The sequence below is a fragment of the Macaca mulatta genome, chromosome 1, assembly GCF_049350105.2.
Source record: "Macaca mulatta isolate MMU2019108-1 chromosome 1, T2T-MMU8v2.0, whole genome shotgun sequence".
NCBI lineage: Eukaryota > Metazoa > Chordata > Mammalia > Primates > Cercopithecidae > Macaca > Macaca mulatta.
In genome coordinates this window covers 123,287,552-123,431,730 of record NC_133406.1, presented here as the reverse complement: position 1 = coordinate 123,431,730, position 144,179 = coordinate 123,287,552, and the positions used below count along the sequence as shown (strand labels likewise).

Below are 144,179 nucleotides of genomic sequence, written 5' to 3'. Positions count from 1 at the left end.
TCATGAAAGAATCAAATCTGGGGCAAAGTTGAGACACTACACTCAATTGGTTAGGAGTCACTGTCATTCTCTAGTTATATTGTCTAAGTGCCATACTTTTTTTAAAAAAAGATTGTTTTTAAAGTAAAAATGCTAGTGACTTGGAAGGGGATAAACTGAAAAGTCCACCTCCATAAAGCACCCCCAGTCTTGCCCCCTAGAGGTAACTTTGGCAACAGATCTTTGCAAACGCTTCAAGAAAATTTTTACACATACACAAGCATATGTGACCCAGATGTTGGCCGTCCGTCTCAACTGCTTGACTGACTCTCTTTTGGCCTCATGCCATGCTTGACACAAAACTCAGTTCCTTGACCAGTATTTACAAGAAATCCAATCATACTAAATATATCCTGATTTTTAAAGGATTATTAAAGATTGATAGGGTTAGAGAGAATTATCACGGTGTACAGCATCAACGTCTCTGTCTCAAACAAAACTGTGTTCAACATGTCTCTCCATATTCTTACCAGCCCACATGACAAATTGGGCATGCTTCTCTCTGGCCTGTGTACACCATCTATTCTGACACACAAATCTGTCATTCCTATCACTCCTGTTCCAAGGTCTCTATATCTCTTTTTTTTTTTCTTTCTTTTTTTTTTTTTTTCTGAGACGGAGTCTGGCTCTGTCGCCCGGGCTGGAGTGCAGTGGCCGGATCTCAGCTCACTGCAAGCTCCGCACCCCGGGTTTACGCCATTCTCCTGCCTCAGCCTCCCGAGTAGCTGGGACTACAGGCGCCCGCCGCCTCGCCCGGCTAGTTTTTTGTATTTTTTAGTAGAGACGGGGTTTCACCGTGTTCGCCAGGATGGTCTCGATCTCCTGACCTAGTGATCCGCCCGTCTCGGCCTCCCAAAGTGCTGGGATTACAGGCTTGAGCCACCGCGCCCGGCCGGTCTCTATATCTCCAACCCAACCCTAATTATCTCCCAACCACTCAAGCTGTAAGGATGCACTACGTTTTTATTTCATCAGTTCCTTTCAGATGGACATCAGGTTGCTCCCAGTTTTTTTTTTTTTTTTTTCCTGTGTTAAACAATGTTATAATTAATATCTTAGAAGATACATCTTTGTACCCTTGTGAGTTTGTTGCTGGGTAAATTCTTAGAAGTGCAATGCCTGGATTAAGAACATATACATTCACAATTTGGATATATTTTGACAAAATGCCCTTTAAAAGTGATATGAATGTATATTCCCACAGGGTATGCAAGCATACACAGGATTTCTCCACACTTGGGTCAACGGTGGGTATTACTCCACTTTACCGTCATCTTGGTTATCTTTACCAAATGAATGGTGAAAAGTAGTACCTTACTGTTATTTTAGTCTGCACTTCTTTAATGATGAGTGGGACCAAAAGCATCTTTTCATCTATGTATTTGCCGTTTGTATTTCCTTCTCTGTGAAATGCCAGTTCATCTACCAGCAAAAACCCTCTTGTTCTTGAAAGAAGCATTTCCCTTTGCTTCCAGGACACTTTCATCTTCTGGTTCTCTGGCGCCTCTTTCTCGTCCCTTTGCTGACTCTTTTTTGTTTACCTTCCTCAGGGATGTTGCTGTTCTCCGGGGCTCCACCCTCATCCTCATCCTGCCTCCTTTCCACTGTACGTGCTCTTGCCGTGTCATGCCACCTTCTTGCCCAAAATTAGTTACCATTTATTGACCACTTGTTATGTTCTAGACATTCTACCAGGCATTCTAAATGCTCATGATAACTCTTCTAGGTCAGCATTATGTTCCCCAATTTTTCAAATGAGGAAACTGAGATCATGGAGTAACTTGTCTAAGGTTGTACCACCAGTAAATGATAGAGCTGGGATTTGATGCCAGGGTCGTTTCTCTCCAGTGTCTAAGCTCTTTCTATTACATTGCCATGTCCTCATTTACTACTCACAGGGAGACAATTCCAAGTCTATATTGCCACTCTAGGTCTCTCCCTGGTCTCAAAATCCCATGTACTCAATTCCTCAATAGAAATATCTGCCTGGACATCAGCAGGAACCTCAAATGCAGCATGCTCTCCCTGAACCTGCCCTTCCAGTGATGCCTTCACGGATAATAGAGTCTCCCAGCCTCAGCCAATCAATTGCTAAGTGTCATAGAAACCACTCAGATATCTGAGCCCTCTGTCCTTCCCTCTGTTCCCCGCTTTGCTCAGAGCCTTGTAATTTCTTGGATAAATACCACACACTTCCTAAACTGTACATTCCAGTTTATCCCCCACTCAGCATCTTGAGGTTGTTTCTCCAATAAGCATAATAATCTGTAAATGAAGAGATGCTCTTTATCTTATAGGCTCTTATAAGGACTAAGTGAAATAATCTATGTAAAATATGCAGCTTATGCTAATTCCTCAATAAGTGTTAGGGCTCCTACCTTCCTCCTGACCCACCTCTCTGATTCCTGCCTCACACTAGGCTCTAGTCAACGAAATGCCTCACTTTTCGTGTCTCTGTGCCTTAGTTCCCTCTGCTTGGAATTCCTTTCCTCCACTTACTGCACTAATGAGCACCTTGAATTGTTTAAGAACTGGTGCAGATGGCACTTTCCCCAGAATGCTGGCTCTGAATCCTTCCCATCAGGTTCCCGGGCCCCTTCTCTGAGCCTCTTTACTTTTTCTTACACTATTGCATTGCAATTACTTGCTTACCTGCCTGTCTCTGCAACAAGGCTGAGAACAGGGGCTGTTCCTTATCCATCATCATATCCTCAGTGTGTGGCACTCAGGAGGTGCTTTAAAATGTGTGTGGAATTAACGTGTTCCATGTGTGAATAAGTGCTTGCCATGCCCCACCTCCTCCAGAACTGTGGTTATAGACAAATGGGATTAAAGTGCTGCAGCCTTGCAGGTGGTGCACTGCAGGCTCAGAGGGTGCAGTTAGCCTTCTGAATCTCACTGTTAAACCTGCAAAGTGGGCCTCAGACACCTCCTGGGCAATTAAGGTAAAAGGAAATAACACGTAAGTAGCCAAAATGCAGTTAAGATGCAAGTGGATGTTAAGTTGCTAGCCAAAACCAGGCGAAGAATGATCATTTTTAGGGAATGGACGAATACCTGGAAAGAATGCAGGCTTTAGAGTCAGGCACATTTAAATGCACTGTGTTATTCTGTTATAACAGAATAACTGTGAAGTGTCATTGATTGGACACAACAAAGGGTGAATGTGGGAATGTGCACCACGGGAATGTGGCTCCTGCTGTACTCAGGCCTCAGGGGCCCATGTTGACAGAGTCAGGGTCCCTGAAAAGCAGACTCTGAAAGGGGATTAACATGCAGGATGTTTGTTAAGGGGTACCCTTGTGATTGACACCTGCAAAAAAGAGCAGAAGGAAACAGGACTGTGCAGAGGGAGGAGCTGAGCTGCAGTGCAGGCCCAGCACCAGCCTTCACCTGACCCATGGGGTCTCTGGAGCTTGAATAACCCTTTAGAGATGTTCTGAATTGGGCCAAGATGGCTGGACCCTGATACCTCTGTGTTAATCAGGGGCGAACCTTGGGTGGGGTGACTCTCGGCAGCTGAGGCAGCCCTGCAGAGATTGACAACTGAAGGCTGTGGCAGACAGCATTCCCAGCCCCTAGGGCCCTGCATCTTTTACTGAAAAGGAGACAGCTCACCTGTGGAGGATCCTCATCATATAGTTGCTGTACCCTGGGGACACATGCCAAAGTATCTCAGCTTGGGTTCTTCCAGAGGCCGACTCTGAGCCTGGGATATGAGCACAGGCCATTTATCTGGGAGTATGGAAGTGAGATGGGAAAGGAAAGGAAATCAATAGAGTACTTTCATGAACAGGTAACTGCTGGGGGCCCCTGCAAATCAGAATAGAACATGTCCCAGAGTTGTCCCACTCAATGGGCAAAGATGGGGTGGTATTTATCCACCAAATCCTGTGTGTCATTACTCACAGCCACTCCTGGACAGACTCACCCCCTGGCAGTTCCCACCTACCTTTCTATCTTGAACAAAGAGTGGCAGGTGACTGCAATAAGAAGCCATTGACATGAACACAAACTGTGAGCACCAAGGGGATGTGAGCAGAGCACTAATGGAGTCTGCCACAGCAGGGAGGAGGAAGGCTACAGAGTCTCTCAGGAATGTCACGTCGCCTCAGCCCAGGGGTGACACACTCACACAAGCACACATGAGGTAGCCACAGGGCCCACCTTACTGTAAGGTAGAAAAGTCTGCCTTGCCCTCAGGGAGGGAAGGGGAAAGGAATATTGCTGAGTTCTGACAAGGTTGGCCACAGTACCTCTCCTGCCTTCTGGCTGGGTGAGATTGAGAAGCTGCTTTATCTTTCTGAGCCTCAATTTACTAATTTTTCAAAGAGGAAGAATAACATCTATCTCATAAGAGTGTGAAAGATGGAACAAATGCATGCAAAGAATCTACCACAATGCAACAGAACTGGTGATGAAACAAAGCTACACAGTTCATTCTATTCATTTTATTATTTATATAATAATGTATATATTATTTTTTATAACACAAATATGTGACCTATATTCTTTTTATGTATCAAATGTAACCTTAAAATAATAAAAAGGACACTCATTTAACACTAAATGTTGAAATTCAAAGACAGATTTCAAACATATAAATAAATCAGTGCTAAGAAAAATTTTTGAAATAGTCTGTCGTAGTTTCTAGTATGTCACGGGCACTTAGTAAGTGGTAACTATTATTATCTGGGAACTATTGAAAACCAATTTCATTAATCACAGCCAAAAATAAAATTGATTTGGAATGTGAGTTACCCAGATAAATAATCAGCTCAAGGGTTTACTTGGAGAGAAGGAGAGCTGACTTATGCCTGTTGACCCACCATGTAAACACAGTCATGGTAATTTACTAGCAGCAAGACCTGTTTCCTGCTGAGCACTTCCAGTCTGAGCTCCAGAGCTAGACACAAAGAAAGGGGGTCAAACATGTCCACATGGAACCTGTATTTTTGTTTTTTTCCCACCAACTTCTGAGTGATCAGAGGCTCCCTTGTTGCAATGTCATCAAAATGAGACATGGAAATTCCTCACCTGCCATAAGCTAGACAGAGCTTTTGAGATGCAAACCATATACACTCTCAGAGGAGAGGATTGAAACCAATGAGAGAAGTCACTTTCAAAGCACCATCCCCCCGCCTTCCCCCTTCCATACACATGCTAAGCACACAGAGCTTTTGCAATCTGCTACGAAAACAGAATTTTAAAATAAACCCCAGTCTACTCTCTCAAATCAGAATTTAGAAGAAAATGGATTTCTGTAAGGTGAATTTGCTCTCCCAAAGTAGTTCCATTCACACACATGTACACACACACGCACAGACCCCCTTAAAATGCAGCACTCATTAATAGGCCAAATATGGAACAAGCAAGTTTATCCTCAGCAGAAGAGAGGCATTCAATAATTATGAGGAGAGGTTTGAGGCTGTGTAAAAATAAAACTTACGGAAGCCAGCAGATGGCACTTAATCATAATTTTTCCTATGATTTCTATTAATTGTCAAATATTTCTCCTTCTGTCTTCCGAATAAAACAAATGATATGCTAATATGGCACAGTAAGTAACATTTTTCCCTTTGAGATATTGAATAGACTTGTTACATAAAATTTCCCCACCTACATAACTAGCCCAAGACCCACATTTCTCATGCATAGATTTATCATATCACACTATGCATATGCATGTCCGTATATCTGTGTGCTTCCAAGCATGCAGCACATTTGATCAATGCAAAAAGTAAAAGCTAACACCTTCATTTATCTCCAAAATCAAGTCCAAATCAAGGATCTGTTGTTCCTGAAACAGTCACATAAAATCATTTAAACCACATTGTCCACCAGAAATAGAAACGCAGAAATACCTCAGGGAGGCCACTTTGGCAGTTTTCTTCGGGGCTCCTATTACAAGTGTTTTTTTTTTTTTTTTTTTTTTTTTTTTTTTTTTTTTTTTGAGACGGAGTCTCGCTCTGCCGCCCGGGCTGGAGTGCAGTGGCCGAGATCCGGCTCACTGCAAGCTCCGCCTCCCGGGTTCACGCCATTCTCCTGCCTCAGCCTCCCGAGTAGTTGGGACTACAGGCGCCGCCACCTCGCCCGGCTAGTTTTTTGTATTTTTTGGTAGAGACGGGGTTTCACCGTGTTAGCCAGGATGGTCTCGATCTCCTGACCTCGTGATCCGCCCGTCTCGGCCTCCCAAAGTGCTGGGATTACAGGCTTGAGCCACCGCGCCCGGCCTACAAGTGTTAACAAGGTGAATGACCCCTTCCAGGCTACTCTGTCTCACCTGCCAACTCCTCTACCTTCTTCCCCCACACTCCTCCTTCCTTCTCCCCATGCTTCCACAATGCGGCACCCTTTTTCTGCTTTTTTATTCCCTTTCTATAATCTACTTCTGTTTTCTTTAACCTTTTCTCCCTCTTGAGCACTGGACTTGGTTTCCTGAGTCTTGTAGGGACAGATGCCGTACCAGTCAGAGTTCTTGGTTTCTGACACCAGAAATCGACTCTGTTAAGCAGAAAATATTTATTGCAGAGCAATCAAGTAGTTCACAGAATCCACAGGAAGCCTGGAGAATCTGGCTCAGTGAACAGGCAAGAACCAAAGGTGCTGGCACCAGAAAAGGCAGCCAAGGTCACACCACTGAAAACCACACGTCTGGAACAGTGCTACCAGCACCACGGCCACTGGCCACTGACAGCTACCGCTGCCCCCAGGCTCTCCTGAATAATGATTCACTAGCTCTGAGGGTTTGCTCCATTTCCTCCAGATTCCCTATCCAGGCTGGGGAGCCCACGTCCAAGGCTGGGAGGGCTAGCCTCATGAGTTGCTCTCCAAGAGCAGAGCTGTTGTTCCAGCTCAGACCAAAGCAGGGCGGGGGCACAAGCTTCAGTGCTGAGAAGCCCTAGCGTGAATGCAGGAGAAAGTGAATCTAGAGAAATACTGGCACTGAGAGAGCACCGGGTGTCACATACATTACTCATTTTAAACCTGCCCTTTCCTGGTGCAGATGGGGAGGTCTGTGCTCCCAAACTGAGTGGGATAATTTTGGGGAAAGGAAAGATATTGAGTGGAATACAGGTCAGTTATGCCAGTTTTGGAAAGACAAACAATAAAGCAAAATCCAGCTGATGCTGTAGCCCTGCGCAGTCCACTCAGTTATTTCATACATACTTTGTTCTAGACAAAGCAAGGAGCTACAGTTGCTAATGTGAACACTCTTCATTTTCACATTCTATTTAGCCAATTTAAATTCCAGTTCCTAAGCACTATTCCGACCTCCCATATCTTAACCCTTAAAGGATGAAGGCTAGCCTCTTTCTAGGGATGAAATTTGTAACATGATTCCTAGCTCAGCGCAGGGGCCTCCTTCTCTCCTCCTGCCAGCTGGTCCCAATTATGAGCTGGTTTGGGTAATTTGAGAGTGTGGAGGGTGCCTGTGCAGTAGGAGGAGTATTTTCTAAGCACTCAGCTTCCCGAGCCCAACTAAAACTAATAGATGCTTTAATATTCTGAATTCTGAGGGGATTTGTAATGGTTTTCCAAAAAAAGGAAATAAAATGTATAAATAAAATCACTTGGTGGCATGCCTGGTAACCACTGCAAGTGCCGAGTGAGAAATCAAGTCTGTAGCATTCCAGCAAAACTCCAACTTTGCCTACATTTCTTGGGCAACTACCTCAATTTTCCTGTGTTTTAACAGAGGGGGCTTGTGTGGCTGCAAGTTTTCTTGTGAGATGACACCAGACTTTGTGAGAGATGACAAAGACTTTTAGGGATCTCCAGCCCAGATTTTAAAGGGCTGAGGATGTCTCCGAGCTCAATTTTGTTATTTTCAACTTAACGTTTCTTGAGCACCTATTATATCCAACACATAGCACATGCTGGGAATTCGAAGCTGAATAAAGCTCAGAATCTTCCAAGATGGTTCTCTTTCAACCAGCAGCATTCCAAGGGTAGAAGAGTTAGCCCTTGGCTGGGAGGAGCATTTTGTCAGTTACATTGTTTGAAATTGCCACGGCTCATGTGATTATACAAACCAGATGGCATTTAGTTGGTTTTATTATTATTATTTTATTTATGTATTTATTTTGAGACAGAGTCTTGCTCTGTCGCCCAGGCTGGAGTACAGTGGCGCCATCTCGGCTCACTGCAACCTCTGCCTCCCAGGTTCAAGCAGTTCTCCCTCTTCAGCCTCCGGAGTAGCTGGGATTACAGGCACCCGCCATCATGCCTGGCTAATTTATTTTATTTTATTTTATTTTATTTTTTGTAGAGACAGGGTTTCACCATGTTGGGCAGGCTGATCTTAAACTCCTGACCTCAGGTGATCTGCCCACCTCAGCCTCCCAAAGTGCTGGGATTACAGGTGTGAGCCACCACGCCTGGCCAGTTTTATTATTATTTTTAAACCCTCTACAGACTAATGCACTCCTTATTATCTAAACCTGGTCTGACTTCTCCCACTGTCTCCACTACTTCCAATCACTCCTCCCAGTTTACATCATCATAGGCAATCTGAGTATGTGCAGGAGAAAAAGAAAACTACATTTGAAGATGTAAATGTCACCGGAAGATAAGTGCCCATAGCTGCCTGGGCATGTGTTCCATTAGCTGATTAATGCCAAATATAGTTACTTAGACATTGTCCTTTTGGGTCTTATCTGAGGTACTCTCCCGACGCACACATGCTAGTCCTGTTAAGAGCAGATTTATATTCCAGGGACAGCACAGTCTCCTGGTGACACTAGCAGGTCCTGAAGTCACATTATCAGCATTTATAAGCCAGCTCATTTTTCTTACTCAGTTATTATTTCACGTTTTTGGGCGTAAGTGTTCTCACAGGTAGAGTGTGGATAAGAGTATCTTTCCTGGAAGGAATGTTGCAAGGTTTAAATTAGAGAATACATGTAAAACCACATGGCACATGGAAAGTACTCAAAGGTTCGCTTTTATTTTATTTTGTTTATTTATTTTTGTTTGTTTTTGAGACGGAGTCTCACTCTGTCGCCCAGGCTGGAGTGCAGTGGCACGATCTCAGCTCACTGCAAGCTCCACCTCCCAGGTTCTCGCCATTCTCCTGCCTCAGTCTCCAGAGTAGCTGGGACTACAGGCGCCCACCACCATGCCCAGCTAATTTTTGTACTTTTAGTAGAGACGGGGTTTCACCGTGTTAGCCGGGATGGTCTCAATCTCCTGACCTCATGATCCGCCTGCCTTGGCTTCCAAAAGTGCTGGGATTACAGGCGTGAGCCATCGCGCCCGGCCTCCTCTACTTCTTTAATGGACTTGCTTTAAATGAACTTGCTTTCATTTTACGGACTCACCCTCCTGAATAACACACCGTAGAATAAACTTATGTTTCTTGCATGAGATCCAAGAACCTCTCTTGGGGTCTGGATCGGGACCCCTTTCTGGTAACATATCTATCTACCTACCAGCCTACCTGCCTGCCTATCTAAAGCACACTTTACACAGTGGCAATACCATGAAGATTATTTTGGTTTCCCCCTTTCCATATCAGTGCCTTCCTTCTCCAACAGTGGAAGCCTGGCTCCCGTTATCTCAGTTTACCTGTATGTAGCCAATCTCCCAATTCATGCCCCACCCAGCTCACCCCTCCTTGAGCCTGCATCCTCTGAACTGGCTACCTACCTCATTCAGATTCTTGCTTTTTTTTTTTTTTTTAATGAAGAAAAAAGCAAGAAGCCAATACATATATTTAAGACAAAGACCAAAAGGGAATAGAAAGGAAGGGAAGGGAGAAGCAGGAGAGTTGGGTTATATATTGATTTGCGTTTTTAAAAGAACACTCTGGCAGATTTGTGAAGAAAGAATTGAAGGGGAGCAAGAGTGTATTCTCCTCTTACTCATCTTGGCATTCCTAGCACTTTGGTAGCATATTTTAAGGAAGGTGCTATATAAATGTTTAGGGAAGGAAGAACGACAGTTAGGATGGGAAGGAAAGACTAGGAGACTGAGGGAGGAGGACCAGAGGCTTCTCCAGAGGCACACACCATAGAATAAACTTATGTTTTTCTTTTCCATAGTGGGAGTTGTTGCTCTCTACAGTCAAGGACAGAAAATCACTTTGAAGTGTGTCTTCCTTTCTTTGTGAAGAACCTCTTAAGTGGCTTCCTATAGTTGCTTACATTATGTAGTAGTGTTGCACCCATTGTCCTGTAGAAGGGTAAATCGTCCTGAAGCAGATATTCTTTGTTCAGTGACAAATCACTCACAGTCTCTTTTAGTTGCATGAACGTAGGACAAATAGGCCCTTTATCCTGGGAGAAGTTGTAAAAGAATCTTTTTTCCCTTTCTCTCTCACTCGTTCAGGGTCAAAACCTTCCCTTCTTTCACATGCAGGTCTGCATGTAAGTGGAGGACCTGTTTGCCTGGAAGCCCAGTGCCCCCTAGGAGGCAAGGGATTAAAATTCAAGTCCCTGCTCCCTGAGGTTCGAAAGTAACAGTATATGGCATGGTGACATGGCTCAAGGTCTAGGCAATATAGTTCCCTTGAGGCTGGAAGCAGCTGAACCAGACTGAATTCTCTTTAGGTCAGATGGGTCCACTGGGTGGGAAAGGTTGGTGCCTGTCCTGAACCCACCATGTTGGGCCAGTCTGAGACCAGGGAAGTGGCTGTTTGTGTAAACAAAAGAGTTGGCTACCAAGAGCAGAAAACTAGTGGTATTCTGGAGTTGACCTAAACTTACTTGCAAGAACTGATGGTTAAATTTTCAGGAATGTTGCAAGCTGGTTGTAAAATACAGCCATTAATAAATATATGTTTTTAAACTTTTTGTTATATCATAGTTGTACATATTTGGGAGATATATTTTTTGGAATGTTTTAATTTTTAATTTTTTGTGGGTCTATGTTAGGTATATATTTATGGGGATACATGAGATATTTTGATACAGGCATGCAATGTGAAATAAGCACATCGGGCCAGGTGCAGTGGCTCATGCCTGTAATCCCAGCACTTTGGGAGGCTGAGACGGGCGGATCACGAGGTCAGGAGATCGAGACGATCCTGGCTAACATGGTGAAACCCCGTCTCTACTAAAATTACAAAACATTAGCCGGCCTGGTGGTGGGCACCTATAGTCCCAGCTACTCAGAAGGCTGAGGCAGAAGAATGGCGTGAACCCGGGAGGCGGAGCTTGCAGTGAGCCGAGATCGCACCACTGCACTGCAGCCTGGGTGACAGAGCAAAACTCCGTCTCAAAAAAAAAAAAAAAAAAAAAGAAATAAGCACATCATACATGGGATATTTTGATACATGTATACAATGTAATAAATATTAAATTATATCAACTTTCAATAAAATCATTATATTTAAAACAAAGGTAATAATTACTCAAAATTTACCAGTAATTATTTTACCATATTTTCCTATTATCTATGCTTTTGAGGTTATTTATATTGGTCAGGCCTCTGAGCCCAAGCTAAGCTGTATCCCCTGTGTCCTGTATACATCTAGATGGCCTGAAGCAAATGAAGATCCACAAAAGAAGTGAAAATAGCCTTAACTGATGACTTTCCACCATTGTGATTTGTTTCTGCCCCACCCTAACTGATCAAGGTACTTTGTAATCTCCCCCACTTTAAGAAGGTTCTTTGTAATTCTTCCCACCCTTAAGAATGTACTTTGTGAGATCCACCCCAGGCCCGCAAAACATCGCTCCTAACTTCACCTATCCCAAAGCCTATAAGAACTAATGATAATCCCACAACCCTTTGCTGACTCTCTTTTCGGACTCAGCCCACCTGCACCCAGGTGAAATAAGCAGGCTTGTTGCTCACACAAAGACTGTTTGGTGGTCTCTTCACATGAACGTGCATGACATTTGGTGCCGAAGACCCGGGTCAGAGGGAATCCTTCGGGAGACCAGTCCCCTGTCCTCACCCTCACTCCATGAAGAGATCCATCTATGACCTTGGGCCCTCAGACCAACCAGCCCAAGGAATGGAACATCTCATCAATTTCAAATTGGTTAGGCTGTCTTTTCACTCTCTTCTCCAGCCTCTCTTGCTACCCTTCAGTCTCCCTCTCTCGCTACCCTTCAATCTTCCTGTGCTTCCAATTCCAGTTCCTTTTCCTCTTTAGTAGAGACAAAGGAGACACATTGTATCCGTGGACCCAAAACTCCGGGGCGGGTCACGGACTTGGGAAGACAGTCTTCCCTTGGTGTTTAATCACGCGGGGATGCCTTTCTGATTATTCACCCACACTCCATTGATGTCTGATCACTGCGGGGTCGCCTGCCTTGGTCATTCACCCACATTCCCTTGGTGGCAAGTCAATTGCGGGGACGCCTACTTTGGCTGCTCACCCATATTGCAGCCCAGGGCTGCTCACCCACCCGCTTCTCCGTGTCTCTACCTTTCTCTTTAAACTTACCTCCTTCACTATGGGCAAACTTCTGCCCTCCATTTCCCCTTCTTCTCCCTTAGCCTGTGTTCCCAAGAACTTAAAACCTCTTCAACTCACACCTGACCTAAAACTTAAACGCCTTATTTTCTTCTGCAATACCGCTTGGCCCCAGTACAAACTCGACAGTAGTTCCAAGTGGCCAGAGAATGGCACTTTTGATTTGTCTATCCTATAAGATCTAGATAATTTTTGTTGAAAAATGGGCAAATGGTCTGAGGTGCCTGACGTCCAGGTATTCTTTTACACATTGGTCCCTCCCTAGTCTCTGCTCCCAATGTGACTCGTCCCAAATCTTTCTTCTTTCTCTCCTGTCTGTTCCTTCAGTCTCCACCCCAAGCTCTGAGTCCTTTGAATCCTTGTTTTCTACGGACTCATCTGACCTCTCCCCTTCTCCCCAGGCTGCTCCTCGCCAGGCCCAGCCAGGTCCCAATTCTTCCTCAGCCTCTGCTCCCCAACCCTATAATCTTTCTGTCACCTCACCTCCTCACACCCAGTCTGGCTTACAGTTCATTCCGCGACTAGCCCTCCCGCACCTGCCCAGCAATTTCCTCTTAAAGAGGTGGCTGGACCTAAAGGCATAGTCAAGGTTAGTGCTCCTTTTTTCTTTGTCCAACCTCTCCCAAATCAGTTAGCATTTAGGCTCTTTTTCATCAAATATAAAATCCCAGCCCTGTTCATGTCCCGTTTGGCAACAACCCTTAGACGCTTTACTGACCTAGACCCCAGAGGAAGGCCGTCTTATTCTCAACATGCATTTTATTACCCAACCCACTCCCAACATTAAAAAAAGCTCCAAAAATTAGATTCCGGCCCTCAAACCCCACAACAGGACTTAATTAACCTCGCCTTCAAGGTGTACAATAGTAGAGTAGAGGCAACCAAGTAGCAACATATTTCTAAGTTGCAATTCCTTGCCTCCACTGTGAGACAAACCCCAGCCACATCTCCAGCACACAAAAACTTCCAAACACCTGAACTGCAGTGGCCACGCGGTCCTCCAGGACTGCCTACCCCAGGATCTTACTTCAAGTGCCAGAAATCTGGCCACTGGGTCAAGGAATGCCCGCAGCCCGCAATTCCTCCTAAGCCATGTCCTATCTGTGTGGGATCCCACTGGAAATCGGAGTGTCCAACCCGGCAGCCACTCCCAGAGCCCCTGGAACTCTGGCCCAAAGCTCTCTGACCGATGCCTTCCCAGATCTTCTCGGCTTAGTGGCTTTAGACTGGCACTGCCCGATCACCTCAAAAGCCTACAGGACCATCACAGACACTGAGTAACTCTTACAGTGGAGGGTAAGTCTGTCCCCTTCTTAATCAATACGGAGGCTACCCACCCACATTACCTTCTTTTCAAGGGCCTGTTTCCCTTGCCTCCATAACTGTTGTGGGTATTGACGGCCAGGCTTCTAAACCTCTTAAAACTCCCCAACTCTGATGCCAACTTGGACAATGTTATTTTATGCACTCCTTTTTAGTTAACCCCACCTGCCCAGCTCCCTTATTAGGTCAAGACATTTTAACTAAATTATCTGCTTCCCTGACTATTCCTAGGCTACAACCACTCCTCATGCCGCCCTTTTCCCCAGTTCAAAGCCTCCTTCACATCTTACTCTCGTATCCCCCCAGCTTAACCCACAAGTATAGGACACCTCTACTCCCTCCCTGGCAACTGATCACATGCCCATTACTATCCCATTAAAACCTAATCACCCTTACCCCACTCAACACCAGTATTCCATCCCACAGCATGCTTTAAAAGGATTAAAGCCTGTTATCACTCACCTGTTACAGCATGGCCTTTTAAAGCCTATAAACTCTCCTTACAGTTCCCCAATCTTACCTGTCCTAAAACCGAACAAGCCTTACAGGTTAGTTCAGGATCTGCGCCTTATCAACCAAATTGTCTTGCCTATCCACCCCGTGGTGCCAAACCCATATACTCTCCTATCCTCAATACCTCCCTCCACAACCCCTCCACAACCCATTATTCTGTTCTGGATCTCAAACATGCTTTCTTTACTATTCCTTTGCAGCCTTCATCCCAGCCTCTCTTTACTTTCACTTGGACTGACCCTGACACCCATCAGTCCCAGCAGCTTACCTGGGCTGTACTGCCACAAGGCTTCAGGGACAGCCCCCATTGCTTCAGTCAAGCCCTTTCTCATAATTTACTTTCTTTCCACCCATCTGCTTCTCACCTTATTCAATATATTGATAACCTTCTACTATGTAGCCCCTCCTTTGAATCTTCTCAACAAGATACCCTCCTGTTCCTTCAACATTTATTCTCCAAGGGATATCAGGTATTCCCCCTCCAAAGCTCAAATTTCTTCTCCATCCATTACCTACCTCAGCATAATTCTTCATAAAAACACATGTGCTCTCCCTGCTGATAATGTCAGACTGATCTTTCAAACCCCAACCCCTTCTACAAAACAGCAACTCCTTTCCTTCCTGGGCATGGTTGGATACTTTTGCCTTTGGATACCCGGTTTTGCCATCCTAACAAAACCATTATATAAACTCACAAAAGGAAACCTAGCTGACCCCATAGATACTAAATCCTTTCCCCACTCCTCTTTCTGTTCCTTGAAGAGAGCTTTAGAGACTGCTCCCACACTAGCTCTCCCTGACTCATCCCAACCCTTTTCATTGTTGGGTTGTGCACAGCCGAAGTGCAGGGCTGTGCAGTCAGAATTCTCACACAAGGACCGGGACCACGCCCTGTAGCCTTTTTGTACAAACAACTTGACTTTACTGTTTTAGGCTGGCCATCATGTCTCCATACAGCGGCCGCCACTGCCGTCTTTACTTTTAGAGGCCCTCAAAATCACAAACTATGCTCAACTCACTCTCTACAGTTCTCATAACTTCCAAAATCTATTTTCTTCCTCACACCTGACACATATACTTTCTGCTCCCTGGCTCCTTCAGCTGTACTCACTCTTTGTTGAGTCTCCCACAGTTACCATTGCTCCTGGCCCAGACTTTAATCCCTCCTCTCACATTATTCCTGATATCACACCTGACCCCCAAGACTGTATCTCTCTGATACACCTGGCATTCACTCCATTTCCCCATATTTCCTTCTTTCTCATTCCTTACCCTGATCACACCTGGTTTATTGATGGCCGTTTCACCAGGCCTAATCGCCACACACCAGCAAAGGCAGGCTATGCTATAGTATTTTCCACATCTATCATTGAGGCTACCACTCTGCCCCACTCCACTACCTCTCAGCAAGCCAAACTCATTGACTTAACTCGAGCCCTCACTCTTGCAAAGGAACTACGTGTCAATATTCATACAGACTCTAAATATGCCTTCCATATCCTGCACCACCATGCTGTTATATGGGCTGAAAGAGGTTTCCTCACTATGCAAGCGTCCTCCATCATTAATGCCTCTTTAATAAAAACTCTCCTCAAGGTTGTTTTACTTCCCCAAAAAAATAGAGTCATTCACTGCAAGGGCCATGAAAAGGCATCAGATCCCATCACTCAGGGCAGTGCTTATACTGATAAGGTAGCTAAAAAAAGCAGCTAGCGTTCCAACTTCTGTCCCTCATGGCAGTTTTTCTGTTCTCCCACCTACTCCGCCACTGAAACTTCCACCTATCAATCTCTTCCCACACAAGGCAAATGGTTCTTGGACCAAGGAAAATATCTCCTTCCAGCCTCACAGGCCCATTCTATTCTGTCGTCGTTTCGTAACTTCTTCCTTGTAGGTTACAAGCCGCTAGTCCACCTCTTAGAACCTCTCATTTCTTTTCTATCGTGGAAATCTATCCTCAGTGAAATCACTTCTCAGTGTTCCATCTGCTATTCTACTACTCCTCAGGGATTGTTCAGGCCCTGTGACCTCCCTTCCCTACACACCAAGCTCGGGGATTTGCCTCTGCCCAGGACCAGCAAATTGACTTTACTCATATGCCCTGAGCCAGGAAACTAAAATACCTCTTGGTCTGGGTAGACACTTTCACTGGATGGGTAGATGCCATTCCCACAGGGTCTGAGAAGACCACCGCGGTCATTTCTTCCCTTCTCTCAGACATAATTCCTGGGTTTGGCCTTCCTACCGCTATACAGTCCAGTAATGGACTGGCCTTTAGTAGTCAAATCACCCAAGCAGTTTCTCAGGCTCTTGGTATTCAGTGGAACCTTCATACCCCTTACTGTCCTCAATCTTCAGGAAAGGTAGAATGGACTAATGGTCTTTTAAAAACACACCTCACCAAGCTCAGCCTCCAACTTAAAAAAGAGGACTCTGTCAAGGATAGAGCTCAAAAACTCACCAACAAAGCAAGTAATTACGCTGAACCCCTTTGGGCACTCTCTAATTGGATGTCCTGCGTTCTCCCAATTCTTAGTTCTTTAATACTTATTTTTCTCCTTCTCTTATTCAGACCTTGTATCTTTCATTTAGTTTCTCAATTCATACAAAACCACACCACGCCATCACCAATAATTCTATAAAACAAATGCTCTTTCTAACAACCCCACAATATCACCCCTTATCACAAAATCTTTCTTCAGTTTAATCTCTCCCACTGTAGGTTCCCATGCCACCCCAATCCTGCTCAAAGTAGCCCTGAGAAACATCACCCATTATCTCTCCATATATGTTTGAGATGCAAACAATGTACTCAGTCATTTCCTACAGCACATGATTCAAGAACCCCCCCCATGTTAGTAATTGCAGGAAGTCCAAAAGGGGAAGCTAGCTTTTCCCCCTCCAAATCCATAGCCACTATTGGAAGTTGGAAATGCATAGTACCTCACCATTATCTATAAAATTTTTATCAGTTGCAGTAGATATTGTCACACATGTCCATGTGAAGAGATCTCCAAACAGGCTTTGTGTGAGCAACAAGGCTGTTTATTTCACCTGGGTGCAGGTGAGCTAAGTCTGAAAAGAGAGTCAGTGAAGGGAGATAGAGGTGGGGCCGTTTTATAGGATTTGGGTAGGTAATGGAAAATTGCAGTCAAAGGGGGTTGTTCTCTGGAGGGCAGGGGCGGGGGTCATAGGGTGCTCGGTGGGGGAGCTTCTGAGCCAGGAGAAGGAAGAAGTATCCTTCTCCTGAGCAGTCCTAGAGATTGGGTTGTGTGTAGGTCATTGAGCATAACATTGGGGAATGGATCAGTTCTTAGAATGATGCTGCTGTCAAGGCCAACATATCTCCATTATCAGATCATGCCACTGCACCCCAGCCTGGGCAACAGAGAGAGACTCCATCTAAAAAGTGTGTGTGTGTGTGTGTGTATATATATATATAGTATTTATACATATATATACACACATATATACATATTACATACACACACATATATGTAACAAGGCTATAAGAACCCAACATTTTTGCCACCCCAACACTTCACCACTGTTTGTTTTGTTTTCCTTAATAGTATAAGAAGACAGGAATGTCAGGTCTCTGAGCCCAAGCTAAGCCATCATATCCCCTGTGACTTGCACGTATACATCCAGATGGACTGTTGCTGCCTTAACTGATGACATTGTCTTGTGAAATTCCTTCTCCTGGCTCAGAAGCTCCCCCACCGAGCACCCTATGACCCCCGCCCCTGCCCTCCAGAGAACAACCCCCTTTGACTGTAATTTTCCATTACCTACCCAAATCCTATAAAACGGCCCCACCTCTATCTCCCTTCACTGACTCTCTTTTCAGACTTAGCTCACCTGCACCCAGGTGAAATAAACAGCCTTGTTGCTCACACAAAGCCTGTTTGGAGATCTCTTCACATGGACATGTGTGACAATATCTATTGCAACTGATAAAAATTTTATAGATAATGGTGAGGTACTATGCATTTCCAACTTCATATTGAGTGATGTCACATTAATAGCTTGAAATCAATCATGATGGGTGTATTTACACCAAGAAAATTGGCCAGCTCTACAGTCAGGGTTTCTTCCCTTCATCCTCCAGGGAAGCCAGTGGTTAAACATTTCTGCAGCACAATCCTGACTGTAGTCCTTAAGACTTACTCACTATTCGGTATTTACTGGCTAAGACCAGCTATGGTATAAGGTCCTAATGACTGAGCATATTAAGAGCACCTTTCCTCAGATATGCACCATAAAGTGGTCGGAGCATGGGGCTCAGGTGTTCCTTCTATTTCCAGACTTGATGATGTTGAATTGCTTCAACTTACTGAAATTCTTACCTTCCACCAGAAAGGCTCAACCACTATGAATTTTCTAACCTACCTTTTATTCTATCAAGGTTCTAAATCAACTTGTGGCTATATTGCTCTTCAGCCCAGATATCTGCTGTTATGTGTCCATAAGATGCCTAACACTGCTTGAGAAAGCAACAGAATGAGGGAACCGAAGTATCCTTCTCCTGAGCAGTCCTAGAGATTGGGTTCTGTGTAGGTCATTGAGCATAACATTGGGGAATGGATCAGTTCTTAGAATGATGCTGCTGTCAAGGCCAGACACGTTACCCTAAGTGTCAGTGGCTGTTACAAGAGGAGGAGACTACCCAACTGCCATGTTTGGAACATGACCCATGTTGGCCAAGTATCTCTCTGCCCAGTGAGTACACTAAGGTAAGACTAAACAGGACTAGACACTTTGCACTCAAGTTTCCCTGGACCTAAAATAGTGGCTATGGATTTGGAGGGGGAAAAGCTAGCTTCCCCTTTTGGACTTCCTGCAATTACTAACATGGGGGGGGGTCTTGAATAATGTGCTGTAGGAAATGACTGGGTACATTGTTTGCATCTCAAACTGGGTAGAGAGATATCCCAGTTCAATGAAACAGAACAAGATGAAAAGACCGGGCATGGTGGCTCATGCCTATAATCTCAGCACTTTGGGAGACCAAGGCAGGTGGATCACAAGGTCAGGAGTTCAAGAGCAGCCTGGCCAACATGGTGAAACACCGTCTCTTCTAAAAATACAAAAATTAGCTGGGCGCAGTGGCAGGCTCCTGTAATCCCAGCTACTTGGGAGGCTGAGGCAAGAGAATCACTTGAACCCAGGTGGCAGAGGTTTCAGTGAGCCAAAATCACGCCACTGCACTCCAGCCTGGGTGACGGAGTGAGACTCCATCTCAAAAAAAAGAAAAAAAGAAGAAAAAAGAAAGAAGAAGAAGGAGATGAAAAGGAAGGGAAAGAGGAAGAGGAGGAAGAAGGAGGAGGAGGGGGAGGAGGAGAAGAAGAAAGGAAAGGAAGAAGGAAAGAGAAGGAACGGCACAGATTAGACAATGAAGAACAAACCCCAACTATTCTGCCTCAGACTGTCCCTTCTGCTGCATTCCCCAACTCAGTTAATGTGATCTTCATTTTCTAGTTTCTCAGATCTTCATTTTTGACTTCTCTCACAACCCAAATTTAATCTATTATCAACTATACTTTCTCTCTCTTTCTCTCTCTCTCTCTTTTTTTTTTTTTTTTTTTTTTGAGGCAGAGTCTCTCTCTGTTGCCCAGTCTGGAGTGTAGAGGCTCAACCTCAGCTCAATGCGACCTCTGCCTCCTGGGTTCAAGCAATTCTCTCATCTCAGCCTCCTGTGTAGCTGGGACTACAGGCATGCACCACCTTGCCTGGCTAATTTTTGTATTTTTAATAGAGACAGGGTTTTGCCATGTTGGCCAGGTTGAGTTCAAACTCCTGAGCTCAGGTGATCTGCCTGCCTTGGCTTCCCAAAGTGCTGGGATTACAGGTGTGAGCCACTGCACCCAGAAGTTTATCAACCATACTTTCAAAATAAACCTAGAATGTACCCTTTCCCTCACCATTTACCCCTGCCACCCCAGATAGCAGTCACCATCATCTCTCTCCTGCATGATCACAAATGCTGCTAATGAGCCCGTTTCTGCCCTGGCTTTCTCTTGTTTCAACAGAACAACCAGAGGGATCTTTTAAAATCATGAGCCAAATGACATCACTCATCAGCTCAAAGTCTTCCAGAGGCTCTCCTCTCATCCAGAATGAAGGCCAAAGCCCTTCCTCTGTCCTGCGGAGTCCTACTGATCTGTACCCCCAGCCTCTTTAACCTCATTGCCAACTACCTCCCCCTTGTTCACTCTGCCCCGTCTACACTGGCCTCTGTGCTGTTCCTTGACTGTATACCAGACAGATGCCCACACCAGGACCTTTGCAGTTACTATTTGCTCCCCCAAGATACTCTTGCCCCAGATAACCACATGCCTGATTCTCCACTTCTCTTAGTTCTGTACTCAAAAATCATCTTCTGAGTGAGTCCTTTCCTGGCTACCTAACCAAAACATCTCCATCATCTCCATGCTTTGTATTCCCTCTCTGTTTTTTTTTTTTTCTCCTTGGCTTTTATTACCCTTTGTATATTTATCTTTTTTATTGACTATCTCTCACTAGCATATGGGTATATGAGGGCACAGATTTTTGTTTTGTTGATTCTCCAGATTCTAGAACAGTGCCTGGCCCATAGTAAATGCTCATTTCAATGATCTATTGCTGCATCATAAGCCATCCTAAAATATAGGGACTTGAAACAAAGTTTATTAGACTCTCACAATCTCTTAGGTTGACTGGGCTCAACTGGGTGGTTCTTCCTTGGGAATCTCTTATGTGGTTGGAGTCAAATGGCAGCTGGGACGGGAGTCATCTGATAGACTTGGCTGACACAGGATGCTGGCTATTGGCTAGGAGTTCAGCTCTGTCCATTGTCTGGAGTGCCTACATGTGACCTCCTCCAAGTTCACTGGGGGCACCAACTTTTTTTGTTTGAGACGGGGTCTCTTTCTGTGGCCAGGCTGGAGTGCAGTGGCATGATCTTGGTTCACTGCAACCTCCGCCTCTTGGGTTCAAGCGATTCTCCTGCCTCAGCCTCCCGAGTAGCTGGGATTACAGGAGCTCGCCACCACACCCGGCTAATTTTTTGTGTTTTTAGTAGAGACTGGGTTTCACTACATTGGGCAGGCTGGTCTTGAACTCCTGACCTCGTGATCCACCTGCCTCGGCCTCCCAAAGTGCTGGGATTACAGGCATGAGCCACGGCACCTGGCAGGGCACCATCTTTAAAGATTAACTACCACGGTATTCAGTGAATATTTGTGGGATGAAGGAAGGCAGAAAGGGAGGGGAGGTGATGGGAGGGAAGGAACTAGAAAATTTAGAAAGAAGAAAATGAGGAAGGAAAGGAGACAGAAGAAAAGGAAGGAGAAAAGGGGATGTGGATTTCTGAATAGATGAAAGTACTATCACCCGGGAATAAAATCCATCCTTTCCTGCCTGACGCTTGTTTCCCATCTCCCTCAAGTTGCATAATGACCTGGCTTGGAAGCAGAAATTCATCTAACACCACATATCAGAACTGGAGCGCTCTTGGCAGAATCTTCTACAATTTATACCCCAAGTTCAAATTTGAGCCAAGGCATATTTCCAAGGAAAGAACAACACAGTGCTTTATCTTGATGTTGCTCCTTACCCTTGGTGATTTCAAAGCAGTTTTATAAACAAGCACTGTCATTGTACAAGAGAGGAAATGGAAGGGAACTAGTAATATTTAGGTAACCAATAACAAAATCTTTGAGTCAATATTATAGTGAAATGATTAAGTAATTATGTGGAATCAGAGGCAGGCTACAACTGCATCAAATTAGTAAAGTAGAATTTGAAAGAAATAAGATATAAAAATTTCCACATAAAAACTGAAGTCAATTGAGGTTGTAAGGAGCTAGAAATTAAAAATAGATTTATACCAAACTAGGTAGAACAAAATTTAAACAGTTGTTGAGATATTAAAAATGGATTTGCTTTTAAAACAGTTTGGAATAGTTTAGTCATTTTCCAGAGCCATAGATATTCTGTGCCAGTTGAGCACTTTTTCCCAAACCAACCTGGCAGACGGTTGTCTAATCAGGAAGCTTTGCAGGCAAGTTCCTTGGCTAAAACCCAGAGGAATAAATGAATTTGGGTTTCTGAAGTTCCAGTGTCTCAGTACAAAGAGAGGTAGGCAACACTTTTTCCTAGAGATATTGATGATTATAAAAATTGTGGTATAACAGAATGCAAGTTCCCTAAGCTTGGGATTCTCCTCTAATTGATGTGTCGTAGGATAAGATGGCATCATGTTTACTTCCATTTGTGGTCTCTCTAAACCACTTTTCGTCTTTGGCCCCCAGATCTGCCCATTTTAGGGAAATTGGCATAACTCAAGAAAACAACTTTTCATAGATTAGTTAGGATTAGATTTGGCAGCAGGATGTTGAGCTCTCCCTACTCCCCAACACCTTCACCTCCCTTTAAAACAAACAAACAAAAAAACAGTGGCTTAAACAACATGAAAGTTTATTTCTCTTTCATATAAGCCTGAATAGGTAGTTCACAGGTTGTAAAGGGCTCCACAGTGCCAGGGAATCAGATTTTTTTTAATTTTTATTTTTCCGCCTTAACTGCATAATCTCCACTTCTTAAATCATCCTATGGTCCAAAATGAATGCTTGAACTCCATCCCTCATATCCCATTCCATCCAAGAGAAAGAAGAAAAAGGTAGAGGGCAGGAAAAGCTCCCTGCCTTTAAGAACACTTTCCAGAAGTTGCTCACACTCCTTCTGCTTACATCTAACTAACCAAACCTAATCCCAAGGCCGGGAGAGAATCAAGAAGACAGGGAAGCAGAGTCTTTCTGGCAGCAGGCATCTAGCTAAAGATTTAAGGTCCCAATACTTTAACACAGAAGAAAACACGCCAGGCGCGGTGGCTCACGCCTGTAATCCCAGCACTTTGGGAGGCCGAGGCGGGTGGATCACGAGGTTGAGACCATCCTGGCTAACACGTCTCTACTAAAAATACCAAAAATTAGCTGTGCAGTGAGCCGAGACCGTGCCACTGCCCTCTAGCCTGGGCAACAGAGTGAGACTCCATCTCAAAAGAAAAACAAACCAAAAAAAAAAATAGAAGAAAACAAATGTTGTGAAACAATTAAACAGTCTCTCTGCCACAGTTTATCCCTTTGACATCCCCAAATATATGGACATCCCTCTTTCCCCACATAGGACACAATCCCTCCTCAAGGGGAAGAAATTCAGGGACTGCCTCCAGCTCAAAGTCAAGATCTCTGAGTGAAGTGTCGTCTCCCTCTTCAAATCCAGATATGATATTACACAATCTTGCAAGCTGTTTTAGTCTGTTCATGCTGCAATAACAAAATACCTTAGACTGGTTACTTTACAAATAATGTAAATTTATTTCTCACAATTCTGGAGGTTAGGAAGTCCAAGATTAAGACACCAGCAAACTTAGTGTCTGGCGAGGGCTCTCTGCCTCGAAGATGGCACCTCTTGCTGAATTGTCACATGGTGGGAAGGCAAAAAAGGGCCAGACTCCCTTTAAGCCCTCTTATAAGGGTACTGATTTCATTCGTGATGTCATCACCTGCTAAAGACCAATCGCCCTACCCCTTACTATGATGACACTGGGGATTAAGTTTCAACATGAATTTTGGAGGAGCCATATTCAAACCGTAGCACAAACCATAAGCTAAAAGATGAGTTATCTTCCCCATAACCCACTACATACGCAGTGATGTAGTAAGAACAAGAAAACCACAATTAAAAACTGTCAGAAAATGTGAAAGTCCCAGAAGTCGATCTATAGTAATTATCAAATCCTGCTGAGCAAGAATAGAGGGGACTCTCAAACATCAGAAGTCAGTCATCTGTCTTGTGGGAGGTGCTTCTGTGTCCATTATCCCGCATGGTTATGTCTGAGGCAGGAAGTGATGAGTTTGCCCTTTGGGGTGGGAGGACTGCTGCACAGCTTCCATAGCCTGTTTCTTGTTAATGCATAGTCGGAGGCACAGAGTTTGCTTTAGGCATTGAATAGTCACAGGCTTTGGCACATCACGCTTGGATATTTGGCAGTACAATTCCCTCAAAAACTAAGTAGGCATCTTTTCCATTTGCCTTCTATCAGTTCCATGTGTGGGTAACAATAGCCAAATATCTTGTCTAAAAATGGTTTTTAAACTTAAAGACTCAGATCTTACAGACCTTTGTCCTCTGCCCACCCTTGGCCCAGTTTAATGGCAGCTAGTTGAGGCTATATGATACACTAAGTTTTGGAAGGAAAGCAACAGCTTTAATTGGATAGTAACAGCTAAGTTGTCACCCATTGTCTAGCAGACAGCTTTTAATAGTATTTTACTTTTAATATTAATTTTTCTTTTGTTTTTGGAGATGGAGTCTCTCTCTCTGTCACCCAGGCTAGAGTGCAATGGCACGATCTCAGCTCACTGCAACCTCCACCTCCCAGGATCAAGCCATTCTCCTGCCTCAGTCCCCCGAGTAGCTGAGACTACAGGCATGCACCACCACGCCTGGCTAGCTGTTGTATTTTTAGTAGAGATGGGGTTTCACCATGTTAGACCAGCCTGGTCATATTTTTTGAGACAGTTTCTCACTCTGTCAGCCAGGCTGGAATGCAGTGGTATAGTCATATAACCTTGAACTCATGGGCTCAAGCAATCCTCCCACTTCAGCCTCCTGAGTAGCTGGGACTTCAGGCACACACACACTGGCTAATTAAAAAAAAAATTTTTTGTAACAGTCTTGCTATGCTGCCCAGGCTAGGTTAGTCAATTTAAATGGCAGGCCAAAGGCAGAGAGCATAGCCTGTACCACTTCCCTAATATCTTAAAAATTGGACAGATTTAGCTTTAGTTTTCTACACTTCTACTGCTCATGGAATTGAGGATTTCGCAACAATAACCACCAGCCCCAGCTCCACTCTTGGTACTGAAATGAGAAAAGTTCCCATGTCCCCCTTGCAGGGCGTGCGATGAAGGTGTGGCTCGCTTCTTCAGTGCCCTGCTGTTCAAACCTCTAGGGGAGCATACCGACCGGCAAGCTGTGGGACTCCGACCCCACAGCAGTGTCTAGGGGTGGATGTTTACAGCTCCTGAAGCCCCAGTGGGTGTGTGTTACAGGGTGCTCTTTTAGTTTTGCCGTCTATAGGCAGCTCGTGTTAACCAGCTCAGTTAGACCCTCTACCTTGTTGCAAGGACAGAGGGCTTTCTGTATCCCAGGGTTCTTGCCTTGGTGTACTGGAAGAATCGGATCGCAGGCGGGCTTGGGGAATGAGTGCAAGGTTTTTTATTGAGTGGAAGTAGCTTTCAGCAGATGGAGGAGCCAGAAGGGAAATGGTTTTCCCCTGGAGTAGGGCTGCTTGACGACGGCCCAGGCTCTCCTCTAAGTGCCCCAGCCCAACTCCGCGTCGTTCTGCCTGTTGGTGGCCTGCTGGCCTGCCAGTGCCTGACGGTGTGTTCCTCTCCAACTCCAGCCACCTGTATATTCCCCTGCTGACGTCCTGCTCTCGCTGTCTTTAACTGCCTGTGTGTCTGCCTGCTAGGGTCTCCGGGGTTTTTATAGGCACAGGATGGGGGTGTGGCAGGCCAGGGTGGTCTTAGGAAATGCAAAAATGCCTGTCTCACCTAGGTCTGTGTGGGTGGAGCCCCAGCCAGGGACCACGCCCTCCTTTACCCAGCACTTCCCTTCCCCCGTTCTATATCATTTAAAGGGACCATGCTCTTCCCTTCCCAGCACCTGTTCCAGTACAAATTTATGGTTTAGTTAGGGTAGGCTAAATGGCTACCAGTAGTAGACCTAAGAATTTAATCACTCTAATTCAAAAAATACATTTACCTTTTTTTTTTGAGACAGAGTCTTGTTCTGTCGCTCAGGCTGGAGTGCAATGGCACACATCTTAGCTCACTGCAACCTCCGCCTGCCAGGCTCAAGCGATTCTCCTGCCTCAGCCTCCCGAGAAGCTGGGATTACAGGCATGCGCCACCACTCCTGGCTAATTTTTTGTATTTTTAGCAGAGATGGGGTTTCGCCATGTTGGCTAGGCTAGTCTAGAACTCTTGACCTCAGGTGATCCATCTGCCTCAGCCTCCCAAAGTGCTGGGATTATAGGCATGAGCCACCACGCATGCAACTGTCCAGGATAGGTGCTCCAGAGATTCAGGGACCCAGACTACATGAGTCTATGTGTTTGGAAGCAAAGGACTCATGTTAGTGAATAGTCTGACTAAATGTCCTATGTTAGACATTTTCCTTTTAAGAGGTATAGATCTGCAATAATAAAGTAAATTCTGCTGGTTAGTCAAAACTCAGAATTTTCAGCCAGTAGAATTTAGTGTATGCGACAATAGGGCATCTGTATTAGAGAATGCCCATTTAAGGCTCTCTCAATTGCCCAATCTGAACCCATAATGCTGTGGGGCTATTCTGAGCTTTGCACAAACCTGGATTCAAATATCCCCATTCCTATGACTTACTACCTATGTGACTTTAGGCAAATTACTTAATCTTTCTGAACCTTCGAATGTAGATATTAAAACAAACCTACCCAATGTGTAGATTTGATTTGATATCATATATATCAAATAGATATATAAGTTTGGCATTTAGTAAGTGTTCAATAAATGGTAGCTATACTTATTTGAGGAGCACGTGCTTATAATATCAGAACTTGGGTTTGAATTTGCACAGATCCGTGTTTGGATCCTCATTCTTGCTAGTTGTATGTATGACCTGGGCAACTCTCTCCTTATCAGGTTCCTCATCTGTTAAATTGGGATCCTAATACCTGTCTCTGAGTGTGGTTATAAGGATTACACACAAAAGACTCCTAGTATAGTAATTAACACAAATAGTCATTCAATATAAGTCTTCAGTTCTTGTTTTTATTTTTATTACTTTCTTTTCAGATTAAGAAGGCAATGTATGCTCAGCTAATTTTGAAAAAGATAAGAGGTTATGAAGGAGAAAAAATTAAAACCTCCTGAACATCCACTATCTGGAAGACATTGTCAATGTTATATCTTGAGGGCTTCACTCCAGCCTTTCTTTTTGTGTTAGGTTATTGTTTTTAAAGCTATGGGCTGTGGAATTCCCTTTGGTTCTATACACAGGGAGTTCCCCACTTTGTGTTGTGAAAGGGAAGCCAGAAGTCCCTACCAGTGTAAAAATAACCTCCCCATTAAAACCAAAAGGCTCCAGTTAATAATAGAGAGCTTCAAGTGAAGAGAGAATAGCCCTCCCTAAATTAGGCTAGATTTGCTGCCATCTTGGAAAGAGGAATGAAAGCCTGTAGGAATAGGAAGGGCTGGGAAGATCCGGGGGTGTGTGTGAGTCTGGGGCTGCTGAAGACACTTGACCAATTTACAGTCTCGCCGTGGGCTAGTTCTGCTAGGAGAACATCTAGTACTGATTCCGGTCAATAGGGTATTCTAGTCACAGAAGGACTGTGAGATTTGGCAAAGATCACAAAGCAAGAAATGCAGACAGAAACACTCGAAAATTGCAGCTTGGGATAGAGCAGAAGTAAAACCCCAAATTCTGGATTCACATATTCTGACATACCCAGTTTATCTGGAACGAGAATCTAAAATTTAAATTGGACAGCTACCAGTCAGGACTTATTTTTTCCCTAAAGGGCTCTGCAGTGTGGGCGCTCAAGGAATATTTAAAAAAAAAAAAAAATCAGTGATAATCTGATAATGAAATAACAGATGAGTTTGTCATTTTAATTTCTGTACCTCCCCTTCCTATTATCACTGCCTAGACATTTTGCCTTAGTCTTTAAATTGTAAATTTACCTACAGCTATTCATTCTGCCTATTCGAATGCCTGTCAAACCAAAATGAAAGAAAGCTGTACCAAGGCAAGTCTGAGCTCTTCGTCTCAATCAGTAAAATCTTCCGCGGAAGCTTGCACTACTCAAGCAAGACAGATCTGAGCTCTTGATACAGTTAGGAAATGTGACCTACTTTAAAACCCAGCAGAGTGTGTGTGTGTGTGTGTGTGTGTGTATGTTGAAATGAAAGTGAATTGTTTTGCTGAAATCTGACACTAAAAATAGGGCACCGGATCCTTCCCCTGCTGGAAAAAGAAAAAAAAAAAAAAAAGGCATTAAAATGAGTGTGTGTCTGTATGTCTGGGAATATGTATCCATGGCAACCATTGTCCCACCTCCCCTATCAACAGCATTACCTCTCTCCACGGAAAGAGGGCACATGAATGCCTTTCCCAGCACCCCTCCCAATCCCTTACTCCATGAAATCTAATTAAAGAGTGAAATGAATTTTAGTGCTGGTTCCAGAGGCTGGGAGAAGTCCATGACTAGGGGGCAGGGTAAAGAGAGGAGCACTGGGGGAGGGACAGGGAGACCTGCCCTTCCACACTGGAGCAGCAGCACGCGACTCTGTTCTCATTTTTAAAAAGAGCCACAGCTCCCACGCTGAGGAGCTGCAAGGGAGTGATAAACCTGCCATGCAACGATGTTATTACTTTAATGGATACAGGACTGGTTGAGCACTTTATTTCCACCAGGGCTTTTTTTACGTTGCATCTTCCCTTTCCACAACATCCAGTTTTCCTCAGACACTCCCCCCTTTACTAATGAACGTTGTCCCCATTTCGAATCCTGCTCAGGTGAGGGAGAAAGAAAGCATTATTGGAGATAATAGGTCTGCCTCTGGGGTGAGGTGTATGAGTCAATCACACTGGTGAACAACCCCACCCCCCAACCTCAAGCATCCCTTTTTGTAGATATTAGAAGCCAGAGAAGAATAGGGGGGCATGGAGTGGTGAGGAAGACACTCTAGGGAGGTTGAAGCTGATTTGGGCAAATGAGCTTCAGGGTTTTTTTAGCGTCTGCCAGGGACCTCCCTTCCCCCTTTCCAGCAGCTCCCTGCCCTCCCTCCTCCTTCCCCCACCTTTAGTGTCCAGTCAGCAGCGACTCAGGCACCTCCCTCTCCCTCCTCTCTGGCCATCCCTGCAGTCGGCTATCTGGGCATCTGTTTCTCATTCCTGTATCCAAATATTTTCTCCAGGTTGGCTGTCAGTCTGGTATTGGGCTGCAGGGGTCTCAGCTGGAGTAGAATTGCCCTCACATGAGCATGAGCGTTCGGACAGGTCTGGACTTGTCCCTCTGACAAGGGGGAAGTGGTGGCAGGAAGCCTGTGGGCCCTCCTGGGAGAGAGGGGCGAGTTCATTTTACATGGGCTCCAACGGTGTGATGTTTCAGCGGCAAGAAGAAGGAAGAGCATGAAGAGCAACTTGGAGCCTGTCACTCAGACTTGTGTCTTCTGTCCTGTCCTGGTGGACTGAGTGTGGTGGGCTGCAAGCATAAGGAAAGTCAAAGACGTGCTTTCACCCACAACAGGTTGGCAGGGCCAAGAGTCGATTGGCACAGGGCAGCCAGAGTGTGACTGTGGGCAAGAGACAGTGCCAGCTGTGGCATCTGCAGTAACCACCACCTCGACTGCCAGCCCTGCCTCTTCAGCAGCAGGCACCTCCGTGTCCTTGGAAGGGATAACCGGCCTCTCCACCTGGACAGTGGGCCTTGAGCGAGCCTTCCCTTCTTGCAGCCAACTGAGGCAGCCGGCACCCTTGCTTGCCAGACACCCTGAAGCGTTCTGGAAGAAGTCAAGGAAGACCCTCAAGCATGGGTCACTGTCAAGCCAGAGAAATTCCTCTGACTAGTTTTTTTTATCCAGGTTGATGCAGCTTAGGGAACGTGGCTTATCCACAGTATAATCATGAGAACCAACATTTACTAAGTCCTCACTCTAGGCCAGGAATTCTTCTAAGCATTTACCAACTCACTTAGACTTGCAAGAGCCTATGAAACAGATGTCATTCTTATCTCCATTTGACAGGGGAGGTAAGAATATTCTCAAGGTCATATAGCTAGAAAGTGGCCAGGTACGGTGGCTCACTCCTGTTATCTCAACACTTTGGGACGTCAAGGCAAGTGGATTGCTTGAGCCCAGGAGTTTGAGACCCACCTGGACAACATAGTGAGAGCTCGTCTCTACAAAAATTTAAAAATAAATAAATAAAAGGTAAAAATATAGCTAGAAAGTGGCAAAACTATGGTCTCAAATCAGACAGTTTGAACCCAGAGCCCAGGTGCTGGCCTCTCAGACTGGGATCTACTCAGTCACTGGACAACAACACATCTCCAGTCTTCATCAGACTGATTATCTGATTTTTTCTAAAGTGCTTAGGAATGCTTTAAGCATCAAAAATTCATTATATAACCATGATGTAAATAACATCATTAAAACCATGTTCAAATGAGAAAAAGAAGTCACTACTAAACTTACCACCCCAGAGTAACTGATTTTAAATATGCATGCTTTTTTCATCCTTGCACTCACACATTTCATATAGTGAAATATAACTCTGGATTATGATTATTTCCTGATGTTACAACATTGTATTATAAATGTATTTTCATAAGGTTATTTTCTGACATTTTAATTGCTGGGTAGCATTCCTTCAAGTTGATGTACCGTAATTGACGTAGCTAGTTTCCTATTTTGAACATTTAGATTGTTTCCATTTGAAAATTTGAAAAATAAACAAACTCTTCGCTCTCATTTTTTCTTTTTATCAACTGCCTTGACTCTGTCCAGACGCAGGAGAGATGTTTAACCTGTGCAATTGAAGCTATTTTGATAACCTTTAGCCTATCCTTAAGGTTTACGCAAAGGTTAAAAGTGTATGATCTGGAAGAATTTCCTTCTGTACTATTCATTGCTGAAGGACTTGGAAGGAATGAAAGGTTGAATGGAATTGCGCTCAAAGTATTGCTGCCAAGGTCTAGAATGGTGTACGTAACAGACACAGGCCAAGGAGGCTGAGCAGCAGACTTGCAGAGTCAACATTTTTAAGTTGGTAACAGATGGCCCACTGGTCAGAGCTCGAAAGGCTGGGGCTCCTTAAACCAACAGGACCCACGCATATGATTCAGATGTTCTCAGTAACCAGAGGGACGGCTGCTGTCCACTCGCCAAAGGCTGCTGTGACACGTGTGAATATGCAAGAGATGGGAATTATTTATCTTCCCCTAACCTCGATATTTCATTTTCCCAGCCTCAGACAGAGACTTTTTTTTTTTTTTTTTTTGGAATGGAGTTTCATTCTTGTTGCCCAGGCTGGAGTGCAATGGTGCGATCTTGGCTCACTGCAACCTCCGCCTCCTGGGTTCAAGCAATTCTTTTGCCTCAGCCTCCCAAGTAGCTGGGATTACAGGCGCCTGTCACCACACCCAGCTAATTTTGTATTTTTAGTAGAGATGGAGTTTCACTATGTTGGTCAGGCTCATCTCAAACTCCACCCACCTTGGCATCCCAGAGTCTTGGGGTTATAGGCATGAGCCACCGCACCTGGCTGAGACTTTTAAAACTCTGAATCACCACTGACTGCATTCCCAACTCCATCTGGACTCTGCCCTTCTGAATTAATGAGAAAACCTCAGTATCTAGGGTATGCTTAGACTAGATGAGATTCAGCTTAAACCCTGGTAAAAATTATCATTCTCTCCATATCCTGAAAGCTCATTCCTGGGTGCTGAGTCAGTCTAGACAGGCAAAGGGGTTTAAGCAAAGCCAGGACTAGGGTGAGACAAGTGAAGTGCCTAGTGGGCAAAACTGAAGGAGGCCTCACTTGCAGGTGCTGGCCCTGTACTGGTGTGGCCCCGAGAGTGACGGCCTCCTTACGTTTTGTGCCCTGAGCATCTCACTTGCTCACCCTGCTCCTGACCCTGCCCTAATGTCGTGGCAAAGTTCTGGCTTAGTCATTGCTGTCCTTGTTAAGCCCCTGCCCCTGTTAGGCTTAGAATAACCAGTTGAACCTAGGTCCTTGACATTGGCAGGTGAAGAAAGGGGCCACATCAACTAATGTAGCAGTAGTAGAAGGGCACAGGCTGATAACCTTCACAGGACCGGGTGGAAAGTGGAAGCCCATGTTCTCCAACCAACTGTGGACAAACGAAAGGACCAGACAGCCAGAACTGTAACTTCAATACGCACTGGCACTTGTGTTTTTAAGCCTGCCGAGAGAATTAACGTTCAACAGCTGTGCGTATTCACACTGCTGAATGCGTATTACACAATATTCTCAGACATTCTCCTACGCAGAGCAGCAGTATTGGCCCATCGGGTGATTCATGAGGTTCCAACACAAGCCGCCAGAGAAAGGGAGCTATCAAGATTCTGGTGATGAGAGAGAAACTGTAGCACATGGTAAAAGAAGAAGACAAACTGGGTATCTTTTCAGGCTGGATCAAGAAAAAGCTTTGACAGAATGAGGCATGATTTTCCTTTATTTGAAGTGTTGCAGGTCTACGGATCTCGGTGCAGTCTGTTCAGTATATGGAACAATGCAATGAGTATTCCAACCCTGAACAGCTGGGAAAGGAGAAAGATGTGAAAAATGAGGAGGGAGCCAGGTGAGTTCACACTTGAATAATAGAGTCTCTTGGTAATAAAACCACAGAGAGAGCCAGTGCTTGCCCAGATCTAGAGCTATCAAGAACTCCATTGAAACTCCACTGGCTTAGAGTTCCTTCTATGCCGCCTTAAGCACACCTATTCTGAGAGCATGGCCCTCCTTTTCTGTTGTCTGAGTCAGTGGCTGAGTCATGGGTGTGTGCACACAAATCTATTAGGGTACCAAAAAAAAAAGAATTATATTTAATAATTATTTGTCTTCATCTGTGTAAATTTCTATTCTTGAATAGGTTTTAGGATGTACATCATATATTAGTACAGCAGTGATGAGTATTCATTTTGACAGAAAATGCTAAAAAAAAATTCATACTAATGGTCACATGATAAAAAATGCTTAGAAGAAGGCAAGGCGTGGTTCCTCCTTCTGTCATCCTAGCACTTTGGGAGGCCGAGGCAGGTGGATCACCTGAAGTCAGAACTTTGAGACCAGCCCGCCAACATGGCGAAATCCCATGTCTACTAAAAATACAAAAATTAGTCGGCTCTGGTGGCAGGAGCCTGTAATCCCAGCTGCTCGGGAGGCTGAGGCATGAGAATCACTTGAACCCAGGAGGCGGAGGTTGCAATGAGCCAAGATCACACCACTGCTCTCCAGCTTGGGTAACAGAGGGACTCCATCTCAAAAAAAAAAAAAAGCTTGGGAGTCACTAAGTAAGAAACTCCTGACTGGGCACAGTGGCTCATATCTATAATTCCACACTTTGGGGGGCTGAAGTGGGAGGATTGCTTGAGGCCAGTAGTTCAAGACTAGCCTGGGCAACACAGTGGGACCCCATCTCTATAAACAATTTTAAAATTAGCCAGATATTGTGGCACACACTGGTGGTCTCGGCTACTCAGAAGGCTGAAGCAGGAGGATCACTCAAGCCTGGGAAGTCAAGGCTGCAGTAAACCATGATCACGCCACTGCACTCCAGCTTGGGTGACAGAGTGAGACCCTGTCTCAAAAAACAAAACAAAAAGAAGCTCCTTAGCCTGATGTTCCGCGCCCTCTGCAACTTACTTATTCAACCTCCCCTCCTGCGATTTCATCCCTATACCACCTACTGTAATAAAATGGATCTGGTCATCCAGCAATTCCTGTTTTTTTTTGTTGTTGTTGTTGTTGTTGTGGTTGTTTTTTAATACTTCCTCTCTCTGTATCTTGGCTGGTGGAATACCAGCAAATGAGGAGAGCTAATGAAGTCTCCTGGATACATTGAGCCTGCAATCATTTTACTAGCAGAAATTTCAGCCCTGTCCAGGATACCCCTTCCTAGATAAGCTCTCCAGGGATAAATATCTTGTTCATAATTCTCAGTGAAACAAACTACTGCTGTCTGCTGGAGAGAAGTGGTGGCTCAGATGTATTCAACTTTCTTTCTTTCTTTTTTTTTTTTTTTTTTGAGATGGAGTTTCGCTCTTGTCACCAAGGCTGGAGTACAATGGCACAATCTCGGCTCACTGCAACCTCTGCCTCCCAGATTCAAGTGATTCTCCTGCCTCAGCCTCCCCAGTATCTGGGATTACAGGTGCCTGCCACCACGCCTGGCTAATTTTTGTATTTTTAGTAGAGATAGGGTTTCACCATGTTGGCCAGGCTGGTGTCAAACTTCTGACCTCAGGTGATCAGCCCACCTCGGCCTCCCAAAGTGCTAGGATTACAGGCATGAGCCACCGCACCTGGCCAGATGTTTTTAACTATCATGAACAAACATTACAACTACCGCCACCCCCACTGGCAGCTGTCCCCACTGCTTGGTAGACTAAAGAGCATCAACATCATTGGAATTAATACTAACTGTGTACCCTGCCACACCAGTGTCGGTGCTAAGACCTTGGCAATACAAAGGAAAAATGATTCCAGGAAGCACAGTATGGGGATCCAGAAACACCCTCCATCTCTATAATTTACTCAGCCAGGGATTTCCCAAAACCAAACTGCTGGTAGCAAAGCTGCTGCATGTTTCTGCAGTTTGTACACGGCACAGTGATGCCAGGCAGGCAGTGGATCAAGCCCTCCATCCAGGGACTTTGTCTTAAGGTATCCTAAGGCAGATTGCATTTTCCAAAGATGGCAGCCACAATATCTCCCATCCCTCAAGCTCTTCTGACAATGTGACATTGATACTTCTCCTGTGGAGTGGTGAGGTCAAATGACCTCTCCTTGTAAACTTGGGTGGGTCTTTGTGATTTCTTTGACCAAGAGAGTATGGCAGAAATTATGGTTTGTGACTTCTGGAGCTAGGCCATAGAAATGCCATGTACTTCTACAAGGATCTCACTCACATACTCATCACCTGTGCCACCTAGCACAATATGCACCAGATGAGCTGTGTGACTGCGGGCAAGCTGCCTAAGTTCTTGGAGCCTCAATTTCCTCATTCATAGAATAAGAGTAAGATTAATCCCTACTTCACAAGGATTATATAAATTAATCCATGCAAGTGCATAGTATAATGCCTAGCATATAGTAAGCCCTCAGTATTAGCGATTATTATCTCCTGACATTTGGTAGGTGGCCAATTAATATTTGTTCATTGCTTAATTAAATTGCACTGTACACAGGTGGAAGAGAAGATGAAGGTCCAATTTTTACCCAATGGCACAGAAGGCTCTTCATGTCCATGCTCTGTTAATGTCACCTTCCCCAAGCCGTGTCTGCACCAATCACCCTGCGCAAACCGCCACAGGACACCCCCCACCCTGAGCCCGGCCTTAGTCTTCTCTGCGTTTTCCCTTAAGCTCCATGTTGCCTGCCGATGTTTGCTTTTACAATTCCCTCTTTTCAGAGTATTCCCTTCAACTTCTTCATCCCCCTTTCAACTATTTTTTTTACTGGTACTCCAGTCCTCAGCCTGCAGGGCACCCCTTTGGAGTCATTTTCTGACCTGAAGGTTTTATAGAAAATGTTTCTCTCTGGTTACTCTATCATGGCAGTGGTTCGCCATAGGGCAATTGCCTGCTAATTTCTCTGTCTCCTTCATTACCTGGAAGCTCCTGAAGGGCAGGATTTATATAATCTTCACCGCTGTATTCCTAGCAGTTAGCAGTGCCCAACCAGTAACAGTCACTCAATAAATACTTTCTGAATAAATTGTTGCACATAAATAGTAACAATAAAACATTCAAGGTAACAATGTTCTGTATCATCGCTGGAAGAAAACAGCCCTGTAGTACATTTTGAAAATATTTCCATCAAAACAGATTCAAATAAAATCTTGGCACTTCATGGAATAAGCTTCAGTTAACTGGAAAAATAATGTGCTTGCGATGTGTTAAGAGAAGATAGTAAATAAATGAGAATGTAGTTACCTAGCTTTTTCACTGGCCTTTCAAATAGATAGGCTCTGGGGACGACAGGGGGATGGGAAGAAGGAACCATATCCATTCTACAGTACTAAGGATTGTGCCTTGATTACTTAGTTGCTCAATGAATATTTGATGACAGACTCAGAAATGTAGGGCTTAAAGGAACTTTGATGACTGAGGATTGTTTGATTAAAACCAAACTATTTAGGACCCTGGGGGATGAACCACAAAGCAGCTGTCACTGGCCAGCAGAAGAAGGGAATACCTTGCTGCTACTCCTAGGATCTGGTCCCAGGTGTCTGCACTGAATGGCTTTCCAGGAACCCCAGCAGTGCCTGCCAAGACTGCATTTTCTGATTTAACTGCTAAGGCTTTCTGTATGGAACAGCGAAATATCTGCAATGCTTTTTGTATAATTGTGATTAGCACAGCATTCTGTAGTATTCCTTTCCAAGGAAAGCACACCACACTTAGGCTGGGAAAACATCCCAAATTTCTATTGTGATAGGATCCACCAGGGTGAGGCTAACAGCAGTTTCTAACATAACCAAGGCCACTTTAATTTTCCACAGAGGCCTTTCTGATACCCCAGGCTCCACCTTGGTTTGCGTGGCCAGAGCCTGTTGGAGCACTGCATGCCATAACCTGTGTTTCTTGGTGAGTTGCTTGTCTATTATTGAAAATCCCAAGACTATGACATCATGGCAATAACCTTCAGAATGCTGAGTGGGTTTCCTCCCTGCCTGGGAAAGCCCCCTTCTAGACAGGATATGACATGATGGTCTGGGAGAGCTTAGGTTAAGTTTTTCTGCCGCGACTCAGGGTAATATGGAGGTGGTTGTATCTACTTACAGACTATGCCCATCATTTCTAAGCCTTCCTTAGATTCTTTCTCCACAACAGATACCCTCACTGATAGTCCCGCACAGTGTGGTCTATTATAGGTGATTCAAACACACTATCAAGTTTAAGTACAATAAGAAGAAACTTGGGGTCCAAAGAACCTGAGCTGCTGTGTTTCACAGCTCCAGGGGGCACCGTTCACTCACGCTGCTGTGCACATCACCTGCTGCCGGCTGTCCCACATCGCTTATTAGCTTTCTTAGAACAAATGTAAAATCTCTAACAGGAGCTTCCTAGTTGTCACTCTCATCTTGGTCTACAGCCCCTTTCACCTAGGCTCTGACCTTGGGAGTTGACATTTCTTCTGTCTAAAATAATAACACCTTTCTTTCACTTATAGTTAACAAAACACTTTCGAATACTTTATATCGCATGAAAGTCGATACTCTTATGATGTAATTTGGGTATTTGTCCCCACCCAAATCTCATGTTGAAATGTAATCTCCAGTGTTGGAGGTGGGGCCAGGTGGGAAGTGTGTGGGTCATGGGGGTGGATTTCTCATGAATAGTTTTAGCCATCCCCTTGGTGATAAATGAGCTCTCACTCAGTTCGCATGAGATCTGGCTGTTAGAGAGTGTGTGGCACCTCCTGCCAACTCTCTCTCTTGCTCCTGCTTTGGCCACAAGTCACACAAGCTTCCTTCTGCCATGAGTAAAAGCTGCCTGAGGCCTCCCCAGGAGCAGATGCTTCAGGGCTTTCTCTACAGGCTGCAGAACCATGACATGAGCCAATTAAACCTCTTTTCTTTATAAGTTACCCAGGCTCAGGTATTTCTTTATAGCGATGCAAGAATGGCTGATTACAGGGAGGTTAGGCAGTTATTAATGCTCTGTTTTATAAATGAGGAAACCAATGCTCAGAGGTCACTGGCTTGCCAATAGTCACCCAACTAGGAAAGAGCAGAGGTCATGACTCCTAGTTAATTGTTTATTCTATCAGAACAAACAAGCTTTAGAGTATAAACAGAATCACCCTCAGACCACTGTTGCTGGCGCCCAAGTCAGCCTCAATCTCTCCTACTTATTTTTAAGACCCTAGGAAGTTTTGTGCATGCTCATGAACAAGCCCTTTCAGCTGCCCTGTGGTCCTCCTTTCCCCTCCCCTCCTTCTCTAGTTTCCATCAGTCCCGTGATGGCTTACTGCTGGTGCCTGCAGCAGGGAAGATGGAACTAGTTCTCAGTGCCAGAGCCACCATTTTGGATCAACTCAAATGTTCTGCAGGGATAAGGGGAAGGGAAGGGGGTCAGGAAATGTTCCAGCAGCCCCTACTGTTGTCCTGGGGCAGGAAAAACTTTCACTAGAGAACAGGAGGTACTGAGACAAGTTTCTGTGTCTGACTCTTTCTTTAGGATGACTCCTTTTCCAATAGCCTCTTCCACAGCTCTTCTTGGCCCTTCATGTAAATAGTCTCTGGAGGCCTGTCCCCTTTAATCCTCCAGATATGCCTAGATGCATCTGAATTTCAGTCCAAGCTGGACTAAGAGGATCCAGACAAACAACCCCCAGGGTGCCAGAACACCATGGATATAAATCAGAATGACTCCACTTAATTCCCCCCAGTCTATGTGAACATTGGTTTCTCTCCCAGGAGGACACAGCACCTGTAAGTGGTCAATTTAAAAACACTCTTCCAGCGTTGATCTATCCCTGTGGAATACATGCAGATGTACCATGTCCATATGTAAGTGGCTTGATGCAACCATACCCTGAAATTGGAAATCACAATTGCATAAGTTTTGAAACCTAATAGGGTTTTGAACCCTAATAGTGCTACTTAGTGAGATCAAGTAATCTAATTATTTTTACTTACATTTTAAGTCCTTTCATACTCCTATCATGAATTTGCCTTGTTTAGAAAATTGCAAAGGAAAGCTGAAGCAAGAATAAGAACGTCAGAAAAGGGAAAAATATTTTGCCAAGTTTTATCAGTACGCGGACTCTGTTTTGGCTGCTGGGAATAAATTAATAATCTGTTTCAACATAGAACATTTATTAATAGAAAATCAGTTTATTTCTGAAGTCACTAAATACATGTTGAACAAATATCTCAAAAATATCCATTTGAGGCTGAGCGCGGTGGCTCACGCCTCTAATCTCAGCACTTTGGGAGGCCAAGGCGGGTGGATCACTTGATCTCAGGAGTTCAGATCATCCTGGCCAACATAGAGAGACCCCCATCTCTACTAAAAATATGAAAATTAGCTGAGAATCATGGCATACGCCTGTAGTCCCAGCTACTCGGGGGGGCTGAGGCAGGAGGATTGCTTGAACAAAGAAGGCAGAGGTTGCTGTGAGCTGAGATCACCCCACTGCACTCCAGCCTAGGCTACAGAGGGAGACTCTGTCTCAGTAAAAAAAAAAAAAAAAAAAAAAAATCCATTTGGAGGGGCACCAACTTGTTAGCCTTCCAGGATGCTCACAGTTTTGGTCTAGTCCTGATCCTAGAGGGCAAATCACAACAGGCATCTCCAGCCTCACGCGGCCTTTGGCTTGCTCTTCTGTGAAAGGAATTAAAGTAGAAGCTTAACAAATGTTTGTTAACTGCGTGCCTTTAAAATCATACGAATCTTTGATGTTCTTTTTTGAAAGAAGAAGTAAGCTGGAATTTAGAAATCTACTCTGCAAGGGATTTTGCCATGAAAATATTGCTGTGGTAATATGATTTGATCTGAGGAAATAGCAACGGTTCCATTGCCCCACCCAGGCAGGCTGGGATCCTCTCTTTACTGTGGCTCATTTTCCTCTACTTCTTACATAAGCCCAGTTTAGCCACCGTTTTGGAAGAAAGCTGTGGGCGAGCCTAGAGCCAGAGTGAATGATCAGAGAGGATGTTTTCAGAGGATACCATTTAGGGCCTCCTCTTGGGGAGGTCAGACTCCGTAAAAAGCATGTGTGAACTCACACGCCCAAACACAAGCTCACCATCTACCTGTATTAGCCTCTAACTCAAGGCTTTTGAAATTGGAATGTGCGTACAGGTCAGCTGGGGATCCAGTTAGTGTGTAGACCTTGATTAAATAGGTCTGGAGTGGGTCAAAGTCAGCATTGCTAATAAGCTCCCGAGGGACGCTGCTGCTGCTGGTCCTCAAACCACACTTTGAGTGGCGAGCTCCATCCTGCATTCTCCACCTGACTCAGGAGCACAGCATTCACAGTGTTAGAGTCTAGGGACGGGTGAATTAGGAAGATGAGAGTCAAGAAGAGGAGATGAATATACAGGCCAGTGACTATATCACAGTGCTATAAGTGTTCACATGGGTACATAGAGATGTGTGTAAGCATGGGAAAAGGGACTGAGTAGAGGGGACCATGGCTAAAAATAAATCTTGCAGAAATCAATGGATTTTTTTTATCCATGGATTCTCTTGACAGGGTCTAGGAAGAAATGAGGGTAGTTTGGCAAGATTGTGTATTTAGCACCTTGGATGGCAACCTCCCCGGGGCAGTCAGATTGTTTACTCTCTTGTGTTCTGTCTAGTTCAGTGCTGGCAAATAAATTCTCCATAAATACTTGCGGACAGAATGAGTTAGTTACTTAGTACATTTCATTTTTTATTATGGTAAAATATGCATAACATAAACTTACCATTTTAACAATTTTAAAGTGGATAACTTAGTGACATTCAGTACATTCATGTGGTTGTGCAACCAACACCATACCCATCGCTAGAACTTTTTCATCATCCTAAACTGACACTCTAACTCCCTGGTCCTCCTGCTCTCCCCAGCCCCTGGCAGCCACTATTTACTTTCTGTCCCTATACATTTAACTGTTCTAGGTACCTCCTGGAAGTAAAATCATACAGTATTTGTCCTTTTGTGTTTGCTTTATTTCATGTAGCATGTCTTCAAGATTCATCCATGTATCAGAATTTCATTCCCTTTTAAGGCTGAATAATATTCCATTGTGTGCGTGTATATACATATACATACATATATATATACACACACACACACATATATATATCACATTTTGTTTATTCATCCATTCATGGATACTTGAGTTGTTCTCATCTTTTAACCATTGTAATGCTATGACATGGGAATACAAGTATCTGTATAAGTACCTGCTTTCAATTTTAAAATTTTGAGTATAGATCCAGAAGTGGAATTATACAATGTAAATATGACATAAATAAAACAGAATGGAATTACCAGATAATAGGGTAATTTTATTTTCGTTTTTTGAAGAACCACCATACCATTTCATTTAATTTTTAAAATGTAAAAACTTCATTGTTTGTAACATATGAAATAATTTAAGAATCTAGATTCTTCTTGCTAGGAGAACATGGGAGTGACCTTTGAATCTGGTGATTTATGAAATGGGTTTTCCTGGCTGTACCTTCCCTATGAGATGTTGCGAAAGTGAAGCTGGAGGGAGCTATATGTTGCATCATTTCATCTGTGCTGGATGGGCCACTGGATGGGACTGTCAGGCCTTCAGATTTCTGGAACAACCAGCCCAGGTCGTAACTTAGCAGAGTCTCTCTCAGCAAAGTCTCTCTGCTGACCCCGCAGCTGCTGAGAAGAGGGATGGCCCTGAATCAAAGCTGCGTGGATTTCTCATCATAGGAGAACCCGGCAAGAGCAAAGCCAGCAAGACTCCTCATACCAGAGGCTGGATGGTTTCTGCAAATGGTGACACCGGCCGTAACATTTTCCAGGGGGTTGATCTCAGAGGCAGCCAAACCTCGGGGAGTGCGAAAGCAGAACACTCAGAGGGTGCGGCTAAGGCCAAGGCTGGGGAGGGGCTGGTCTGCAGCTGGAGGCCATTAAAATGTGGCAAAGTCTCCCTTCTTTGTTCTTGGGATTAAAGTGCTGCTGTCCTGTAGGGCAGGGAGTTACATTCCTAGAATGGGAGACTCAGGAATATCCAGACAGAATCCTGACTTTCAAACACAGGATGTCTTTTTTTTTTTTTTTTTTTAAAGCTATTTATTGAAATAACAGACTTTTAAAAAATCATCTATAATCCTCTCCCCTCCCCCCTACACAAATTCACTGTTTCCATTTTTCCATGTTCTCATTTACGGCTAATGCACTTTCTGTTGCTCTTTTTACTCATCAGTCATGCCTAGATTTCTCTTGTCTACTCCCTACTTCTGAAGGCAGTTCTATCCAAATTATTGTCATTTTCAGGTTTCTGGGATTGGAGGAGAGAAGGATGAGTCTCCTTCCTTCTCACCACCCCTTCAACACACACACACACACACACACACACACACACACACACACACACCCTCCAGGTGCCCTCCTCTTGGTTGGTAATGTTATCACTTGTCACTCACTCCAGTTATTGTCTAACTTCTATGGGAAAGGTGCCAGTTAGGAACAGAAATATGCCCTTTTAGCCTTATGCCTGTTCTAGAGTTGAACACTGCAAAAGGATTCAGCAGTGATGTTTGCCCCATAGAGCTCCAGCGTCAGGCATTTTGCCCCACCTCAGCAGTCCCCACTGATAATAGCCCTCAGAAACTTCACTTACACGAAGTGGCTAAGGGAAGAGTTTACTAGATTTATTGTGTTTGTATGCCACCACAATGTGTTCCATTTTTTATATATCCCCAAGTCTTAAAACTATAACTTTGGGCCAGGCGTGGTGGCTCAGGCTTGTAATCCCAGCACTTTTGGAGACCGAGGCAGGTGGATCATGAGGTCAGGAGTTTTAGAACAGCCTGGCCAACATGGTGAAACCCTGTCTCTACTAAAAATACAAAAATTAGCCAGGTGCGGTGGCGGGTGCCTGTAATCCCAGCTACTTGGGAGGCTGAGGCAGGAGAATTGCTTGAACCCAGGAGGCAGAGATTGCAATGAGCCGAGATTGTGCCACTGCACTCCAGCCTGGGTGACACAGTGAGACTCTGTCTCAAAACAATACTGACTTTGGCATTCCTTTTTTTTTTTGGAGACAGTTTCGCTCTTGTCTTGGCATTCCTAGTAGAGACAGGGTAAGATTTAGAGACCATGGGCTCTTTCTAGCATCTCTAAACTAACAACCTTCAGGTTCTTGACCATAACAGGATCACGACATGTGTCTTGGGGGCTTCTCCCCAGCCACTGTTGTTTCCCATCTCCTGTGTCACTGACGCTGACTTGAAAATTTCCTTCAGCTCAGGTGGCCCTGGTGACACTCCCAGGCTGTACGTTTTGACCTTGCTGCAATTCTGATGTTTCTGGAGACCTAACTCTAACTCTCAGTTGCTTGCTTAGCTTTCCTGTTCAGGTATTCTTTATTATGATTAAGAAAGCTACCCTAGCAGGCAGCACAAACATCTTTCTTCTCAGAAATAGGCAGGCAGAAAGTTAGGATGCAGGATTCAGATTATAACTTTCTTTTTCCCTAAGTCTGGGCAAACATTCAGGTGTCCTTGTAAGGCACTTTTTTCATTAATCAATGGGTTCTTTTAAGTAAAAACAAAAACAAAACCAAACTATAATCTAGATTAAATTCACAGATCATCGATATTAGGAAGACTAAATAACAGCGTAATTTTGAAGTCAGGGGAGCCTGGGATTGAACCATCCCAGCTACTCAGGAGACTGAGGCAGGAGAATCTCTTGAACCCAGGAGGCAGAGGTTGCAGTGAGCAGAGATCATGTCATTGCACTCCAGGCTGGGCAACAAGAGCGAAACTCTGTTTCAAAAAAAAAAAAAAAATAAGAACTTCCATTTCTGACCATGAAAGAGTAGCTGGTATCAAACTTGCCCTCCCACCAAAGCAACTAGAAAACTGGAAAAAATATATGAAACAACTGTTTTCTAACATCATACACAAGCATTACAGGGTAATCCCTGAGAGAAGGGAAACAGATTAGATGAGCCCTATATTTGCCCAACTCCCTTCCTGGAGGTACTTTCTGGACCACAGAGCAGTAGGGCATCCCAAGCAGAGCGTAGCATGCTCTCTGAGTTTGGGAGATTGAGATCTGAGTTCAGGGAGGTAGAGGTTGGAATTTTGTGGAGAGGACACTGGAAAGGAGAAAGCTATACAGGGAAAGAATCCCCAGAAATATGCACAAAGAGAACCTGTAAGTCTTTGGATGAATATTAAGTTGCACAGTCTCAGATTAAAACTGCACAAGGACTGGCAATAAAATAATCGTTGAAGGTCTGTAAGCTGAACAATTCCCAGTGTTCACACAGGAATGATAACTGTTAGTATTCCAGTCAGCTAAGGTGGAGAGTTTTCACTGAACACCTGGGCATTCAGTAGAGTCCTCAGAAAGATCATGCCTTAGTAGTAAGATTATGCTAGCCCTAGAGTAAAGGCTATCTCCCTTAACAAAGCTTAAAAACAATCCTCAAAAGAATTAAGCTGATATGAAGGTAACTACCCATGCAAAGCTCATTGCTCTTTAAAGGAAGACAGGAAATCTAGATACTCAACAATGTAATAGTCATAATGCCTAGCATACAATAGATACCAAAATATGTAAAGAAGCAGAAAAAATGTGACCCATATGAGAAGAAAAATCAATGGAAACAGACTTAAAAGTGACAGTCATGATGGAATTTTCTAAAAAATAATTTAAACACTATTATAAACATTTTTAAGAATTCAAGGTAAAATATAAGGATGAAGGAGACATAAATGGAAACTGTAAAAATAATGAAATGGAATCTCTAGTTCTGACAATACAATATCTGAAATGAAAAATTCACTGATGGACTTAATAGCATAATCAACACTGCAGAATAAAAGATCAATGAACTCAAAGACATAGCAATAACACCTATCCAAAGTGAAGCACAAACAGAAAACAGTCTGAAAAACAATGAACGGAACCACAGTAACCTACAGGATAATATCAAGTGACTTGCATACATATAATTGACGTCTCAGGGAGAAAAAGGGGTAGTGGAGGTAAAAAAAAAATTTTTTGAAGAAGTAATGGCCAATTTTTTCAAAATTTGATGAAAACTATATACCACAGATCTTGAGTTTTTAATAAACCCCAGACAGGATACACACAAGTAAAATCACAGCAAAATGCATCATAACAAAATTGCTGAAAACCAGCAATAAAGAGGAAATGTTTAAAGTACCCAGAGAAAGGGACACATTGTATACAGGAGAACAAATATAGTAGTGATGGCTGACTTCCTGTCAAAAACACTGTAAGCCAGAAGACAATGGAAATCACATCTATAAAGTGCTAGAAGAAAAGTAAACCTTATAAACTAGAATTCTATATCCAGGGGAAATGTATCCTTCAAAAATAAGGACAAAATAAAGACACATTCAGGTAAATAATAGCTGAGAGAAGTTATCACCAGCAAATGCACTCCAAGAAATGTTAAGAAGTCCTTCAAGTGGAAGGAAAACAGTACCAGGTGAAATGTGGGAGCTGTACAAAGAAATAAAGGACTCTGGAAATGTAAACGTGTGGATTTACATAACAGATATTCTTTTCTTATTTTGAAATTTTTTAAAAAGAGAAACGACTATTTAAAACAAAAATAACACTAATGTAGTCTGAGATTTACAACATCTGTAGGAGAAAAATGAAGGAAAACAGCAGCAACAAAGGAGGGGAAGAGGAAATGACAGTAGAATGCTGGCCAGGCACAGTGGCTCATGCCTGTAATCCCAGCACTTTGGGAGGCCAAGGCAGGCTGATCACAAGGTCAGGAATTTGAGATTAACCTGGCCAATATAGTGAAACACCATCTCTAATTTAAAAAAACAAATATTAGCTCTGCATGGGGGTGCACACCTGTAGTTCCAGATACTCAGGAGGCTAAGGCAGGAGAATCGCTTGAACCCGGGAGGCAGAGGTTGCATTGAGCTGAGATCGCACCACTGCACTCCAGCCTGAGTGACAGAGTGAGACTCCATCTCAAAAAAAAAAAAAAAGAAAGAAAAGCTCTCATATGATACAAGACCTGGTATAATATGATGTAGAGGTAGACTACAAGTTAAAGATGCAGATTGTAAGCATAGGACCCACTTTTTTTTTTTTTTTTTTTTTTTTTTTTGAGAGAGAGTCTTGCTCTGTTACCCAGATTGCAGTTCAGTGGCATGATCTCGGTTCACTGCAACCTCTGCCTCCTGGGTTCAAGTGATTCTCCTGCCTCAGCCACCCAAGTATCTTGGATAACAGGCATTTTTTGTTAATTTTTCGTGTTTTTAGTTGAGATGGGGTTTTGCCATGTTGGCCACGGTGGTCTCGAACTCCTGGCCTCAAGTGATCTGCCTGCGTCAGCATCCCAGAGTGCTGGGATTACAGATATGAGCCACCGTGTCTGGCCTAGAACCCACTTTTAGAAAAAATAGCAAATAATTGTAGCTGAAAGCTAAAATAAGAGATAAAATGAAACACTAAAAAACAGAACAACACAATCCAAATAAAGGCAGAAAAAGGAAAAAAGAAACAAGACAAATAGTAGGATCAGTTGGGCATAGTTCCAGAACTTCAGGAGGCAGGAGCATTGCTTGAGCCAAGGAGTTTGAGATCAGCTTGGGAAACATGGCAAAACCTTGCCTCTACAAAAAAATTTAAAAATTAGCTGGGTACAGTGCTATGTGCCTGTAGTCCCAGCTATTCAGGAGGCTGAGGTGGGAAGAGCACTTGAGACCAGGAAATCCAGGCTGCAGTGATCTATGATTGCACCACTGCAGTCCAGCCTAGGTGACAGAGCAAGACCTTGGCTGTAAAAACAAATAAAAATAAAATAAACAAAATTAAAATAAACTTTAAAAATATCAGTATCGACTGAGTGCAGTGGCGCATGCCTGTAATCCTAGCACTTTGGGAGACTAAGGTGGGTGGATCACTTGAGGTCAGGAGTTCGAGACCAGCCTGGCCAACATGGTGAAAACCCGTTACTGGTAAAAATACAAAAAAATAGCTAAGGGCATCGTGGCGCATACCTGTAATCCCAGCTAGTTGGGAGGCTGGGGTAGGAGAATCGCTTGAACCTGGGAGGTGGAGGTTGCAGTAAGTCAAGATCACATCATTGCACTCCAGCCTGGGCCACAGAGGGAGACTCCATCTTAAAAAAAAAAAAAAAAAATTAATATCATAGACTGAAACCCTCAACCATATTGAAATTACATTAGGCTGAATGCAGTGGCTCATGCTTGCAATCCCAGAACTTTGGGAGGCTGAAGCAGGCAGATCACTTGAGGCCAGGAGTTTGAGACCAACCTGGTCATCATGGCAAAATTCCATCTCAACAAACAAACAAACAAACAAAAAAAGACAGAAAGAAAAGAAATTACATTAAATGTAAATGTTTCAAATGCCTCAACTATAAATCAGAGATTGTCAGGAAGGATAAGAAAGCAAAACCCAACTATATATTGTATACTAAACCTGCATTTTAAATACAAAGTCACAGACAGGTAAAGGTAAAAGAATAAAATAATACTATACAAACACGAATCTGAAAAAAATCTGCAAAACATGTATGTGATAAGAGATTTATATTTAAAATATATAATGAATTCTTATAACTCATTAATAAGAGCAATCAAATTTAAAAATAGGCATTATATATTAATAGATATTTCACCAAAGAAGATATATAGATGGCAAGAAGACACATGAAAAGATGTTCCACATAATTAGTCACTAGGGAAATGCAAATAAAAACCATAATTATACACACATTAGAATAGCTTAAATTTAAAATGTCTGACAATAGCAAGTATTGAAAAGGTTGCAGAAGAACTGAAACGCTCATATTTTTGTGGTGGAAATGTCAAACAATATATTCCAAACTATTAGAAAATAGTTGGGTGGTTCCTTGAGAACTTATACATACATGAATCTGTATATATATTTTTAAATTATGTATAAAACTTATGCATAAACCTGCCCTATGATTCAACAATTCCACTCCCAGGTTTATTCCTAAGAGATATGAAAACACATGTCTGCATACATTTATTTATAATAAATGTATACCTTTATTTATAATAGGCTAAACTGGAAATAACCCAAACATGCCTCAACTGGTGAGTGGACAAACAAGTGTGTTATAACTATACAATGGAATACTAAGCACCAGAAGGGGACAATTCACTGACAAAGGCAACCATGTAGGTGAATCTCAAGAGCATTATGCTGTGTGAAAAAAGCCATCTATCTGGAGGATCCAGTTCATATGGAATTTTAGAAGAGGCAAAATTATAGTAATAGAAAGCAGATCAGGTGTTGCCAGGGACTGGGTGCGGAGGGAGGAAATTGAGTACAAAAGGGCACAGAGAACTTTTGGGGAAAATAGAAATATTCTTTATTGTAATTGTGGTGGTGGTTACATGACTGTCTACATTTGTCAAAACTCATCAAATTGTATGCTTAAATTGGTAAATTTTATCATATGTAAATTACACCTAAATTAAACTAAAAATAAAAATACAAAAACAATTTTTAAAAAAGCAATAATCATAAGAAAGCTAGAGTAGCCATATTAATATAAGAGAAAGAAGACTTGACCGGGTGTGGTGGCTCATGCTGGCAGTCCCAGCACTTCAGGAGGCCGAGGTAGGCAGATCAAGAGATCAGGAGTTCAAGACCAGCCTGGCCAACACAGTGAAACCCTGTCTCTACTAAAAATACAGAAATTAGCTGGATGTGGTGATGGGCACCTGTAATCCCAGCTACCCAGGAGGCTGAGGCAGGAGAATCTCTTGAACCCGGGAGGTGGAGATTGCAGTGAACCGAGATCACACCACTACACTCCAGCCTGGGTGACACAGCTAGACTCTGTCTCAAAAGGAAGGAAGGAAGGGAGGGAGGGAGGGAGGGAAGGAAAAAAGACCTTTGTACGAATCCTTCCCAGAAGACTTTTCGTCACATCTCATTAGCCAGAATTTCCCCATATATTCATGCTTAAGCTGATCACTGAGAAGGAATAAAATTGAGAAGAATTGAAGTTTAGAACCCTATAGTGCTCAGGCATAGGGCACTCAGGAATCGCCCACTCAGACTAGTTCTTCAGCCAGTCTCCCTTGAGGCAGATGGCTCAACAGAGGTTGGGTGGACCCCTCAATAACACTGAGGTTCTGTTAGAAAACAGGAGAGGTGGTCAGGTGCAGTGGTTCAGGCATATAATCCCAGCATGCTGGGAGGCTAAGGTGGGAGGATCACTTGAGTCCAGGAGTTCAAGACCAGCCTGGGCAATTAGCAAGACCTTGTCTCTATGACAAAAAAAAAAAAAGAAAGAAAGAAAGAAAGAAAGAAAGAAAGAAAGAAAGAAAGAAAGAAAGAAAGAAAGAAAGAAAGAAAGAAAGAAAATAAAATTCAAAGAAAATAATTCAAAGAAAAGGGAAGTGTATGACTTAGGGTAGCTGTAGCAGATGTAACAAGTAAGCCCCCACATTTCAGTGTCTTAACAGCATCAAAACTCACTTCTCCCTGCCATAACAGAACAATGCAGATGTTCCTGTTTGGGGGCAGCTTTCTTCCATGTGGCAATTCAGGGACTCTTATTTCTCTTCCATCTTGTGGCTCTGTTATCTTAGGCCTCTGCTTCTAACTAGCAGTCTGAGGGAGAAAGTATGGAGAAGCCACACAATTGCTTCTCAACCTACCCACTATCCAAGTTACACATATAATTTATCCTCACACTCACTGTCAAGAACCAACCATGCAGCCACATCTAGATGGAAAGGGAGCTGGAAATACAGCCCCTGGCAGGAGAGCTGATTCCTTTGATATCACCACACTGTGGAATGGGACACATTGGTATTCTTGTAGACAGTTGGTTGTCTGCCAAGATGGAGGTAGAGGTGGAAGCAAGTTTGAGAGACAACCCAACAGCTTCTATTACATAAATACTTATTTTATTTTATTTTAAGACAGGATTTTACTCTGTCGCCCAGGTGACAGTGAAGTGGCATGATCAGAGCTCACTGCAGTCTCCTCCTGGGCTCAAGCAATCCTCCTGCCTCAGCCCCCATGTAGCTGGCACTACAGGCACATGCCACCATGCCTGGCTAATTTTTTGTATTTTTAGTAGAGACTGGGTTTTGTCATGTTGCCCAGGCTGGTCTTGAACTCCTGGGCTTAAAGGATCTGTGTGCCTCAGCCTCCCAAAGTGCTGGGATTACAGGCATGGGCCACCGTACCTGGCCTACATAAATACTTTTAAAAATCCTTTCTCAGTTATCCCCAGAACCATCTTTTGCCATAAATATTATTATTGTCTCCATTTTATAGACAGGGAAACTGCACACAAAAAGGTTAAATAACTCGCCCAAGGTCAGCAGCTTTTGTAACTGGCAGAGCCGGGATATTGCCCCAGGGTCTGTGACTCCGCATCTGCTTCTCTCAACCTCTATTCTGCATTGCTTGATGAAAATTTCACCACATCGCTCTTCATCAGTTGGCTCAGGTGAGTGTCAGAAGGAACACTTTAAGAACGGGCCACACAGATGAGGAACAGGTGTCTGCCTCACACTCACCAAGTGCTTTTTCATCATGGCATCAAGGATCATGGAAATGCTACACGAGCCCCTCTTTTCTGGAGCAATGTTGACCCATGTCTGGGCAAATAAGAAAGGTTTCATATGAGTATGTCTGTTCAAATAAATTCTAACTTTCTCACTGGGAAGGAATGACTAGTTCCCACGACTCATAGGACACCACCCCCATCCCAATATCAAAAATATCACCTCCTTTTTTTTTTATACTAGCACACAGTGAGAAGTGGTACGCTTCTGTTTTTCTCAGTTTTCATCATAAGCTTTGGCTGTCCCTGGCATTCTGTATGCCACACATGTGCCAAATGCTGCAGCACGAGGATGGGCTAGGGGCAGGAAGGCTGCACAGGAAAGGGGGAGGGCTGCGAGAGGACTTTTGTTAGGTCAGTGCAAAAGTAAGTGTGGTTTTTGCCATTAAAAATAATGGCAACCAACCTAACACAATTTATTGAGACAGTACTACATGCCAGACTTCATTTTTAAATTACAAATGAAAATGCTACTATCCCTACAGCCGCCATGTTAGATGGACAGGTTGGAGGAAGAGAATGCAAAATGAGTTCATTCTGATTCAAAGTTCTTGGTACATTACCTGAAACTGTGTTTACAGCAGGTGAATATCTTCCCCTAGAAGAGAGAGCCTCACTCAAGCCATTCACTTCTTTAATCAGAGCTCAGGAACTTTCCAAGCTAATTTGTTTTAAGCAATTTCCTGGTGAAAATCTAGCACAGAGGTGGTCATACCTTCCATTTGAAGTGCTAATAATTCCCATTGTAACTCCAGTCAGCTCCCTTGTCTGCATTTGATGTACTTTGTGAAATCATTTTAATGTTCCATAATCACTTTAATATACTGTGTGATCCTGGACAAGTTACTTAGGTTCTCTGAGCCTCAGATGCTTCATCTGTAAAATGAGGGGGTTGGGTTAGATCAGTGATTTTGGATTACTTTTTCCTCAAACAAAATTTTATGTGGCACTCCAATATATAAGAGAGATCAAAGCATAAGTATTGTAAGTATAGCTGAAGCATTTATTAAGCAGACCTACTATGTTTCGAATGTTGTGCTGGGTACCTGGGAAACAAAGCTGATGGAACACAGCCTCCACTTTCATTCTAGTAGAGGAGACAGACACATAAACTAGGACAGATACACAACCCTGAAACAAGCATCAGATGCAGAAGTGGTGACATGGACACGGGGGAGACAGCGGCTGGTGAAATAGGGAGAGCTCTTGGGGGAGTAATGAGTAGTTGTATCCCTCGGCCCCTCCTGGGGTTTCTGTGCAGCCATGTGGACAGTTCAGAGTATGCTGGGGTGGCCCACCTCACACACATCTGTCTCTCCACTTGTCTGCTTCAGGGCTCTAGACTCAGACAGGTGCAGACCGGAGACAAGGAGTAGTGAATGCCGTAGGGACAAAACTCAGCTGTTGAGGCAGAAGAATCAGGGAGTAAATACCTGAGCCTCTTGTCCCCTGAGGGACAGTTCGAAGGCACATTCTACACAGTTTGTTCACAGCTGTGCTTACCTCAATAACATATATTTATTGACTTTCTCTTGTTCCCTGACTTGCTTTCCCATTCCCTCATCATTGCTTTTTGAGATCACTTCCCAGATAAAGAACTCACAGCCAAATCAGTGTCTCACGCTTTGCTTTCAAGGGAACCTAACCTACAGGAGTAGCCATGGGACATGTGAAAGGCATTTCTGAGGGAGGGGACAGCAGGAGATGGCAGAGTACACAGGAGCCATAAGCGACTTGGTGCTGGCTGGACCATACCACCTGAGCTGTTGACTGCATGGAATCGGGCACACTCCCATTCATCTGTCCTGGACACGCAGGCCACTCCAGCCCTCAACCACTGTGTGCTTAGAGAAAGCAAACGAACCCTAATATTTGCTAACCCAGTGCAGACAGATGAGCAGTGCAGTTTTCTAGGGTTAGGAGAGTCAACTGTCTGCTGCTTTTGGAAACAACATCCTTTCAGGAGCTCCTGTGACTCTGGTGGATGGCAGTGCCCTTTCTCATCACACTCTGCCTTGAGTTCTAGGGCGGCTGACACAGCCTAATCACATTCCAGTCTTTCTCTGGAAGCAGAGCTCATTGTGATTATTACCTCATTGCATTTAATCTGCAAATGAGGAGTTAGAATTTAAAATGTCTCTTGAAGGGCAGGAGGTGTGGACTAGAATTTTACAGTAGGAAGGAGTTCCTGCATTGTGCAATTGCATGAACATAGAAAAGAAATGAAAATGAAAAAAAAAAATAGTAAATGAGGGAAAGGGAAAATAAGGATGGCAAGGTAAGGAGGAGCTAGCAGGGAGTTATGCAAAACTCATGCTATAAGTCCTCTTCAAGACTTGGCACTGTGGCTCATGCCTGTAATCACAACATTTTGGGAGGCTGAGGCAGGAGAATTGCTTGAAGCCTGAGTTCAAGACCAGCCTGGGCAATACAGGGAGACCCTGTCTCTACAAAAAAATTTTTTAAAAAATTAACTGAGCATGGTGGTGCATGTCTGCAGTCTTAGCTACTTGGGAGGCTAGGGTGGGAAGATCGCTTGAGCCCAGGAGGTTGAGGCTGCAGTGAGCCATGATCATACTACTGCACTCCAGCTTGGGTGACAGTGCAAGACTCTGTCTCAAAAAAAAAAAAAAAGTTTTATTCATTTGCTAGAGATAGGTCATAGAATTGAACATAACCTTCCCAATCACTACCATGAAAAGGAAAACACCATCAGTTACAATATTTACAGAATCCATAGGAAAAAAGAAACCAGTCACTAAGGAAAAGCACAACTATTTGTGGTACTGAGATGAGAGTAAAATTCCTCCATGCATCCTAAGTAGAGAGGCTGCTGTCTGATTTAATGAAGAGCATCTGTAAACCTGTCCTTCTGGGAAACAAAATGATGAAGTGCACAAAGCTGTTTCTTAGGACATCCCTCAATATAGGCTGATGGTACCATGACAAAATGCAATTCAGTAAAAGCAACTTTATGAGGGTGCCAATATGGTATATCCAGGTACTAAGCTCACTGATGTTCTACTTAATTCATAATTTAGGGATAGATTTTTGGGTGTCTAGAAAAATGCACAGACTGCATTTACTTTAATAATCTTCCATAAATACTGTTTTTCCCAGCTGAGCATTTAAAAAATATTAAGGGGCAGTAAGTTTGAAATCCTCATTTAGATGGTGACTGTTCTAGGTGGGGCCACATTAGGACAGCCAGCTGTGACTCAGGACCCTCAGTGTTTTCACCAGGAGGGCGTCCAAGATTCTCCTCAGAAAGTAACTTTGCCTTCCAACCCAGAGGTCAATGGGTGATTGAAACCTCATTAACTTCATATCATAAAGCATGGATACAATAATTTTAAGCTGGAAAAAATATTAAAGCAGGTGCAACAAACCTGCTTCTGCTGCAGGTGGATGAACAACCATTCATTAAAGTAGCCATGATATAACTGACTATGCAAAATGCCATTCCATGTACACCCTCCAAGATAGACAAAGTTGCAAAATGTTGCAACGTGTACCTGGGCAACAAGTGACTGGCTGAAGAGGATTATGAGTTACAAAGTAGATAAAAAATGTATCCATGTCTACCAAAATGATGGCTCCGTTTTAGAATAATCGTTCTGTGAGTCCTTTCCAGTGGAGAGTACCTGGTGAGCAGGAGTTGTAATCTCAGATTTCATAATAAAACCATGGCGTCTGTCTATGAGTTTCTCTGTTCTCTAGTGCTGCAGAGCACATCTACGGCTCAGCCTTAAGTTAGAGACTGAGAAGTGTAGCAAGGACAAAGGCTGAACTTTGGAAGATGGACTAGAAAAAAGAATTGGCTGGATTTAGGTAAATCTCAAAATCTTGGGATTGGAAAGGATTTCCTCCAAGGTCAGTTTGTCCATGGCTCCACCTAATGTCCCCTTAGAGGGGCATTAACGCCTTAGAGGTAAGCATTCAACCTCAGGCTGGATGCTTTTTAGAGAGGAGAGGATACCACTGTATAATGTAACTCCCCTTATCGTTGAGCTAAGTGGTTATTACAAACTAAACCAATTTTGTCTCTTAGCAATTTTTACCCAGTGACTCAGAGTAAGACCTCAAATCAAAGTCTACTCCTCCCTTAAAGTGCAACAGTTCAAAAACAACTGAAGACAGCTCCTCAGAGCTCCCTGTTGTCTTCTCCAAGTCTTCCAGAAGAACCTCTTTCCATATAAGGTAACTCTTCTCCTGATGAGGGTTGCCTGATTTCACAGATAAAAATATGGAATGCTCGGTCGAAATCGAGTTTCAGATAAACAAGGAATACATTTTTAGTATAAGTATGCTCCTGTATTTGGGACATACTTATACTAAAAATGTATTTCTTATTTACCTGAAATTCCAATTTTACTGGGCATTCTGTATTTTCGCCAGGAACCCTCCCTACTCTGGATACATTTTAGTTTGTAAATGTTGTACTTAAAATATAGTGCCTGGAACTTAAGACAATATTCTAGTTGAACCCAGAAGTGCAGCTCACGTGGTGTGAGAAAGGCAAGTGGGGAAATGGTAAAAGGAAGACGACATCTTCCTCCTCCTCTCCCTCCTTCCCCCTCCTAATTTATGTGTGAAGACTGGGATAAACTCCCTTCCTCTGAGGGGAAAAGGCTTCTCCTGGGCATAGCAGCTCAGAGACAGCGCACAATGTTGATGGGGCACCCTTGGGCTCCATCCTACTTGGCAGCCCTGACCTTAGGTAAAGAACTTACTCCAACATCCACAGTGCCTGCAGCTATTTCTAATGTGTTAGCCTCTCTTTTGCACAAGGGACTGCTGTCTCTGTTCATTTGAGGAGATACTTCCAGCCCAGATGATAGCATATTTGCAGAATACAACACATAATGGCTTGTGCCTCTCTTATCTATTTACCTTTCTTTCAATTCCTTTGCTCTTGTGGTTTCCATCTCCTCCCCACCCTTCACTGTATTCCAGGTTTTTCATGCCAGGTTTTTCATGCATTAAATTAGATGATAAGCCCCTCCAGGGCAAGGGCTCTGTTGGCTCCTAACCCAGGAAATAGCCTCAGTCTTGGGGAGAGCTTTTATTGCCAAAGCCTCACCTCCATCCAATTCCTTATTTTCTCCTCACACTTCTCCACCGCAGTGTTCCTGCAGGCGTGATGCTATGTGGGGTAGGTTCCCAGGGAGACACTTTTGGCCTGGCGGAGGTGGAATCTGGAACAGTTCTAAGTCATTTAAGAACACTTTCTCCACCATGTTCCACTTCAGTCTTTTAGGGCTGAAGAAAAGATGGGGAGGATTGATAGTTGGGTGGTTATGGAGCAGGACCAGCCCTCAGGCAGGACCCTGCTTAGCCCACACCAAACAGATGAGGTCCCTTGCTGTTTTCAAACTTGTCAGATGAGCATTCTACAGCTTCCCACTAATCTCACCAGTATTGCAGGACTCTCACTCATGGGGAAATAAAGGCCTCCTCTCACCACCCCTCCCTTTTTAACTTTTAATTTCATTTTCTAATTCTGTAATTTAATCCTAAATTTCTTTTTGCTTAGTCATCCCTGTTTAACTTTAACCAGGAAAATATACATCTGGACATGGAACAAGGAAGACTGAGAGTGAAAATGATTACTGGAATGAAACGTTGCCATGGAACATACTCCTGTCCCTGAGCCCCTGCTGAAGTAGGTAGGGGTCAGGGTCCTTTGGAGACTGTGTGCGTGTGGCAGGGCCAAAAACCCCAAGTCTAGGTGAATCTCAGATCAGCAGTTTCATTCACTGGGAACTTTTTAACATTTTCATTCACAAAGTTAAATAATATGATGATGTTTTTGCCTGATCTCAGCAGGGAAACTTGTTTGGCGTAATAGTATGAGGACTCTTGTAAGGTTTTAGGGGTATCACCTGCAGAAAGACATGTGTAACCAGAAGACCATAAGGTCTGACTGCTATGACCAGTGCCCCTTGGGGGCACTATGGTTGGAGAAAAGAAACCTACGTCAGCACTCTCCTTGGGGGTGGGCGTGAATCAATTAGAATTGCTGGAGAGTGAGTCTTCCTGCCCCAGGCAAGCCTATAGACTAAGACAGGAGAACAACCGGTTGGGGCAAAAGCCTTAGCTGTATAGAAGGTTACTCACTCTGGTAAATAAATATCTTTCATAGTAAAAGCATCATCAGATTCCAGAGTCATGAATTAACAAATTGTGCCAGTCTGCTGTGAGTGCTTCTTCCTTTATCCATTGGTAGTCAGGAATGTGCAAAGGGTGTGGTGGTTATAACCAACAGTCTAGAGTTATCAATTTATGCTTATTTTTTGCTTAAAAAAATGGCTCTTTGGTTAACTCCCATGACAGTTAACTGCCAGCCACCAGCAGGCTACCCACTTCAGTTCTCATTCTACCTGCCTTACCTAGACAATTTTATTTATTCTCATCATTTCAACGGTTAACCACTGTTATTCCCATGATTGTAAGGTGCACCATTAATTTAATAACACCCGGGCGTGGGTGAGGCAAGAAGAATCTCTATCACACTAAATACACAACATGTATTGTAAGCTTATCCCTACACTCCACAGCTAAAGACCTACCAATTTTTCAAGACTCAATGCAGAGTCATGACAGCCTCCTCCTGGACTGGCCGCTCCCTTGTGGTGTCACGACTCTACCTTGCACATGCTATCACAATGCACAAACTGTAGGCTCCTCAAGGGCAGGAACTGTCTGCTTCATCCCTGTACCCCCAGGATTTAGCCCAGTGTGTGCCATTAATTCACTCTATAAATATACATTAGGACCTACCATGTGCTAGGCACAGTCCCTGTCACGCATTGTTTATTAAACAAAAGAGTTTTTAAAACATCTACTCTGCCATAAGGTGGGATACAAGGTGAAAATGTGACAGCTTCTTAGGCCCATGCATTATTAGACAGAGATGGGGGCAGTGTATATGTTTCGCTAAAATGAATGTGACCAAGTGCCACAATGTATGGTTCAGACATTAAGTTTTCTAGGTGGTTAAGAAAAGGAAAGATGAAGGATGAGCTGAAATCTGAGCTGCTGAAGGTGCCAGGCCTCACATTTCTCTGAAGCTCCACTATCTTCCAAGGCCTAACATTAGGCTTGCATTCAAGGTTGATTGAATGAAATTGGAAAACTTCCCTGAAAAATTCTAGGGAAGAATTGGGATGGGGAAGATAAAGGAATTACAGTGTGTATGAACAGAACCAGGAAAGGCTTGGTGGCAGAAAAAAATTTAAAAAAAAATTATTGTATAAAATGTACATAACACAAAATTTACCATTTTAAAATTACAACTTTTTTTTTAGAGACAGTGTCTCACAATGTTGCCCAAGTGGTCTCAAACTTCTAGCCTCAAAAACAAAGAAAAAAGAAAAACAAGAAAAAGTTTTGGCCCAGTGGCTCAGACCTGTAATCCTAGTCCTTTGGGAGGCTGAGGCAGGAAAATCGCTTGAGCCCAGGAGTTCAAGACCCGCCTGGCCAACATAGGGAGACTCCAGTGTCTACAAAAAAATAGAAACAATTAGCTAGAGTGTGGTGGCACACATATGTGGTCCCAGCTATTGAGAGGTGGAGGTGGGAGGATTGCTTGAGCCTGGGATGTCAAGGCGGCAGTGATTCCTGATCGCAGCACTGCACTTCAGCCTGGGTGACAGATCGAGATCCTGTCTCAAAAATGAAATAAAGAAAAAAGACAAAACAAATAAAAACTCCTGGTTTCAAGCAACACCATCCTTGCCCCCGCTCCCGGCCTCCCTCTACCCCCGCCCCCGCCCCCAACTTCAGTCTTCTGAGTAGCTAGCATTACAGGCACCAGTTACCATGCCTAGCAATTTTAAACATTTCTAAGTGTACCATTCAGTGCCATTAAGTACAATAACGTTGCACCACCAGGAATGAATTTTTAAGACTCTTTCCAAAGGGTTCATACCTGGCTAATCACACATTTGATAGTGGAAATAAGAAACATTTGTTGGTTGAAACACGGATGCATGAGAGTAAAAGTAATGTTCTTCCCCTGTGTGAGTGTGGGCAGTTTCCGCATAAGCATCTGTGATCCGTTTTCCACATGTGAATGAAAGCCCAGTGAGGGGCAGTGGGCACCAGTCCTGCTCCTTGCGTGTCTGAATCATGCTTGCTAAGTTTCAAGCAAGGAATGCTCCGTTTCTCCCAATACCCGTGGGGCCTTTTGTATTCAAATCAAAAGCACAAAACTCTATTGTGGGGGGAAGTATGAGTCTTTATTGGCAACCAGTGGTGTCCACTTAGAGCAAGAAATATGAAGTCTTAACAGTACATTCTATATGAAGTACTATAGCTATTAATACACTTGGGTTTCGTTTGTTTTTTAAATGGGTGTCTTTGTGTGGAGCTGTTCTAATCAGTGCCACAGGCGCTGAGGAGAGGGAGGGTGCTGGGTAAGGAGGAGGCAGGCCCACCCAAATCACCGGGGAGTGGGCAGTCAGGACAGCGGGGTTCTGATTTTGCCCCTTCCCTGTGAATCCTTGGGCACCTCACCGAAACACTTAAGGCCTCTGTATGGTAGACGTTGGAATCCGTGGCCTTCAAAAGTCCTTTCAGCTCCTTCGCTCCCATCTGCGTAATTTTTGGCATAGGCCAAGCGGCTGGTTGCTGGGGTGTTTAGCTCAGGACGCGAGGCCGAACGAGCGGGCAGTTGATTGAGGATAGACTAGACACGCGTGGGTGACTCCAGCGTGATGGAACGCGGGGTGTCCCGGGATAGGGCTAAAGCGAAGGGATTTCCAGACGAGTCTTTCCCAGGCCAACTTTTAAAGGTCGGAGGAAAGTTTCTCGTGGGGTGGGGGCCTAGAGGGGAAGGCAGGGTGGGCTCCGACGCCTCCTCGCCTTTAAGCGGGTGGCCCCTGCGCTTCCTCCGTTACCTGGAGCGGGGAGGGGCTTGGGAAAGTTTGTGTTTGTTGCTGGCAAAGCGCCGGATGGGAGGCGCGGGCGGGCGGGCGCTGCGGTTCTTCCCTTCTGCTTTCGGGAAGCGGTCGGGGCTGCACACTCGGATCGGCGGGGCCGGCTCCCGGGCCCGGCCGGCTGGAGGAGGGAGGGAAGGAGGCGGGAGGGAGCGAGCGGAGCCAGGGGCGCACGTACGCCCCAGCGCTGGGATTTATCGGCTCGCGAGGAGAGCGGAGCAGGCGCGCGGCCCAGGCGGAGGAGCGCCGACTCTGGAGCAGCCGGAGCTGGAGGAGGAGGAGGAGGAGAGGCGGCGGGGAAGGAGGAGGAGGGGGAGAGTCGCTCCCGCCGGGCGAGCATGGGGCGCCTGGCGCCGAGGCCGCTGCTGCTGGCGCTCCTGTCGCTGGGTGAGTGTGCGCGGGGCTCAGCTGGGCGCAGGGGGTCTGGCAGGGCCCTGGAGGGCTCGGCGGGGCGCGGCTGCAGCGCGCGGCCTGGGTCACTGAGGGTGCCCGGGCTGCTCCCGGGAAACCCGGCCGGGGTGCGCGGGCTGCTTGGCCCGGCGGGGAGCGGCCGCGGGGCCGCCCGGAGCCTGGCGCGAATCAGCCCGGGCCCCGCGCGCAGGGTGCAAGTGGCGGCTCCGCCAGGCCGAGCCTCGCCCCCAACATGTGCCGGGGGGAGTGGCCCGGGCCGGCTTTCCCCAGCCCTCCCTACCTGTTGGCCGCCGGGAGCCCGGCTCACCTTGAACTCCCGGCCCGGAAGGTGCTGCGGTCCCGGCCCGGGTCCCCCGCTCGAGAGCGGAAATGTGAGCCTTTGATATGCCCCGCCATAGCCGCCGCCGGCCGGGTCTCTCTTCGCCCAGCCCGCGCGGAGTTGCCTTTCCAGGGAAGCGAGAGAATCCTCCAACTTCCTTCCACGAAGGTCACAGGGTGGCCCGGAGCGTTACAATGGAAATCGGCGGGCGAGTCCTGCCGTCATTTTCGTCGTGGCTAGATTGTCTGTCTCAGTCTTTTCTTTTAGCTTTTCTTGAAGCTGCCTAGCTGCGTATTTATACACAAAGACCTAAGAGCCTGGCTTCTCCAACTTTTTCTACCTGTTACTTTTCCTCCCTTACTGTCCCCTCATCTTCCACCCTCCGGAAACCCTCGGTGCCCCGTGAGGTTTTGGCCCAGCGCCCTCCCCCCACCCAAGGAATCTTTTGTGGGTTTTTTCCCTCTCCATTTTCCATTCACTCCATACACAGACACCATCTTCACGTAGATCCACATGGTGATCCTAGCCAGCCACGGAAATATGTTTATTAAGTGCCCACCATGGTACCCCAGGGCCGACTCTTAAATGCTTTGATATTCTTGGATCTTTGTGGTCAGTGTCAACCAGGACAAGATGATTCTTATGACCCGGCCTGGGGTTCTCTTCCAAGCCCCTAGAGAAGGCAGATCTGAGTCTTTTACAGAGCGCATGGTGTGCGGTGTCCGTCCCATCCAGGTCCCAGCTGCACACAGGGCAAATGACTACTCTGCACTTATGGTCGGAGGGTCCCAGAGAAGGCCTTCTATAGCCACTCCCCTACTGGGGACACCGGGGGCCCACACTGCTCTAAGCCCCGTGACTCCTGCTGCTGGTAAACCAGCCTTGCTAGCTTCTGTTTTCTTCCTTCACCTTGAAGAGATTTTCTGAACTGACTCCCTCAGAGAGCTCGTCCAGCCACATTGCTTCAGCTTCAGCCCATGTGCAGAAAGCTTCCAGATCTTCCACTTAGTTTTATGGCATCTTTTCTATAGTCCCTGATCCTAGTGCTTTGTTTTTATTTTTGAAACAAAGCCTCACTCTGTCACCCAGTCTGGAGTTCAGTAGCACAACCATAGCTCACTGAAGCCTCAAACTCCTGGGCTCAATTGACTCTCCCACCTGAGCCTCCTGAAGTGCTGGGATTACAGGCATGCTCCACCACACCCGGTGGTAGTGCTTTTAATCTTTACTTTTCACTGCGGGACCCTTGTAAGTTGTATGTTAGTGGTGCACTGCTGTTATAGTCCACACACAATTTTTATTGACTGTGTGTGTCTAGGTCAAGCAGGGCCGTGGCCTGGGTTTGCACAGATTGTGCACTGTGCAACTTCGGGAGCTGCTGTTCACTTTGTAGTCTGTGTGAATGACTCCCCCTAGAGTTGTGCAGTTCTTTGAACAACCTGGGTACCAGTTATGAGGGTGGGATGAGGTAGAACTTTGAAAACTTTGAAAACAATGCCCTTGAGTAATCATAATGAGGGGGGAAGAGGGAAGGGGGCAAAGAGAGACTGACAAAAGCAAAATAGAAGTGGGGAAAGCACAGCTTGGGGAAATCTTGATTGTACTCCAGCATATCCTGTCCTGGCTGGATGCCTCCTATGAATTACACTGGGAATTTCTGTGGTGTCACTAGCCGGTGCCTTTTTACCTGACAGTTCTCTGAACCATTGATGACCCTCCTGATAACTCTGCTGCCACAGAATCTCACTTGGCGTGACTTCAGCCTGACCTCTGGGAAGGTCTCCCTGTGTTACACTACTCTAGCACTGTACTGATCCCTGAAATGTAATACATTGATAAGCAAGATCATCTTTTCTCCTAGGGAGTAACCTGAGTATAATCTTGGTATCACTGCTCTTTTTGACCTCCACATTCACATAGTCTCTCAATTCTTGCGTCTCCCCATAGCACAGACTCCAGCTTCTTCCTTTCCTTCCTGTTTCTACGGCTACTGTCTTAGCCCAGGTCCCAATTGTTTCCCACACAATTGGTGTCTTCGTGGTTGGTTATTTCCTCCAGCCTCCCTTTTAAGCTCATCCTTTTCCTAAATGATCATTTTTGGGGCTCCCACCTGTTCTCACTGGGTCCTTATGACTTTCCTCCAAGGAGATGTTGCCCCTAGTGTCCTCCCCTCCAGTCTTCTCTGGCTGACACACTTTGTTCTATCTAACCTGTTTGCTCTCCTTTATGTAGACTATATTAAACTTTCCGGCCCCTTCTACTTCTCACCTCTTGCCTGTGTATTAGTATTTCCTTTTTCCCCTAAAACTCACTTTCTCCATGAAGCCTTTCTAAACCCACCTACCATGATCCCACCAGAACCCACCCAGCCACATAGGGCAGGTTTCACATCCATTGCCTGTGTCTGATCTGTCTTGCCCGTCCACTCAGTGTGGCATTTCTTGAGTGGCCACTCAAGAAATGTGCCACATTCACAGAGAGAGTGCCACTCTGTGTGCAACCGTGTGTTCAATACTGGGAGTCCCAGACAAATGACCAAGACACAGCATCTGCCTGAGCGGCTGGTGGGTGTGAGTGGACAGAGAATAAAATAGCTAACCACAGGCCTGAATGAAATACCTGACGTGGAAACCAAGTGTGGGAAACAAGGAAGGGGATGATTAATTTTGACTTGGGGGTTGGGGCTGGTTTTGCTGAAGAGGTGACATTTGAGCTGAGCCTTGAGGATAATTAGAATTTTGAAAGAAAGGATAGAAGAGCATTCTAGGCTCTGGGGAAAAGCCTGAAGTGTGGATGAGTGAAAGTACATGGCTCATTCAGAAATGGCACGTAAGTTCTATGTAACTGGGAGGAGGAGGAAATGGGGGTGCAATTATTTGGGGGAGGAGGAAATAATGGGGGAGGAAAGGTGGGTTTGAGATAGATCCTGTAGGTTTTGCGTGCTGTGCTGAGGAGTCTGGACTGGGAGGGGTAGATTTCTTGGCGCTCTGGGTGCTGCCAGGCAGTCTGTGCCCTGTCATCAGAGCATATATTTACTTCATTGTATGTAATTGTCTGTTCCCTACTCCAATTGTTTCCCCTGGGGGCAGGGGCCACATTGGTTTTGTTCACTACAATGTCCCTATTACTAATAGGATATATAACCCATACTGGGTGTTTGTTACATATTGGCTGACTGAATACTTATAAATATATATGTCGTTTTATCTGTGGGAATGGGTAGCCATTAAAAGTTTGTAGGGCGAGATTAGGAGGACAGGGTGGTGTGTTGAGGAGGATAAACCCTCAACTAGTGCAACATAAATTGGAGAGTGGAAGGCACAGAGATTGTAGGGTGGGATTAACACATTTTCTTCATTTATGTCTTTATTTTGGTAAATCTATTGAGATACTTTTTTAAGTGTCAAAAGCATCACATCAGTATTTTAGAATTCAAATAATATAAAAGGACTTTGTATTAATCAGGTAGGCTAAACTGCTCTAACAAACTCGAAGCATAGTGGTTCAGACAATAGATGTGTCTTATATAACAATGTGAGGGAGATGCTTCAGAGGGAAGGGTTGGGTGGGAACCCTGCTTTCCACAGTCATTCTGGCTCCCCAGCTGGTGGCAGTTCCACTGTCTTCAACTCACAGTTTCTAAGATCACTTTGGTAGTCATCTTCACCATTCCAGCCCCTACAAAGGAGGAAAAGAGTGTGGAGTAGAATATATGGAGGCTTTGTGGGTCAGACTTGAAAGTGGCACACGTCATTTCTGCACACGTTCTATTGGAGAGACTTTGGGCCCGTGCCACACTAGCTGTAAGGAAAACTGGGAAGCCATGTGCCAGCTACTATGGAAGAAGGGAAGGACAGATTTTGAGGGAACAGCTAGCAGTCTCTGTGTTACTTATAGAGGATACAAGGTCAAAAGAAAAATCTGGGCTAAACATGTCAGCTCATGCCTGCAATCCCAGCACTTTGGGAGGCCAAGGCGGGAGGACTGCTTGAGATCGGGAGATTGAGACCAGCCTGTGCAACATAGTGAGACCCCCATCTCTACTAAAAAATAAGAAAAGTTAGCTGGGTATGGTGGCATGTGCCTGTGGTTCCAGCTACTTGGGAGGCTGAATGGGGAGGATCACTTGAGTCTGGGGGGTCAAGGCTGTAGGGGACCGTGATCGCACCACTGCACTCCAGCTTGCCCAACAAAGTGAGACCCTGTCTCAAAAAAAAAAAAAAAAAAAAAAAAAAAAGGAAAAAAATGTGTCCACCCTCCTGCCCAGGCACAGCCACTCCTGTCTAATGTGTGTGTGTCTCTGCATACTGAATATTTTGTTTGTTTTTTTTCCTCGTAGCTTCTGTACAAGGCTTTGCACCTAATGGGCACAGACTAATAATAGCTACTATTTCTAGATGGCATATCAAGCGTCAAGCTCTGACATACATTCTGGTATTTATTCCTCACAGCAATACTTTGAGAAAGTCACTATTATTTTCTCTTTATTACAGATAAGGAAACTGATGCCTAGAAAAGTTAGTTAACTGGTCTAGAGTCATACAGATATTCCCTAGAAGACCCAGGATCTGATCTCAGGACTCCATTCTGTCTCTTTTAAGGAAAAGTTGACTTATAGTCGCTAAACCTTATGCTGTGTGTTGCTTGAGATTAGTTTAGGTGAAGAAGGATAATAGTGGTTTCAAAGTGAAAGTGCACTTAAAAATAGGAGGATCCAGGATTAGTGCAGCCCAGGCACACTTCCTGAAGGGAAGGATAGTGCCAGCATGTACCTCAGAGGTGTGGCATCCCTGCAACCCTAGCAGGTGGCCATGTCGGCTCTGAGGATGGGCCTAAATGCAACTGTCTCTGGAAAGCCTGAAGGAGGAGGAAGGCCAGCGGGAGGAACCCTAGTGAATCCATCCAGCTTTAACAGTCTTTGAAGTGTTGTGGCCTTCAGAGATTCCTTGGCACTCATTTTAGCCTTGTTAACAGAATTCCTGTATCTGCCAAGCTGATTAATGCCTGCCCTGGCTATAATTATTCTTATTAGCCTGCTGAATAGGAACTCTAGTTGTCAGTGATCATTCCTTGCAAGGCAGCAAGCTAGTCGACATTTATGTGGCTATTTTGTTTTAGCGATGAACTGCTTTGCTGATTTTCCACCCATAGATTGAATGTGCATTTTCACATTGGCACTGCGTCTGGCAGTTAAATAAGGTGTGTGCTTGTCTGTCGGTGTGTGTCTGCATCTCACTTTATGAAACGAAGTTGGAGGGATGCTGTCCAGGCAGTTCATAGCTGTTTTCGTTTAATTGCATTGGTCTCTTCAAGGCAGGGTTGCAAGGGTCATTTGACTCTGCTTTGGGAAAATAACTTGAACTGGCAAAAATTCTTCATAATTTATCTTCTGGAAAAGGCGAAGTGCTGCAGTTGGCACAGTCGGTGGTTTTTTCGATCTTGGACTATTTCTCCCCACACCAACTATAGTCTTTGGGAAGCAACAGAATTCGACCCGGTAGTTAACACTGTCGCGTCCCAGCAATATGCGTTTCCATTAGGCTGGAGATCATGGCTCTGTGTATTTGCTTGTGTTCTTTGAAGGCTGATTTTCCACAATACTCTGTAACTGTTTGTGGTAGATTATGGAGTCACTAAGCAGCATGATTCAAGTCTAAGTAAAATGTTCTGGGCCCTTAATTGCATCCTGTTTCACACCTTTACAAGCAGTTGGAATGTGAAAATATTTACATCACTTGGGGTATTTCACAGGAGTGGAGAAGAACCCGTGGCTACTGTTGCTCTGTCTAGGATGAATTTGGCTTAGAATAGTGAAGAGTGAAATTGTGCCTTAGGGTTCCGGGCACATTTCAGAGTGGGTGCTACCTTGGAATCCTAATGAAATAGAGATAGTAGGCAGATAGATGAGTTACTTCTTGGAGCTTAAAAGTGACTCTAAGCGAGGAATATTCTGATAATGGCTCTTCCTTGCTCTTCTTTAGAGCTGGGCTAGACAGAACTTCCCAGCTAATGGGCCGCAGTAAGGGACCCACATGGGTTTCAGCTGGGTTTTCATGATATTGATACCCACAGGGCAGGGGCTGCCTCTAAATCCAAAGGCCTGCTTACCTGGAGAGCTACACAGATATTATCATTTCCTGTGTGTGCTATGATTTGACGAAGGATGGCAGTTCTCTCCTTCACTTGGTGAACTACAGCCCTTTAGCCCGAGCCTTGGAATGAGCTGTTTGAAGATGCAAGGTGAGAAGCTCAGTAACACGGCTAGCAGCTCATTTATTCAGCAAATATTGAGCAAGCGCCTGCTATTACACGCCGGGCATTGTTCTGAGGATTGCTCTATGAACAGAGCAGACTCAGATCTGCCCTCAAAGGGTCGGACAAAATGCACTAGATGTCAGAAAGTGGACGATTGAGATGAGGGTCAAAGGGCAGGTTCTTGGCAATGCCTGCAGTGAGGAGACAGGAAATGAAAGGGAGAGTGCTAGGAGTAGTCAGGGAAGGGGAGAAGAAGTACCGGGAGAGCACAGCTCTCGGAAGCAAAGCAGAGATGGGTGTGAGTGGACTCGTTAAAGAGGGATTGGTCACATGCTGCTGCAGAACTGGAAGGATAAAGACAGAGAAGCCCTTGGATATGGGCACTGTGAAGTCTGCCCAAACAGTGAAGGAGGAAGGGAAATCACAGAACTTGAGAAGTGGGTGGGGTGGGGAAGGAACTCTGAGTCAGAAACGATCGCCCACCTTTTCAGGTGGTGTGGAGCAGAAGATCACTGTGAGGGTAGTGGCTCGGGGCACGGCAGAACCAGATCAACTTAAACAGGATCCAGGAGTCTCCAAGCAGGCCCACAGGCCAGCTGGGAGACTCTCATGGCAAAGGACAGGCTGAAGAGCAGTGAGCAGCCGTGACTACTGGGTGTGGACTCCAGAGAAGGTGGCATGGGGGGTTGGGGTGCAAATAGAAACCCTAGCCTTGAAAAGCCAGAGAGGAGAGAAAGGAGAGGGAGAGGAGAGCGTGCAGAGAGCAGTGTGGTGCTCTCTGCAGTCTCTGCAGTGCTCTCAGACTGCCCTAAGAGTAGCCCCAAAGCTTCCCCAGATGTGCTAGTTAGAGGTTATCTATATGTTCCCTTGTTCCCTGTCTCTCTCTTTTTAGGACAGGGTCTCACGCTATCACCCCGGCTGGATTACAGTGGTACAGTCACAGCTCATTGCAGCATGAAACTCCTGGGCTCAAGCAGTCCTCCCATCTCAGCCTCCTGAGTAGCTAGGACTGACTGCACCACCATGCCTGGCTAATTTGTTATCTTTTTTTAGAGGCAAGGTCTTGCTATGTTTCTCAGGCTGGTCTCAAACTCCTGGCCTCAAGTGATCCTCCTGCCTCAGCCTCCCAAAATATTGTGAGCCACTGCGCCTGGCCTATATGTTCTTTCTTTCTTTATCTGCACACATATAAAGTTGCCTCTGTGTCCCTCTGGATGTCTTCTTCCATGTTGATTGGTGGAATTAACTTACTCTCTGATAGCTTTTTGGTCTTTGGCTGTTAGGCAGAATCTCTAGCAAAGGGACTCTTGCATTTTGTAATCCATCTTTCTCTTATATCAGCTAAGAAGATTTTAATAGTTTGTATTACAAATAAGCCATAACATGTGTGTTTTTAAAACCTACTTCTGTTCTTTATACTCTTCCATCCTTACTTCATCTCCCAGTTAAAAGAGGAAAAAATGGGGTTCAGGCTTCAGAATCAGCCTTTCGTTTGAATCCTGCCTCCCCTCAGCGTGAACCTTGGACAGATTTTCTAACCTCTTTGAATCTCACTTTCTGTCTCTGTGAAATGGGAATAATACCTCTCTTGAAGGTTTTCCATGAAGATTAAAAACAATATATTTAGAAGAATGCAAACATTAGGGTGTGTAAGTTCCTAGAAATCTGCTACCCCAAGTGTGTTCTGTGGACCACCAGCATTGGCAGCACCTGGGGGAACCTCAGGTCCAACCTTGTGAATCAAAGTTTGTATTTGAACAAGATCCCCAGGGGATTCCAATGCATGCTAAAGTTTGAGAAGCATGTCTGGAGGAGTGTTTGGCACACAAATTACTTGGTAGCCTGGGCTTTCTCAGTGGGACTGAGGCAAAGCCATGGTCAGAGTCAGAGCTGGAGGAGAGTGGGCTGGGGCTGGACCCCATGGGAATGTGACAGACATTCAGTTAGCAATGAAGGATGGAGGATAGCTTAGGTCTGTAGTGGAGGCAGTGGGCCTAGTTTCCTGGCTTTATCCCACCAAGTTTGGCAGCCTAAGAGAGACAGCATCATGTGGTCTCTCCATGGAATGAGGGTGGAAGGATGAGGGATAAGGGAACCAAGGGAACTGATGAGAACATCACAGGAAAGAGTAGCCAAGCAATACAGGTGGGATAGGCAGGTGAGTGGGGCTTCCAGGCCTGATGCACCTGCAGAAGGTTTGAGGGCCTGGAGGGCATGATGAAGGCATAAAAGCAGATTCTGAGGTGCAAGGGAGTGGGTAATCTAGAAAAGTAGGAGGTGAGGGTCAAGAGAGGTAACTTCTGAGTTCCGGGTTTTGGCAGCAGAGATCTAAGAGGTGACAGGCTGGATGGCCGGTAGTGACATAAGCATTTATTCAGAATTTTCGCCTCTTCCACCATTTTGGCTGGTTGAGCTAATATCTGACTGGGTTGGGCCTGAATGGATTAGGAGAGAGGGGTGTGACTTAGAAGCATTAGCCCCAGGCATCGTGGGGAAAAGGCAGTAACCTATGACTAAGATGAATTGGGGGTTGGGGACCAGGTGTGATGCAGAGAAACCAATATGAGGGTTCGTTCCTTCCCAGGAAATTCTTGTCTGCCTTTTTTGTAGCATTTATTTTGTGCCAGGCACTATGCTTTTTTTTTTTTCTTTCCTTTTTTTAGAGAGATGGGGTCTCTGTCACCCAGGCTGGAGTGTAACGTTGCAGTCATAGCCCACTGCAGCCTCAACCTCCCAGGCTCAAGTCATCCTCCCACTTCAGCCTCCTGAGCAGCTGAGACCGGCTAATGCACTTTCCATAGATGAACTTATTTAGGAGGCTTCATAGTCCCATGAGGGTAGGCACTATTGTTACCCCTATTTAATAGATGAGCAAACTGAGTCACAGAGAGGTGAAGTCACTTGCTCAGGGTCACAGTGTAAGTGGCAGACCTGGGATTCAAACCCAGATAGTCTGGCTCCAGAGTGTGGGTTCATAACCACAGTACACTAGTATGTCTTTACATGTTAGTCAAAATAGATCTTTGAAAACACTGAAAGGAATTGATATGGTTAGCTAAATTGTGATAACATTTGTTTCCTTGTCTTTCAAGACAGGAGGCTTAGATTTTGGCCCTCGTCCTTCTACTCACTAGTTTTGTGACCTTGGACAAGTTGCTGAATAGCTCTCAGCCCCTATAAAATAAGGGCTGGGCTAGCTGATCCCGAAGGTCTCCCCTTCCATCTCCAGAATTCTTTTGAGTTCAGGCTGACCCATGCTGTTGGCCATGTGGCCTCTTGGCGCAGCCCTGGCTTCCTGCCCATCTTCCGAGCACTACTTTTGATTCTGCAGCCTGTGCCTATTGTCTCTCACCTGCCTGGTGCCTCTTCACAACAGTGGGTTGGTGCCTCTGAAGGCTCTGGAAATTGTTCGGTCCTTGTATAGGCAACTGCTGCCTCATTCCAGCCCATTTCCTGTGCACTAAAGATCTTTCCCTGTGGTTCTCTAGGGTACAGAGGTGTCCCCACCACCAGGCTAACTGGGCTTTCAGGCAGACCTCTGGGGGAAGTCACAGAAACGGTAAAACAATAAGCCATTTCTAGGTGACAGACTGTTTCTTATCATTACTGATTTTTTGTGTGTGTGCAAGTTTTGATTGAGGATATCAGCCATGAGTAAGCTGGGGCTGACTAATCAAGCCTCAGCCCTCACAAATGTGACTTGTGTCTTCTCCCTTCAGCCTAGGAAAGAGCCTAGAAGATGTTCCACAGGTTGCCCTTTTCCCAGTGTACCCCAGACCACAATGAGAAGAGACACAGACATCTTTAGATATGTATAAATATTGCCACTACTTTGGATTTTACACCCTTCCTGAAGGGTAGAAGAGTTGAAATACTTTAATTTTTTTGAAGCAGGGTCTTGCTCTGTTGCCCAGGTGGGAGTGCAGTGGTACAGTTTTGGTTCATTGCAACCACTGCCTCCCGGGTTCAAGCAATTCTCATGCCTCGGCCACCCAAGTAGCTGAAATTACAGGGATGTGCCACCACACCAGGCTAATTTTTGTATTTTTAGTAGAGACAGGGTTTTGCCATGTTGGTTAGGCTGGTCTCGAACTCCTGGCCTCAAGTGATCCACCTGCCTCAGCCTCCCAAAGTGCTGGGATTACAGGTGTGAGCCACCATGCCCAGCCGAAGAGTTGAAATTCTGACATCTCCAATCAATAGACTCAGCTGGCCAAAAAGTGTGCTCCTAGCATTTGGGGACTTTCTTCCTTTTCATTGCTTTGGTCTGAACAAGGAAGGTTCAAAATGATGCTGGATAAATACCACCTACTAAAAGGATACATTCTAGAAAGCCGACGTATTATAGAAGGAACTTATGTGTATGAGCTCAGTCCTCACTGCATCTTGGCTGCTGCCTGGCCCTCCCTGGCTACTTTAAGGTGCTACTGTTGATGCTGCTGCTAAGCCCAGTGATTTTATCTCAGTGGTTTTGGATGCAGATATTTTTGAGGCTTAACAAGAACTCGTGAATTCTGGGCCATGTTTGAAGTAGCTTGCTGTCTTGTTCTGTTTCGGAGGTGTAGGGGTGGATAGTGCTTTGTGAAACCATTGCCCGCTTTAGGATGTACTGAGAAGAGAATATTAGCTGATTTGGTGTCTGTCCAGTGTACACTACTTTGCTTATGTTGCAGTGAGGAGTTAAAAAAAAAACACAGATTTTTGGTACAATTATTCATTTTTCCATTTTCTGAAAGCTGGCACATCCAAACATTTTCTTATTTATTAGAAGACATTACAGTCCATCATCTTGGGTTGAGAAATCCTTACAGTAAGTTCCAAGTTAAGACCATAGTGTCTAACTCACGGCATGGCACAGCACAGGGTACTTAGTCACATTAGTCAAAGTAAAAAGTTATAACCCTTGAAGAAGTAAATTATTTGTGTCCAATTTTACTCTTCAATACAGGACATTGCTGCTTTTCTTTGTGATCTTATTTTTTTAGTACTTCAACAGCATTAATGGAATGTTAATTGTGTTTCTGACATTGTGCAAGATTACAAAGTCCAAAATGGAACGGAACCAGTTACAAGTGAATGGCGGAATGGATCATAGGTGTTTTTTAAAGGCCTGGGTGAATGAGTTATTAGATCACTGTACATATGGGGCTGTCAGAATTATAGAGATGGAACGGAGGCCAGGGGCTGTTATTATTGAAAAGCTCCATGGAGCAGGTGGGGCTGAAGAGTCGGGAGCCAGGAGCAGGACATATGTTTCAGGTATGAAAGTGGGCAGTGCAGTTTCTCAGAGGTGGGAGCAGATACATGTGTACAGGTTGGTGTCCCATTTGGGGATTAGCTAACTTAAGTTGGAAAAATAATAGAGACCTTAGAGGATGTGGATATTAAACTCTGAAGAAGGGAGGTTGCTGGAGAAGAGGAATGTGAGCAAAGTCACCCTGAAAGATGTTGGCAGCATCGCCAGCGCCCACAGAGCAGTTAAGAGCCAGTATGTGTGAGGCTGGAGAGGTCCGCCGGGGCTTACAGGAAGCCAGCCTGCTAAATTAAGGTGATCAGTCAGGCCATAATCCTATTTTTGGTCGTTTCTTATAAGGAAAACAACTCACAAAACAATTACGGATGTTCCCCCCAGATAGTTTATCAGAGTGTTTCTTCAAAGGACTATGACCTGATAAGAGACACGTAAGTTTTAGAGCAATGATGGGGAATTTTAGTTGGTTTTCTATGGAAACAAGGTTTATGCAATCATGTGATCTATTCATCGGAGTCCCACTTTCATTACCATTTATGCCACAAACAAGTTTCAGCGGAAACTAGTATGAATCCCAGAAAGCCTAGTGTCGTACCTGGCTCATAAATAATTGGGGTAGGTACCTTTGTTCACCCATCTAGGGAGGGCCACAGAGGCAGCAAGGTGGTATACACTGCCCAGTGGTACTGTCAGGGACCCCACGTTCCAGGACCGAGTTAGCTCACACCACAGGCTGAAAGATAGTTATCATGCAGCAGGATGTGAGTTTGGTCGTTAGAAAACAGCAATGATGAGGCAAGCTCTGCTTTCTGTCCAGTATGTTCATTTAAGGCATTTGGGACTCAAGACAAGGAAGTGTGAAAACTGAGCATATAATCAAGTGTTGGTGACCCTTCTTGAGGTTTTCCCAAGTATCCCTCACTCCAGTCCTTAGAAATGACTGCAAGACAGATGCACACAACACCTTCTTTGGTTTACATATCTGTCTTGGAGTTACTTCCAGTTATTTGATTCTTTGGATTTCAAGTAAAGCCTCATTTCCTCAGAGAAATGAGGACATGTTTGGATCCAAGAGTGCTGCCGCCTACAGCATGGGCCGGCCTGCGCCAGCTTTTGGTGATGGGCTGTTACTCAGCCACCTTCCTTCAGAGCACAGCCATTGGTTTGTGATTTATTAGGATGAGGGTTTGTGTGTCTCACCCAACCGTAAGCAGCTCCAAAACAGGATCGTGTCTGTTTTTGCTTACCCCAGCATGTAGGAACTTGAATCTTTGAATAATTGAATTAATGTATGTGCTTAGAAACATGCCTGTAAGATGTATATAGTATATATATTTAAAATTGTGAACCTTAAGTTATAAAGGGGGCAGAAGTTATCTATGTGTCCTTACTATCTTTCGTATGTGTGCTTATTTATCTTCTTTCATTTGGAAAGAATTGCATGTGACTTCTCTTCTAAGACAGAGGTTTTTGTGGTAGAGTAGGAGAAAATGAAATCTATACATGAAAAAGAAGGGGTGACTAAAGTCTCCATTCTTCCTCCTGTGTGGATTTTCTCGTTTTTTCCTTGGCAGCTTGGGTGGAAGACAGATGACTCATGAGTTCTCATTATTGTCTCTCCACTGCTTCCACCCCTTCCCTTTGCAGGGTTGATACAACCTGTTCCACCCCAGAATGGCATATGCTCCCTTCTTGGGCTTTGTCCTGGTTGGTCATAGTCTAGAGAAGCAGACTTCTTCAGTCCCAGTATATGCGTCAAGTGTCTTATGGCTGGGTTCATTCAAACCACGGACCGTCTGCTTGTCATCACTGTTCTAGGGAGCAGCCAACACTGAGCCACATCTGAGCAAAGGGGCAGTAGTACTGCTGCCTGTAGCATGGGCCTGGGCTCACTGCCTAGTTCATAACCACTATTTATTATCTGCCCCAGGTCGGGCATTATTCTGGATCTGGGAGCACCTAAAAACGTAGATCAACACAGTCCTTTGACTCCTCCAGCAACCAGTCTAAATGTGGAGGCATGACACACACAGGAAGAGAGGTGGCATAGACGAAGTGTCATCGAGGAGTGTTAAACAAAGGGGAAACAAACAACATTAGAGAAAAGGGAGAACATTCTGGGAGTACTTTAGGCAGAGGTGCTTTTGCAGAAAAGGTAAGCATGATCTTCTGTACCTGTTTATATCACTACCTATGTCTCATCTCTACCTGTGCATGTATTTTTTATTTTATTTTTTTTGAGACAGTCTCACTCTGTTGCCCAGGCTGGAGTGCAGTGGCATGATCTCAGCTCACTGCAACCTCTGCCTCCCAGGTTCAAGCAATTCTCTGCCTCAGCCTCCCGAGTAGCTGGGATTACAGATGCCTGCCACCACGCCCGGCTAATTTTTGTATTTCTAGTAGAGACGGGGTTTCACCATCTTGGCCAGGCTGGTCTTGAACTCCTGACCTTGTGATCCACCTGCCTCAGCCTCCCAAAGGGCTGGGATGACAGACATGAGCCACCGCACCCGATCTGCATGTAGTTGTAAAGGCATTAGTGCCATGTCTGGATTGGGGACTTTTGTAAGGATCCAAAGCACCCAGATAGTTGGTTTTTACTAGCCCCAAAGAAGTGTGTAAACAAAATTGATGTGGTGAGTTTTGAGGTTTAGAATCCTGAGTGTGTCCCTTCCCAGGGTGCTGAGAACTGGTCTCTTGATTGATGCTGTGTGTCACAGTTGCCCCAGCTACATGCTCTGTGCTTTCTGTAATGAGCCTGGTGAAGGGCTATTTTTGAAAATTCATTGATGAAGGACTGTTTCTGAAATTAATGAGATTATGTACTTTTTGTTAAGCCCCCCGGATGATGATCCGAAGATCAATTCTGGCCCTAACATTCCAGAAGCTCATTGAGATAGGAGTGATCACGGTCACTGCATCAACAGGCTTGCTGATGGGCTGGGGGTGTGGTGATGAGAAGCCCCTTCAGAGCCTCACAGGGAGGCTGACAGGCAGTCGGCTCCAGGTGATCTTGGTGGCAAGCAGACCCTCAGTGGGCATCTTCTAAGCTCTGCCTGAGCTGGGGGCTGAGGCGGGGAAGGATCAGGCAGGGAAGGATCAAGAAAGCCTTCAGCAAGCTGGACCCATTTGAGCTCATTAAGTCTTGATGATCAGTAGGTTTTTGCTGGCAGAGAAGGGGTGGGTAGTTTACTTTAGACAGAGGGAAGAGCACAGAGAAAGCGATAAACCGGCTGGCGTGGTGGCTCACACCTGTAATCCCAGCACTTTGGGAAGCTGAGGCGGACAGATCGCTTGAGGCCAGGAGTTCAAGACACCCTGGCCAACATGGTGAAACCCTGTCTTCATTAAAAATGCAGCAATTAGCTGGGCATGGTGGCACATACCTGTACTCCTAACTACTCGGAGGGTGAGGCACGAGAATTGCTTGAACCCAGGAGGCAGAGGTTGCATTGGGCTGAGATCATGCCACTGCACTCCAGCGTGGGTGACAGAGAGAGACTCCCTCTCAAAAAAAACAAAAAACAAAGAAAAGATAAAACCATTCATAAGAGGATATTGATTTTTAATAAATGAAGAAAACTTTTTGCAACTGTTGTGGAGGGTTGAGTTGTAGGGTCTTTTAGAGGGAAAGGATTGAGACTGGAGAGAAAGTCCTGAGTGTGAAGAGCCTTGTGTGTCACCTGAAGAAACTTAAGCCTAGCATCATAGATGAATTTGTCTGTTTTTTTCCTGATTCTGCCTTCCCTAAAAAGCTGGAGGTCCCTCCTTTCCTTTATTTACTTGATGTTTTAAAAGGTCCTCATCTTATTGGGGACTCATCTCCTTCCAACTTTTCTATAAGTCAACATACTGTTCCATCTTTATCGACTCTGACACTTGGCCAGGTGTTAGCTCATCAACGGTCCGTGATGATGTGTTCTGCACACAGTAGGCATGCAGCAAAAAAATACTGAATGAAGGAATGAAGTATCAGATTGTAGTTAAAGTGTTCCTTAAAGGATCTTTAAAAAGCCAGGGTCTTTTAAAATTTAATTCCCTGCAAGCCAAACTGTTAAATAACACTGTACTACTTACTAAGCCTCACCAGGGAAGCTTGGCATAGACCCCTCATCACCCATGGCTTCTGGCACTGTGTCTACAAATGAGAAGGGCAGGCTTAAAGTGTTTTTGGGGAGGAGGGATGGCTGAGGCAAAGGAGGAGCAGACAGTGGATCTAGGGAACAGTCAAGGGGAGAGAGGACAGAGCTGCCTAAGGAAGGGAGTCACGTTGGTGGGGAGTTTCCCCAATTATCTCGGTTGCTTTTTATGCTCATATGCAAGTTTAAACATAATATGCATCTCTAATTCTCTTAAACTAGAGGCTAAAAGAAGGACCAGGTGTTCACACAGAACTTGGCAGATGATGTTGGCCAGTTTGAACGTGGAGAGGATTGAAAATGGCTGAGCAGGAAGGGATGCTGAGCGGTGCTTGGGCCTCTAGCAGCTGTTAATTTTGTAGAATGCGCTAAAATAAACCTTGTGGATAGATCTTGCCTCAGCCTTTTCTATCTCTGGTCCTTGGACAGAGAATTGTTTAAATCATTTCGTGTTATTGAGTTATTTTGGTTAATCATCAGTACAGATTGCCTCTAAGTGGTTTTTGCATCTTTTTTTATTATTGCTTGGTCACATAACTTCTTGGAACCTCAGTTTCCTTATTTAATACTCTCAAGGTTGAATATTAAATCATATGAACAGGATTTGCAAACTATAAAGCAATGCTATGCATGTAAGATGTCTTTTTTTTTTTTTTTTTTTTTGCCAATTACTGAGTCCTTAAGGGGAAATTGTCTACTCAATACTTGGTTTACTGTGTTAGGATTCCATTAGGGAAGCAGAACCCTTATAAATATTGTGGAATAACACATTTATTAGAGGAATTAGACCTTACACAATTATGGAAGGAGTTGGGGAAGTGAAGGCCTAAAAAGGAGAGTTAAAGTATCAGGGAAAAGTCACTAGTGAGCTGTCTTGAAGCACTGGCAGGTGGACAAGTTGAAGCGTGAAGAGGAATCTGGAAGCCAGGCAGAATGGGCTGGTTTAGGGTTCTGAAGAAAGGTAATCACTTAGCTCCGAGATTGCAGCCAAGCATTTAGTGGTCTTGGGGTCATGTTGGTCCAAAAGAATAGCATTTGGGAAGAAAACAGGAGCAGAAAGAGCAAGGACAAACAGGTGCCCACTAGCACCTTCACATCTGTCCCACACTGCCTTTAACCACGAGCCATATACCAAAGTATAATGGCTTCCGCTTGACTTCCACCTCCCAAATCTCACATGAAGTTCTGTTTTGTCCAACCCTAACCTGGAACTACACAGATAAGAGGATTCTGGGATATGTAGTTCCAGCTTAGCCAGGTGACAAAACCTCACAGTTTCATAATGTAGAATTAAAGGTTTGACATGGTTCTGCCCTCCCAGGATCTCTCAAAGGCCACAAAACTGGAAGCAATGTCATAGTTAGGTGATCTAGTGCTTCACTAGTAAGAAGGAATTCAGTTAGTTAATGATCCAGTCTTGAAGAAGTACCCTACATTTTTGTTCCTCACTTGTTGGTGGCACTGCATGTCTTTCTGCCTTGCTTGCCATTCTTTTTTTTTTTTTTTCTTTTTTTTTTTTTTTGAGACAGAGTCTCGCCCTGTTCCCTGTTGCCCAGGCTGGAGTGAGTGGTGAGATCATGACTCACTGCAACCTTTGCTTCCCAGGCTCAAGCCATCTTCCTGCCTCAGCCTTCCAAATAGCTAGGACCATAGGCACATGACACCACGCCCAGCTAATTAAACATTTTTTTTTTTTGTAGAGACGAGATCTGACTATGTTGCCCAGGCTGGTCTCGCACTACTGGCTTCAAGCCATCTTCCCACCTCAGCCTTCCAGAGTGCTGGAATTACAGGTGTGATGCAGGAAGGTAATGGTTGTCTTGGCAGCAAAAACTAAGAAAAGTTGCATTGACTGTGAAGAGTGTGTCAGTACTGATGAAATGCAAAGTCTTTGTTGCCTCCTTTCTAATCTTGTTTGATTTGGAGAACATGTGTATGAAGCCTGAAAGAAGATTTCCAGATATAAATGGCAGGATAGATAACATTAGAGCCAGAACTGTCATGTAAATGTTAATTGAAAACAAGATTTAAGTCTCTGGACCACCCTTGTTACCCCCGTGACCTGTTGGTCACACTGCCCCTTCCTCGTGTTTCTGTAGCCAGGCACAGGCTAACAAGGACTCAGAGAGTGCCTGCTATGATAATTTTAGCCCCTGGAAGAAATAACAGACATTGTGAGATTTAATGGGCACACCTGGGCCTTGTCATCACTTAGTATTCTTTCACCTTTTGGATTGTCAACTCTGATATTTCCCTCTGTGACCACAACCTCCTGCTTTACTCCTTTCAGATTCCCTCCTATGTGTTGAACCTATTCTTCGTCCTAATTGTGATTCCCTGATCTTGAACATTCCTCCTTTTCAGTCCACCAGGCCATTCTCACTTTACTTGGCTCCTAATGCAGGGCAGACTCTGGTGGTCAGCATTTCAGCAGTGAGCTTGTTAACAACCTGGGGCCCTCTGTCATATTTCCTTGCCAGACCTCACATTGTATTATATTTCAGTAATTCACACCAATCGTAGTTTGTAAGCCTGAGCTATTTATGATCTTGCTGGGGAAAATCTCAAAGCCTGCCCATTTGAGATTCCAGCAAAGTCCTGGCATCTTTACCGCAGCTCACCTCTCCTTTGTGTTCCTTTTGTGATGGTTTCCTATTATATTTCTTCTGATGCTTATTCTAAACCTTTGTCAGGATCCTTAGCATCTGAACTCCTTTCTGCTATTTTACTGAGACAATAGAGACCTAGCAAAGAAACCTCAAGCTTTTGCCTCAAAACTTTTAAATAGTTTTACTCATCCTTTTCTCCATCTAACCTGAAAAAAAGTAAGGGCTCTATCTTTGGCTCTTTTTCCTCTCTATGGTATTCTTTCCCTAAGTGACCCCCGGCAACCTGTGGCTTTAAATACTCTGTGTGTGCTGATGACTGTCTAGTGAGTATCTCCAGCTTGGACCTCCCCACTGAGCTCCAGACTTAAACATCCAGCTGCCTACTCCACTGCACTTCTACTTGGTGTCTGATAGGGACCTCACATTTAAAACGACCAGAGGACAACTCTTGCTTTCCTTGGTACAGATTTGCTTCCGTCTAATTACTTGGCTGTCTCAGTAAATGGCATCACCCTGTAGGCCAGATGCTCAAGCCAGAAGCCTGGATCATTCTTGATTGCTCTCTTCTTCATTCCCCACATTCAAAAAGTCAGTTTGTCATTTCATTTATATACAAGTTAAGTCCTGAATCTGACTGACTACGCCTGAGAGTCGCCACCACTGTCAACCAAGGCCGGTGTTCATCAGCTTTTGCTTGGTCTACGGAAACTTCCCCCATACTGGTGTCCTTGCTTCCAAATTGGCGCCATATAATCTATCTTTCCCACAGCAGCCAGACTGAAATTTCTACAAAGAGAGCAGGCTCTCTCATTTTCTCATTTATGTGCTTCCCATTTCAACCAGAATCCAGGGCCCCTGCCCCCTCTTTCATTGTAATAGGTCACAGTGATCTTTTTTTCTGTACTTTAAACACCCAAGCTTGCTCCGTCACGGTACTTTTATATTTGCTGTTCTGTGTCTGGAGCAGTTTTGCCCCAGAGCTTCAATCACTGTCTCTTTCTCATTCTGGTCTAAACTCAGACATGACCCTGTCAGAGAGGCCTTTCCTGACCACACCTCATATTGTCATATTTTAACTGAATAGCATTTGCCAGCGGGTCTACTTCATCACTTTATCACTGTCTCTTTCCTTGAACACAGTTTTCTTGCTGGCAGGGACTGGTGGCCATGTGTCCCCAGTGCCTAGAAGGTGCTTTGGGGGACTGACTGGCTGACTTTGCAGGAGGAACCCCCTGCTTGCTGCTTCAGTGCCTTTTTCATGGTTGTGCCTTCTCTTCCCTACATCTCTGTTCCTTCTCTCCTGGCTCTTACTTTCCAGATCCCATACCCGTCATCGAAAATGCACTTTCCTGGAGGTTGCCAGTGATTACTTAACCATCAGTTCATTTCTGTTTTCTCAACACCCACCTTCCTTGACTTTTCTGCATGTTTGACATTGTTGTTCATTTTTTTCGAACAAAGGCATACAGTAGGAGCCTGCTGTAGATATTGTGCAGGATGCAGATATGGGTAGGAAACAACTCCTGCTTTAAAGGAGCTTGCAGTCTGCCAGGAGCAAGTAGATGAGTCTGTCCATAAAAAAAACAGTGTTACTGTAAACCCTTTCTTGAAATTCCTACATCCCTTGGCTGCTAGGGCATAAGCCTTTCTTGGTTTTCTTCCTAATTGGCTACTATTTCTTTTTTCTGTGCTGACTCTTTTTCTTCTGCTCGTGCCTTAAACATAGGACTTTGCTGTGGTTTTGTCCCATTCCCTCTTTTTTGTACAGTAAACTGTCTCCTGGTGGCCTCATTGGCTCCCATATCTTCACTGCTGGGCAGATTTCCTCTTTACCGCTCCCTCCATGCATGTGACTCCACACTGATGTTAGGCTCAAATATCTTCTAGGGGTTTCCATTCCAGCTGCCTCGTGGACATTTCTACTGGTCAGAATCTTACTGTAAGAAAATAGGCCAGGCGCAGTGGCTCACGCCTGTAATCCCAGCACTTTGGGAGGCCGAGGCAGGCGGATCATCAGGTCAGGAGATCGAGACCATCCTGGCTAACACGGTGAAAACCCGTCTCTACTAAAAATACAAAAAATTAGCCAGGCGTGGTGGCAGGCGCCTGTGGTCCCAGCTACTAGGGAAGCTGAGAGAGGAGAATGGTGTGAACCTGGGAGGCGGAGCTTGCAGTGATCTGAGATCGCGCCACTGCACTCCAGCCTGGGCAACACAGCAAGACTCCATCTCAAAAAAATAAATAAATAAATAAAAAATAAATAGAAAATAGATTTCACCAGTGATTAGCTTCCCTTTGGCTTCTCTCTCCCATCACAGGTCTGCTAGCTGTCCATTCCTCTGTTGTGGCTCTCAGGGCTGCTGCCTTTTGATTCCCGTCATTGCCCTTGTTTTCATTCTTACTGCCTCTCCCCGCCATTGGTAGAGGGCCCCTGAATGATCTCTGGGCCTCCACGTCTCCTCTCCAGTCTGTTCTTGATACACTGTTTTAGTCACCCTATCTTTACCACTACCTGCCTATGTCCCCTTGTGGCCCCTTTAGGTCTTTGTTTATGCTACACCCCTTATCTCTGGTCACTTTCCTCCTTCATGTCTTCTGTTCAACCTCCCCCTCATCCAACCATTTTTCAAAGGCTCAATTCGAATATTGACACTGCATGAAGCTTTTTGTGAATCCCTTTGGATGGAAATGTCCTCATTCTCTTTTGACCCCTGAGGCACCTGTTAGTGCCTCTCTTTGATTATTTATATCCTTCCTTATACAGGTTGAGCATCCTTAATCCAAAAATCCAAAATTGGAAATGCTCCAGAATCTGAAACTTTTTGAGCACTGATACGTTGTTCAGAGGTTGTGCTCAGAGGAAATGCTTGTCAGAGCACTTCGGATTTTAGATTTTCAGATTGGGAATCCTTAACTGGTAATAATACAAATATTTGAAAATCTGAAATCTCAAACACTCTGGTCCCAAACATTTTGAATAAAGGATATACAGCCTGTATGACAGTTTCCACTGTCACACACCTCCTTACTCTCGGCATACCATACATGCCTTCAAAGAAGATCCACAAGCTGACTAACCTTTCACTCACTTATCATCTAGGACAGGGACTTCTTGCTCAATAGCTGTGTGTTGAATGAGTTATCTTATCTTACATTTGTCTGGTGTATCTCAGTGAGGTCTTAGCTGAACTTTTTTTTTTTTTTTTTTTAAATGATTATAAGCACTGTTCTGGTAGAACCTTGTTTGCTTCTGGATGGGGTTTTGAAGTTCTGCCATATGTGACTTTATTACACATGCTCTGCTGGCTATAGCTTGTTTAATGTGCCTTGCTGCATTTTTATTACTTAGGGACTGTCTAGATGAAAGTTGGCATGATCCTTTCCTGCCACACCTCTCAGTGGCAGACTTGAGGAGACAAAGGTTTTTCATTTGTTGAGTCAGCTACTCCAATAAAGGCACTATAAGGTTTTATAAGTTTGACTTTCTGTGCATTCATTTCTAGCTCACATGTGGGCTGGGAACTCCATGTGGAAATCCATAGGCCCTGAGTCTCTCCTAAAAGCCTTTTAAGGACTCAGGAAGTGGGAATTAGGCACCCATTTACAAGGCATGCTGAAAATCATAACCTCGTTAGTTTCAGCATTTCAACTCGCTTGTACCACTGGATTCAATAACTGCTGATACTTATCTTACAAATGGTTCAGATTGGAAAGTCAGATTGTTTGCTTCTAGGCAGCTCAGTGAAATGATAAAATTTGAGCAGTAATAGAAACAATTGCAAGAATTTTTAGCAAATATGCTGTACTCTGCAGGTCTTGATTTAAAATAATGTTGATGATAACCTGATAAATAAAATCCATTTCCCATGGATATCAGGAGGAAGTGGAAAAGTGTAGATAAATGAAGTGTAGTCTTCATTGCCTTGTCTTTCTTAATGATTCCTCGTGGTTGCCAGTAGCACTTACTGAAATAAACATTGCAGGAGTAGTTGTTTACCTTGAAGAACTTGCCTTTTTCTACCTGTCCCTATCTATTCCACCTGATAGAAGAAAGTCGAAGGCATTTAATTACTTTCCTGAGTATTCCAGAGATAGGAAAATGGTAATCTGGAAACAACTCCTGGTTGTTAATTTTCTACTGCTGAGAAGTCAGAGCAGAGGGCTTCTAAAAGTCCCTCCTGTATGTATGATTTTGGAATAAAGTTCTCTGCACCATTTTTGAGTATAAATATGTGTGATGTTAAAGTTGGTATTGCTTAAAATAACAAAGGTAGTACATCAGAAAAATTTTTGAAGAAATTTTTAATCCAATTTCTCTTATTTCTCTCATCTATCTACTTCATATTGAAAGTACATAATATTTCTTCTTTCAGTGACTCATTTCTGTGTTACTTTGCTGCCTATCTTGGTTCCATTGCCCATGGAGAATATGAAATATAGGGAATTTTAAGCTGTTTCTTCTTGCTACTCAGATTAAAGACAAAAATCGAAAGAGAGTGATAATATATAATGCAGCTGAAGGCAAACCAAATTCAACCTATCTTTGGCTTATGCTGCACTATCAAGTTTGGGTTTGAGTCCCTCACGTTATAGCTGTTATGACCTTCAGGAGGTAATTCAACTTCTTTGATTCTCAATTTCCTCATATCTATGATAGGGGTGGTAATAGCTACCTTACAGTTGTCTTCTGTGGATTAAGACAATTTGTGGATAGTGCCTGGCTCAGTCAGTCAGTGCATGTCATGTAAGAAACACACAGTACATTATTATTTTTCCTCTTACTCGATCCTAATATTGTTGTGGAGAGAGACTAGGAGACTTGATAGTAAATCAACCTGAATACATCATGAAATAAATACTTTGAGAAATGCTTATATGATTATAGCTGAAACTATGGGGTCTTCGATTAATCAAGTATTTTTTATTCTGCCCTCCCCCACCAATTAGCTTGTTATTCAGTCTTTCATTTTTGTGGTTACTCTAGAGATTAGAACACGCATCAGTGACCTGTTAGTGTCTACTCGTGATCCTTTTAACGCTTCCAGGATAATGAAAGACAACATTTAAGCTCCAATGTATTCCACCCCCCCCCCACTTTTTCTGCTATTGATGTCATATGTTTTAATTATGTATATATTTTGAATTCCAGAAGACATTACTAATATTGTATTTATAGTCAATATTCAGTAGGTTTAGCCACATAGTTATTCTTTCTGTTGCTCATTTTGCCTTCTCACATTTCCGTGATTTCAAGTGGGATTATGTTCCCTCTATTTGAAGAACTCCCTTTAGTATTTCTTTTTGGTGCAATTAATTCTTTTTCCCTTGTTGAGAATTGGTTGAAAGCATGTTTATGTTGCCTTCCTATTTGAGGATTTTTTTTCTCTGTACAGAATCCTAGGTTAGCAGTTACTTCCTTTCATCACTTTAAAAATGCCTTTCTATGGTCTTCTCATGAGCATCATTTCTGTTGAAAGTTAGCCATCAGTTGTACTCCTGTTCCTTTCTTTGCCTTTCAGCAGTTTTGCTATGATTTACTGAGGTGTGGTTTGCTTCGTACTTATTCTGTTTATGATACATACCTTATCTTGAATCTGTGGCATGATGTCTTTTGTTGGTTTAATAAAAATCTTAGCCATTAGCTCTTCAAAAATTATGCCTAATTCTACTACAGTCTCTCCCTGTCCTTCTGGACCTCTGTGACACATGTGTTTGGCCTTTTTACCGTGTCTCATAAATTCTTGCTGGCTTTTTTTCGTTCTTTTTTATACCCTGGGCTTCAGTTTGGATAACTTTGACTGACTTTTGTTTTATTTTGTTTTCTTTTTGTGATCGTTTTGTTTTTCTGAGACAGGGTCTCACTCTGTTGCCCAGGCGGGAGTGCAGTGGCACAGTCATGGCTCACTGCAGGCTCTGTCTCCTGGACTCAAGCAGTCCTCCCACCTCAGCCTCCTGAGTAGCTGGAACTACAGATGTGTGCCACCACACCTGGCTAATTTTTTTTTTTTTTTTTTTTTTTGATAGAGACAAGGTCTCACTATGTTGCCCAAGCTGGTCTTGAACCCCTGGGCTCAAGCAGTCCTCCTGTCTCAACCTCCCAGTGTTCTGGGATTATAGGTAAGAACAACTATGCCTGGCTGCTGACTTCTTTTGTGCTGCATCTAATCTGCTGCCAAACCTGTTTATTGACCTCTTAATTTCAGATACTGTATTTTTTTTTTTTTAGTTCTAAAATATCAGTTTGATTGTTCTAATATATTTCAGTTTGGGTGAAATCCTGTTTTCTATTTCTTTCGTAAATTAATTATAGTTAGTTTACAGTCTATGTCTTATAAAACCAATATCTGGATCCCTGCAGGTCTGTTTCTATTGTCTATTTTTTCTCTTTTGTTTTTACTCATTTCGTTCTGTCATCTGGAATACCTGGTAAGTTTTGATTGAACACTGAAAAATTGTAGTGGCTCTATATGATGTTATCTTCTATCTGAGAAGATTTACTTTTTTCCTAATAGGCCTGTAGAGTAAGAGAAGCTCATCTTTATCCAGTGAGGAACTGAGATGTTTTGAGACTGTCTTTCCGTCTTGATGAGAGCTAGTTGCTTTTTCTGCTTTGCTCTTATTCCAAGAGCATAGCTCTTCCAGGGTTGTAACTGAAAATCTGAGTGTTTACCACCTTCCTTTGTGGACTCAGAATTCTAGTTTTTGTTTCCCCATATTGTGAGATGGTCAAAAATTTTACTTAAGCTTTTAGCCCCCTAGTGTTTATTTTCTGCTTAGCTTCTCAGCCACTTGCCACCTCCCCATACCCTTCAATGTATCTTTCATAATGTCAGTTACCTTGTGGGGAAAGCAATGTAGTATATCAAGCTCACTTCTCTGCTGTTGCCTTTTTTTTTCCTAGGATCTTGCTCCTCAAACTCTGACCTTCTTAGTATCCCTGAACTCCAGTTGTCTTCTTGGCCCCACAAGGTGCTGGAAGCTCTGAGTTACTAACTTCTACTTGGTTTCTAGCCTGCACCACTTAAAAATAGCAAATATCTGAAGAGAAAAGGCAGTGGGTATTGTTGAGTCCACCTCAGTATCTTTCTGTGATCTTGGACCCTTGAGCCTGGCTGCCTTGATTGTTCACCACTGCATTCAGTTAGCTTTTATCTGTCTTTTATGGTTTCTGTAGTGGGAGTGAGGGTAGGGGCGGGGGTTGCGGAGTGATCTGATATTAGGTACTCTATCATAGCAAAAAGCAAAAATCTAAAAGTAGAAATCTCAAGTATTGGTCTTTTGAAATTTAAACTCTGCTTACCACCCCCAAATATTTGAGTCAACTTCCAATGAAATACACATACATAGACGGAAACACTGCACAAAGCTGATAATCAAAGTGCCCTTATTTTGTCTTGGGTATCAAAGGTACTCTGAGGCTGTGGTAACTGCCCTGAGAGGTAAGAGAAACCTGTGTAGTTCTTGTTTTTTGGGAAATAATGTACAATGGTCCATCAACAGGTATTTTTTTTTCTGGTATTAAATTTTAATGGAATTTTATTATGTGGATTTTTGTGTCATTGAACCACCCAGTAGTGTCCTCAATAGGACTTTTAAGACTGACAAATGTTTTTCCTATGAAGGTTTCTTATATTGACTCCTGAAAACAAACGAAGCCATAATTTAAGATTGTTACTTAGTAACGATGTTTTTATGGGGATCTAAACTAATACAGTTCAGGTAAAGAAGTGTTTGGGACTTTCAGTTTGAACACTGGTAGAACTTGGAAAAATAGAGAAAAATTTTCTTTTCCTCTTTTTCCCTCAGTTATCAACTGTTACAAAAGGTTTTGACAAAAATTGGCAACATGTGGCTATGTAGATATTCTTTTTGATTTGAAAAGAGCCATATGCTCTATTTTTTCCAAGTTATATTTATTTTTAAATACCATTAGCTGTTATTTAACAATATTACAAGAAATCTGTGCTAAATACCAGATTGCTTGGTGGCAATTTGAAATTCTGTTACCAAAATTTAAAATCTTGATTTGCATGGATGAGGGGGGCATCCTAGTTCTGCATGCAAGACAGTGCTCAGGTTTATATCTTTTCAGATTAGAATTTGATCTTTCAAGCATCTGTTCATATCTGCTTTACTTTTCCCAGTGGCGCTATCATATAGCCGATGTTGAAGGTACTTTTGCAGGTTGAGTTGGAACATGAAGGAAGGAATACCTAATTGATCCTAGGGGAGTTGGGGAAGGCTTCACAGAGGAGGTGGTGCTGCAGCTGCCTCTTGCGAGAGGGTGAAGAGATTGATGAGAGGGTATTCCAGGTGATGGAGGCATGAAAGCAGAGGCCATGAAGCACTAGAGAGCATGGCATGTCCAGAAAGTGAAGAGATGTTTGTTTTGTGGGATAGAAGCATCAGAGAGTGGGAGAACAGTCGGAGATGAAGCTAAAGTAGTAGCCATGAGCCAGATCATGAATGGTCTTGTATGTCTTTTATTCATTCATTCATTTAACAAATATTTATTGAACAACTACTATTTTACCAGGTCCTGTTCTAGGCACTGCCATTCAGCAATGGACAGAACAAAAATCACTACTCATATAGAACTTACATTCTACTGGGGGAAAAATAAATAAATAATAGTAAAAACATAAATGTTCATAAAGTATTTTAGTAATAATGGATAAGGAGAAAATTTGGCAGGAGCAAGAATGGGGATGTGCCACTTTAGGGTGGTCAGGAAAGGCCACATTAAGAGGGGACATTAGAATACAGATCTGAAGCTGGTGAAGGAACCAGTGGGATGAATGTCTGAGAGTGTCCTGGTCTGAGGAAATGTGCAAGGGCCCTGAGGTTGCAGTAGGTGAAACCTTGGGAGCAGAGCATGGCTGGAGTATAGTGGAGGAAGAGGAATAGACAGGAGATCCAAGAAACAAAAAAGGCCAGGTCCTGTAAGGATTGCCTCCGTAAGGATTTCAGCTTTCATCTGAATGAGATGGGAAGGGATTGGAGACCTCTGACCAGAGTAAGATATAACCCAACTTAAATTTTTCAAAGATCACTTAGCTGTGTTGAGAGTAGAGAACAAGAATGGAAGCCAGGAGACCAGTAAGGGACGTTGCAGTAATGCAGATGAGAGGGGTGCTGGCCTGGGCCGGGGTGACAGCGATGGGGGAGGCTGATGGGTTGATTTTGTCCTATAGGTGATAAGGAGCCATTAGAGACTTTTGATCAGTGAAGTGACATTGGATTTGTATGTGAAAAATATGATTTTGGCAGCCCTGTGGAAGGATTGGAGAGTCCAGACCAGGAGATGAATCAGTTTCTAAAGCTCTCATCACTAAAGATAAAGATAGAGACCTTACAAGGATGCAGTCTCATGCTTGAGGATAGGTTGTCCACCCTGGCCAGCTTCTTGACAAGGGATAGGAATGGAAAAGATGAGCACATTAGGAAATTCCTCTGTAAACCTAGCCGAGGAAGCAAGGTGAATGATTATGATCAGGTTTATCTTAGAGGTGGCCTGCCCGGCACATAACCGCAGCCCCTTGCCACAGGCCAGGGATCGTGAGTGTTGTAAGTGCATTTCCTCATTTAATCCTTACCACAGCCCTCAGGGAGTGTGGTGACCATGGTCTCCATTTCACACATGAGGAAACTGAGGCACAGGAGGGTTAAGCACAAGGCTGTTTTGCCTCTAAAGAGTCTCCACCATGATGCTTTCTTCTAGAAGATCTCCTTGGGAGATTCAGAATTGTCTGGTTGTCTCAAGAATTAAATGTAAAAAAGTGATCACCTCATTTCTTTGTGAACTGTGGTAATGATGGCTTCAGAGAATTAGTCACTGCTGGGTAGTGATATATTATTTCAATGTTCTTTCAGTTGCCAGTGACAGAAATTATCTTTACTTTAAGAAACGTAAGTAGGCTGGGCTTGGTGACTATAATGTTATAATCCCAGCACTCTGAGAGGCCAAGGTGTATTAGTCCGTTTTCATGCTGCTGATAAAGACATACCCAAGACTGGGCAATTTACAAAAGAAAGAGGTTTAATGGACTTACAGTTCTACGTGGCTGGGGAAGCCTCACAATCATGGTGCAAGGCAAGGAGGAGCAAGTGACATCTTACGTGGATGGTGGCAGACAAAGAGAGGAACACTTGTGCAGGGAAACTCCCCTTTTTATAACCATCAGAGCTCATGAGACGTACTCATTATCATGAGAACAGCATGGGAAAGACCTGCCCTCATGATTCAGTTACCTCCTGCTGGGTCCCTCCTGCAACGTGGGAATTCAAGATGAGATTTGGGTGGGGACACAGCCAAATCATATCATTCTGCCCCGGCCCCTCCCAAATCTCATGTCCTCACATTTCAAAACCAATCATGCCTTCCCAACAGTCCCCCAAAGTCTTAACTCATTTCAGCATTAACTCACAAGTCCACAGTTCAAAGTCTCATTTGAGACAAGGCAAGTCCCTTCTGCCTATGGGCCTGTAAAATCAAATGCAGGTTAGTTACTTCCTAGATACAATGTGGGTACAGGCATTCAGTGAATACAGCTATTCCAAATGGGAGAATTTGGCTAAAACAAAGGGGCTATAGGCCCCATGCAACTGTAAAATCCAGCAGGGCAGTCAAATCTTAAAGCTCCAGAATGAACTCCGTTGACTCCATGTCTCACATCCAGGTGACGCTAATGCAAGAGGTGGGTTCCCATGGTCTTGGGCAGCTCTGCCCCTGAGGCTTTGCAGGGTACTGCCTCCCTCCCGGCTGCTTTCACAGGCTGGCATTGAGTGTCAGTGCCTTTTCCAGGTGAACGGTACAAGCTGTTGGTGGATCTACCATTCTGGGGTCTGGAGGATGGTGGCCCTCCTCTCACAGCTCCACTAGGCCATGCCCCAATAGGGACTCTGTGTGGGGATCCTGGCCCCACATTCCCTTTTCCGCACTACCCTAGCAGAGGTTCTCCATGAGAGCCCCGCCCCTGCAGCAAACTTATGCCTTTCATCCAGGTGTTTCCATACATCTGAAATTGAGGAGGAGTTTACGAAACCCTAATTCTTGACTTCTGTACACTCACAGGCTTGACACCACGTGGAAGCTGCCAAGGCTTGGGGCTTGCACCCTCTGAAGCTGTGGCCCAAGCTCTGCATTGGCCCCTTTCAGCCATGGCTGGAGCAGCACCAAGTCCCTAGGCGGCACACAGCACAGGGACCCTGGGCCCGGCCCATGAAACCACTTTTTCTACCTGGTTTGTAATGGGAGGGGCTGCCATGAAGACTTCTGACATGCCCTGGAGACATTTTCCCCATTGTCTGGGGGATTAACATTAGGCTGCTCATTACTTATTGCAGATTTCTACAGCTGGCTTGAATTTCTTCTCAGAAAATGGATTTTTCTTTTCTATTACATTGTCAGGCAAATTTTCCAAACTTTTATGCTCTGCTTCCCTTATAAAACTGAATGCCTTTAATAGCACCCAAGCCACCTCTTGAATGCTTTGCTGCTTAGAAATTTCTTCCACCAGATACCCTAAATCATCTCTCTCAAGTTCAAAGTCCCACAGGTCTCTAGGGCAGGGGCAAAATGCTGCCATTCTCTTTGCTAAAACATAACGAGAGTCACCTTTGCTCCAGTTCCCAACAAGTTCCTAATCTCCATCTGCGACCACCTCACCTGGGACCTTATTGTCCATATCGTTATCAGGCTTTTGGTCAAAGCCGTTCAACAAGTCTCTAGGAAGTTCCAAACTTTCCCACATTTTCCTGTCTTCTTCCGAGCCCTCCAAACTGTTCCAACCTCTGCCTGTTATCCAGTTCCAAAATCGCTTCCACATTTTTGGGTATCTTTTCAGCAACACCCCACTCTACTGGTGCCAATTTACTGTATCAGTCCATTTTCATTGCTTCCGTTAAAGACATACTCAAGACTGGGCAATTTACAAAAGAAAGGTTTAATTGGACTTACAGTCCACATGGCTGGGGAAGCCTCACAATCATGGCGGAAGGCAAGGAGGAGCAAGTCCCACCTTACGTGGATGGCGGCAGGCAAAGAGAAAAGGGCTTGTGTAGGGAAACTCCCCTTTTTATAACCATCAGATCTCGTGAGACTTATTCATTATCATGAGAACAGCACGAAAAAGACCTGCCCCCATGATTCAGTTACCTCCCACTGGGTCCCTCCCACAACACATGGGAATTCAAGATGAGCTTTGGGTGGGGACATAGCCAAACCATATCACAAGGCCAAGATTTTGAGACCAACCTAGCAAGACCCCATCTCTACAAAAAATTTTTAAAGACTAGCTGGGCATGGTGTTATGGCGCCTTTAGTCCCAGCTGCCCAAGAAGCTGAGGTAGGAAGATCGTTTGAGCCCAGGAGTTGAGTGAGCTACAGTTGTGCCACTACACTCCAGCCTGGGTGACGGAGTGGGACTCTGTTTCAAAACAAACAAAAATTTTAGAAAACAAACATAAGTGGGGATGAATGGAATTGCAATAAACTAAAATGTCCAGGGAAAGGGGTGTGGGGTTGTGTGTATGTGTGGGTGTACATTCTTGCACAAGAAAGTGCGTGTTCGATTGCGTTGAGAATGGTATAGGAGGCATGACTGGATCCAACAGCTCAGATGCTGCCATTCGGCAGTGACTGGGGTGGCTTTCTGACCTCTGTCGTTCAGGTGCTGGGTCCTGGGCCTGGGTCTCTTCTCCTATGGATGACTTCTCCTCATGGTCAGGAGACCCACCTATGTGCAGTTTAGAGTACATCATCTTTATATTACCTTGATTCCACTGGAAGCTAAAGCCTCTAAGAAACTTCAGCAAAAAAGAGCCAGGAGAATTCTGATTTACCTGGTTTTAGCCCCAGTGCCCATATGTGGGACTGGGGGTACCGTCAGCCTCATCTAAGACAGTTAAAGCTGGACAGCCACTGCGGGTCTGCCTCATGGTTGCCAGAATTAACAGGTGTGAGGTCAGGGTGTCATCCTGAGCCACTGAGTTGCCTTAGAAGTAGCATGGGCTAGGTGGGCTGGCTCGTGCCTATAATCTCAGCACCGTGGGAGGCCAAGGTTGGAGAATTGCTTGAACCTGGGAGTTTGAGACCAGCCTGGGCGAAATAGCGAGACCCCATCTCTACGAAAAAGTGGAAAAATAGCTGGGTGTGGTGGTGTGCACCTGTGGTCCCAGCTACTCATGAGGCTGAGGTGGGAGGATCGCATTAGCTCAGAAGGTTGAGGCTGCAGGGAGCTGTGATCATGCCACTGCACTCCAGCCTGGGCAACAAAAAAAACAAAAAGAAGGAAGGAAGAAGGGAAGAGAAAGGAAGGGAGTAAAAGAAGGGGGAAAGAAAGAAAGAAGGGAAGAAAAGGAAGGAAGGAAAGATAGATGGAAGGAAAGAAAGAAGTATCACATTCCAGCACTACTCCTCAACAGTATGTGGGGTTGGTTCAACCATTCTCTGCAGAAAGATATGTGACCCATAGTTCTTCTAAGTTACCAGCACCCATAACTTTATTTTATTTTTAGGGAGAGTAATGTGATTTAGGGTTCAGCAACTTCTCTTTGAGCTGGAGTTCAGTCTGGACCTGCCCCCCAGATGGGCTGGGAGGGGAAGGCAGTCAGTTAGCCCCTTCTCAGAACCCACACTCTTCCCCATCACCTTTTTTCTTACATGGATACTTCCTGTTTCGCTTCTCAAAGTAAATAATAATAGGTGGAGAAAACGAGATAGCTTTAACATGGTGATCTTTTTTTTTTTTTTAACCTTGACTCAAATTAAGGTATAAGGCTTTCATCATCTTCTGGTACACACATACTTTTGTTAATTTAACAAAATGTAATGAAACAATATTTATCTCTTACTAAATGCAATGTACTAATATTTAGTATTTTCTATTTGGTTTAATTTTGTCTTTAAAAACATGCACATGCTGGTCACGACTACTATAAATTCATTTCACAAGCCACTAAAGGGTGGCAACCCAGAATTTGAAAACATGAATTAAACCCGTGAAAAAACAGTGGCAGTAGTAGATTAGTTTGCTAGAGCTGCCGCAACAAAGTACCATGAACCAGGTTGCTTAAACAGACATTTATTGCCTCACAATGCCGGAGGCCAGAAGTCTAAGATCAAGGTGTTGGGAGTGGTTCCTGCAGAGGGCTGACAGGGAGAATCTGTTCCATGCTTCTCCCTTAGCTTCTGGTGGCTTGCTGGCAATTTGTGGCGGTCCTTGGCTTGTAGACATATCTGCTTAATCTCTGCCTTATCTTCATGTGGCTTTCTCCCTGTGGGCATGTGTGTGTCCAAATTACCCACTTTTTAAGGATACAGTCATATTGGATTAGGGGCTCACCCTATTCCAGTATGACCTCATCACAACGAATTATATCTGTGACAACCCTGCTGCCAAATATGGTCGCATTCTGGGGTACTGGGGGCTAGAAGTTTCACATAGGAATTTTGGATGGGGACACAGTTCAACCTATAAAAAATGATAAACATACAATATTAATAAAAGGTTCCCGTTTCCTGGAGCCCTTATTACATGGCAGACTCTCACCTAGACGTTTTATTTCATTAACTCAGTGAAGCCTTCTTGTCCCAATTCATAGTGGCAGAAGTCAAAGGTAAGAGAGGTCTCAGATTGAAACTTAGGTCTCCTTGATTTCAGACGTACTTTCTCTTTTATATATTGTTGCAAGAACATCAAGAAGGAGCCATATGTGTTTATTTGGTGCAATTGAAATGCTAAACAGGTAGTAAATATACACTGCAAAATCATGCTGAAGTTGATTGCAGTGGAGACATCTTAAAGGACTCACAGGTGCCAGTCGTAGGGTCCCTACCAGAGAGGCCTGGGAATTGCACACTCTTAGGGAAGGAAAAGCTAGTGAAGTCTTGTCTGTGTCCACTGGGCTTATCCCCGGCAACCAGCTGCTGCATTCCTAAGAACACCCAGCAACCAGCGTGCCTCTCTCCCTTTGTGCTTCCCCGTCCTCATTCTGAATTTAGATCAGAACAAAGAGTAGAGAAGGAAATGAGCCAGAAAATAGAAAATTAATACTTGGTAAAATCATCATATTTTAAAATTAATTTATAGGCAATGTCAGATAACAGGAGTTAAATCATTTTATCAGCAGGCTGCTCTAGGATTTAAAAATTGGCATCCGTCATTGTAAATCAGGTCTCAGGAGCCCCAGGGAATAATGGTCTCTAGGGATGAGGGCTGATATAGGGTGGGCAGAAGTGTAAACACTTGACTAGCTGTGCGCTTTTCTTTCACACAAAACCTAAAATATTTTTACATCACATTGAGTGCTTAGGGTGTGTTAAATAGTAACTGGAGGGAAGAAACTATTGAGGTTTACGGTCAACCTGCTTTTAATGCTTATCTTCCTCCCTCTTAGTCCTGGGAAACTGGTTGTGTGAGAGGTGCTCATTTTGAGGTTGTATTCGTGGCTCATTATTTAAGGGACAGGCTTAACCTTCTGCATAGACACATTTTCCCTGGTGGTTTGGCTATCACGTTTCTGCCATGCCTGTGAGCAGGAGCATCCACAGGTTTGCCACATTTGTCCCGGGAAGACTTTCTGTGATTAAAGACCTGCCTTTCATCTCTTACCATTGCAGCTCTTTGTCGAGGCCGTGTGGTGAGAGTCCCCACAGGGACCCTGGTTCGAGTGGTGGGCACCGAGCTGGTCATCCCCTGCAACGTCAGTGACTATGATGGCCCCAGTGAGCAAAACTTTGACTGGAGCTTCTCATCTTTGGGGAGCAGCTTTGTGGAGCTTGCAAGCACCTGGGAGGTGGGGTTCCCAGCCCAGCTGTACCAGGAGCGGCTGCAGAGGGGCGAGATCCTGTTAAGGCGGACTGCCAACGACGCCGTGGAGCTCCACATAAAGAACGTCCAGCCTTCAGACCAAGGCCACTACAAATGTTCAACCCCCAGCACAGATGCCACTGTCCAGGGAAACTATGAGGACACAGTGCAGGTTAAAGGTACAGTCCTCACATGGGCTTGTTATGCCAGGGGCCACACCTTTCTCTGCCCCTGGGCTGTGGTTGACTTTGTCAAGAGACTTAATTTCTCTGAGGCTCTGCTCCCTCCTCTGTCCGGGGGAATAATCATGACTTACCTGATTAAAGGCAGGGATGGGCCAGATGACCTTAGAGGGTCCTTTCTCTTCACTCCAGTATGGTTCTGAGCCACCCTATGCCCAGTGAGGTGGAGGCAGCATGATGCGGTGGTGGAGAGCTGGCTCTGGAGCGAGGTTGCCTGTGCTTGTTTAGTCCAGTTGCTGGCTCTACTACTTGTCAGCTGCATGACTGTGGGCATGTGACATGCCTCAGCTTCCTCCTCTAAACTTAAAGGTTGTGAGGACAGGTGAGTTACCAGGTGTAAAGCCTTAGAGCAGTGCCATGGTAAGCATTCAGTGGTTAGTGACAGGAAGGGGATGGTCATGTTAATGATGCTCAGGTTTATGGGAATAACAGGCACTTCAAAGTTCATGTCTTTCTCTGTGACTTTCATGATTTTAAAGTACGTGTTTGTACCAGAAGTTGTATGTGTTATAGGTAGAGAAAGAAGATGTGGTCTCTACTAGCTTATTGACCTAGCTTTGCAAATAATTATACCTTATGTACCTGGAATGTTTTGGGATTTGTTTTGGGGGTTTTGTTTGTTTGTTTCATTTTCCAAGTCCTTTTAGATGTACTCACACATTCAATTCTCTGAACCCAATCAAAATAGGGCAGAATATTTCCCTAATTTATACATGAGAAAATGGAAGAGCATAGGTTAATTACTTGCCTAAAATCACACAGCTAATTAGTAAACGAGCAAGAACAAATCATTTTAATTTGGGGCTAAGAAAATAGAAACATTATAATTTGTTGTTATTGTTACTTAATTATGCATTTATTTGTACCCTGCCTTGTTCCCAAAAGGATTTATGTCTGGGTCAGAATGTATGTAATTATCAGAAAGTAGAAAATGCACATGGTGATATAAAAAGCGAGGGTTGATTGAGGCATTCATTCCCTCATGACTTGTACAACCCTACCATAGCTCAGAGACTGTTCCCTCACTAGACTCATCAGGGGATAAAACTGCTGTGTCCATTAAAGAAGTAATGAAACACCCAACCTACCTCTTTATTCCTATAGAAAATCCCGGACATGTTTTTTAGAAAAAGACACTCTGGTATTGGAGCTAAATAATGCCACATGCCACCTTTTCATTAAGCCAGACACACCCTTGTATCCCCTTGGAGTCTCCTCTTGAGTGGGAGGGAGGGTAAGGGGAGAATTCCCCTACCCCCATCCCACTTCCTCCAGTGTGTTTCAGCCTCTTCTGCTGTCTGTGGAAGGCAGGAGACACAAGAGGAGGCCTTTCTTGGGTGAGGAAAGCAATGGATGACCATGAGAGAGACTGACTGCTGCCCAGGTGGAGCCTCTGATGGTTGCCATGTGTGGTCCAGGGTCTGCCTGGCCTGCAGCTTCATGGCTCTTGAAACCATTCATCTGTGCTCTGAGAGATGAGCTGGCCTTGAGAACTGAGTCATATTAGCCAGACTCACAGACTGATATATATATATATATACTAGAAGGTCATTATATTTATTTTGCAGTAGAGATGGGTCTTCGGGATGTGTCCTCCTAAAAATGTAGCAGCTTTTAAATGTTACCTAGAATAGCCCCTTCTCAAGTACACTGAATTAGTTTCTGAGTGTGGAATTGGGGGAAAAAAACCAAAGAGATGATGAATAGTGGTGTTGGAGGGTCCTCTTAGCCAGCTCATCGACAAGCCTGATAGATGTTTCCTGCTCCTTGGTAGTGGCCCCCTTTCTGGTTACCAGAGTAGCAGTATCCATCACTTACTGCTTTTTTCCTGAATACACCAGCGATACTTACTTGATCACGGCCCCCTTTTTCTAGACTGTAGAAGTGCCTGGGCCGGTTCCTATCATGTGGATATGCTGTGTTCACCCTAGACATTCTTGGTTATTCCCCAGGCTGCAAGCCACAGGCAGCTCATGCCATCCTTTCTCCCCGGTGGATCTTGCTACTTTAAGTCTAGAAGGTCACTTTATCTGCAGATTCTGCAGGCTCCCTACCCTAGCCCTGGTCCTAACCAAAGAAATGTTTGACAGTCATACCCCATGTTTTATCATGACTGCTGAGTGCCAGGCACGGTCCTGGGAACTTGCCCTGTTTAACTTAACTCTCAGGCCAACTCTATGATGAAGATCCAGCTATCATCCCCCTTTTAGGAAACTGAGGCACAGAGGGGTAAAGTAACTTTCCTTAAGGGTGGCAGAAGCACATCCCATCCCCAAGGCACGACTCCCACAGGGAGTTTTCACCATCCACTTCTAGCATGGGGTTTTTTGGTACCTTTATTTTTCTTTTTCAAGTCAGAAAGTCAATTGAGATTACAGATGAATCCAAATGGGAAAACGTGCCCATCCGGGCCCTGGAATGGGGGAGGAAGGAGGAAATTGTGGTTGCAGCGGTGGACTGGCCCTTGCTGGCTGGGGTCGGTGTGGACGGGCTGCTGACCCAGCTTTGTCTCTCTGCAGTGCTGGCCGACTCCCTGCACGTGGGCCCCAGCGCGCGTCCCCCGCCGAGCCTGAGCCTGCGGGAGGGGGAGCCCTTCGAGCTGCGCTGCACCGCCGCCTCCGCCTCGCCGCTGCACACGCACCTGGCGCTGCTGTGGGAGCTGCACCGCGGCCCGGCCCGGCGGAACGTGCTCGCCCTGACCCACGAGGGCAGGTTCCACCCGGGCCTGGGGTATGAGCAGCGCTACCACAGTGGGGACGTGCGCCTCGACACTGTGGGCAGTGACGCCTACCGCCTCTCCGTGTCCCGGGCTCTGTCCGCCGACCAGGGCTCCTACAGGTGTATCGTCAGCGAGTGGATCGCCGAGCAGGGCAACTGGCAGGAAATCCAAGAAAAGGCCGTAGAAGTTGCCACCGTGGTGATCCAGCCGACAGGTGAGCTGGAAACGATGCATTATAGGTGCTGTTATTTTGTGACTAATGATAGTGGTATAAAGAACTGGGCCAGGGAGCCCCATGGCCTTCTGACAACTGTTTCTGCTTCCCATGTGAGGCCTTATTTTTAGGGGAGAAGGGAGTAGGGTGTTGAGAGGCTGGAGGTGTGTATGGGGGTGCATTTGTTTTGTGCTGAGGATGTCTGTTGTTTTGCTTCGCAGCTGTTTTTATCTAAATTCATGTCCATGGAAAACCACAGCCTGCACGTAACACGAAGGCAGATCTTTCATTCAGAGTTTAGGTGCCGCAGTCCCTCAGCCAGATTAGGTGGGGCTTGGTGTTCAGTGGGGCTTTGGGGTGAAGGTGCCACACCCTGCCCCCTAAGCTTTATCGGGTTTGGTGTTTCCTGAGTCCTTGGACCTGCCTTTCTCTGCAGCTGTTGGGGTGTGTGCCTGGCTCATCCCAAAACCTTTCATCTAACTTGTATCCTGTAGGCCTGCCCTTCGGTCCCCTCAGATGTGCCTTTCCTGGTAGTGGGAGGAGCTCTCCAGAGCAGGGCCACTTGCTTTCCTGTGTCATACAGACCACAGGAGCATCCAGTCATGGGGTCTATACAAGAAGCCCTTTGTCCTGTCATCTGTGAATCAGCTTTTTTTTTTTGTTTCCCAACCCTCTACTGCAGTTATAGAAGTAATTAAGAAAATACAAAATGCGTTTTAGAAAACACATAAAAATAAAAGGAAAATATGCTATTGTTGACTCATTGTCCAGCCAGCATCAATGGAGAACCTACTGTGTGCTCAGCTCTGTTCTGGGCCCTTAGGTCAGAGGTATTTGAGGCTTGTTCCCATGGACTGTGGAGCTTCAGGCTTCACAGAGACAGTGTATAGAGACCAAGGCAGGGCAATGTCATTGCTCAGGATGAATGGATGTCCTTGGTTTTCTGCGAGTCTGACATCTTCAGATCTCAGAGTACTTTGCTGCTGTTGCTGCTGCCTTCTGTTTTTTAAACTGGGAAGACCTTGGTTGTTGGACTCATTTCCTGAGCATGAATGTGAATATGTGGCATCTCTGTTGTTCAGACGGGAAGGAAAGCAGGAAACAATACGCAGGGGGAATATTTTGTCTCTGAAGCTGCATTGTCCTGAGCTCTTTACTCTGCACTTATACCACAGCACAGAACCTGGATTTGGAAAAGTGGGTGGTGTAAAAGCAGGTCTGAAGTTCTTGAGTGACTGTGGCCATCGAGGAAAGGAGCTGCTCATTACCGGTCAATCTGGGCTCCAGTGGCTGCAGAAATCGCTTTCCAGATGGACTTAGGTTACCTTCCTGATCAGAAGTGATTGCTCTGGAATCTGCCTTAAGAAACCTCTGTATATTAAACTTGCATCAAACAACTCTTTTAATGAGGCAGAAGAGTTAAGAGTTTCAGCTTTGTAGAAAGTTACACTTTTATGAAAGAATATGAATTCTAAAGACATTTCTTTGTTTCAAACACACCACAAGACCTGTAATATCTACCTAAGAGACTTGAACACCCTGAACTTATTAGGCAGGTAATATCTGGCTCTCAGATGAAACAGCGTTCATAATCTTTCCGTGCCGTGAGACTTTTCAACAGCCTTTTGAAACCTGCAGACCTTTTCTCAGAATTACCATGTTTTAATTCATAAAATACAGTACACAAAATGACAAAGGAAAATAATTATATAGAAAGTTATCAAAATGCTTGTAAAGCAAATTGGTTTTGTAGTAATATTATGCAGCTTTATTAGTGCATTGATAATAAGATAGTGGCAGGCTTAACGACAACTGTACTTTCTGAATAGTAATGAGTATACATGATATTTCAGGATGTCTGCAGCAACTGTAATGTGATGGGAAGGTATCTGTGATTTCTATTTGGGGTAGTCCCAGACACAGGCAATACTATACTGGTTTGTTGCTTACTTTCACAGTGGCAGGAGATGCTATATTTCAGGTGCAGATTAATAAAAATAAAGATGGAGTTTTTTCCTATCCAAGTTCATAGACTCTCTGAATTCTCTTTGTGGACCCCAGGCTAAGAACCGCCACACTAGGCTTATGGTCCTTCGCTTCTTGTGCACACCTGCACTGTCCGTAGCTGGCTGCTTCTATATTCTTATCACGTTGTTATGATAGATGGCACAGAGTGAAGCTGTGCTACCCATGTGGCAGTGAGCCTCCTCTCCAGCCCCTCCTCCCTGTCGTGGGAGTGGTCTGGTTACTGCAAACTTTGTGTCTGATTTATGGATTTAGTTATATTCACGGACAGAGAACCTGCCCCACCACAGGCTTTGTCTGAGGTCCCTTCTTTCATTACAAATACTTAGAACTGGTCCTTTATTTTCCTTTAACCTACTCCATCCTGTCTCCCAGCAGTAAACTCCCAAATCCAGAATGTGTGGGACCTCTGGTTAGTGATGTGACAAGACACTGAGCCACTTACACAGAGAAAATTACAAAGTGAACTGCACAGCTGAAGAGACATCCCTGCCAATATTTTCTGAACCTGAGACTCTGTTTTCTCCATCCAAAGAGTCCACAGCTGCTTGTTAAGTACTTCTTCACTGACCCGACTCCCTCCTGAGTCGTCTTTTACTTCCAGTAGCTGAAGTCCTGGCAGAGGTGACTCCAGCAGGATTCCAGGGTTTCTGGCCACAGGCTTTGACTGTAGAATGGTTCAAACTGCAGAGCCTGGCTCAGGGCAGCAGTTTCCATACTTAGTCCTCTCAAATGATACCCTCAGGTTACTTTTGGCCCCTTTAAAGAGGTGAGGGAGAGAAAGAATAAGACTAGGTGGAAGGAGAAAATGAACTTTTAAATTCCCTTTTCTGGCCGGGCGCGGTGGCTCAAGCCTGTAATCCCAGCACTTTGGGAGGCCGAGACGGGCGGATCACGAGGTCAGGAGATCGAGACCATCCTGGCTAACACAGTGAAACCCCGTCTCTACTAAAAAATACAAAAAACTAGCCGGGCGAGGTGGCGGGCGCCTATAGTCCCAGCTACTCGGGAGGCTGAGGCAGGAGAATGGTCTAAACCCGGGAGGCGGAGCTTGCAGTGAGCTGAGATCCGGCCACTGCACCCCAGCCTGGGCGACAGAGCAAGACTCTGTCTCAAAAAAAAAAAAAAAAAAAAAAAAAAAAAAATTCCCTTTTCTAATACTGTGCCCACCTCATTTTCTGTTTTCTGTCTAGATGGATCTTGAACTTGACTTGAAATATTTGTTTGAAATATTGTCAGGCTTTGGACATATTCATATGAAAGTAATTTACGCCAAAGAGCATGGGCTTTGGAGTTGGTCTTTTCTGAATTGGGTCCCTGAACTTACTGGGGCCAGTGCAATGCTGTTGATGCCAGCGACTTGCTAGAAGACCAGGGCCGTGCCTCTGCTTGAATCCCCTGGGAGGTGCTTGGTACTTGTCATCTAAGTAATTGTTCCCGGGCATTTCACAAGTTGATGTTTTTCTACTCAGATTACAGATGCTCTTTTAAAATCTTCTGAATAGAATAAAATGTTTCCACGTGAAAGCTTTGACAGGGGAATGCTGGAACTAGATCTGTCTTGAATCTGTGACACTAAATACTTCATCTAAATATAGTCTGCTTTTAATTATCCACACTAATGAGAAAGGACAGTAGTGCAGATAATCGAAAAATCATCGTATTTTAGTTTTAGGATATGTTTTATGATTGGCTTTTATGTGGGTATATCTAAGAAATAAATGATACTCTCAGTACATTACATTTTGAAGACTTGACTCAAGGAAAATTGTCTGGTTTCACTTTCCTGGCCCTTCTGTTAGGATTTTTCCCATTTATCCCTTAGACAGTTTCACCCTCACTTCTGCTGCCCTATTCCCTAGCCCCCAGTTAACAATATGTACCAGTCAGAACCAAACCTTCCTTTTCTGTAAAATCACCCGTTTCATCATGCACATGGAGAATGTATAATTTTAGTTTTATAGTCTTTTTTTTTTTTTTTTTTTGAGACAGAGTCTCACTCTGTCACCCAGGCTGGAGTGCACTGGCGCGATCTCGGCTCACTGCAAGCTCTGCCTCCCAGGTTCACGCCATTCTCCTGCCTCAGCCTCCTGAGTAGCTGGGACTACAGACGCCCGCCACCATGCCCAGCTAATTTTTTGTATTTTTTTAGTAGAGACAAGGTTTCACCATGCTAGCCAGGATGGTCTCAATCTCCTGACCTCGTGATCCACCCGTCTCGGCCTCCCAAAGTGCTGGGATTACAGGCGTGAGCCACCGCGCCCGGCTAGTTTTATAGTCTTCAGTAGACTGCTTATCAAAAGATAGCATAACAGTGAAGAGCAGAGTTTCTTTTTTTATTATTATTATTATTATTATACTTTAAGTTCTAGGGTACATGTGCATAACGTGCAGGTTGGAGCAGAGTTTCTAAAGGCAGATAGCCTGGATTTGGATTCCATCTGTGCCACCTATCAGCTGTGTGACCTTGGGCAAGTTACTTAACTTCTCTGTGCTTCAATTTCCTCATAGTAAAATTAGGATAATAGTAGTACCTACCTCTTAGGGTTGTTTTGAGGATTATTATATGTAAAACACTCAAAACACTGCCTGGCATATATAGCAGGTATATATAAATGTTTGTGGCTATTGTTTTTATAAAATAAAAAGAAATGTGGTATGTTCTGTTAATTTATTCATTAAATAATTCTCAAGCACTTACAACTGTGCAAAGCCTTCTAACTTTAATACTGTAAATAAGAACTTAAAAGGAGATGCTCTAAAGAGGGTGGAGAATAGAAGGGGCAAACATAATCGATTACCTAGATGTATTTGTTTTTCATTTTCAAGTTCTGCGAGCAGCTGTGCCCAAGAATGTGTCTGTGGCTGAAGGAAAGGAACTGGACCTGACCTGTAACATCACAACAGACCGAGCAGATGACGTCCGGCCCGAGGTGACATGGTCCTTCAGCAGGACACCTGACAGCACCCTACCTGGCTCCCGCGTGTTGGCGCGGCTTGACCGTGATTCCCTGGTGCACAGCTCGCCTCACATTGCTTTGAGTCATGTGGATGCACGCTCCTACCATTTATTGGTTCGGGATGTTAGTAAAGGAAACTCCGGCTACTATTTCTGCCACGTGTCCCTGTGGGCACCCGGACACAACAGGAGCTGGCACAAAGTGGCAGAGGCCGTGTCTTCTCCAGCTGGTGTGGGTGTGACCTGGCTAGGTGAGTGGTTTGGAGAATGACTTTTAACCTCTCCAGCTTAACCCCTCCTCGGAGTTATCTGAAGGAGTTATCTCAGGAGGCTCTGCACTTTGCATTATTTTGACATTATTTCTGTTGGTTCATGCATACTTTGGCCCAGATAGATCTCAAGCTGGGGATGAAATAGAATCTGGCAGGCAAGGGAAATGTTTAGATAATGTGGCCTCAGTTGTCTCAATACCCTCATTTGAGAGTATATAGTTTCCTTTTGTTGTCGACATTTGCAGGGTCAGGGCACTGCTGAATGGCTCTTTGAAATGAATCTTTGTTGGAGGGAGAACGCTGCCATTCTTCGTTTGTTTCTCTTAGACTCCTAGGTGCTCCCTGGCAGGAGCTGGTGCTTTTCCAAAGCCCAATGCAGAAAGAGAATTCCTTCAGTTATTGGAAAGCGTGTTTTGTTTTTTTTTTCACGTCACACCCTGGAATCCCACAATATATCTTTATATACCAGTTACAACTAAAGGGCCCGCCTGCTTCTGTTGGCTTGTTTTGTGGGTGCTCTCACTCCGGATTATAATTTCCCCAGTGGAAGAGCAGCGTGGCTCTCAAATGTTGACCACCTTGCCACCCATTTTATAACAACCTGCTGTATATGTGAAGATCTTTGGCATGTCCTCTTATTTTATACTAAGCTCCTCTTCCCCTACCTCTTTTTTCCCTAAATGTTTGCCCTCTCGGCAAAATGTACACTAACTTTTCCTAATTTTTGTTATGCCTTATAATTGCAAGTAATCAAAGGAGGGATGAGGTCAAGCTGGGGTGTGGAAAGCTTCGCTCCCCACCTCCATTATTACAGAGATGGGACAGGCCTACCATCACATTCTTCCCCATTTTGCTGTCTCTACTGTCCATGAGTGCCTGAGCCCTGATGAAGGCATTTGGCATTGCTCTGATTATTAGCAGGCAAAACAGATCTTTAAAGGCCAGGAAACCATTTCCTCCTTTGTCTGATCCTTCTGCTGTGACCTTCAACTCATACTTATCTCTTCCTTATCTCTGCATGGAAATCTGCTTTTGGGTTAGTGGCATATTCACTCTCTTTATTCTCCCCCCTAATAAGCCTTTATTTGGCAAAGATGGGGAGTTGGCCAGTGGAGACAGCGGGGGCAGGGAGAAGAGCAATGAGAGTAAGCAGAAGGGACAATCCGATTCCGATGGAGACGAGGCAGGGTGTTCATCAGCCCTGTTAGCAAAGTGATCCTTTGATATCTGAAAAGAAAGAAGCGGGGTTTATCTGGTGAGCTTTTTATTCCTGCCGTCTGAACCCCGTGCAAGAAAGTCACTATGAAGTACTGAACTGGAACAATGTTGGCCCAGCTAGAACTCTCCTTAGCAACCTTCAAAATAAAACAGATGTTGTCAGCACCAAAAGAAGATTTTTCATCTCTGGAGCTGAATTTGTCTCACAGCTCTGATCCTTGGTGTATTGTATGGTGCTGTCAAATCCCAGCACTGGCTCTCCGTACCCGCTCCCCCTTCAACTTCTGAATCCCAGCTCGAGGACTTTTTTTTTTTTTTTTCATTGAAAGTGCTGCTTGCACTCCAATTTGAGGCTTCTTTGAAGTACTTGTGCATTGATCCCGGCATACCCGGGGGGAAATGCAGGGACTGTCAGACAACTGGAGGGGAGCTCTGGGAGAAATGGGCTCCTTTAACTGGAAGGGATTTGTTGGTAGCTGTGTTCTCCAGAGGGTGAAAAGAAATAAAGAGACTAAATTGTGGAAGAGTCTCAGTTATTATCCAAAGGATCCTGTCATTTGTTTTCCTATGGAGTGCCACTACCATTGTGAAAGTCATCAGTGTGCTTTTCCCTGACTGATGCTAACAGATATAGAACCTGCATCTTCCCCGGTGCTTTGCACGTAATAAGCACTCAATAAATATTAGCTGAGTGGGTAAATAAACCAGTACCCACACATGAATTTTGTTAAAATTTGTGCATAGGAGAATTAGAATTGCTAGGAAAGCAGTAATGTTCAACTCCTAGGATATTCAGAGATATTTGCCCCTGAGTAAACCTAACGAAAGTGCGAGTGGTATGAAAAACAATTGCGTTCTTCTTTTGTGTTCCTCTTAAATCTTCTCCTCCTTCACTGTGCCTATGACTCAGACGACTACAGCTGCTTGGACGCTTGTCAGGAGCGGGTAGGGCATGAGCACAGCAGCAGGTCCTTCTCAAAGAATTCCCCGCTGGACTCTGTCCAGAAGCCAGTGAGCCTGGCCTGACACTCCATGGTTGTCTCTAGATACGTAACGTGCACGTATATGCATATGGATACCGTACCACATACAACTTGGGACAAATATAAGGTAATTGAGAAGTGACCAAAAAAGATAGACAACCTGCCAAGCACTCTGTTTATATAGGTGGTCTCAGGTCGTGTAACTCTGGACTGTTGTCACAGAAAAGTTCTCGAGAGGGCTGGTTTGCCACACAGGTAAGTTGCAAAACTCAGTTTTGCCACTTGGCAGATTAAAATGAGTAATTACGGCCGGGCGCAGTGGCTCAAGCCTGTAATCCCAGCACTTTGGGAGGCCGAGACGGGGAGATCATGAGGTCAGGAGATCGAGACCATCCTGGCTAACCCGGTGAAACCCCGTCTCTACTAAAAAATACAAAATAGCCGGGCGAGGTGGCGGGCGCCTGTAGTCCCAGCTACTGGGGAGGCTGAGGCAGGAGAATGGCGTGAACCCAGGAGGCGGAGCTTGCAGTGAGCTGAGATCCGGCCACCATACTCCAGCCTGGGCGACAGAGCGAGACTCCGTCTCAAAAAAAAAAAAAAAAAAGAGTAATTACCATTTATTATCTACTGTGTGCCAGGCACTGGACTAAGGACCTTATATGCATTAAATGTTCAATGTGAAAATATTTTTGGCCTTGGGACTCAGCTTCACTCCTGAAACTCCAGAGCATAGTCCTAAGAGCTGGGTAGTTCTTGGCTTCATTTGCTTGGGGCTTGTGTACTGAGCTAGGTGAGGGGGTTGAAGCTGATTGGGGCCTTCTAGAATTCCACTGTGCTAAGCAGGAAGAGAGGGCGATGACGTGAATGGGTCTGGCAAGTCCAGAGCACTTGCAGCCATGGAGAGGATCATGATAATTTTTTAGAGGGTGAGAAAAAACCTCTTTTACTTAGAGTGTATGTCCTACTTTGAAGGGAAAGAAAAAAGATTTAAGTTGGCTTGCAAAATGAAGTACAATTTAAAGCAGGAAACATAAAAATAAAATCAAGATCAAAAGGGTAAAAGAAGAATAGATATTGCAAGGTGGTTGGTATGAATTAGTTATTATATTTGAGCACTGAAATTGCCTCTGAAGTTCTGAAGAGTTGAGACAAAAAAAAAAAAAAAGATGTGATTATACAGTTCTCCTCTGAGGAAGGAAAACATAAACTCTCTCAGAGAGACAAACTTTCTCTTGGCACTGAATTTATCATGTGCTCTTTCATTTTGGGGCATTGGAAAACATAATGGACAGGGCTTTCAACTGTCCTTTTACAAAAGGCCCTAAATGATTGTTTAAATGGATGTTTCTTATATCCACCCTCTATAAAAGCTGAGGACATAAATCTTAAGTGTGTGAAGGGTTTCTGTAAGAAGCTGAATTACTGTGGGGGACAAATGATGCTTTGTGTTGATCCAATTTAGTACATGTCTAAAACAGAGAACCTAGCAGAATGGCTAGTTAATCTGCACATTAAGCCATCTCCTTCTGCTATCAGATGTCTTAAATGAGCCTTTGGCAAGAGTTGGATACTAATCAGTTCATGGTTGAGCTCTCTGCCCGAAGTACCAGACTTCTGTGGTGTTAATTGGAAGGGGTTCCACAGGCTTTGGATATAAGAGCTGGAGGAGGCAGAGTTGAGTTCTGCTGTTCAGTCTTAAGAACCTGATTTGCATTCTTCCCCACTAAAGGACTGGCCCCTCTTCAGCAGTGCGCCAGCAAGGAAGGTAATTATTTTCTTTAAAAGGAGCTGTTAATCTGCTAAGTACTTGGTAGAAACTTTAGAGTTCTGGGCCATTTATAGGAGATAAGATTTAGACCTGTAGGGTTTTTAAGGATAACTATTATCAGCTGTCTGTCCAGGATTATTCTGGAAGGCAGAAGAGCACGTGGCCAAGTGTTGGAGTCAGGAGACCTGTGTTAGTCCTCCTTCACCACCTTCTAGGGATGTTGCCTCGGGTGTGTCGATGAACATTTCCAAGTAAGTTTTGGTTTCCTGGTTTAATATGAAAATGCATATAAAGCGCTTAGTATGGTGCCTGGCTCTTAAATGCTCACTGCATTTTCTTGGTGGTGGCGATGATGATTTGTTTGTGTTTGAGGGTCTTCCCCACCAAGTTCTTAACCAGTTAAGACCTTAGGGCACGGAGGAGCCCAGCGTAGAGGACTAGGAACATGTGTGTCCTAAAGGCAGCTGCTCCCAAGAGGAGCTAAAGAAAGGTGTTGAGCTGACCACATCCAGCCCTTTTCCTCCCCGTCAAGGCTGGTAATTCACTTTTCCTTCTCTGGAAGGAGCAAATGAGGATGAAGAAAGAAAAACTTCATGAGTATTTCTTTTTTTTTTTTTTTGAGACGGAGTCTTGCTCTGTCGCCCAGGCTGGAGTGCAGTGGTGCAATCTTGGCTCACTGCAACCTCTGCCTCCCGGGTTCAAGCGATTCTCCTGCCCTAGCCTCCTGAGTAGCTGGGACTACAGGCACCCACCACCACACCCGGCTAATTTTTTTTTTTTTTTTTTGTATTTTCAGTAGAGATGGGGTTTCACCGTGTTGGCCAGGCTGGTCTCAAACTCCTGACTTCAGGTGATCCGCCCACCTTGGCCTCCCAAAAGTGCTGGGATTACAGGTGTGAGCCACCGTGCCTGGCCCTTCATGAGTATTTCTTTGGGTGCAGGGCATAGATGTTGCATTCAAATAATGTTATTATTATTGCTCTGAAATGGCTAGTGCTCCATACATCCTCATAATGGTTCTGCCACAGTAAGGTAACGAGTCCCCCCTCCCACCCCCTCCCAACAACAATAGCTCCGTATTTGTAGCCTTCACTCATTAAATGTTGGTGAATATTTAATTGTTACACAAATGATGATCATGGTGTCATTTTGACAATTGGTCAATATGCTTTAGCTGCCTCTAAAGTACCTACCAATTCAAAATAATAAAACCCTGTCATTAGCAGAGGCTGAGTACTCCTTCTGTTTCTTTTAACTGGTGCATGCAGCCATTCCTGTAATTAGCTGTGCCAAGTTAACTAAGCGTCAGAGGGGGTATTAGACCATGGTCCTGTTGTACACAGTTCAGGATTAGTGCTTCAGCTGTTGTTATCACTCTTGTCTTCCGGGACGTGGCAGGCTTTGAGAAAGATTAATAACCTGGGTGTGTAAGGAGGTTGCACAATTTGATCATACTAGGAGCCAGGCCATGGAGCCAAAGCCTGTCCTGTAATTCTGCTCTCACACACTGTGCAAGGCCTTAGTCTTCTAACTTAGCTCCTCTGGGCTTCATTTTTGCTTTTTGTTTGTTTTTCAATTGGAAGTGTACATGAAAATAGTACCAATTTTATAAGGTTGTTATGGAGATTAACTGAAAACACAAGGAAAGTATATAGCTTGGTGCCTGGCATATAGAAAGCCCTTGATAAAAGCTCGTTGTTTAGCATTATTATCGTAAAATGGGGATAATACTACCTTCCTTACAAAATTGTCATGAGAGGAAAAGGAGGTATTTTGTATGAAAATCTCTAGATCAGGCTCCTGCACATAGTAGGCACACGATACTTGTTTTTACAAATTAGCCAGTGATTCTGAAAGCTTTTCATTGTTTTGAAAGTTGTGACAAAGGAGTTTAATGAGCCATTATTTTTAAAGCCTTTCTTTTGGGGAGGTCACTCTTTTGGAGTCTGTGTGTCGCTTGAGAGATGGTGTGGACATGAGCGGACACCTTCCTGGCATCCAGATTAGGGAGCAGATCCCTGCTTCTCAGAACGTCAGTGATGCCGCACTTGGACTGGCCTCAGTATTCTGTGAGAGGGCTTACAATGTGTGTTGTTGTTTGTTTTTAACTTTCAAAAATAGAAATTTACAAATATTCACAGGGAAGAAATAACCACCAACTTCAACAATAATCAATATTTTGCTGATCTTATTTTATCTCTCTTCCCTATTCCAGACACCAGACACACACAGACACACACACACACAGACACACACTGTTTTCTTCTGGAAGAGTATAAAGTGTATCCCAGACATCATGTCATTTCACTGTTCAACACTTTAGTATGCATCTTTAATGATAAGCAGTTTTTAAACATAACCACCATTGCATTCTTAGCTGATTTCTTGATGAGATCAAGCAGAATGTAGCAGTAATCAGTGGTGAAATGCTTGTGCCCAAAATGAACATTTTAATGCAAAATATTAAATTTAGTTCAATTCAGCCAGTATGTTAGTATTTTTTATGTACAAGGCACTGCATGCACAGCACGTACAGAGAATCAAGGTGGCAGTCCCTGGCCCTGGGAAGAGTCCTGTGGAAGGCCGCTAAGACATACATACAAATAACCAAAGTTCAAGGCAGGATTCACATAAAATCCTTAGAGAGCTGGGAGCTTGGCAGGTGGTGGGATTTGTTGAATATGAAGTAGGAGTGTGACATGCGAGTTCAAAGGAGGCATTCTCCGTTGAGTAGGAGAGGATGCACAGAAGAGGTGTGTACATGACAGGCCTTGAAGAAGGGCACAATCTCTGCAAACCATTTTTAAAATTGTAAAACAATGTTAAAGGACAATCTCTGTCCATGCACCAAAACAAAGAAGAAATCAGAACCCACTCCTACTCCTACCATTCTGACATGGTGGAATCATATCTTCTCCAGGAGTGTAAGTCTAAAGTTGACCTACAAGGCTGGTGGATAGTTCAAATGAACCTGCCCCTCATAAGTTCACAAGCCAAAAATCCACTTGTTTTTGTTTGCCTTTGCATTAAAACTGAGACCTCCTTTTCTGAGGCCTAAGGTTAGTTTTAAGAGACAATGAAGAGACCAACTGTTGAGGTCAATGAAGAGATTGTTCTTTCCTTCCAAGCTGGAATTCCTATAGCTAGATGCACACATTGTGCAAGTCCCCCATACTCTCATTCCGCTATGTTTGGATACGGAGGATTCAAACAGATTCATTTCAGGGTGGAGAATGGAGTAGAATGAAAGCATCTCTTCAGTGATTATTTGAACTACTTACTGAGCAGGTGGCCCAGGTGCTGAGGCAGACAGAACAGCAGGAAGGCAGGCAGAGAAACTGGAAGCATAGGATTAGCTAGGGAATGGTGAGAGGTGCTATCTGAGTGGAGCTGAGAAGGCAGTGGGTGCTGCGGCTGGGTGCATGCAGTGGAGGGCCTTGAAGCCAGGCTGGGGAGCATTTTCTTAACTCAGTAGGTGGGGGAAGAAGCCACGGGAGGCTTATAGAGCAGATGCCCGAGCAGTCATGTCAGTCATGTCAGTCATGTCAGGTGGCATTGGGAGGTTGTTATTACAGTCTTGGCTAGAGGGAGTGAGGGCCGGGGTGAAGGGGTTCTTCATGAGGTTTTTACTTCTATTTGCAAATATTCATGAAGTGTCTACTCTGCATCAGGCCTGGGAACAAAGAAATGGAAGAGACACTGAGGAGGTAGGATGTGCGAGACTTAAGAACCCTCAGAGTGGAGAGGTGGAAGGGAAGGGAGAGTGTTGAAGACGGCACACCTTTAACACTGAGCGACCTTGAGAATGAATGGCAGGAATGTGGTAGCAGGAATGGTTGTTGAAAAGTTTGGAGGTGGGGCTGGCTGTGTTTGGAGCAAGGTTTTAGCTCTCTCTCTCTCTCTCTCTCTCTCTCTCTCTCTCTTGCTTGCTCGCTCTGTGTGTGTGTGTGTGTGTGTTTGTTTGCAGAGGCAGATGTGGAGTGAGGTGAATTTGGTTGTGAGCATGCTGAGGTTAAGATGCCATGGATGCCCGGTCAGAATGCCCAGACCTCAGCTGAGGCCAGCGTTTGGGTCTGGAGGCTAAGGAAGAGCTGGGTTTTCATGTCTGGGGCAGTGAGCTTTGGGGTGTGAGCAGGCCAGGGAGTGGGAGGAGAGAGAGAGCTGCCCAGGTGGTTGGCACAGGAGCTAGTTTTGACCCCTTTTCTGTGTGTTCTGTGATCTGACCACTAATAGGTGGGTCAAGTCACTCGAACATGTTTTTTTTGCATTGACAGATTAAAATTATATGTGTTTATGGTGTATCACATGGTGTTTTGAAATATGTATACATTGTTGAATGGCTAAATCAAGCTAATTAACATATCCATTACCTCATATACTTATAATTTTTTGTGCTGAGAATGTTGAAGATCTATTCTCTTAGCAGTTTCCAAGTATACAATAAATGGTTATTAACTATAGTCACAATGTTGTACAATAGATTTCTGGAACTTATTCCTTCAGTCTAACTGAAATTTTGCGTCCTTTGCCTAGCATTCTCCCCTCCCCATCCCCCAGCCTCTGGTAATCACCATTGTACTCTCTGTTTCTATGAGCTCAGCTTTTTGAGCTCCCACATATGAGTGACATTATGTGGTATTTGTCTTTCTGTGCCTGGCTTATTTCACTTAACACTGTCCTCCAGGTTCATCCGTGTTGTTGCAAATGGCAGGATTTTGTCCTTTTTTTTATGGTTAAATAGTAGTCTATTGTGTATATATACCCCATTTTTTTAATCCATTCATCTGTTGATGGACACGGATTGATTCCACATCTTGGCCCTTGTGAATAATGCTGCCATGAGCATCTCGCGTCTTTCATCATAATTTTGACGGCCTTTGAAAAGGTGCCACTTTGAAAGGATCTGCACGGGGGTGGAAGTAAACCATGAAGGATCAAAGGGTCTGTCACCTGTGAGGAGACAGAAGAGGAGTCCCCACAGGCAACTTCATGGTGTTTTGGATCACACTGGTCAGCGAGGCTGAGGCGACGGCCTGCGGGGAGGTGTCGTCTGGGTCAGATTCCCTGTGGCAGTAACTTAGTGTCATGGCAGCACTGCACTCAGCGTTCCTAAAAATCCTATGTCCGTCAGTGGAACTTAGAAAATACAAAGTTTAGAAGACAGTAGGTTTGGTTCATCTGTGAGCTAAGGATGCACTTGAAAGGTGGGAGAAGATAGGGCTTGGTAGGGCTTCATTCCCATCTGCCACTTTTGAGCTGTGTGGGCCAGTCACTAACTTATTTAAAGGTCTCCCCTCAGAAATGGGAACTGTGAATAATAATCACAAATATATACACGTGTCTGTATATATGAGTATGTGTGTACCTGCATATACACACACACACACACCAGTCATCAGTCTAGGCATTTTAAGTACAGTATATTTTAACTCTTAACCCTCACAATAACATTATGAGCTAGTTACTCTCGTCGCCATTTTTATGGGTGAGGCACCAGAGATCTGCGTAATCTACCCAAGGTCAATGGCAAGTAAAGGGCAGAACCAGGCTTTGAACACAGTCTGACTCCAGACCTCATCGCCTCACCACTGTTCTCTGCTGCCTCACAGTTTGCTGTGCAGGGTTATGGTTCTCCAGTCTTCACACAGTCTCATGCCACACAGGAAGGGTCTTATGCGTTGTGCTTGAAGTGGACTTGAGGCTCCGTGTAACAGCCACTGCTGGCTGCTGCCTGCAGATAGTTGATGTTCAGTGTCCTGGGGCAGTCTTGCTCTGTGCACAGCTGGTGCAAATCTGCCCTTTCCACATGAGATGGACTTAGTTGTCCTGCTCTGCACCCACATTGCTGCATCCAGAATTCGACATGAAAGTTTAGTTGTGGAGTCATTTGAGCATTCCTTATCTTTTGCATATGATGATGTAAGCACAGTTGGGTGGTGTGTGTCTTTCGGTCAGTTTTTGCTAGGGTGATGTGTGGTGTGGTGTGTTAGCACCATGCCCAGGAGCAGGATGTCCCCTAGCAGTGTGACAGCACACGAGCCTGTAAATTGAGCAGTCAGGATGGCCGCTGGATTCCTCTCTAGCCCTGGCAGTCCCACAGCCTGTGGATTCTCTGCGGTGTCCACATCACAGTACAATGTGCTCCCATGGATGGGTGCAAGCAATTAAATACTTGCGAATATGACATTTGAGGATTTAGGATTTTGAGTTCTTTCCATTTCCTGGCCCACTGAATCATTCTTGGAGAAATCATGATGTTATAAATTCCATTAGAAGTGTAAATCACAAGAAAAGTTCCTTGACCTCAGCAGCTTGTCATCTGTATGTCATAAATGAAAACAATGTTAAATAAAACTAAACTTTGATCAAGATGATGCAGATAAAGGTAGTGTTGATAAATGGAACGTTCTGTTTAGGTAGTGTTATTTTTCTCCCAGAAGGCAAAGTGCTATGGAAGAAAAACGTGTAGCCTTTATAGGCCGGGTGCGGTGGCTCGTTCCTTAACCCCAGCACTTTGGGAGGCTGAGGTGGGCGGATCACTTGAGGCCAGGAGTTTGAGACCAGCCTGTCCAACATGGCAAAACCCTGTCTCTACTAAAAAAATGCAAAAATGAGCTGGGTGTGGTGGTGTGTGCCTGAATTCCCAGCTATTTGGTTGGCTGAGGCATGAGAAATGCTTGAACCTGGGAGGCAGTTGCAGTGAGCTGAGATGGCGCCACTGCACTCCACGTAGAATACACAGTGAGACTCTGTCCAGGAAAAAAAAAAAGAAAAAGAAAAATGTAGCCTTTTCTAAAAGCCTGAACATTAAGGCAGTAAACATTTACTGAGTGCCTACTGCATAAAAGGCAGTGTATTTGGAGCTTGAGGATGAGACTGTAAGCAAAGAGTCATTGTGGAGTGGGCTAACTGGCATCCAAGGGTGCATAGATGGCTTCTGGGAGCACAGAGGGCGTCCCTTCTGGGGACCCAGGTGACATTGAAGAATAAGTGGAAGTTTGTAGAGCATCCCGAACAGGTCATCACAGTGGCGTGAGACTGTGTGGAGACTGGAGAACCTCAAGTAATCAGGTGTAGAGGAGCTGGGGGAAAGGAGAGGAAACCACAAGAGGATTCCAACACCAGCTCCTTGGCAGGTGTGGAGGAAGCCTTGGGGCCAAGGAGGACAGAACCATGGAGGTGCAGATGGATTAAATTGATGCAATGAAGCCAGAGGAGGGAGGGGTTTTTCTCCCAGTGAAAACAGGACTGTGGCAGAGGAAAGGGATTGCCAGGAGAATGCTAGCTTCCCCCCACCCTTCCCTGCAGGGTCATAGGGTGCCCGCTAGGGCCAGATTCACAGTGACGCAGGTGAGTTACATGTGGCAGTAGCAAGAATGTCTGTGGGAGAGTTTGAGATGGGAGTGCTTACTGACCACTGAACACAGATTCCACAGAAAAAGGCAGAGGAACAGTAAAATGAGGACAGGAATATGTAGGGGGAATGATGACCTGAGGGCCTTGCATTTGGGGCATGGCCAAGGATGACGGAAGCTGAGCCACTATGAGACTGATGGGCCTAGTGTTGGGTGGGGTTTTCCAGTACTGCTCCAGTGGGGGCGTTGGAGGTCTGTGGTCTTGCTTGGCATTCCAGAGCAATCTTGGTAGAGGGTGAACACTGACCTTCTTAAGAGATTCTTCTCAGAAGACCTTAACCTCTTGGGGAAACTGACAGCAGACCCAGCGCCATGGAAAGATCAAGACTTTGGCCGAGGACATTGGGCTTCTGCCCTTGGGAGGTTTTCTTGGGGTGGGAGGTATGAGAGGTGGTGTTTTACAGGTTTTGCAAGAACACTGTTATAGGATCCTATCCAATGCAATGACTGATTTCTGTCTCTGTAGTCTGGCAGGAGAAGCCTTTAATTGTCCAAACAAGAGCAGTCCTCGTCTCATTCCTTTTGCTAATTCTTGCTACGTTGCTCTAATTATTTTCCTATCCTGGCCTTTCTGTCTCTCTTGTTCAGAACCAGACTACCAGGTGTACCTGAATGCTTCCAAGGTCCCCGGGTTTGCGGATGACCCCACAGAACTGGCATGCCGGGTGGTGGACACGAAGAGTGGGGAGGCGAATGTCCGATTCACGGTTTCGTGGTACTACAGGATGAACCGGCGCAGCGACGACGTGGTGACCAGCGAGCTGCTTGCAGTCATGGATGGGGACTGGACGCTGAAATACGGAGACAGGAGCAAGCAGCGGGCCCAGGATGGAGACTTTATTTTTTCTAAGGAACATACAGACACGTTCAATTTCCGGATCCAAAGGACTACAGAGGAAGACAGAGGCAATTATTACTGTGTCGTGTCTGCCTGGACCAAACAGCGGAACAACAGCTGGGTGAAAAGCAAGGATGTCTTCTCCAAGCCCGTTAACATATTTTGGGCATTAGAAGGTAGGAACTTTTTTCTTGTTATTCATTTTTGTTTTGTCTTCGCTTAAGTCGTGCCTCTGTGTGTTTTCAGATGCACAGTCACCCTCTGCAGATTGTCACTTACACTAGGAATGTATGTCCTGGACATTGATCGCCATGCGACCTGCTACACCTCTTTGGACTCACTATCACCCCTCCTCTATCCCTAAGCCCCAGAGAGGTCCCTCTCCAACTCACTGTCATCAGCCAAGTCTCTTGTTTCCTGAACTTTACCTCTGAATGTTCCTTTTCTCTTTCTTGTGTTGAACCTGATGACTCTGAGGATACTCTTTCCCCTGGAGAAAGTTACCTCTCTGAGGACAGTTTCCCCCAGAGCCCACCTAAGTGGTGCCCATTTTCTTCCCACACTTCTCATAACTGGGCCTAGAGGTGGGGCAGGTGCCCTCCTTGATCCTCCCTGCAGCTTCCAGGCTGTTTTTGCTCACTCCTAAAAATATCTAGCTTCGAATCTCATGTCATCATCACAGCATACCACCTCTTCTCGTTACTATTGCCTGTTGCCTCCTAGATCCTTCATTCGTTCTTTGAAGATGTGAGCGTTTGTTTCATGGCCACTCTGTCTGACACTGCTCCCATCTTGCTAACTTCAGTATCTGTGTAGAGCACTGGGTCACAGTTGGAAGCACCCTAGGAACTTAAAAAAAAAATGCTGGTGCTTTGTCCCACTAGAAATTCTCCCATCCAAATATTAACCAGGCTCGACCCTGCTTAGCTTCCAAGATCAGATGAGATCGGGTGGGTCCCACAAGAAATTCTATTTTAGTTGGTCTGAAGTATACGCATTCTGGGCACTGGAATTTTTAAATGCTCCCATAGTGATTTTCATGTGCAGCCAAGGTGGCGAACTGTAATATAGTTAATCCTGTCATTCTCAGTTGCTTGTCCTCCTCTCTCTAGTCATCATGTCCTCTATCCTATTTTGGTCCTACACTCCCGTGCTTATATGCTACATTAGACCGTCTCCCTTCTGATAACTGAAACCCCTCCACAGTCTCAATTTCAAGCATCCTGTTTTCTAAACATATCTCCTGTCTTTCTACACCACTCCCTCTAGTACTCCAGCAACAATCCCCGAATCCTACTGGGGCCAACACTCTGTTAATCCTACCACCTGACATCATCCTTCACTCCCATTGTGTCTTCATGTCTCTCTCACTAGGGTGCCCATTTGTAGTCCAGCGTACACCTGGACTGGTGTACATTATGATAGCACCTTCTTTCATTCTCAGAGCTAAGGCTGGGAGGTAGGGGTAAGTTATGTGGTCACCTACTGTTACCTAGCCTAAATTCCCAGTCAGTCTTAATCATTCCCTTGCATACACCCCTAGCTCCCTTCCTTTCTCAGTTTGCATTAGACTCTGGCCAAACCACAACCCAGTTCAAAGGCAGCTTTCTGCAGCCTCCCTACCTGTGCCCACAGAGCTAATGTGGTTGGAGAGAAACATTCAAACATGTTGACTGGGCTCCCTTTAAAGTAGTGGTCACTTGTGACAAGTGGGCTCTCAGCACTGCCTGAGAATTATTCTGCATTTCCTTAGTCTGTTTATCTCCCCACTCTCCTAAGTGATTACTGCATACAACCTTCTGTCTCTGCAAACCTCCTCCCACAGCTTCTTTCTCAGCTGTTGGCCCTGCTTCCTGTTCTCCTAAAAGTAGAAATAATCAGGAGAATACTCATTCACGCTGCCCCAGGGCTGAGACCAGGTCACCCGGCATACAACCTGGCAGAGGCCAGCCGCTCTCACTACTTAGACCATGGCTACTCTCTCTTATGTCTTCAGTAATTCTCTCCCTTCTGGACCTTTCCCATAGGTCTGTCAATGTGCTGTTAGATCCAGGTTTCCTTGGGTTTTTAAGAGGGGGTGGGGAGTGAGGGTTGTGGTATTTTTTGTTGTTTTAGTTTTGTTTTGTTTTTAGGGACAAGGTCTCACTCTGTTGCCCAGGCTGGAGTGCAGTGGTGTGATTGTAGCTCACTGCAGCCTCGACCTCCTGGGCTCCAGTGATCCTCCCACCTTAGCCTCCTGAGCAGCTGGGACTACAGGTGCTCACCACCACATACAGCTTATTATTATTATTATTATTTTTGAGACAGGGTCTTGCTCTGTTACCCAGGCTGACTTGCAGTGTCATGATCATGGCTTACTGTAGCCTCAGCCTCCTAGGTAGGTTAAAGTTATCATCCCACCTCAGCCTCCCGAGTAGTTGGAACTTAGAGGCACTACAGGCCATTACCATCATGCCTGGCTATTTTTTTGGGGGGTGGGAGTAGAGACAGGGTCTCAGTGTGTTGTCCAGGCTGGTCTTGAACTCCTGGCCTCAAATGATCCTCCTGCCTTGGCCTCCCAAAGTGCTAGAATTACAGGCATGACCCACTGTGCCAGGCCACCACCTTTTTTATGCTAATCTTGATCTTGCTTCTTCATCCATCTTTCTGTTGCCGACACCCATTTGTCTACTTATTACTTTTTCCTTTTATAACAATAATATTTGATGTATACATACTCAGTGTGTCTAGTTTTTCTCCTTCCATTCTCTCTGGTACCTACTCGAATCAGGCTTTCCCCTCAGCTGCTTGTGGTAAGGTGGCCAGTAATCATCATATTGGAAAATCCTATTGTCAGTTATTTTATTTGACTTAGCAGAATTTAACACAAGTGATTCCCTCCTCCTGGGAATCCTTTGGTTTTTCCCTTGGCTTGTGGGACACTGCCTTCTCAGGGCGTTCTTCCAACTTTATTAGCTATTTCTCAGCCTCCTTTGCTGGCTTCTATTCATTTTTTGAACCCTGGAACATTAGACTACCTCAGGACATAGTCTTCGGACATAGTCCTTGGACTTCGACTTCTTTTCTATTTAACCTCACCTTCTTGGTGATGTCTCTAATCTCATGAATTTAAATACCGCCTAGACACCAGTGACTGCAGATTTACATGTCTACCCCGGACGTCTTTCCAGAACTCCAGACTCAATATTACATTGCGTTCTTGACACTATTTGACTAACAGGCATCTTAAATTTCTGTTCAAAAGGACGCTTCCCATCGCATCTGCCAGCTCTCTTCTCCCAGCCTCCTCCAGCACCATTGTTCTAGTGGCTCAGCCCAAAACCTTCATCCTGGACTCCTCGTTCTTAAAATTGACTTAGAATCTGGCTACTTTTCACACTCTGCCATTTACGGCACCACCCTTGCCTGGATTACATCCCTGGCCTCCCAGCTCGTCTCCTTGCACTGCCCTAGCACACGGCAGCTGGAACAATCCTGTTAAATATAAGTCAGGTCCTGAAACTCCTCCGCTCTGAATCTTCAAAGCCTCCCCATCTCACTCAGAGCAAAACCCAGAATCCTCTAAGTGGTCTTAGGTGTTCTGTACCAACTGGTCCCATTACCTTCTGGCCTCACCTAGCACCCTCCCCAGCACCCACTCCATCCAGCCACTCTGCCCTTCCAGGCTCCTCACATATACCAGGTGTGCTCCTGGCTTGTAGCTTTCTGCCTGCTGTTCCATCAGCCTAGAATGCTCTTCCCAAGATAGATAGGACTTGCTCCCTCACCTCCTTCAGGTCCTTTTTATTTATTTAATTTTATTTTTAATTTTAATTTTATTTTTTTAGAATCTTGGGCCTGCTCTCTCACCGAGGCTCTCTCACCCAGGCTGGAGTACAGTGACGCCATCACAACTCATTGTTGCCTCAAACTCCTGGGCTCAAGCCTCCCAAGTAGCTGGGACTATAGGCACATGCTCTGTGCCTGGCTAATTATTTAATTTTATTTTTAGAGACACAGGGTCTTGCTATGTTGTCCAGGTTGATCTCAAACTCCTGACCTCACGCAGTCCTCTCGCCTCAGCCTCTCTAATCACTGAGATTATAGGCGTGAGCCACTACACCCAGCTCAGGTTCTTTTTAAAATGTTGCCTCCTCAGGGAGGACGTCCCTGATCTCTCTATTTACAGTTGCGGCACACACACCTTCCTTCCATATACAAATCCACGCTTTTTCTCTTCCTTGGTTGCTTATCATCTCTTAAACATTTATCACCATCTAACCATACCATATATTTTACTTGTGTATTTCATTTGTCTTCCTTCACTAGCATATAAAGGGAGGGATTTTTGTATTTATTTATTCACCGTTATGTTTCCAGTACCTGCAGTATGGAAGGCTCTCAATAAATACATGTTTAAATTGGTGAATGAATGACCGAACTCACAGGAAAATCAAGAAAGACTGTGGTGGCTCAGTAGAAGCTCAGCAGTCAGTGGTTCTGGAGAGAGTTCATAATATATATGCTCTGCTAATCGGTTTGTTAGAACAAGTGTTCCAAAAAATCTAACGTAAAAATCTCATCTTGTAACTGGATGGATTATAGGATTCATCATCTTATTAAAGGATAAAAAGAATGTGTCTAATTCGTTTATTCATCCACTCAACAAATATTTAAGCACCTTCCAAGTGCCTGACATTGTGCTACTATAATAGATGAATTCTAATGTGTACCTGCGTAGGCATTGTTGTTTTGACAGAGACGCAAGGAGTAATCCGCTTAAACCTAAAGTTAGCGTAGCCATAGACACCTCTCAAAATGTTTAAATAGCATTTCTGAAATTAAAGTGTAAACCAAGTGGAAATTATTAGATCTGCAAATATATACGCTACAGTCATTTTAGCAATAAATCTGTAATGTCACTATCATATGATTAAACAGAGAGAACTCATTTGTCCCTTGCTGTATTCCTGCCTGCAGGCTGACTTAGCTAGGGGCACTTTCCCTGCATTTAGCAGACCCCTGGGGAGGAGAGGCAAATTGTATGGCCAGGAGCCTGGCTTGGAGGTCATGTGTTCAAGCATGTCTTTCCCACCTTGCTAGAAGTGCTCTCTGCCTTGCATCTTTTGGAGCACCAATAGTGGGTTCCCAAACTCTTCCTGGTGAAACTTCTTAAGGACTTAAAAATCCTTAAAACTGGTTCTCACCATAATTTCCTCTCTCCTGACACCCACTGATTAATTTCAGACTGTTACTTCCAATGGGGTGGTTTTAGCCTGCTTATAGATACACGTGATTTTCTTTCTGAGTTTCCCGATTTTCGTAGATGCTTTTGTGTGGAAATTTGCAAATAAATTTCTATTTCTTGGTTATTTTGCTTTTAGTTGCATTTTTATTTTAACTGATCTTGTTGGAAATCACATCCTTCTGGTCCTTCATTCCAGATTCTGTGCTTGTGGTGAAGGCGAGGCAGCCAAAGCCTTTCTTTGCTGCAGGAAATACATTTGAGATGACTTGCAAAGTATCTTCCAAGAATATTAAGTCGCCACGCTACTCTGTTCTCATCACGGCTGAGAAGCCCGTCGGCGACCTCTCCAGTCCCAATGAAACGAAGTACATCATCTCTCTGGACCAGGATTCTGTGGTGAAGCTGGAGAACTGGACAGACGCATCACGGGTGGATGGCGTTGTTTTAGAAAAAGTGCAGGAGGATGAGTTCCGCTATCGAATGTACCAGACTCAGGTCTCAGACGCAGGGCTGTACCGCTGCATGGTGACAGCCTGGTCTCCTGTCAGAGGCAGCCTTTGGCGAGAAGCAGCAACCAGTCTCTCCAATCCTATTGAGATAGACTTCCAGACCTCAGGTGAGCAGGGAGTCCTGTGGAATCATAGATGGAGCTAGAGGAGACCCTAGGGTTTCGATCAGATGCCCTCATTTTTAAAAACAGCTTTGTTAAGATGCAATTCATATGCCATACAATTACCTGTTTAAAGTACATAATTCAGTGGCTTTTCATATATTCACAAAGTTGCGTGATCATCACCACAACCAGTTTTAGAACATTTTCTTGACCCCGAAAGAAACCTGGACCCCTTAGCCAGTACACTCCATTCACACTCCATTCCCTACCTCCCATTCTGCAACAACCATGATCTACTTTCTGTCTCTCGACATTTTGCCTATTATGGACATTTCACATAAATGGAATATAATATGGGGCCTTTGTATCTGGCTTCTTTTTTGGAGCAAAATGTTTTCAAGGGTCATCCATATTGTAGCATGTATCAGTGCTTTGTTCATTTTTATGACTGAATAAGATTCCATTGTATGCATATGCCACATTTTGTTTATCCATTCATCAGTTGATGGACATCTGGGTGTTTCCAGTTCTTGGCTATTATAAATAATGCTGCTGTGGACATTCATGTACAAGTTTTTGGATGAATGTATGTTTTCATTTCTGCTTTCATTTTAAGGAAATGAACTGAAGCTCAGCTACTTCAGATACTTTAGGGAACATGGTGGAGTATAAAGAAAGAGAGGAGGGAATCGAGCCTCCCAAGGTGTTAAATGACTTGTCAAAAGTGGAAGATTTTTAACATCCTTTGTCTGTGTATGTGTGTGTTTCAGTAGGAAGATGATTTGAAAGTATTTCAACCCCAATCTTATTTAGAATATCAATGCAAAGGATTATCATTTGTGAGTTTAAGACTAAATGTTTTCACTAACTCTGCCCTGGGTTCCTGGGTTTTAATTAGAAATTTGTGAATGTATATATTGATACTCCTCTGTAAAAATTCAGGTATCAATTGAATCAGTATAATGACTGCAAGATATTTATTGAATTAAATAATTAGTATTTATATTAAAGATAAGCTAGATTCTAATACAGTTTGTTTTCTATTAATATTATTTGTAGTATTATAACCTTTTATGGTATATAGTGAAATAATCTTCTAACATCTCTTGACCTTTAAATTAAAGGGTAAATATTGATTTAAGCCCTTAGATTTGGAAAGAGCAGAGAAAGCATAGGCTTCCTTTATTGTGTATCTGTTTGTTTTTAATAGCAGCTTTATTGAGATAGAACTCACATACCATAAAATTCACTATATAAAGTGTACAATTTAGTGGTTTCTAGTATAGTCACAGAGTTGTGCAACCATCACCACTATATAATTCTAGAACATTTTAATCACCTCAAAAAGAAACTCCGCTCTCATTAGTAATCATTCCCATGCCCCCATGCCCCCGCCCCTGGCAACCACTAATTTATTTGCTGTCTCTATAGATTTGCCTCTTCTGGGTATTTCATATGAATTGAATCATATTATATGTGGACTTTCGTGACTTGCTTTTTTTCACTTAGCATAATGTTTTCAAGGTCCATTCATGTTGTAGCAGGTATCAGTACTTCATTCCTTTCTGTGGCCGAATAATATTTCATTGTATGGATATGCCACATTTGTTTATCCATTCATCTGTTGATGGACGTTTAGACTATTTCTACTTTTTGGTTATTATGAATAGTGCTGCCATAAACATTATTATTTGAAAATATCTTCTCCCGTTCTGTGTGTTGTCTTTCACTTTCTTAATGACGTCTCTTGAAACACCAGATTTTTAAATTTTGATGAAGTCCAGTTCATCTGCTTTTTTTTTTTTTCTTCTCCTTTTGCTGCTTGTGTTTTTGCTATGTCTAAGAAATCACTGCCTAATCTGAGGCTGTGAGGATTAACACCTATGTTTTCTTCCAAGAGTTTATAGTTTTAGCTCTTACATTTTAGGCTATGATTCATGTTAATTTTTGTATGTGGTTAAGAGGAAGGGATCCAACTTTTATTATTTTGCAAGGAGATGGCCAGTTGTCCTGGCACCATTTATTGAAAAGTGTGTTATTTCTCCCATTGATTTGTTTTCGTACCCTTGTCAAAAATCATTTAATCATAAATGTAAGGTTTATTTCTAGACTGTCAATTCTATTTCAATGATCTAGATTTCTGTTCTTATAACAGTATCACATTGTTTGATTACTGTAGCTTTGTAGTTAGTTTTGAAATCAAGAAGTTGGAGACTTCCAATTTTGTTCTTTTTCAAGATTGTTTTGGCTGTTTTGGATACCTTGCACTTCCATGTGACTTTTAGGATCAGACTGTTAATTTCTACAGTCCAGGCATCTGGGACTTTGATGGGGATTGTGTTAAATCTGTAGATCAATTTGGAAAGCATTGCCATTTAACACTATTGTTTTTCAGTTGATAAACATGGAATATCTTTCCATTTATTTAGGTATTAAATTTTTTCCATGGTGTTTTGTAGTTTTCAGTGTACAAATCATGTTTCTTTTGTTAAATTTATCCTATTTTATTCTTTTTGATGCTATTGTAAATAGAATTGCTTTCTTAATTTACTTTTCTGCTTGTTTATTCATTGCAGTTTTATAGAAGTACAACTGGCTTTTGTATATTGATCTTGAATCCTGTGATCTTGCTGAACTTGTTTATTAATTCTGATTAATTCTAAAGTTTGGGGACTCGTTACAATTTTTAAAATACAAGATTATGTCATCTGTGAATAGAACTAGTTTTACTTCTCCCTTCCAAACTGAATATCTTCTATTTCTCTTTCTCGAGTAACTGCCCTGCCAGAACCTCCAATACAGTGTTGAATAGAAGTAGCACAAGTGGACATTCTTGTCTTGTTTCTGATCATAGGGGGAAAGTGTTCAGTCTCATTCACCTTTAAGTATCATGTTCACTGTGGGATTTTCATGGATGCCCTTTATCAGAATGAGGAAGTTTCCTTCCACTCTTAGTGTGTTTCCTTCTATTCTTAGTTTTTTTTTTCATTCCTAGTTTGTTGAGTATTTTTGTCATGGAACGGTGTTGAATGTGGTCAGATGCTTTTTCTGTGTCTATTGAGATGAGATGATTATGTGGTTTTTGTCCTTTACTTGTGTATTTGTTTTGCTGTCTGTAGGAATCTGTTCCATCTTGTTTTACATTTGTTATTTGATCTTTATTTTAAACTCTTATGTGGAAAAGGGGAGACACAGAGTCTTTTGTATCTATTTCTGGGTGAGGAATGGATGTTGAATCTATTCCTCAATTCTTTAAATCTCAGCATAACAGATAAAACCACCGTAGCTTCCAGGTTGAATAGATTGCCTATGGTTTTTATTTTATTTAATCCACAGAGTTGTCATGGCCAGTTCACATTTTAATTAGAAGAAGCTGCCATCAAATTCACCACCCAGCACAATACTGTAACCCTGAATAGCCACCAGTAAACATTGATTTGAAACTGAACAGCCTTTGCTTCCTAAAAATCAGTGACATACCTTAAGACACGCAACAAAAGGGTTCTTCAATGTTCACCTCCCTGTCCCCTGATTTCAGGGCATCTGCTTTTTGGTATTGAAAACCAAGGAGCCCAACTGAGTGCTAGCTTTTACTGATTCAAAGTGTCAAGAGGAAAATGGTATTTAAATATGATAGTGTAGGCTTTGACCTTTTAAAAGAAGAATAATAAAGTTTTTTCTTCGTAATATATATAGAAAATTTGAAAATATAGTAATGTAGAAAGAAGGAAAAGAGACTCATCCACCCTCCTACCAGAGACTGTTAATTTGTGTTGTTCATCTTCCTAGAATGTTTTTCTTATATGTTTTCTTCATGACTTTGAGATCAAGCTGTACATACAATTTTAGGACCTGCTTTTCTCCCTTTAGTGTTATAAGATCAGCACTTTCCATATTGTAACCAGTTCTAGGTAAATATTAGTACCACCTTTAATGACTTTACCTACTTGAATTTGCTTAGCCATTACCCTATTGATGGACATGCAGATGGTCTGTAACTTTTGCTTTCATTAAAAAAGGGACCAGTAGCAGCTTTTTTTAGAGGCCAAGGTTAGAACATGGTTTATGTCAATGTTTGTATTTAAAAGTTAAGTAGTTCCTATACTCTCTGCAGACTAGGAATTGGGGGACCCCTAGTGACTCTGGTTGTTCATTTAAACTCTCTGTACCATACCCTGTCATCTGTGAAGTAAACCAGACAAATCCCCTCACAAAAACAGCATTACCACAGAAATTGACCATAATGAAAATATTTCTAAGCCTGGGATAATGACCCATATTAACAGTGAGCTGCTGATTTCATTAGGAGGAAATCCACTCCTGTGAATAGCTCACCACAATGCAGGCCTTTTCCCCAGTCCTTGTCTGCCTTGTGAGCTGCAGCACAAATGCTCCGTTGATTCCCACGTCCAGTAGGGGAAGTGAGAACTGTAACGTGACCTAGGAGGTATTTGGGTTTTCTTTGGAAACATAAAGAAAAAGTAAAATTTATTTGAATTAAGTAAGTCTTCTTTACTGCTTCAAATTAAATAGATAAATCCATGAGAATTTCTTAATGTTTTGTCATTTTATGTTCTCTTAGGAGGGGCCTAAACACTAGAAAAGCCCCTCAGTGTAGTTCTGTGTATTACCATGACATTTCTAATCTGAGCAAAATATGACACACCGCCCCCCTTGCTTACCATAGTTGCTGCTAACCTGTACTCACTGACAGATGGCCGCCTATGGCATAAGTGTCCCCAGTCACCACACAGAGCCAACTCTGGGCAGTTTGGCTTAATCCTGCCCCACCTCACCACTCCAGGCAGAGCAAGTCCAGGGTATAAGGCCTGAGGGAGCCAGAGCTTAGAGCTGAGTTAATTGAAGGGGATGATGTCCAGAAATAGGTCAGGCTTCCTTGTCTCTGCTTTCATCCCTTTTCCCATTTCCTGGAACAGCCCTTCTGTCAGTTCTTTATCCCCTTAGAGTTACATACGCCCCTGCTATTCCCTGAATAATCAGAACTCTCAGCAGTTCCCCACCCAGAGCTGCCTAACCCCCCTAGGGTTCAATATTCTGTAACCATCCTTCACCTTTCTCCCAGGAACGCACAAAGTATTTATATACTTGGTTAGGAAAGCAGTCTGATGAATTCATCTTATTAGTCATCATGTCAAAATGAAAATATAGCCCTTTCATCATGTTACTCCCTCTGTCGTGGCCATTTCTTCTGCACGTTTAGAAAAGGTACTTTAGGATACTTGTTTCTTTCTGGCAATCTGAACAAGAAGTAGTATTACTTATATTCTTAACTTCTAATGAGTTTTACAGTCAGCACCTAGGGCCTTCAATCGTTGTTTCCCAGGAGACCCAAGGGGAGTCCCATAGCATTGATGTTCTGTGAATTTCTTTTAGGTTTGCCTGTTCCTAGATTTTAGGAGTTGGGATAAAGTAAACATTGAACTCTTAGGATTAGCTAAGCTGGAAGCTATGGAATGTTCTCACCTAAGAGGAATTCATAAGTGAGTTAAAAATAATAATTCTGCCTATAGCGTTCTCAGGGAGGCATGTAAGACAAATCCAGTTTGGGTAGGGTTTTTTTGATTTGTTTTTGTTTACCAGACTTTATTTTAATTTTATTTATTTATTTATTTATTTGAGGCAGGATTTTGCTCTATCACCCAGGCTGAAGTGCAGTGGCACGGTCTTGACTCACTGTAGCCCCAACTTCCCAGGCTCAAGCAATCCTCTTCCTACCTCAGTCACCTGAGTAGCTGGGACTTCAGGTGTGCACCACCGTGCTCAGCTAATTTTTGTATTTTTTGTGGAGATGGGATTTTGCCGTGTTCCCCAAGCTAGTCTTGAACACCTGGGCTCAAGCGACCTACCTGCCTCAGCCTCGCAAAGAGCTGGGATTACAGGCATGAGTTACTGCATCTGGCCTAGACTTTATTTTTTAGAGCAGTTTTAGGTTCCCAGCTTTTGAGCAAAAAATACTGAAAGTTTCCATATACTTCCAGCTCTCCTACAACACACAGCCTCCCCAACCTGAGTAGTCTTTTAAAGGCATATCCACCTGTAATCTTAGCACTTTGGGAGGTGGGCAGATCACTTGAGGTCAGGGGTTCGAGACCAGGCTGGCCAACATGGTGAAACCCTGTGTCTACTAAAAATACAAAAATCCACAGAGCGTAGTAGCATATGCCTGTAATCCCAGCTACCCAGGAGGCTGAAGCAGGAGAATCACTTGAACCCAGGAAGTAGAGGTTGCAGTGAGCCAAGATCACACTACTGCACTCCAGCCTGGGTGACAGAGCAAGACTCTATCTCAAAAAAAAAAAAAAAAAAAAAAGGAAAAAGGCATATCCAGGCTGCCTCCATTTTCCCTGGCAGGCTGGAGCTGTGCCTTGAGTTCTCCCACCATACCTCATAGAAACATCATTGTTGGCATGTCTGTCTCCTTACCAGATTTCAGCCTCTTGGTAACAAGGCCCCCTTCCCCAGCACCTAGCACAGTGCCGTGAGGCCACTCACTCCACTGGGACCAAAAGCATTCTTGCTTCAGTCCCTATTCCTCTGATCCCTGAGCCACCCTGGCCTAGAAGTGAACTATGTTGAAGAACCAGCCCAGGCTGTTCCAGGGTGGAGGGTAGCTTTCGAATGAGGTCACTGTGGCCATCAGAAAGAAAAGCCAGAGCAAAAGTAATTCTTTCAGAAGAGTTCTATTTTGGTTGTAATCTTAAGATGAAGCTCACTTGGATGTGCCTAATGCCCATGTCTCTCTGAATAGAAGAGAGGCAACCTTGGAACACCTATTTTGTGAGTTTCTAGACCAGTTCCCAGGGACGAGAACCACATTTTGATGCCCCTTAGAGTGCAAAGAATGGAATTTGACAAAAGCATGAAAGAGAATAATGAGGCTGGCATTACTTTTTTTCCAGGTCCTATATTTAATGCTTCTGTGCATTCGGACACACCATCAGTCATCCGGGGAGATCTGATCAAATTGTTCTGTATCATCACTGTCGAGGGAGCAGCACTGGATCCAGGTACCTCACTCATTCTCACCCCTTCACCATGTTGCTTTCTGTCAATGTTTCTCATATCGTCCGCACTGTGTTACACAGATGTAGGTTAGGGGTAGGATTATCTATTTATCCCCTAACTGCCTGGCTCAGTACTTTGTACTCATTAAGTGTTTAATAAATACTTGTTGAGTGGATGCATCTATCTGCTAGATGGTGTAGGAATGCATCCAGACATTTGAATCTGAGCTGTCAAGACAGTTGGTGGGTCACTTCCAGGCCTGTTTCAAGCTGATTCAAAACCCATTGGCAGAGTCTAGCTCCTTCTCTTGCGTCTTTCATTCATTTATTCATTCAGATATTTATTGAGTTCCTTTGGTATACAGGTGCTGCTCTAGATACTGGGAATAGAGGAGTGAACAAAATGCCCGAAGTCTGTCCTTATGGAGCATGGCAACCTAGATGAGGACATGGGCAAGAAATAAAGTGCTCTATAATATCATAGCAATTAATGCTATGAAGACTTACAGAGCAAAGGAGTAGCTGGTGACCAGAGGGTGCTATTGTAGTTAGAATTCTTAGGAAATCATTATACATCTTTTCTTTGCAGGAAATATTAGCATCGCTGACAGGCTGCCTAAGAGTTGTGGGATGCATCAGTCTTACTCCTTTTCTGCTTAGCTCCATTCAGTGACCAGTTGATGTCCCTCTCTCACTCTTCCACCCTTAAGGCTTGAAAGAACATTAAATACACTCAGGGATCTCTGTTACTGAGGAGGACTGTACCCACCTCTGCCTTTTCCTAAAGAACTCATGAAGAACCTAATTCCCTATGGGCTTCCCTTTTCTCCTGCATGTTTTGACCCACAACACTCTATATTGACCCACCCCATCACAAGTAGAGCCATGACTGCCGGCAGAAATCTGCACCTTGAAAAGGCCAAACTCTACAAAGGTCACAGGTTTCTATGTGGAGACTGCTGGAAGTGTGGCCCTGGGGAAGAAACTAAAATTAGCCTTCCATTCTGTGTGAAGGGGCAAGCTCTAAGCAAAGGGTGGTGGCCTGCAGTGAATCCAGTGAGCCCCTGAGCAGGGGACGGGGTAACACTAGCATCTGGAAGCAGAGACCTGGATGCCGCCACCATCCAGGTGGACATCTGGCTTCTGCAGGACTCCCAGTTGAATGTTCAGTTCAGCAAATATTTTCTATAAAGGACCTGGGTAGGAAATATGTTGGCCCTGTGGGCCAGATGGCCTCTGTGGCGACTATTCAACACTGTCATTGTAGTGTGAAAGAAGCCGTAGATAATAGTGTAAGCAAATGGGCATAGCTGTGTTCAGTGAAACTTTATTTACAAAAACAGGTGGTGGGCTGGACTTGGCCTGCAGGCTGCAGTTTACTGACCCCTGGACTAGTTGACTGATACCAAAATTGGCTGTAGTAGGGAAGCTGGACATGGTTGATCTTTAGAGGTAGGAAACAGAAGGAGAGTTTGTGGGAGATGTTAGAAAAGGAAAAGAAACAATCCCATCTGCATCCATGGAGTTGGTCAGCTCCATTCACCGGGGAAGAGGAATGAGAAGCCACTCCTGTACCTGAGATGGGGAAGACTGAGGACAGAAAGCAGGATTCAGAAGAGAAAATGAAGCTAAAAGTAGAAGAGACTACCAGGGAAAAGGGAGGAAAATCCTTTTCAAAAGTTGGAAAAATGTAATACCATGTTTGCCCTTAAAGCTCATTTATGATACATACAAAAATAAATCCTTTAAATGCTCTTTCTCAGTAAATTAATAGGTCACCAGTTGTGCCCTTAATGTAAAAGTCTTTTCCTCCAATGTAATTAATTGCAAAAGCTATAGGTAGCTGTTATCTTTCAGATTACAATTTTGCAGAAGTTTGCACTCTTGGACTGTGTGGGTGGAAGATTCTGAATTATTAAACACAAGTTGTAATTTAGTTTTTCCTCACACATGCTGTGGGCTGTGAGGGAATGCTCTTTTGTGAAGGACACGTTGCATAAGTGATTTGTGGCCCAAGGTGCTCTGTGCCGAGCCGGGGTGGGGACAGCGGACTGTGGCCCTTCTGAGGCGGTATCTTAGGTCAGGTTCTCCCCAAGCAAAGACAGACAAGCATGTGAGTGGTGGATTGAGGGAGTGCTCTCAGGAGAACACACTGAGGGAGGCAGGGACTTGAGATAGAGCTGGAGAAGAAGGCTGAGGTCGAGGCATGAACTCGGAGCAAGTCCACCTCCCCACGGGGAGCTCTGGAGCATGAGTGTACTGCAGAGTAGGCCCACCAGAGGGAAGGGGACTGGGCTTTTCTGTCCCTTCACGAGTCAGTCATTGTCCACAGGCTGAGTGGCCAAGGAGTGAGAGTGTTTCACCACCTCCAGGTGGTGGCTTCTGTCAGCCTAAGCCCGGCCTCTGGAGAGGAAAGGGTACGGGTGTGTGAGTTTTAACAGCCAGCACCTGCAGCAGCCAGAGGCTCAGCCTGCCAGCTGGTGTGGACCGGCCACCAACGGCATTTGCTGCAGCTGGTAATGCCCTTCCCCTTAGCAGGTCTGTGTGTAGGAGCATGTGTGTTGTACTGTGGAGGTAATGTTCATGGTGACCAACTTTTATTGAGCACTTAGTGTGTTCCAGGTGCTGTTCTAAGCATTTTAATAAATGTAGTTAATTTAACCCTGGGTGCTGTCATTCTCATTTTGCAGATGTGGATACTAAGTCTCAGTGAACTTGGGGAACTCGCCCAGGTCACATGGTTCATTAGTGCTGGTGCTGGGATGCTAGCCCAGGCAGCCTGGCCCTGGAGCCTGGCTCCCATACCGTAAGGCACAGTGGGGACCAGGGCTTAAAGTCTGGGAACCTGGTTTGGCTTTTTGCCTTCAGCAACCACCCAGCACCTGCAGGTGACAGCAGCACTGAGTTAAGAGTTTTCATTGAAGACAAGAGAGTGATGCGGGTGTCCACTCTGCCCTTGGCACTGTGAGAGCCTCAGGCTGTTTATGGCACGCCCTCTGCCCCCAGGGAGGTGGTGGTTTCCTTGGAGAGATACTGGGAACAACAACAAAAAAAGTTATGCTCAAGTGCCACAGTAGGTCAATGGGAGAAAAAGAGAAGATATTACATGTTTAGAGTGAGCTAAAAAGGAATTATCATTTGGATAATTTCATAGAAATTCTTGCTTTTAGTTCTGCTTACTTTTTTAATATGTAAGCATCTGAACATAATTTATTTGCCTTATAATGTGCTTTTTGAGGCTATCAGTGTGTTTTTACTAAATGAATAAATGTTATCTCTTGTTCAGCAAAAATTGTTATTTGACATTTATACAAAATCCTTTCGCAAGTGGATTTAAGAGAAAACAGTGTTGTGGCTGTTGTCTTTTGTTGCTGGATGAATCTCAGAGCCGACACAGCTGATAATGGTTGGTACCAGTCAAGGGAAGAGGTCAAGGGCTTATGATGTGTGCTCTGTTTTCACATTCCATGAGAATTACCACTTGTGCCAAAGTCTTCTTTCTCTTATGCCCATATTAATTTATTTGAGGCTGTTAGAACCTTAATTTTGCAGAGTACTTTACGATTCAGCATTACTCTCTGGGACTGTTAAACTGTGTTCCATTTTCTCAGCTTGACATTTTTTTTCCTCTTGTTTTGAACTTAAGCACTTCTGCAAGGAAAGAAAAACCGTAGTGTACAATAAAACCTAAACTGTTTACAGCTCTAAATTTGGTGCGATTCATTTTATGTACATTTTGTTCCATATGACTTTAGTGTCCTTCCAGTCTTGGGTTCTTCTGCCTGAAATGTCAAAGGAGCTGGCTTTCTTTGGGAGACAGAGCCTGCAGTGTCCCCTCCCCGCATACCAGTTTTCAGATCAGTGTTCTCTGTGGGAGAGTTTTTGACCCTGACTCTTCTTCCTGTGGCCCCTGAGTCTGGGTGGCAGCAGTGCAGTGGTTAAGAAGCTGGGCTCTGGAGCTGTACTCCCTGGGTTAAGCTGCATACTCTGCTACCTGCTGGCTACATGACCTTGAGCAGGTATATAGTGTGGCAGTAATGACAGAATAAAAGTATGATAGTGCCTTCCTCATAGGGCTGCTGTGAGGATTCAGTGAGACCGAAGGCATGTAGTGCTGTGCTTGCCGTACGGAGTAAGGGCCGCATACATGGATGGTGGCCATACGTGTGACTTCTGCCCATTGCACTGACCTCAGGGTTTTGGCTTGGTAATCCACAGATGACATGGCCTTTGATGTGTCCTGGTTTGCGGTGCACTCCTTTGGCCTGGACAAGGCTCCTGTGCTCCTGTCTTCCCTGGATCGGAAGGGCATCGTGACCACCTCCCGGAGGGACTGGAAGAGCGACCTCAGCCTGGAGCGCGTGAGTGTGCTGGAATTCTTGCTGCAAGTGCATGGCTCCGAGGACCAGGACTTTGGCAACTACTACTGTTCCGTGACTCCATGGGTGAAGTCACCAACAGGTTCCTGGCAGAAGGAGGCAGAGATCCACTCCAAGCCTGTTTTTATAACTGTGAAAATGGATGGTAAGAATGTCACCCAAATTTCTCAGTGTTTGGGAATGTCTTCTTTCTGTGCCAGGCTGTAGCTGACAGAACCCAGGTGGCCACAGTTTGAGGAATGTGCCGTAGCACGTCCTGCTTTCTTTCTAGACCTGGCCTGAGTCTGCACCCAGAAGGAGCCCCAGCAGCCCTTGCTGTTTCCCCAGCTGTGCTATTATGTGCTGGTGGCACCGTTGAGAAATGATTTTCAAGACTTACTAGAAAAATTTTCAAGGCGTTGCCTCTTCTATACATTTATAGAAACTCGCTTTATTGTGTCCGAGGGTTGGCACGGATTCTGCCAGGCACAGGCAGAGAGCAGCCTTGAGAGAGAGGGTTCAGGTCGATAGGGGAGCTGTAGCTTAGGGATCTGCTACTCTCACTACCACTGGTTTTGCTTCTTAAAGAAGAGAGGCTCACGGCTGGGCGCAGTGGCTCACGCCTATCACCCCGCTACTCTGGGAGGCTGAGGCGGGCAAGATCATGAGGTCAGGAGTTTGAGACCAGCCTGGCCCACATAGTGAAACCCCATCTCTACTAAAAATACAAAAAAAAAAAAAAATTAGCCTTGGTGTGGTGGTGGGTGCCTGTAATTCCAGCTACTCAGGAGGCTGAAGCAGGAGAATTGCTTGAACCCAGGAGGCGGAAGTTGCAGTGAGCCGAGATCGCACCATTGCACTCCAGCCCAGGCGACAGTGCAATACTCCGCATCAAAAAAAAAAAAAAAAAAAAGAGAGAGAGAGACTCCTCCCGCAGTCACTGGCACAGAGCGTGTACTTCACAGAGCCCCAAGATGGGAGGATGAGCTCCCAGCCTCACTGGACCACAACAAACACCAGGGTCGACCTAACTAGACAGTCAGAGCTTTGTTCCCTGAGCATCCCAGAATGGGGACAGTTGTTCCTTGGTTTACAACAAACATGTCTCCTTTGTGGAAAATTTCAGAAAGTACATGTTAGTTGAAATAACTCCATAAAGAGAATTAAAGTCCAGGGGCCTCCAAGGATGAATAGAAAGCTTTTGAGTAGAAACCTAGTGATTGGTCAGATGGAAATTAGAGCCCTTGCTCTTCCACAGACTACTTAGCCTTTCTGATCCATTTTCTCCGCAAAATGAGCTAATAGTTTTATGGGGCTATTTTGAAAATTAAACCTTAGCAAACATAAGGCACCTGGCCCAGTGGCAGCATTCACCCAAGGAGCATGGGTACTTATGGGAAGGGAAGGTGGGATTTCAAGGGTGGAATCTAAATGGTGTTTGTGCATTTCTGACACTTAAGTCATCTGTACCATATTTTGTATCTTAGGAATTCCTTGCTTGAAGTAACTCCGTATAAAAACCCAGATTTAACAAACAAGGGAGTAATTATTCACTTTGCTAGATAATTTACTATAGTGTTACTTAAAATAGCTCCCTTAGTACACTTCAGTTATTTGATGCATAGGATTGATTTATGCAGTTTTTTTAAGGATGCATCTGCTGCTGAATGTGCGATGCCCTTATACTGACTTTTAAAAATCAATCTTTTGCCAAAACCCTAAAAAGCAAGTTGACATTCAAAGGCATCGAGTGAAATCTTCTTTATGGTTTTTATTCTCCCCACAGAGCTGGGTGGGAAGACATTTGCTCATTTTTGTGACAGATAAGGCTGAGCTTCTCCTGTCTTCAGTCGTGTGCTAGGTGCTAGATGCTGGAGGAATGAGACCTTATCTCTAGGGGAGATCCTGCTCCAGTGGGGAAGGGAGGTGAGGGTGCCCCCAAAGCAGCCTCCCTGGCAGCACTGACCGGCTTCCCCTTTGATCTCTCCCTCCCAGTGCTGAACGCCTTCAAGTATCCCTTGCTGATCGGCGTCGGTCTGTCCACGGTCATCGGACTCCTGTCCTGTCTCATCGGGTACTGCAGCTCCCACTGGTGTTGTAAGAAGGAGGTTCAGGAGACACGGCGCGAGCGCCGCAGGCTCATGTCGATGGAGATGGACTAGGCTGGCCCGGGAGGGGAGTGACAGAGGGACGTTCTAGGAGCGATTGGGGCAAGAAGAGGACAGTGAGATTTTAAAACAAAGTGTGTTACACTAAAAACCAGTCCTCTCTAATCTCAGGTGGGACTTGGCGCTCTCTCTTTTCTGCATGTCAAGTTCTGAGCGCGGACATGTTTACCAGCACACGGCTCTTCTTCCCACGGCACTTTCTGATGTAACAATCGAGTGTGTGTTTTCCCAACTGCAGCTTTTTAATGGTTAACCTTCATCTAATTATTTTTCTCCCACTGGTTTATAGATCCTCTGACTTGTGTGTGTTTATAGCTTTTGTTTCGCGGGGTTGTGGTGAGGAAGGGGTGATGGCATGCAGAGTTCTTTATCTTCAGTGAGAATGTGCCTGCCCGCCTGAGAACCAGCTTCCGCGTTGGAGGCTTGTGCTCAGAGGGCTGCTGAGCGCCACCCTCTACCGGGCTGACAGACAACACAGACCTGTGCTGAAGGCTAATTTGTGGCTTTTACGACCCTACCCCACCCCCTATTTTCAGGGGTTTAGACTACATTTGAAATCCAAACTTGGAGTATATAACTTCTTATCGAGCCCAAATGCTTTTTTTTTTTTTGCTTCTCTGCCCCTTGTCCATTTCTTTTGTATTTGTTTTCTGTGAGAGCGCTGAAATGGCGGCCCTGGAATCTAGAATTTGGCTCTCCACTGAGCACCTTATCTTGCCACCTTAGCCTTAAGAATGAATATGAAGAAAAATACACAGCCGCCTCTGTCCAGGGCAGTAAGAAGGGGGCTGCAAGGAAGGGGAGATTGGGGATAAGGAAAGGAACAGACACCTGCTCCAGTAGTTGTGAGGCCACTGTGCCTCAGGGGACCCCAGGAAGAGCAGAAGAGGGATCCCGCGAAGTTATTTTTTATGTAGCTGGAGCCGGGAGGGTCAGAGTGGTGCCAGGTGCAAATTAGACTAAAGAAGCCACCACTACTCCTCTGTCTTGCCCATTGTGGGAGGCAAAGGCCTTGGTCACCAAGAGACTTGCAGGGGGACCCACAGATACGCCATGTCCTTCACACGCTGCTTGGGCTCCTTAACCTGAAGGCATATTGCTACTTGTGAGACTGACTGACTTCAAGGAATCAGAAATTACCTAGAAGCACCATGTATTTTCTATGACCTTTTCAGTCCATCAGGTCTTTTGAAGGTCCACTGCAGGGGGTTAGTGAGAAAGGGTATACTTTGTGGTATGTTTGCTTTCCTAATAGGGACACGAAGGAAACCTAGCAATTTGCTGTCATGTGAACGGCCTATAGAGCAGAGTCAAGAGCGGTCTGCTTTGCCCGACTGCTCCCATCAGGAATAGGAGAGTAGACAGAAAGAGATCTTCCACATCCCAGGCTTCTGCTGCTGCTTTAAAAGCTCTCCCCTCGGAGCCTCCTGCTCCCTGAAGCGTCTCGCCCCCCGTACAGCACTGGCCTTTCGGAAGCATCCCAGTGGAGTTTTCTGAGGCTTGCTGGTGACTCATGCCCTAATTGCAATCCTCTGCTTTCATCCTGGCTCTGAAGGATCTAACACTGCTCTCTCTTCCAAAGGGGAAAAAAAGATTCATTTGTTTTGAGCAATAAACTAATACAAAATGATGGCCATTCATGTGCAGCTCTTTGTCACCGTGGGCCGGGAGCTGCGCTCCTCCTGGCTCACCTTTTCCCCCTGCTTCCCAATGCCCAGTCGCCCTGGAGGCAGATTCCCATTGAGTTTTCCCCCCGCCAAGGGGACCCTGCACGGGATAGAAACATTAGATTCTGCATTGACAGTAGCCTTTCCTTGGCCCGGGCTTGTGGTGGGAAGACGGGCAACAGGTATACCCCACCAGGGCCTGAGTGACTAGAGGAAGAGGGTGAGGCCTTGTTGGCACTAGATTTGGGTATTTTCTGCATGTTATATCCTAACTGCTATTTCAGAAGAGGCAGCTTGTAGGTGATTGTACAGGTGAGAATTAAAGAGAGAACAAATATATAAACAGGTGCTGTATTAGTAACAGCCAGTGCCCTTTCAGCCCTTGCATCTATTAAAGGGAGATTCAGGATTTTATTGGCACAGGCCCTTCTTAGTAGGAAGAAAGGGTGCTTAGCTTTGGACATGACCGGGTGTGTGTAAAACCATGGACTGAGTCACAGCAGACACTCGATGGTGGTAAATGTGACAGGTGCTTACACACTGTACCTTTTCCTTTCATACTGATGCTGCAGTTCAGGGCTGGAGTTGTTAAGGCATTGACCTCCACCCACCTGCCCCGTGTCCATTGGGCTACCCAAGCTTCATGTCACCTGGGGGCTGGGAGGAAGGGGCAAGAAATCCCAGGGCATTGTATCAAGGACCTAGTTCCTTCTAGGGATATAAATTTGCCAGGAATGTGTATTTTTAATGTGGTGAGATGCACTCTTTTGTTGTACCAAATAGGGCTCCCCCCCCAACCCCTGCGACAAGTGCTCTTCTAGAAGAGGTTCCTACCAGCAGCACTGGTGTGAATGAAAGAGGGACCCAGCCGCGTCTCACGGGTGGAATTGCACTTCTTAACAAAAAGGAACTTTATAAAAGTTTGGGTTTTTTTTTTCCTAATCATAAAAATAGCCCCAGAAAGAGCCTAAGCTATGTTCAGATAGAAGCCTCGAAATTCCTGTACTTTGTTTACTTTATGATGTTTACATACACCTTTCACTTTGAAAAAAAAGAAAAATGCAAATCAACTTTTTAACAACTTTTCAGATTTTTCATGGGACAGTAGAACTCTGACTCACCAACTGGGCTAAATTTTAATTTAAAAATGTATGTATTTGAGTGTCTTTCCCCACCTCACCCCCACCATCTGAGGGGCTCCCTGAGATCTTGGTAGAGGAGGCCCCTCCTGCCCAGACCTTCGTCTGTTTCCCCGGTGGCCCTTGCTTCTTGCTTTGCAGACTGCCTGCAGCCATGATTTTGTCACTGACATCTGTGAGCCAAAGACTGAGCCTTTTTGGCAGGAATAATAAGCAATACTACACAACTTGCTACTTTCAGAAAACTTTTTTTTAGCTTCACCGATGACAACAGAGGAAGAAGGGAACTGGGATTTGGGTAAGTTCTCCTCCACTGTTTGACCAAATTCTCAGTGATAAATACGTGTGCAGATCCCTAGAAGAAAAAACGTTGACTTTCTTTTTAAGTGTGGCACATAAGGATCTGCAGAATTTTCCGTAGACAAAGAAAGGATCTTGTGTATTTTTGTCCATATCCAATGTTATATGAACTAATTGTATTGTTTTATACTGTGACCACAAATATTATGCAATGCACCATTTGTTTTTTATTTCATTAAAGGAAGTTTAATTTAAATTGAAGTTGTGTGAGGAGCTTGATATTGGCCTCTGTTATCCTTTCATATCTTCAGCATGAGGGATTGTGACTGGATTCCAGCAGGAACTTTAGCACCTTCTGATCTCTTTGAATCCTGCAAAAGCACTGCAGATTTTCACTGATGATAAGAGAAGAAACGGATTTGATGGGATCAGTGTTGAAGTTCCCACCAGGTGGAAAGGTGAGGGCTAGGATCCTGTTGTTTACAGAAGGCCTTCTGCTCTTTCACGGAATTCCCATGACCTTACAGGAGTCCTCTCAGGAAAGAGAGAAGTTAGATATTGTTCCTCTTTGCCGTTGAGGAAACACCAAAGTTCTGTGACGATGTCGTGACTGGAAAAGAGTGGTTTTTCTGACTCATGATGCAGTCTGGGGCCAAATCAGTCCAGAAGGTAGCAACCCCTGTAATAGAAAAACAATCCTCTTCCCTAGGCCGCTGGCGGCAGCAGGCCTGGGCAGGAGTGAATACCGAGAACCCAACTCCCTGTGGGACCCTGGAACAGCTGCATGCCCTTGGCTGGCCTCCGCCATTCACTCTCCTGTTGGCCTCATTTGTGTTCTCTCTGTCTTTTGTGTCCTGTCCAGGGACCAACTTCATGTTGTGGAGTTATTCAAGGGCTGGGTTCGTGTCCCAGTCACTAACATTACCCAATGACTGGCACTCTTCCAGGCCTGCAGAAGGTACTTGCACTTTGTAAATGCACAGTTAATGCTCTGCTCTAGGAAATGAGCCATCATTGCATGCTTCTTAGCGAACCGGGAGGGTTCCACTCATGTCACAGTGGTGACACAGTCAGAGCTGGTCGTTAGCAATCCTCTACCTAGTTGTGAACCCATTCCTGCCTAACATTTAATTTAAATTTCAAATTTAAATTAATAACATTAAACTAAATTAAAAACAAAACAGAAACTTACTTGCATACTTATTGTGTGCCCAGGCATTGTGCTAAGCACAGCTGCTGCCGACTTGTCTGTAGGCCTTGGCACATAGTGTCTGCTTGCCTAGAAACTTCTTTCTATCCAGCCTTCTTTCCTCCTAACTTGCACTTCTCTTTCAGGACCCAGGGGTCATCTTCTCCCTCTTTAGGCAAAATGAAGGTCCCTTGACAGATGGTCTGATAGTCTGAAAATGATGGGAGGATAGGAACCATTCACTGCTGTGACTTCAGTACCAAATTGTGAATTGGACTCTTACAATGTGCCATGCACTAACACAAGTACCTCATAGATGTGATTGCAATCTTAAGTGACCCAAAGGGGTTTACAGCAGAAGCACTCTGGCCTGTTCTTCACAAAACTGGATCATTCAAATAATACCACTCATTTCCTGTAACCCGTAGACCAGTGTGCATGACACACTTTTAAAATAAAAGTTTTAGTATTATTGAGGTATGGCAGGGCCAACAGATCAGGAGACAATTACCATAGAAAAGGCAGTTTGTTATATTCATAGAGCCCAAGAGGAGGGACATACCACACCATGGGAGGCCACACAGGGAAGCACCAGGGTCAAGGCACAGGGGAAACATGGGCATGGAGCTTTATTGTGGGTTTTTGCAGGAAGGAATAGGTGAGGCAGAGTAGGCAGGCTTAGGATTGGCTAGGTTGAATAATTCCAGCAAGCTCTAGGACACAGGGGTTGTCCCTAGTTGTCTGGTACCCAATCCTGGGTGATTAGGGAAAGGGAGTAGTGGTCCTTAGTGCAAAAACTCAGTGGAGGAGGTTGTGGAGTGTAGGCTCTGGATTGGTTGGTTTGCATATGAAAGGCTTCTCTCAGGAGAGTCCTTAACTAGCTCTAAGAATTGGCTAGCCCTGGAAGGGGCAGTCTCTCCAGGATTAGCAAGACCCCAGATGTTAAAACATCAATAAACACAAAATAAAAAGAGGTAATTAATGCATACACTCATTGCTTAGGGCTTGTAGACTACTGAGTCTTGTAGACACCTGGGTGGCTCAGCTCCACCCAGAGAAGTGATGCTCACCTGAGTCCACCCTGTTCTGTGCATTCTCCAACCTACTTGTGCCAACAGTACTGGTTACTATGATTATAATAAGTTTGTTGAGTAGTATGTAAACCAGTGAAATATGAATGCCAACGGGCTGTTCAAAAGTGCTGTTGGTAAAACTGGATGTCCACATACAAAAGAATGAAGCTGGACCCTTACCTTACACCATCTCCAGAAATCAACTCAAAATGAATTAAAGACCTAAACATAAGACTTAAAACTATAAACTCCTAGAAGAAAACATAGGAGGAAAGCTATAATACTTTGGATTTGGCAATAATATCTTGGGTGTGACACCAAAAGCTCAAGCAACAAAATAAAAAAAAAATAGACAAATGGGACTACACAAACATAATTTCTGCATGTCAAAGGAAAAAAACAAACAGAGTGAAAAGACAACCGACAAAATGGAAGAAAATATTTAAAAATCATATATCTGATAAGGGGCTAATATCCAGAATATGTAAGTAACTTTGTTGTACAATAAAAAGTAACCTGATTTTAAAATGGGCAAAGCATAAAAAGGAATGAAATAATGGCATTTGCAGCAACATGGATGGAATTGGAGACCATTATTCTGAGTGAAGTGACTCAGGAATGGAAAACCAAACATCGTATGTTCTCACTCATAAGTGGGAGCTAAGCTACGAGGACACAAAGGCATAAGAATGATACAATGGACTTTGAGGACTCAGAGGAAAGGGTAGGAGGGGGATGAGGGATAAAAGACTGCACATTGGGTACAGTGTACACTGCTCAGGTGATGAGTACACCAAAACCTCAGAAATCATCACTAGAGAACTAGTCGTGTAACCAAACACCACCTGTTCCCCACAAACATGTAAAAATTTAAAACAAAATGGGCAAAGGACTTGAATAAACAACTCTCCAAAGAAGATACACGAATGGAAAGCAAACATGAAAAGATGGTCAGCATCGCTAGTCATAGGAGAAGCGCTGATCAAAACTACAATGAGATATCAACTGATGTGCATTAGGGTAACCACTGTCAAAAGAATAGGAAATAACGTGTTACTGAGAATGTGGAGAAATTAGAACTCTTGTGCTCTATTGGTGGAGATGTAAGATGGTGCCACTGCAAAGGAGAATAGCATGGAGGTTCCTCACAAAACTAAACAGAATTACCAAATGATCCAGCAGTTGCATTTCTGGGTATATATCCAAAAGAATTCAAAGCAGTATCTCAAAGAGGTATCTGCAAACCCATATTCATCACAACAGTATTCTCAGTAGCCAAAAGGTAGAGGTAACCAACCTCTTGTTGATGGCAACAGATGAATAAAGAAAATGTGGTATTTACTTACAATGGAATATCATGCAGCCTTAAACAAGGAAATTCTGTCATACATTACAACGTGGATGAACCTTGAGGACATAAGTGAAATAAACCAGTCACAAGGACAAATATGTATGATTCCACTCATATAAAGTATCACAGAAGATAGAAAGGTAAGGTTGCCAAGAGCTGGGGGGAAGGGAAATTAGTGTATAGTGGGTATAGTGTTGCAAGATGAAAAAGTTAGGGAGATCTATTGCCCAACAATGTGAATATACTTTACTAAACTGTACATTTAAAAGGTTAAGATGGTAAGTTTAATGTTATGCTTTTTACCACAATTTTAAAAAGTAAGAAGTATCAATAAAAACATGAATTCTCTGAAAAAAAACTCAATAAAAGCAAATTGCTTTTTTTTAAAAAAAATGCTATCAATTTTGGTATGAGCAAAATAACTAAAAGATTGAGCAGGGTGGGGAGGATAACAGAAACATGGGAGGATTCTATACTCCACTGGCTTCACAGATGCTGAAGTTCTTACTCCATTTGAAAGAAATCGAACCTGAAATTTGTAGAGAAGACATTATAGGTTTGGTTTTTGCAAGAAAGTGGCCAGAGACTCCAGGCAGCAGACCCATATTCAACAGAAAGGCTTGGGCCTGTGTCAAAAGATTGGCGAACGAATGTGCATGTATATGTTGAGGTGGAAATAAAATGTCTAAGATCCATGGAAGCCTTTTTATGATTCCCATGTTTACCTGACATGTTCTCTTGATTGATCAACTAACAGCCCAAATTGTGTCAGATAAGAAAGTTTCTACTGTGATTGTTCCCATTTTTATAAATGAGGAAACTGAGACGTAAAGAAGTCAAGTGATTTGCTCAAGATTTGAACCCAAATCTTTCTGACTCCACAGTCTATGCCTGTGCTAAATCGTTACACCAGCCTCACTGCCTGAATATGCCAGGCATTTGTTAAATATTTGTTGCACAGATAGAAAGATGAGTAAGAACTAGCCCCTTCCTTTATGAAATTCGTGGTCTTAAAAGATAGGGAGGTGTATAAATAATTCATTTTATTACTATATAGTAAGTAAACTTACAGAAATTCACTGACATAGCACAAACCTTTCTTTGGATTTCTATCCAAAATGTTAAGAAAGTTTTCACTTAGGAGATGCAAACCCAAATTTTAAAATTTTTAAATGAATAGGCATTTACCAGGTAGGAATGGGACAAGATGCTAAGCAAAGGGGATAGCATTTGCAAAGTTAAAGAAAGAAACAACGGTAAGGTACATTCGGAGAATATAAGTGATTCTGTATTCCTGAAGGTTGAAAGTTAAAGGACAGGGTGGTGAGAGTGTTCCCCAGGTTCAGCTCACAGAGATCATGTCAAGAAGTTTGGACCTGATCCTCTAGAGATCTTTTGGAGCCACTGAAAGAAAAATTTGGAAAGTGAATGGCTATGTTTGTATTTTAGATCACTCTGTCAGCAAAGTAGCAGTGAGAGACAAAGCTGGAAGACCAGAGGTGCTGCCTTAGTCCAGATGAAAGCTCAAGGCTCTCAATTGTTATGGCAAGTGGTAGAATTAATTCATAAAAGATTTTAAGGAGAACTGATAGGATTTCTTAACTGAATGTGATGCATGGAGGCCAGCCATGGGTCTGGGTCGATACTGGTGCATTCAACCATGATGGACAATACCAGTGAAGACAGAGAAAACAGTGATTTCAGCTTTAGACTCAAGTTTGAGTTTCCTGAGTAACCTTCAAGTGGAGATACTCAACACCAGCTAGATGGTCTGGAGCTTACGGGAGAACTTGGGGTTGGAGATCTATTTGAGATTGTCAATATAGAGATGGGGAATGAGATGCAGCAGGGTGAGGAAAGAAGGGCTGAAGACAGAACCTTGGAGAAGATTATAATGTCAGGTGGCCTGGAGAAGAGAAACCAGTGAGAAGCAGACTGAGAAAGAGCTTCCAAAGGGGTAAGGGAAAATCCTGGAGAGAGTGGTGTCAGAGGAGGAAGGAAAGAATTGCAAGCAAGTTTGCCAATGGCCAGCCACACCTGATGCCACAGAAAGACCAGGGCAAGTGAGCAGTGTTCACCGTTGTGACCCAGGAAGTCTGTGTGAATCCATGCCCAGATTTCAGTGGGCTAAAGTGGCGGTCAGAATTAGGAAACCTGGTCAGAAGTTTGAAGAGGGGAGGGAAAAGGAGGTGATTTGGAACTAGAGTAAAAATTGACTATTTAGTAGAATAGGAGACACTTGAGCTTCTTTATGGGCTGAGTAAGCAATGGATGGGTGTCTGACCCCAAGGGGGTAGGAGGGATCTGGGGTCTGGGTAAAGGGAACTTCCTGTCTCCTCTCCTCCTTTCTGCCTGTCTCTAAGGCCTATTCTGATCCCCTCCCCTAAACTTTTTTTTAATCATAGCTTTTTGTCAACTGACCATAGGAAATTTAAGGAATAGCCCTTCCCAAAGAAGTGTTCACTTAGAAAACAGGAGATGGCCTAGGATCCCATCTGTTTCTCCTCTTTTGCCAGGAAGCTAAACTCGCCCTGTTTTGCACCCCATGCTTCTTTGCCTCCTCCATAGAAACCTAGTTCATGCTTTCCTCACAGGTAGGAAGAGTCGTCATCCACCTTGAAAACCTCTTCAGCACTGGTTAACTCATCAGCTCCTGGTGAAGCCGGGCCAGTGGGAAGGAAGAGCAAGAAGCCTGGGGAGTTGGGACCTGGGCTTCATCCTCCATCACTGGGGCCAAGTCACAGCTGGGCCTATGCCAGGCCTCAGTCTCTTCTTTTGTTATATGAGGGAGTTGACTGAGATCACTGTGGTCCCTTCTTGTAGTGTGACTGCTTGGTGTTATACACATGCAGAGGGGAGGCTCAACTGCAGGGCCTCCCTCACGTGGGCAAGTCCAGGCCCTGTGGAACAGTAATCAATGTGACCTGAATTCAAAGAGCTCAAGTGGGGAAAGGGGTAAAATAATGACCAGCCTCCTGCTGACCCCTTAGGGTTCTTTCCCCCTCCTCCAGCCATTCACTATCGTGCACTCTGCCTCCTGTAAATCATGAGTAGCTAGCTAGAAGGTTTGTTAGACAGAGCTCTGAACCAAAAGTGAAAAGGCACCCTTAGAATCCCATCATTTTCTAGCCATGATACTGATATACTCTGAGTCTGTTTTCTCATTTGTAAAATGGGATTAATAATACCTACCACATAGTGATAAGAGGTATTCTATAAGACTGTATATGTAAT

At 44.3% G+C, this 144,179-nt stretch overlaps 1 protein-coding gene and 1 long non-coding RNA gene across 2 annotated transcripts; one reads left to right on the top strand and one right to left on the bottom strand.

Annotated features, from left to right (window-relative positions):
- Nucleotides 1-58,665: 58,665 nt before the first annotated feature.
- On the bottom strand, nt 58,666-65,778 carry LOC144331875 (uncharacterized). The gene is made up of 2 exons (XR_013399452.1): nt 60,105-65,778; nt 58,666-59,507 (listed from the first exon to the last, which is right to left on the bottom strand). It is a non-coding gene; the product is annotated as an uncharacterized LOC144331875 (long non-coding RNA).
- On the top strand, nt 59,434-137,588 carry PTGFRN (prostaglandin F2 receptor inhibitor). The gene is made up of 9 exons (XM_001103382.5): nt 59,434-59,773; nt 93,993-94,361; nt 96,944-97,357; nt 102,212-102,592; nt 114,586-115,011; nt 120,259-120,678; nt 127,596-127,703; nt 131,919-132,224; nt 134,054-137,588. The coding sequence occupies exons 1-9, from the start codon at nt 59,725-59,727 to the stop codon at nt 134,218-134,220; spliced, it is 2,640 nt and encodes an 879-aa protein (XP_001103382.4). The 5' UTR covers nt 59,434-59,724; the 3' UTR covers nt 134,221-137,588.
- Nucleotides 137,589-144,179: the final 6,591 nt, after the last annotated feature.

Coding starts and splice junctions, on each gene's coding strand:
- PTGFRN (XM_001103382.5), top strand. CDS start 59,725: ATGGGGCGCCTGGCGCCGAGGCCGCTGCTGCTGGCGCTCCTGTCGCTG. Junction 102,593..114,585: donor TGTGGGTGTGACCTGGCTAG/GTGAGTGGTTTG, acceptor TCTCTTGTTCAG/AACCAGACTACCAGGTGTAC. Junction 115,012..120,258: donor CATATTTTGGGCATTAGAAG/GTAGGAACTTTT, acceptor CCTTCATTCCAG/ATTCTGTGCTTGTGGTGAAG.